The sequence below is a fragment of the Populus alba genome, chromosome 15 (genome assembly GCF_005239225.2).
Source record: "Populus alba chromosome 15, ASM523922v2, whole genome shotgun sequence".
NCBI lineage: Eukaryota > Viridiplantae > Streptophyta > Magnoliopsida > Malpighiales > Salicaceae > Populus > Populus alba.
In genome coordinates, this window is record NC_133298.1 from 15,798,588 (window position 1) to 15,937,054 (window position 138,467).

Sequence of the window (138,467 nt, forward strand, 5' to 3'; positions counted from 1 at the left end):
GATTGAAAAAAAATTAAAGTAAACTAACTACCTTCAGCGATCGGTGTGACAACAGCCTCCGCCGGCGTCACCGTCTCTTGACCTTTCCCCGAAATCAAAGCGCCTCCGCCACCACAACCATTAGTCGGAGCATCTCCAGGTCCATGGTCGTCGGGATCCTCCTCCGTTGGACTCGATTCCTTAGAATTTTCCGTCGTCGGCATCTGTTTCTCCGTAACTCCACCATTCTCTCCCTGAAATCAAGAGAAACAAATCAAAAACCTTTTCCATAACAACAACAAAAATATCTTACAATTTTTTCTTCTTTTTTACCTTAAGACGTTTGGGTGATGGTGGCTTATTATTATGATTATGATTATCGTCAGAGGAAGATCTCTTGCTATTACTGTTATTATTGTCGTCTGAAGAAGATCTCTTAGCAGAAAGAGATCCACTTCTTGTGGAAACCATGATTTATTTTCTTTTCTTTTTTTGTTTGTGCGCTTGTCTCTCTCTTCCCCTCACGTAGCTTTGTTCTAGCTAATTGAGAGGCAAGACCTTCGATGCTGAATTATTATTATTATTATAAGGAAAAAACAATCATTTTTGTTTTCATTTTTGGAGAGTAAGTAGCAGTAAAGTTTTGAGGTTAAGAATATATTTTAATCCCTAATATTTTGTAATATTTCATTTTGGTCATTTATGTTTTTGAAATATTTCAATATCAATCATATTCTAAACAAGATTTAATTAAATAATTTGGGTATTTTCCATAAAATAGTCAAGGAAAACTAATGAAAGTTTCCTATTTTAATAAATTTTTAGTTTTTGATTTTTTTTGTGATATAATTACATGTAAAGAAATTTAAAAGGGAAAGATGAGAGAAAAACAAGAAAATGAAAAATTATATATTTTTCTCATTGGTCTTGTTTGATTTTATGTTTTAAAAATGTTTTTGAAAAAATTTAAATTTTTTTTATTTTTTTACTTTAAATTAAATTTTTTATATTTTTAAATTATTTTAATGTGTTGATGTCAAAAATAATTTTTAAAATATAAAAAAATATTATTTTAATATATTTTTGAATAAAAAATATTTTAAGAAACAATCGCAATCACATTCTCAAATACGGTTTAAATTCTTAATTTTTTCTTAGAAAAGGGATGGAGTAAAAATAAAAAAGTATGCCCTCTAGGATACTTGCTTTAAGGTTATTCAATTTATTTCACTCAATCCCCAGCTAAATAATATATAATATGTATCAAACAAATAATGACTAGAGCAACAAATTCGTATATATTATTGTAAAAAAAAAAAAAAAAAGGGGCTTCAAAGGCGATCGAATACATGTTAGGGTTTTATTTTCCATCTGGAGCTTTAGTTCTCTTTTGCTTGAGACTTATTAACATCTTTTCTGAATCAATGATAGAGACTTTGAGACTACGGGAACCAAAGTGATCATAGTTGAATCTACAGGGATTAGATTGTAGTTTATCCAGTAAGTAACTTATCTCCTCTTTCTTCCCGGTGTTTGGTTTGGGGCACCAAAGCTGTGTGTACTGTGTAGTTTTGCAGCGTAAGATAGCAACTCATGAGTGCTTGTTTCCGGTGCAGGTTAGCAGCAACTTAGCATGGCAGTTTGGTTCGGTTCTTCGCAAGGAAGTAAAGCGTCTCTGTATTTTGTGTTAGTGGTTATTTTAAAAGTTTAATTTATTTAATAATATTAGAAATAATATTTTTAAAAATATATATATAAATAATAATTTTTAACCAAAAAAACAATATGATTATTGTTTTTTAAAAATAATTTATTATTTTTAAAATATAAAAACAACGGTCAACTCTCAATTCCAATATGATTCTGTAGTTTAAATAGTCGTTGAGCGGAGTTAAGGGGAATTTATGATGGGTTGGCTTTTTATGCATACAACTAGCATGAAAGTTACGGTTAAGGTTTTTGGTGGTCGTTTCCAGCATGGATACACGTGGGATGTGGAGAGTGCTAGCGTGCGCGCGCTAAGCAGAGGCGGAGACTTGGGTTTTCTTTTTTCTTTTTTTGTTATTGCTTATGTTGACGTTCAGTCTTGGAAAGGTAAGGTTTAGATAGACTTTTGGCGGTGTTGAATCGTGACCGTCAGATTTGGATTGGACTGGGTGCTGGAAGGCTGGACAGGAGAAGTGTGGCCCACCCGTTTACAATTGTGATAGCTTTTTCTTTTGTCAGCTGGCTGGCTGCGGAAGACTGGGAGTGCAGAGGAAAATATTTTTCAAAGTTTTTTTTTAAATATATTAAAATAATATTTTTTATTTTTAAAAAAAATTATTGTGGATATAAATATATTAAAAGATTAAAAAAAAATTAATTTAAAACTATAAGAAAATTTTACTTTTTTAGAAATATGGTTGAATTTTTTGTCTCTTGTTGATGGGATAAGGCTACGAACAGGAGATTAATTTTTATGAGGCAACTACTACATCACCATCTGACCTGATAGCACTCGCCGTCTGGTTGATGGCAAAGGTACATGGTAGGTCTCGGAACGCGGTTTCAACATGTTTTTTTAAAAAATATATTTTTAAATTAATTAAATTATTTTAGTGATTTTTCTTTAATTTTAATATATTAAATATTAAAAAAAATATTTTAATAAATTTTTAAATAAAAAAAACTTTAAAAAACTAATCCATTATACTCTCAAACAAACTTATTATCTTTTTAACCACCAAAATTCAAATGTAAGGTCATTCCAAGAGAAAAAATATATATAAATAAATGGTTTGACTGTGTTTGTTTGTGAGGATAGATTGTGTTTTCTAAAAAATTTTAATTTTTTAAGTTTTAAATTATTTTTTTATCTTTTTAAATTATTTTAATGTGCTGGTATCAAAAATTAAAAAAAATTATTTGAGTGTATTTCAAAGCAAAAAAATATTTTTTATAAGAATATTTTTTATTGAAAATATATTTTAATTTTTACATCAATATGTCAAATTATTTTAAATAAATACTTTAAAAGCATCGATTTAATGTTTTTTGGAAAAAAAAAGTTTGAAAAACATTTATTTGACATTGCAATAACTTTTGTGGTTATATTTTAAAAATATAAGTTTAAAAAATTATTAAATTATAGTTTTTTTTATAAATCAAGGTTTTAATAAAGGACTTTTAGTGGAAAATTATATCAAATTATATATATATATATATATATATATTGATTAATCAAATATTTTTAAATTCATAATTAAGGTAAATCACATATCGCACCACCACGATAACACAATATTTAAAATGCTGGTTGAACTTCTTTTTTGTATTTTGAAATTTTTTTAAAAAAACTTTAAATGTGTTTTTATTATTTTAATGTATTAATATAAAAAATAAATAAAAAATATTATGATGTTTTTTTTTTTTGAAGTAAAAGTCACTTCAAAAGTAAATGCATTAAGGTGATTACTGCATTGTAAAATTAAATATATTAAAACAGTTATTGGAATGTTCTAAAAATGTCTAATTGTTTGGTTCTTTTGTTATTTTGAATTAAATTATTATTAATAATATAATTTAAATTCAAAAGTTTCTAAAACTAATATAAATTATTTAAAAACATGAATTCTTTCATTCATAGAACAAGAATTTTGAAATAACACGCATGAAGAAACAAGTATCATGCTACATCGGTTTTTTGAGAGTAAATATAAATATTATATATATTTTTTTTAATATGAATTTAACAAATAAGCAAAAGTAATGTATAGATCGCACAGGCTTCTCTTGCCTCCAAGCACGGTGAAACGCACATTCGAAAAACCTGCCTAAACCATCTCTAAGCACAATGAGTCATCGAAAATCTTCATTAGTCAAGTGCAAAATTATTATAAACATTAGCAGGAATCTCGTGAGAAGCATATCCACCATGAATTTCATTTACGAGCTCCATGCAATACATTTTATCACCATGGAATACTATATACACAAGAAAAGCATGTTTGTTTTTGTATTATAAAAGTGTTTTTTTTTTAATTTGAAATTTTTTTTTTTATTTGCCTCAAATTAATATTTTTGATACTTTTTAGATCGTTTTGATATACTAGTGTAAAAAATATATTTTTTTTAAATAAAATAAAAATATTATTTAGATGCATTTTTTAATAGAAAAACACTTTAAAAAATAACAGATACCACACTTCTAAACACGCTTGAATAGGGTGCAGTAAAACTTGTTTATCAAAATGTTTTTTCGCTCATAAATATATTAAAATAATATTTTTTTATTTATTTTTAAAATTTATTTTTAACATCAAGATATCAAAACTATAAAAAAAACATAAAAAATAATTTTAAATGAAAAAAACTGAATTTTGATTGATCTTTATTTAAATCACACTCACGGAATTTATACAATATATTTACATTAAATAAATATTATAGAAAAAAATTATCTAATATATTTATACTGAATAAAAGAATTTTTAAAATAGTTGTCTTCTTATCTCTATTGCAAATTCGGTGAGACCAGCAAACAATATCATTTTATAATTTTTGTATGTTTTTTGAGTTTCAAGAGTATTCTTTAAAAAAATTAATTTTTTATTTGTTTTAAATTAATATTTTTAGATTATTTTGATATACTGATATAAAAAAATAATTTTAAAAAAAATAAAAAATTTTATTTTAATATATTTTTAAATAAAAAAAATATTTTACAAAATAACTATTGTTCCACTTCTAAAATATCTTCTATATTTACGTGTGTTTGTAGATGATTTGATAATACAAGTGACGCACCCTCCCTACCTATTAACTTGATCAGACCTTCTCCAATAAACTATAAAATACAAAGTACGAACAATCAAATGATTTTCCATTACATTGTTTCTTAAGATAAACCTCCAACCATCCACTGTAAACCTAAAACTCAATGATTTTCTCCCCTCCGTTGTACAATTCCCGGGATTATTTCTTTTTATGTTTTTAAAAATATTTTTAAAAAATTATTTTTTTATTTTTTATTAACTTCAAATTAATATATTTTTAATATTTTCAAATCATTTTAATATATTAATATTAAAAATAATTTTTAAAAAATAAAAAAACATTATTAATATATATTTTAACATGAAAAAATATTTAAAAAACAATTACAATTACAATACCTCACAAGCTAGAAGCTTGTAGAACAAACTTGAAACACGTTTACACACTTTCATAGTCTCAAACTCCTGCTTGGTGGATTTAGAAATACAATAGTAGATATTTTTTAAAATATTATTAATTTAAAAATATTTATAATAATATTTTTAGTTTTTTTAAAAAAATTGATATCAATATATTAAAATGATATTAAAATATTAAAAAAATTAATTTTAAATAAAAATAAATAAATTTTAAAATTTTTCAATAATATTTTTTAGACACACAAAAACAGTGTATTGTAAATAAAAACACTTAAACTCATCATTTCAATGAAACAAAACGGGCAACTGAAGTCGCATAAGTCATAAACTATCTAATCCAGTGATCATGAAAACCCATTCTTTTTGTCATGGCTTTCAAATAACTCCACTCTACTCAAGTTTAAGCCTTGTCCGTATCCGATTTAAGAGCAACTCATATTTCTTCCCATGTTGTTTGGTCCTTGAATAGTGCATAATCTCACAAGGAATTTGACGAGGCTAAAAAATATCACTAGAAAGTATTTTTTATTGGCTGATAAAACTAGATTAAAAAAACATACCGAGCTTAATGACACCTGTAAGAAAAATATCTTGATGCTTGAGTAAATATAATATTTTTATAAGTGATGGGAAGAGTGAGTTCTATTTGCATGCCGAGAAAAAATAAATAGTAGTGTCTAGACTCAAATATTTCTCAAACATTCTTTAAGTTTTATATTAGACTTGTGTTGAGCTTTTCATGGAGAGATAAAATCTTAAAGATTTGTTTATATAGATTTTTTTATGATAGATATCTTAAGAAACATACAAGTTTTAATATATTTTATATAATTATCTCAATTGTATCTTGTAAATATTCAAGTTATATAAGATATTTAATATAATTATCCTAAATATTTAATAGAGATGTATACATTGTATAAAATACTATAAAAATAATGAGAAAAAGGAATGGGTCAACCAGGTGAAGGTCAACTTGTCTGGTGATTGTGGGTTTGGCCAGGCTCACCTAGAGTAGATGGGTCATATTTATTCAACATGGCCCAAGTGGAGCCTATCTAGAGCCCGATTGGAATCAACCTAAAAATTAGTATTACCGTGTAGTTTTTTCATATATCATAAAAGCCTTCAAAGTCTTGCAAATAGGTAAGTTTAGAAGACTTGACCTAGCAGGAGTGGAGAATTAAATATTTATAAACGAGTAATGTTATCTTTTACGTGTACAAGCCATCAAAAAAGTTGTTTGTTGGTGTAGCCTTGGGACGTAGTCGTGAATTATAGTTGTCAGCACAGTCATTGACATAGCCGCGAGTGTCTTTGTAGGTGATGTTGCGGGTGTAGCCACATGGGGCATAACCGCTAGCGCAGCCATGCAAGGTATAATCATAGGCATAACTGTTGGCTTAGGTGTTGGCATAGTTGTTGTTACGTTAATGTTTCATTAGCTATGAAAAGAGCTTTTGAAAAATAAGAATATACTATCTTTTGTTCAATTTCAACACATATCGCCAATAATGAGATTGAAAAAAAATCATTGGGAGAAGAATTGAATGCGCTTTTCGTGAACTGATAAAACCAGACCTAAAAAATTTGGTGGGCCCAGTAAAACCTATAAGAAAAACACTCTAATATTTAAAAATATCAGTATAGTGTTTTAACCGTGACAAAAAAAGTGAGTTTTGTTTATATGTAAAGAGAATAAATGGTATTCTTTAAACTTAAATATTTCTTAAACCTTATTTAAGTATTATATTAGATATGTGTTTGTGTTATGCTAGAGCTTCAGAGAGATGAATTATAGATAGATTTGTTATGTATACATGGTGTTTGTGTTTAATAAAATGGATTGAAAAATATAAAAACTAATAAATTGAAAAAAAATTTGCTAATGCTGATTAAAGATCTAAATAGGATGCTGATTTTCTTTGTGAAAAATAAAAGATAGATGCACATGTAAATGTTTTTATTTTATTCTTTTTATTCTTTACATTTTATTTATTTTTGAGATTAGTTCTACTCGCTAAGTACGTATGATTTTTGTTCTTCTAAATTAATTGTGAAAATACAACTTATCTATTTAAAATTTAAGATGAGAAAAAAAAATAAAAAATAAAATAAAATAACATCTTTAAGCATTATAAAAATAATTCAAAAAGATCAATTAATATTTTTTTAAAATAATTAAACTAACAAGTTTTTAAACGATGACGGTAATGAAAAATTAATGGGAAACTATTTTTAGTATCTTGTAGTTTGGTTTATTAATCACTTACCTATTGTATTTTGAAAAATCATAGCTTATATCCGGGATTAATAAAAAAAAATTAATTGCATGAAGAAACCAAACTACACTTATATATAATATATCAAAAACTAGATAAAAAATTATTTATCTTTAAGATAATTTCTCTCTCCTCATATATCATTTTCTCCCTGGTGAGTATTTAAACTCAAAATCAAAATCTAGTGTTTATATAATCAATTTTTCTTAAATATTCTCAAATCAATTTTTTTTCAAATAAAAAATCTAGTATTTATATTAATATGTTAAAATAATAAAAAACTAGTTTAAAAAGCATTTAAAAAAATAGAATGAAAAATAAAAACTGACGTATCATAATAGAACGTACCCCAAACCAAAAGTGGCTATACGTTGGGCCTAAAGAATGGGTTCGATAATATCAAGAAGAAACACTGCTCATAAAACACCAGATCACCTCTCCCTTATATATATATATATATATATATTATATATATATATATATATATATATATATATATATAATATTCCCGTTCTCACTCTCCAAAAAAACCTAGACCTTTTTTACGCTGCGCCATACCTCTATCTCCTTTCTTGCCGTTGTCATTAACTTCTCTCTTCCAAAGTACGAACGAATCCACCCAACAAATTTTCTTACATATTCGTAGTTTCGTGCCTTGGCGATTTCCCTTACTTGTTATCATATTTGAATTTAATCACCATCTGTTTCATGTTTTTTATTTCAGCTTTTAAGCAATGGCAGTCACTTTCTACGATCTCACCTCAGTTGCTGGCCTCAAGAAACTCGATGACTTTCTCCTTTCCCGCAGTTACATTTCCGGGTATCCTTTTCTTTTATCTGGGATTTTTTTTGTGGTATATCGGCTGGGCTTTGGCACATCCGGTGATTATGTCCACCTTTTTGGTCAAGTAAAAAACAAGCTGTCCATGCCGGGACTAAGGATTTCTCTTTACTAACTGTTTTTTCTGTGTGGTCTTCTCAGGTACCAAGCTTCCAAAGATGATCTAACTGTGTACTCAGCTCTTTCAAGTGCCCCATCAGCTGAACATGTTAACGTGTATCGGTGGTACACTCATATTGATGCTCTCTTGAGGATCTCGTAAGTTTTCGTGACTTTCTTTATCTTTTGTTTATGTAAATTCAATAGTTTTGATAATGGGGTATTCAATTTTATATTTGGGTCTGCTGTAGTGGTGTCGAAGCTGAAGGATGTGGAGTTGTTGTCAAGGGATCTGCTCCCATCACAGAGGAGGCAATTGCCACTCCTCCATCTGCTGAGACAAAGGCAAGTATTGATTTTTCTTGTGAATTGGCGATTGGTTTGTCGTTTTTATCAAGTAATTTAGGTGGGAGATTTGCTCTCTATTGTTGCTTCGAATTTATTTAAATTTGCTTTGTAAAACCTGTATGTGTTGTAACTTATCGGTGGGATTTGTATGTTGGTTTTTAGGCTGCTGAGGATGACGATGACGATGATGTGGATCTCTTTGGTGAGGAGACCGAGGAGGAAAAGAAGGCTGCCGAAGAACGTGCAGCTACTGTCAAGGCAGCCTCGAAGAAGAAAGAGTGTAAGCTTCTTTTCATTCACTGATTGGGAAGGTGGCCAAAGTGGTTTTTTTTGTTTAAATGAGGCATTGATAAGAAATTTCTTGGAATTCTGTCGATAAATTTTATTCATGTGGGGATAGTTTGCGTGTTTCTTTCATGTTGATTTGGGTTCTCTACTACTGTGTTTGTAAAGTTCCACGAACTTGATTTTCTGTTTTCTTTGTATTCTGTTCTCAGCTGGCAAGTCATCTGTTTTGTTGGATGTTAAGCCATGGGATGATGAGACTGACATGAAGAAGCTTGAGGAAGCAGTTAGAAGTGTTGAGATGGAAGGACTTCTTTGGGGAGCATGTAAGTTCTTTGGAGAGCCACTTAATGCTACCTTACTGTTTAGATTATTAAGGCTGATACAACTCTTCTTTAGGCTCGTATTTTTTGAACTGTTCATACATCTCTAGGATATTCTTCAATCCCCCATTCCCCATGAATTCTAAGAGAATAGAGAAGAGTTGATTATTTTAAACATAACTGGTCTGCGCTATTATATCCACTTTATCCATAACTAATGTGCATAAGCTGTTCTCCTGGCACCTTTAAGGAAAAAATGATAATTTTTAACGACAGAATAAGATGGTCTGTGCTGTGCCTGTAATTTTCTTCAAAGTTGTGCTTGAGCTCCTCGTTGCCTTTTTCTTTTTCGTTTAGAGTGTTACTTGTATCTTTTTATTGATTCTTCTAAGTTAGCAGGCTTTTGCCTGGTCTTTTAATTTAATTTTTTTTTTACTGTAAGGGGGGGATATATAGTTTTATTATTCGTCTTGAAAGGTGTACTGTTGATATATAGTTTTATTATTCGTCTTGAAAGGAGTACTGTTGATTTTGGCATGTTTTTCTGATGCTTACCTATGGTTTTCTATGGCAGCCAAGCTTGTACCTGTAGGATATGGCATTAAGAAATTGACAATTATGCTAACTATTATTGATGACTTGGTCTCTGTGGACACTCTCATCGAGGAACGTTTGACAACTGAACCCATCAACGAGTATGTCCAGAGCTGTGACATCGTGGCCTTCAACAAAATCTGTAAGTTTAGATGATTATTTTGCTATAATATGCGGCAACATAATGGAACCTTCCAGAGTCTGTGTATTCGAAAGTGTGTTGAGTCATGCTTACATGCTGTTTATTCTTTTTATTGCAGAATCGAAGGATCACGGTGATAATGGGCGCAGGCGAGGTTTCTAGGAGAGTGAAGGAGTTTTAAATTTTATTTCGATCTTAACGGAGCGATAATATTATATTTTCTAGTCCCATTTTTGTTGCTCAAAACTGAGTTTACTGTAGTCCTTTCCCATTCGTTTGCGGTCCTAGTAAAATGAGTGTCAACTTCTTGTTTTTTTGGATGTTAATCATTTTCTCGTTTGCTGTGAAAATGGTTTTTTCATTTTCAGTTAACCAGGGCAGCCTTTACGTTGTTTGCTTGGTTCAAGCGATTGATGTCCCAACGTCGTATCATTCTGTTAAGATTTGAGAGTTTTGTTAAATGGGACGACAGTTAAAAGTTGATGATGACAGTGAACTGGTTCTTACAAAAGTACTTGCCAAACTGAGCCTAAAAACTTCTGCAAAATTGAAAAAGCAATATGAGAAACTTGTAACTTCACCAGGATAAGATTTGTGCGGTTTGTGCTCTTCTGACTAGCAAATTTGCGGAATTTCGAATCTGCTCTTTGTTGAGAATCCTTGACTGCTTGGACCCCATTTCAAGTAATCAGACCACTAAAATCATATTAAAAGTTGCATTTCGATTTGTATATAATTCAGCTAATACCAAATTTTTGTTTAGAATTGGTTTTTTTCTTTTCTTTTTTGCAAAAATGTTTGAAGGTTTAAATCGTCTTGTTTTCCTAAATTTTGACGGTATATTAATGTTTTACAATGCCAAAGCTAAAAATGATATGGGATTTAGTGCCCGCAAAAGCACGAACACAACCATAACTAAAGCCAAGCGCTAGACAAACCATTCCAAATTCCGAGGACTGTATGCCAAGATTTGGGACAATTTTGTAGCAGGCCTTAGATGGGTTATTGGAGATGGCAAGTCAATCTCATTCTGGTATGATATAGGTCCCCATGCTCAGTGTTGCTCAATGTATTGCCGTGATTTGGCCTCCATGTGGATTAAACGGTGAAGACAAAGTCATATGGAGCATATGGGAAAGGAGGTAAGATTTTCTATTTCAGATGCCACAATATTCTTTTAGTGCAATTGACAAGACTGTCCTTTAGTTTATATCAAGCTTTCTTCAGAATATGCAGATAAATTTGTTTTGTTTCTCCTTTTTGTTACAAAGTCGTCTTGTAGTTTGATATAAAAAGAGGACACCGTGTTGGAGCCTTAAAGGTAAAGGTTCTACTTTCTTTCTGTCTTTTGCTTCCCTCTGCGCTCTGAATTTGATTACTGTAGGGAGGATTCCTGGTTGTCCTCGACCTAGACCTAGATTTGGAATAAGAGAGAGAAAGAGAGATGCCGAAGAGAACAACGCACACGTACTCAAGCGAGAACGCAGTTCCCGAAGGACCAGACTCCGAACTCTTCGTCTACTACTGCAAGCATTGTGGCTCTCACCTCCTCATCACTGGTTCCTCCCTCTCTCCCAATTATTATTGTTATTATTATTATTATTGTTATATTAAGCTTCAAATTTTCTTGTTGTTAAAGTTATGAATAATTTCTGGTTGATTTATTATTAATTTTAAATACTGAAATATGTTTGTTTGTTTGTTATAAGATAACCAATTGCAGAAAATGCCGAAAAGGAAGACTGATAGAGCTTATGTATTGGACAAGAAGAAACATCTTGCAAGGCTCCATATGAATGAGGCTGGAAAAGTTCTCCTGAAAAGGTTTCATTTTTACTTTCTTCTTTAGTTGTTTCATTCATTGCTTTCTGCTTCTTAACTTTATTTTTTGTTTTTGTTGCTTTTATGGTATTTCATTTTCTTAAGGGTGCGAAGAAACATGCTGCTGGATTTATTCTACTTGTATATAGCAGTACCAACTGAATCTGTCAATCTTTCATTTTTATGTTGTTTGTCCATTACAACTTTATGGGTATCGGTTTTCCGTCTAGTTGGTATCATGTGGTGATTGTATAGTCATTGTAGGTGAATGAATGCTTTTCGAGAGGAGGGTTTTGTATTGAAAAATATCGAGTTTGGAAGGTTGTTTTCAGGTAGTTGTTGTTTGTCTGCTGTCGACGAGTAACACTAAAGGGAATCTGATATTGACTTCTCTGTTATTGAAATGATTCTTTGAGGTTGAAATGGAAAAAACTTTTTATGCAAGTGCTACTTGGCCATTCCTTTTTTTTTTTGTGGGATTTTTATTGCAAGGTGCCTCAAACCTTGTTTCTTGGCACATATTCACACGCTTTCCTGATATGGTTTCTTCGGAGGAATTCACAAGTGCTCTTCCAGGAGTCATGGCCTATTTTTTCTAAACATCATGCCTATTCTAGGCTGTGCTGTATATTTGAAGTTAGAAATGGTAGATAATCTTTAAAGCTAACTATCAAGATTGAAGATGTTGCCTTGTCTATTTATTCACTGGCATCGATCCATCATATGATTTGTTTCATGTCATATGTTGAACTGCTAAGGTAGTATATGTTTGCAAGTGTTTTTCTCTAAGCTATTGAGTGTACATGTTATTTCTTGAGATTTCAGTGATAGATAGATTCTAATTGCATTAGAGCTCATTACGATTCTGGATCATTCATGTCTAGAGGTGAAGGAAAATTTGAGAAGCAATTTCGCATGAACTGCATGGGCTGTGGGCTGTTTGTTTGCTATCGAGCTGAAGAAGATCTGGAATCTGCTTCTTTTATATATGTTGTTGATGGTGCCCTTAGCACAGTTGCCGCCGAAACTAACCCTCAGGTATAAATAACTGTTGTTAAGAGTTAAGACTTGGAGTAATCAAACATCCAAAGCTTTTGCTTAATGAATTATGATATTTTATCCAATGTTCATTGATCATATAATTTCCTGCCTTTCATGTTCATTCATAAAAATGATAATGAACGTGTGCCTTGGAAATTTCCTCATGTGGTCTTCTGGCATATGCTGTAGGATGCTCCTGTGCCCCCTTGCATATCACAATTAGGAGGACTTGTGCAGGTGGCCATTGAGGTTGAAGACCGTGCACAAAGATCAGCAATAACAAGTAATGTGATTTTAACCTAATGTTTTGATCTGCATATCTTTGATACTATTTGGCTTCCATCTCCTTCTTGGCCCCAATTAAAATGGACATGACCTTCATTCTGTCACTGTTTAAACAATTATCAGATGAAGTGGTGTTAATTAATTAACAGTTGCTGATATGTCCGTAGTCTGTTGCCTCATGTGTCTACCTGCTTTACAGGTTGGGATGCAGTTGAACTAAATTCGGCATCCAATCCATATACCCCATAGATGTTGAGTTCTGTCCATGCATAAAGTGGCACATATTATGTTTTCATTTTTGACAAACTCAAGGAAATGTGCATATGCAAATAGTATAAATGGATGTATCTCTTAGGTGAAGGGGAAGAGAGAGAAGCAGGAATGGAGAGAGTTGAGTGCTCAACCTTAAGGAATATTGAGTGAAAAGGCCCCTGTTATTGTGCTGGTGAAAAAATTGGCGTGACCTATATGGAGTTCTGAGCTGACAGTATAATTGATAGTATCTTCCTAGCACATTACATCCCTTTAGTTACAATTACTTCTTGGATCAATAAGAAGTGATTATATGAAATGCGGTGGATATAACAAGCGTGGGGATGCATTTTGTTAAAGTCTTCTCCAGTTAACAAATGTAATGTTTCCTCTGTTGTCATCCTGCATCTGTGCACACCCTCCCCGCTCGGTTTGTGCTCCTTACATCACTTGTAATCCGACCTCATGTCCATAATCTTTTGTTAGAATTGAGGAAATTCTGAAGAGGCACAAACCACCTATGTCATAACTACTACATAGACATTCAACTTCTAGTTGCATGAAAAAGACGCAGAAGTTTCAGAATGGTGAAGGAAAAGAACATCATAATTGTCTTATCTAATGCCTTTTGTTGCATGTTCATTTATTGTTTTTTTAACTCTATGAGCATTATATTTAATATTTTTCTTTTCAGGAGTGAATGCTGATGATGTTCGAGTCACTGTAGCTGCACCCGCTGCCCGTGGCGAAGCTAACAATGAACTTTTGGAATTTGTGGGCAAGGTATGCTCTTCTATTATAAACCCTACCCTTAAAGTGTTAAGCTAGTAAAATTAGGCATAGAATCTTGCATCATTAATTTGGCATGCCAAGGTTAACATGATCCTCCCTCACACAGGTGTTAGGTCTGAAACTGAGCCAGATGACTCTTCAAAGAGGATGGAATAACAAATCAAAGCTGCTTGTTGTAAGTAAATTGAAAGTTCTGTTCTTCATCAGCCTAGGTTTGCCTGCGGGCGCATGTGTGCTTGCATCTTCTGTAAATGTGTAAAATCCAAGAAGATGGAAGTTTTGTTTGAGATCCATTTAAATCCAAGATTCTGCTACTCGAAGTTTGTTTCCAGTTATATCAACTTTCTTTTCTTTTTTCAGGTGGAGGATCTGTCTGCTAGACAGGTGTACGAGAAACTACTGGAAGCAGCACAACCTTGAAGCTGCTGTATTTTTAATACATCCTAGATTCGAATTGTTTCAGCAATTTTTTTTTGTGGCTGGTTAATTTGTGATGGTGTTTTTACTTTTCTACCTAAAAAACTTAAAACAGACTTCTAAAAATATTAAAGTCTTCCTAAACATGACTCATTTGTCATTCCAAATAAAGCGAGAATAAATATATATTTTTTCATGTTAATTCCATAGTAAAAAGACCCAAATACTATTGGAAGGAAAAAATATTAACATTTTTTATATTCTTACAATGGTTTTTTTTTACTATTATTAGTTTAGAGGTACTTTGATATTTGTACAAATATAATAATAAATAATTAGATATGAAATACAGTGAAACTATAAAAATATCCACAAAATTAAGCTTGAGATTAAGGAGTATTTTGGTCTTTTAACAATAATTTTTTTTTTGTAATTACAAAGTCAATTAAAAAATAGTTTTATATTTGACTAAATAAAAAATAAAAAAAAATAAATGTTCATAGGAGGTGCATGCGACTTTCAGGTGGTGTGTATAGCGTCTTTCCAGTGTAAAAAAATATCATTCCACAATGTCATTAGAAGCATATCATCATGTCTCTTTTTATTAGTGTGGCGCGTCTCCAGTGGTCTAATTTGGTTATAGCAAAAAAAATTTCCTTCTCTCTCTGCTCCCCAAATATTACAGTTTTGGCCCTCTGGATTGTTAACATTTTAACTCCAGTTCTTATTATTTTGATTTTAATTTTTGGTATTGGCTATGTTATAAAAGTTTTATTTGTTTTTAATCTCATCTTTCAATCTAAATTTACCAAATATTATATTCTTCAAAGTGGTCCTCATTCTTTGAATTTCTAATTTTTTATCTCTTTTGTAAAAGTTTTAGTGATTTTTCAATTTTTATTCATTTAATTCAATTGATGATATTATATTTTTCAATTTGATCTTCATTGCTTTGATTTCTAATTTTTTTTCTCGACTTTGCTATAAAACATATTATTTTCAATTGAATCTTTTAATTTCAATATTTTTTTATTAATTTTATGTCAATTTTGATCCTCATTTTTTTTATTTTTTTGTGTTTTTACTAAATTGTTTTTTTTTTCAATTTCACCCTTCAATTAAATAGAAAATTTATTTTGTATTTTATTTTTTATACTCATTCTTTTAATTGCTTATTTTTAAATTCTTTTGTTATAATTAATTTTTTTTTTAATTTCATCATTCAATATTTGATTGATTGAGAATTGAATTTCATAATTTTATCATATTAGGTGCTTTGGAGTCTAATAATTTAGGTAATGGAGTTTAAAAAGTTAAGCATGAGTTTTTTAAAAAAACATACTTATTTTTATTTTTTTATTGGATTATTTAAATTCATGATTTGAATCACGAATTTGACAAGATATCTTGAGTTAGATCGTCCTGATTATTAGAGTTACAAGTTTGTCATTTTTTTACTTTCATTTTGACACCTTGACATCATTTTTTTACAAAAAAAAAATAGTCTAGCCCCGCAATAAAATGCTAGCACCAAAACTTGATAACTAGTAAATTAAGTGTATATATATATATATATATATAAAATTTTATTTATCAAACTTTATTTCCTTGCAATCTCATCTTTCCAAGTTATACTAGAATGATTTTATGTGTTAAGATTTTTTTCTTTACATTATTTAACATATTCGAAGTGGTAAATAATATTTTAATATTAAATCAAAGACCAATGTTATGAAATAAAATTGGAGGTTATAATTAAAAAAAGTTGAAAGAACAAGGATGTAACATAAAAAGCACCCTTTCTCATTTTTAGCATGGGAAACTTTAATTTGATCCCTCAAGTTTCAACATATGTAATATTTAATCCTTTTTTTTTTGGGTTTTTTTTATATTTTGATACCAAACTTTATTTCTAATGTTTCATTCCCTAGAAATTTAAAATATTGATAAAATAGAAAACATTTGATTGGTCACATTCCAACCACAAAAAAAAGTTAATCTTAGTGTATATGGGTTTGTCTTTAAGGAAAGTTTAATAGAGATGGTCTGACAATTAACCATACAAAAAAAAAAAAAATAGATCATGATCTTTTTTTTTAATTCATTTAATTTTTGGTTTTTATATTGATTATAGTGTTTTTTAAGTTAGAAATAAGTTTATTAAAAAAGAGATTTAAAGATTTACATTACCAGTTTTATAACTATTTTTGTGTTCAAATAAAAACAAAAAAATTTGAACAATGAGCTGTCCCTTTTTACTTTAAAAAAAATTAAAATTTGGAACCAGTTTTGGTTTTTATAAAGTAGTTTTGTGTTTGCGGTTTAAACACATCAAAATATTTTAACAAATTAAATTGTATTTTGTATATTTCAAATTTTTTTGAAAAAATTTTTTGAATTTTTTTTACACTTTTTAACTGAAATTAAAATTTTTTTATGTGTTGATCATTTTAAAACGCTTATCAAAAATAATTTTTTTAATCATAAAATCCACCAAACATTTTTGATGCATTTACAAGTAAAAAAATACTTTGAAAACAACCGAAACTAAACTTTTTACTAACACATAATCAGATTCCAATTAACTAATCAACCATATTTTTTTAAATAATAACCACAAAAACTATCTAAAAAATAAATACACACGTGATAATTCGCGCCTAGCTTTTAGGTTTTTTTCAATTCTTGGCCGGATACACGGCTTTACTAGTTTTTTAATTTTTCGTTATTTTTTATTTATAGTTTAATTAGTACCATAACTTAAAAAACAAACAGTCAATCTTTTTAATTGTTCAATATTTTAAAGAGACTTGAAGTATTTAAATAAAAACAAAAATATATATAAAAATATAAAAAACATACATCTATAGTTTTTTCATTTATATATATTTAACAATTTACATATATTCTTTCAAAATTTCTTTTATGTTGAAAATTAATTTAAAATTCTAAAACAATTAATTTTAGAAATACATTAAAACATATATATATTTTTTAAAATTTATTTTTAATATCAACATTAAAATGATTTAAAAATAAAAAAAACAACTTATTTAAAATAAAACAAATTAGTTTTGCACCTTAAAGACATAGATTGTTTCTTCCAGTGGTGATTTTTGAGAAGCAAAATCACACCAATCGGGCGGTTACTTGCTCGGCGCCTCGTATCTATGCTCTCTATGCAGAGGCCAAATGATCCTTTTAACTGGACCTAGATTTTCGTTTCTAGCAAGCACGATCACAAAGACAAAATCCTCATAAAAGCCAAGTACTACTGTTTAATGAGAAAGTTCTGTGATTCCACCATCAAATATCAAATTCATGAACAAAATCTTAGCATATAAATTCATAGTTTGATAAGCTGCTTCAACAGAAGAAAAAACAAAAATGTTCTCATGGTGCAACTATCCTGAATCTGCTTAAAGCTTTTCAGGAGGAAGCTCCGCTACGAAGAGCACCCTTAGGCTTCCTAGGAGCAATCTGAGTATCAGCCTGGAAAAAAGACATTCCAGGTAAGGCAAAATAATAAAAACACTACAATCCCAATGAGCACTGCTAGTAATGACTAACAGAATCATCTAAAATTTTTCAACTAGAGTATTACCTCTTTCTTGACAGGTTCTTCCTTTTCAGACAAAATTAACTCGATGTGACATGGCGATGACATGTAAGCTGCCAAAGCAATCACACATCATTATTAAGTGCCCCTGTTCAAATAGAGAAAACAGGCAGGAAAAAAATGAACTTAATGGCTTAAAGAATGGACTCACGGTTTATCCTTCCATGGGCACGATAAGTACGGCGACGCTGTTTTTGTGCTTGATTGACTTGGATATGTGATATGTAAAGTGCATCAACATCCAAACCTTTCACCTAAATAACAAGCAGATAAAATTTACAAACATTAGACGGGATATCCATGAGGTCAACAAACAGAACATTAGAGTAAAATATAACCAAAATAAAACCCAGGAAATGTAACCACCTCAGCATTGCTTTCAGCGTTCTTTAGCAAATCAAGGATAAATTTAGCAGATTTAGCAGGCCAGCGTCCTTGTCCATTTGAGTGGCGGTTCTTAGCTTGAGCAGTTCGCCCAACACCGCCACAGAAACGTCGGAAAGGAATAGCTTGCTTGTGTGCCAAAACATCCTCCAAGTACCGTTTGGCCTTGTCCAAAGGCATCTTCCGGATTGAAAACGCAGTCTCTCTTGTGTTCTGAGATAGAGAATAGCAATACTGGAGTCAGCACAGACAATTTGGCAATTTCAACAAAGTGACATGTCATCACATCTTTTTCAAAAAATAATTTAGGTACCAGAGCCAATAAGAGCTCTTTATAAAATCTCATGAGAAATAAGAAACCATGGGCACGAGTACAGACAGTTTCACCAATCGCAATGCACAAAAGGAAAAAAAATGATTTTGTGGAAAAGTTTGGAAGGCCAAGAGGATCATTGAATTCCCACAAGCTCTATTAAAGAAAGTTAACAAGATTAAATTCTAACTTATATCACTCCCATCCATATTTGACCAAATCCATTAAAGCTCTGAAAACTGTGCAATTAGTGAACAATCTTACAGTAACTAACAAAACTCATAGAAATGGGAATGTATATCTTCTGAGTCTCATAAGAAGTCCATTCACAGAGTCAATAGATTCCTATAACGAACCCCCCTTCACCAGTCCTACACATCAACTACAAAATGAAACTGAAACTGAAAAAAAGCAACAATTAAATTGGCTTAAATTTCATGGCCAACTCAATTACAAGTCTCTCTCTATGTGTAAAAGATCTCAATCTCATGCAAATTTTACTAAGCACAAATCCCATATGCAGGAATCTGAACTGAGCAACACAGGAATATTTTGCATGACAAAACAATAAATCAAAAGAACCATTGAAGAAGTTCAAAGTTTTTATTTGCCACTAAAGAAAAAGAAACAAACCATTCAGATGTTGGAAGGAAACCAGTTTTATCATGACATTTTAACCATTCACACTCTGACTATTTCAGAGTATAACTACCATCCACTTCAGCTGACACCTTTACATTGCATCTGTATAGCGATTTTGCCAACAAAAAAGAATGACATGGCTATTCATGCCAAATTCAAATGTTGGCAACAAAAAACAGTGAAGCAGGGGCATGCTTGCTTATGAAAAAATATCAGAAAACATCAACAGCCCATCAGTTCGTGATAAATTCAAAGCAAAGACATAAGGCAAACTGTATATTGTGGCAGCACGCATGATCAAATTAACAAAGCATTGCTAGCTAAAACCACCGTCAATTAGACACAGCTAAATCAGCTACACTACAGCCAAGACATTGAAGTACTGTATAGCTCACAACATACCTTAAAGTGAACACGAAGATCAGATCCCCTTGCTTTGCAGGCTGAAAAAGTAACCATAACATTAAAATCAGATTTCGCTTTCACTATTTTAAAGGGGAAAAAAGAGAGAATGAAACTTCATGTACTTACACTTGGTTTGGTTATCTGGTTCTCTTGAATACTTCACCTGAAACGTTTAACAAAAGGGATCCCATTAGAAATCGAAGAACAAAAACACATAAAACCCATAAAGATTTAAACTTTTTCCACCAATTCTAAGAGATTATCTTCTTTATGTTGTCCCACAAGAAATCAAAATGCAAAGATCTAAGCTTCTTCATTGCTTGAAAGAGAAAGGTTTTTCCTTTCTTCATCTAAATTAAGAAAAAAGCGAAGTCAACCAAACCCACCATCGCTGCAGCTTCTGTCTATTCTTCGGTGGCCACAACAAGAGAACTGCCGCAGTAATATGATACATAAGAGTGTATTAGCTAAAAAACCCTAATAAAATGGAGCTAGGGTTTCTCTTATTTGGGCCCCTTCAAATAAGAATCAGGGCCATTTTACTTGGGCCTAAGTTATTTAAAACAAGGGTATTTACGTCCTTGTATCTCCACAAAATAAATAAGCACAAAATTGGAGAGGAAACTGAAAGAAAACCAGAGCTTGGCTCTCTCAGATTTCAGAGAATGAAACTTTGGCCCAAAAAAAAGCAGAAGCAAACAAGTCGGTGCAAAGCCTCTCTATTTATCATTGTAAGCTTTTCCTTTTAATTACACATATATATAATTTTGTATCTGAGATATACACATTGCGTAGGTAGTGTCTTGAAAGAAAATCAAAATCACATGAAAGCAAAGTTAAGGACTTTGTTTTCCTGTAATTATGTTTTAGCTAGAGATTTAGTTGGTGTTTGTTTAGTTTTAAGCTTGCGAGCTAGACTCGGGGTTTGATTGTCGAGATAGGGTTTTGAAGTTTTGTTCAAAGCAAGCTATTTTTCTTGTTTAAGCTTGTTTTTACACTTTAAAGGCGTGAAATTTTGGGTTGTTTTTGAAAACCCAGAATTTGATTTTTGTTTTATTAGGGTTTATGAGGGCTTTTCTGGGGTTTTGTTGTTCTTGGATGTAGAATTGATTGGTTTTGAGAGATTTTTGTCGCATGAGATTAGGGTTCCAATGAATAATAATAGTAACAATCCTGTAAGAAGTATTGGGTTGCCCCCCTCGTTAGCGAATCCTGGTGCAATGGCACAATCTACGCACGTGAACCACCAACCACCGCAGTTGCTCTCACAGTCACAACCTCAAACACAAGGCGGGCCTGCATTTCCTGGCCACTTTCAGCTGTCTGAACCACAAGCTCGGGTGCCAGGACACACTCAGTTTGCACAGGCAGCTCATACTCAGTTTCAATCTCATATACAATCAACCAACCATGCTGTTGCTCAGTTGCAAAATGCTAATTCTGCTAATGTTGGTGTGCAATCACCTCCTGTGCCCACACCAAGCAGTTCTAGTGCTAAAAAGACTAGCTATAAACCACCTTCGAGGCCTTCATCTGGTTCATCGAATGCCAACGCTTCGCTGTTCAAGACCATGGAGTTGGCTCCAGCTGTTCGTAGGAAGAAAAGGAAGCTTCATGAGAAGGAGATACCTGATAAGGTGGTACCTGTTTTGCCAGAGTCTGCGCTTTATACCCAGCTGCTTGAATTTGAGGCTAGAGTGGATACTGCTATGGCAAGAAAGAAAATGGATATTCAAGAGTCACTTAAAAACCCATCCCGTGCTCGGAAAATGCTTCGGGTATATGTATTTAACACTTTTGAAAATCAGGTGCAAGGGTCTAATGAGAGGAAGAGTTCTGAGCCTCCTTCTTGGTCATTAAAAATTATTGGGAGGATATTGGAAGATGGGAAGGACCCTGTGCTGACTGGAATGACCCAGAAACCATATCCAAAATTCTCATCTTACTTCAAGAAAATTACAATATACTTGGACCAGAGCCTCTATCTAGATAACCATGTAATTCTATGGGAGAGCACACGGTCACCTATTCTTCACGAGGGCTTTGAGGTGAAGAGAAAAGGAAATAAGGAATTTACTGCAAGAATTAGACTAGAAATGAATTATGTGCCTGAGAAATTCAAGCTTTCACCTGCTCTATCAGAAATCCTTGGAATCGAGGTAGAGACTCGCCCTAGAATTTTGGTTGCGATATGGCATTATGTGAAGTCTAGGAAGTTGCAGAACCCAAATGATCCCTCCTTTTTCACATGTGACCCCCCTCTACAGAAACTATTCGGGGAAGAGAAGATGAAATTTTCTCAGGTACTACAGAGGATAAGTCTGCATTTAACTCCTCCACAGCCTATTCTTTTGGAACATTCGATCAAGCTCTCAGGGAAGTGCCCAGCTGGAACTGCTTGCTATGATTTCATAGTTGATGTTCCTTTGCCATTGCAAAAGGACCTTGCTGCATTCTTGACCAGCACAGAGAGGAACAAAGAAATTGATGCTTGTGATGAATTAATATGCAACTCTATAAAGAAAATACATGAGCATCGTCAGAGGCAGGCTTTCTTTCTTGGTTTCAGCCAGTCTCCAGCAGAGCTTATTAATGCTTTAATTGCTTCTCAGAGCAATGATCTGAAGCTTGTTGCTGGAGATGCAAGCCGCAATGCAGAGAAAGAGCAGCGATCTGGTTTCTATAATCAGCCGTGGTAAGCATTTTTCCAGTTTCTTACCTTCACTTTTAATCTTTTTATGATTCATTATTAATATTTCTATTCAAAGTTTGCTTTTCTACTCTTTGAAACCTGCCAAGAGAGTTTGGTTTTGCCCAGGCAAAATGAAGACGGAAAGTGGAAATAAACTCATATCAATGGTGTTTGTTTATTTTTTCCGGTTTGGTGTAGGGTTGAAGATGCTGTTATTCGTTACCTAAATCGCAAGTCTACTGTAAATGATGCTCCTGGAAGCTCTTGAATGAAAGATGGTCAGATTGTCAAAAAGGTGGCACGAAGTTCAGTTGCTGTAATACCATTTTGATCTCCATTCCACTTCTGTTTCTTTGCATCGATTTAGTTTGATTTCTGCAGTTACATAGAGTAGTTTTATGATGTGAATTCATAGTAGTGGTTATTATGCTTGATGAAGAAGGACACGATTTCTTGTTACGAAGTATTCATAAATGCTTTACAATCAGTTACTTAGCTGTTTATCGTTTAACCTTCCGGATACAATTTCACTATCCTGAAAGCACAGTTAGTTCGAACCACACTTGTGTTTCAATTATTGATGCTCTAGCTTTTGTCCGTTGTTGGTACACAAGTAATTAATTATCATAAACTTTTATGGTATAACTAGTAAAATTCTATTGATTTTCATTTAAAAAAAGAAAATAAATTTATGACGTATAAAAATAATATTTTGATGTAGATTTTTCTCTTTTATTTCTTTCTTTCTTTAAGGTGGTGTACATAGAATAATTTAATTCAATATTTAACACAAAATTTAAGACGGTGTAATTAATTTAAAAGCCACGGTGAGGCTCCCCTAGGGTAATTCTAAGCCCAAACTACAAATGTGGTAGACTTGAGTTGGACATCTTTAAGGATTATTTGAGTTTGGGTTTCTTCAGCTTCATGTTCATCTAAACTTGTTTTTTAAAAAAAAAAAAAATTGAAAAAAATGGAAGAAGGAGAACGAAGGCTATTTGAGAAAGACGAGAAAGTACATAAAGCTAGCATATCTATCATATATACTAAGAGAAAATTATTAAAAACAAAAGGACAAAAACAGATGCACCGCCATTATTTGTATCCTTTTTCAGGAAGTTGTGTATAGCAGTGGACCTAAACAAAGAGAAGTCGACGTTACAGTGGCTATCTTCTGAGCATTTCCGGCGAAGTTGTATTATAGTGTCAGCTCATAACAAGGACTCACCTCTTTTTACAGGAGAATTGCACTGGACGTGTTAAGAGTGAGACACAGAAATTTCAAAGCAGACCAAAATCCGGCCATCAGAGGAATATCGTGAGCTCTGTCAGGCATCGGTTCAAGTTCCAGTATTAGTGCTGCCAATCATGTGAAACGTACAAACTGCAAACAAATTTCCTTTAGCAAGACCACCCTGCAAAGTGCAAATCTTGAGGAGTTTCTCATTTATCATAACAAACCTAGTTAGTTACAAGCGGTGAGACGAGTCAACATACTAGAGTCTAATGGTTTTTTTACTAGCTTGCGGCTTTGATCTGATGAATCTAACATGGACCATTTGAACAGTCCCCGAAAACAAGAATGAGAGAGCTTCTAATCTTAGAAAACTGTAAGTTTGTATTAGCTCCTTGGAGACGAAGAATCAGCTGCAACTTGCAAGCTTGAATGTGAAATTAGGAGTGTCATATCCTAAACTACACTTATCACATGCTCAAGTTTTTAAACACAACTTTAGATGGATGAGCTGCCATTGAAAATTCGAAGGACTAGCATTTGAAGAAATTGCTCAAAGTTGAAACTAGACTAGACTACAGTATCGGAAAGAAAATTCTAATTCAAACTAGAGACATTTGAGACACCAAAAATTGTGCGGATAGTATTTATGTTTCTAATCATAAGACCGTATGTAACCTCATGAAAATTGAGGGTACCTTGGAACCTAAGACCAAACCCGCTTAAAATACAAAACCATACATGATGCAACTCTCAAGAACAGCAGCGAGCTCATTCTTTTGAGAAAGTTTTATTCCAAGTTAAACACTTTTTATATTTTCTAGGTTACATAGAAGAAAAGAAAATCATCTACTATCCTTATCCTGGATGTAGATGGTACACACGCAGAGAATATATTCAACCCTGCACCTGAACAGTCAACCATTTACATTTTACACACCTCTCAACCTTGCAACCAGCTCGTCCTGCACATGCAAAACCACTAATCAGTAGAGGCACATGCAAAATGAGAACGATGATTTTCATTTCTTGTCAATATGAGAACGCCCCAACAACACCCCAACTGATACAATATATATATAAGTTTGTTGGCTAGTCAAACGGAGACCCTTCTCCTCCCTTCAACCCTCCCACCCCACAAAGGCAAAGGGTTCACCTTTCAGCAATTCATACCTATTGCCTCCACCTTATGAAGTGGGAGGAGATGCACCACTCGAACTAATGGTGCAATACAAATCAGCACCTTTGCATCCAAACTACCAATGAAACATACACTATATGTAGCAAGTAACCATCACTCGCTTTCAGCATATTAATCAGCAATAACACCCATATGACTACATAACAAAGAAGTCTAGATTAGATTTGGATAAGCTGTATACTTGCCTTCTTTCCTTTGGGTGAAAGGCCTCGCTCTTTCAGGAGAGCCCGGAGCCTCTCTACTGTCAAACTGTAATAGTCCTTATCTGATGTGCGGCTATCAGATCCCTCTGTGTGCTCAAAACCTGTTTTAAGGTTCGGTCAAAATAGAAGTGATGAGGCCATTAGTTTATATATAAGTTGAAGATGAACAGAACATGTCCAATAAATATAAAAGATCACCTTGTCGAGAACCAATCTGATTATTGCCTCTCTTTGCTGGTGCCCTGGAATCCAAAGCTCTTTCTGGAGCCCTGAAAAATTGTTGGCAGCAACCGGCAAGAGTCAAGACTGAACATGATCAAATATGCAAAGAGATTCGCCAACAACAAAATTTTGACGGCTAGATGAAAAGGAGCTTAAGAACAAGAAAAGAAAAGGCATAAAAATAAATGCTCATGTGGATCACTATAGACAACAGGGACAGGAATGAAAGCCTTTCAGCATTGAAACACAAATATATGGTTGCAACATCGTATAATGCTTATTGGAGACAAACAGGCAGGTCTTTTCAAAGCATGTGAAGCATCCTGTTCCAGTAAGATAGAAGCAATACCTCTTTCTAGAACCCTCAGTTGCAGTTAACCCCTTCACGTCCTTTGAACTTGAATCACCCTTATGTTTATTAAGCTGAAGTGATCTTATCAGAATGTTTGTCTGGTTAGTCTTTATTTGTTGGCCCTCTGAATAAACAGGGAGAGGAAGTCAGTTCTTCCAATATCCAAATATGCACTCACACTCTTTAAGAAATCCCAGGAGTTTTGATTGCATAACATAAAACAAAACATTACAGTATAACATAATCTCAACATGTATTTATTATACTTCTTTTTCATTTATCATGTGATATGGATGAGAGAGAAAACCCAAAACCAACACATGATAATACACATGGACATGATTCCCACACTGTTTATAACAACTACGAAAAACTAATATTATAGACATACGACTATAACAGTATAAATATAGGGAATGTCTATGTTCATGCTTTTACGGTTAACATAAAGGCAAATCATAATCAACTCATGGTACATTTAAAACATCCAGCATTTGAAGTTTAATTTAATAAATATAACTAGTAAAATCTAATAAACTTTGGGGCGCTATGTAACTAGTCTTGTAAAGACTATTGAAGTTCAGTCTAGGGACTTCAGAATGAGTCCAAATCCCACCTGGAAAGGGGAGTGTTTGGGAACAAAGAGCAATAATCCTCAGTGCGTAGCCTGAGATAGGACCCAAAAAAAGAAACTTCAAATGGACTCATGACGCTGTTATCTCAAAACTAGAATCAGAAGAATGAAAACCCAGAAAGAAAAAACTTGACTTTTTCCTAGAGCAGCATTGGATACAGCGTAAATTCAGGGCCACAAATTGCCTTAAACACCAAAGTTTAGAAAACCAAGAAACTTAAAACATAAGTAGACCTGGAGGTGATGTGTCATGCTCGCAAATATAAACCCGCATCCCACCCTGCATAAAATTACCAGCATTCAAACAAGCTCTCAGCAAACTAGAAAAGAACACATGCATTCACATAAGAATAAAACCAAGACGTCGTAAACAAAGATTAAAACGCTAGACACTAATAGCAAATAAGCCAACCCTAATAACCTTTAATTACATGAATGACTTTCTCTACACCAACATCTTACTCAGCAAAAATGCAACCACTAAACCCTACAACAGCAATCGAAAAATTCAAGATTCCTTCTCCTCATTACCACTAATCACAATCTCTAAATCATCATTAACGTTAATTACCCAATGTAAAAATATCAAATTACAACAAACATTTCCACCATTCTAATAGATGCAGGCCTACAGTCAATAACCCTAAAACCCTCATCACAATTAGTGTGTGTGTGTGTGTGAAAAAAAACTATTTCAACTAAAATATTAAAATTAATTAAACACCAAACAGTAAAATTAAAAGTAAAGAGAAACATTATTTTATAAGAGAAGAGAATGACTGGGTTGGAGGAGGAGACGGTGGAGGACAAGAAGCCGAGGGAGGGAAGATTGGAGAGGAACTTGGAAGCACCAGGGGGCTTTGGATTTGAATCGGATGGGCAAGAAGAAGAGCTCTCCATGGAACTTAAAAGCAAAAGGAAACCCGAGAGAGAAGGGGTAGACCCGCAAGTATGACAGTCAAGATTTTAGAACAAGGTTTAGGGCTTGTGCTAACGGCACTGTTTGTTTGTGTCTCTGTGTGTAATGGGTTACTGTTTGCTATATATACGGGAAGTGTGGGTTTTGCCTCTATTCATTTTCTGATTGCTGATAAATCCACAGCAAGGAGACAACAACATTATACAACAAAACTGTTCTCCTCTTTTTCTATTATGAGTTCAAGTTTTCGAAAGTTTTGAATGTTATTAAAAATTTATATAATTATTAATTGTAAAATTTATAAAATATAAATTAGCCTGTATATTTACATTAATTAAAAAAAAATGATCTCTCTTCTCTTTTTTTTGTACTAATTTTATCTCTTCTACTTTTATTTATCGATGGGTTTGGTATTATGTTACATACACATGAGTGTGTTTAAAAAGTGTATTTTAATAAAAAATATTAAATTGATATTTTTTTTATGTTTTTTAATAGTTTTTATGTATTGATATTAAAAATAAAAATAAAATTATTTTAATATATTTTTAAATAAATATTATTTTAGAAAAATATTATGCTACCAACATGCACTTAATGTCTTCCTTTACTTTTAAAATTGTTTATTTGTCTTAATGTTGCCTTTTATTTTCAAAATCGTTTCAATTGGGTCTTTATCTTGACTGGAATCTAGGGTTATTTGTAAATCAGCACCACGTGTATCTATACAATATTTATTGAAAAATATAAAGTGTAATGATGTTAAAGAGAAAATGTTACTGTGCTCGAGAAATTTTTGATAATTTTTTTTTTTCAAATTAAAATCTCAAGATAGCTAACAATAAAAAAAACAATATGAATCTCAAAATCCTAAACTTCGTGTCATAGATTTATTAGGTTTGATATCAAATAATAATCAGGCATAGTTATGTAAACTAGACTATAAAAGCTTAATGATTGAAGACTGTGTTTGGAAATACATTCTAGTCTATATTTTTTAAAAAAACATTTGTTTAAAATTAAAAAAAAAATTAGTATTTTTATATCGTTTTGATGCCTTGGTATTAAAAAATTATTTTTAAAAATAAAAAATATCATATTAATATATTTTTAAACGAAAGTACTTTAAATTGTAACCGTTGTTATAATTCCAAACAAAGTCTTAATATATATTATAATATTTATTTGAAAGCATGTTAGAAATTATTTTTTTAAAATATATTAATATATTAAAATAATTTTAAAATAAAAAACTTCAAAGATACAATTGAACCACAGTGCCAACAATACCAAACAGAAACTTCTTCGGCAAGAATGATGATGTTGGAGGATTTTATTGATTTGAGGGTTGCTTTAAGAAACAAGAAAAGAGCGGTTCCTCTATCACATATGGATGCAAATAATCAACATGTACTATCATAATTTAGCATGCTTTAATAATTAACGGCATTTAGATAAATAAAAAATAAAAAGTAATTGATTGCTTGTTTGTGATTGTGATTATATTTTAAAGTATTTTTTTATTTAAAAATATGTTAAAATAATATTTTTTTTAAAAAATTATTTTTGATATCAGCATATCAATTTAAAAACATTAAAAATATTAATTTGAAAATAAGGAAAAACATAAAAAATATTCAATTTTTTTAAAAAAATATTTTTAAAACAAAAAAAAAACAGAAATACAAAATGAAAAACTAAAAAAAGAGTTTTCATAAAAAACATTTAGATGCAAATATCTTAAATTTGATTGTTTTTTGTTGAAAATTTTTTTTTTCACTTTGTAAACTTTCATCTAAATTAAATGCATGATTGGAATTTTTTATTTGGTGGATCCATGACAAGAAAAAAATGGAAAAATTAATTTCAAGGTTGGTTAAGTTATTCGAAAGTTTATTGTAGTTTAATTATGTATTATTTACATCTTTATTGTCTTTCAATCAAGTCCTTTGACTAAAATAACATTTTTTTATATTGATCAATTTTTTAATTATTCACTAATTCTTATTTTAATTTCTCTTTTATCTTAATCTTGCATTCTTAATATTTTCTTTCAACTTAATCCATAGATGACTCAAACAAATTAATTGCAACGGAAAAATATATTTGCATCTTAAAGGCGTGACAAAAAAATATTAGTTGGGATAAAATGGAATTGGTTTTCAAAAAAAAAATTGGAATTTTTTTTTCAAAGAATTTATTCATATAAAAAACAAATGCATCCTGGAATTGGTCTTCTTATTTTTTTTAAAAATTATCTTTTATGGGATTATCCCAATATTACATCCGTATTTACAAGATAGTGGGTTAATCCGAGTTGATTCGAGTATTTTTTTAATTTTTTTTTTATCCTTCAATATATATTTATTTGATAATTAAACTTTATAATTTTATCCGATATGTTTTTGCTAGTGTTACCTTAATATCACAACTAGATTATAAGTTTTGTGACATATTAAACTGGATGGACTCGAGTTAAATTTTATTATTTTTTTATTTTGTTAATTTTTTTCTGGTTTATTTGTTACTATAGTATTTTTTTTATTCATAATATTTAAATCAGGCAAGCTTATTATCAATAACTTAATCTCAATTTTTTAAAAAAACTTTTTTAGAAATGCTTTTTGTCACCTAGCATCCTCTCCTTATGTATTGAAAAAAACTTTTTTTCAAAGTTAAAAAAGCTCCCAGCAATAACGCTGTGAGAGGGCAAACATTGGCTTTCTTGGGCTTAACCATTTTAAAGAAAGGGCTTTCTGGGCTTTCCCCGAGTAATGTTTTGACCTGCCTGTGGTGGGCTTTCTGGGCTTCAATTCTTTATAAACGAAATCTATTTTCTAATAAATCAAAAAAATGTTTTATGATAGAGTTTTACTAGCTAATTTACCCTTTTCTTTTTTTTGCGCGCGCGCAACTAGGAAACTAGCTAATTTACAATTGATCAGAGCACAGACATGAAAAAAATAAAAGAACGTTAGAACAAGTGTTAACCTTTGAATAAGGGAACAATCGGAAAAATCAATTGTTTTATCATTCATAAAAAAGATTTTTTTTGTGTGTGAAATAATTCAACGTCTGCCGATTATCTAAATTTTGAAACTGGGTTTTAGTTAAGAAGGCCCATTGAAAACATAGTTTTTAGACCCGACCTGATTTATAACCCAGGTTTTGAATTTTGACCTGGTCAATTTTTTTTTTTAAAAATTAAAACAATATCATTTTAATAAAAAAACAAAAAGTTAATGTATTGCAATTTTGTTTTTGACTGGGTTTTATCGGATCGCATCAGGTTTTTTTTTTTTTTTTTTGCCAACCGGTCCGGTTCCAGCTCCGGACCGGTCGTATTTCAAAATTATAATTGGAAGTGCTTCCAATAAATTAAATAATATTTTTTTTTAAAATTGAATTACTTATTTAATAATGAAAAGAGTAATGGTGACCTTGGCAATATATATATATATATATATATATATATATATATATATATATATATATATATATATAACAAATTATTGCTAAGAATGCGCAGTAACCACAAGATTTTGCAATTTAATGGAATTTATATATCTATAAAAATGAAGAGATGATGAGCTTGAGCCACTCAAACAAAAATTTTCTAAATAAAAACAAGGTAGCTAGGTTTGGTGTAAGATGTAATTTACATCCATGACATACACCTAAATGAAATGTAATCTTACAATTACCCATAACCTATAAATAAAATTACCTTTAAATTAATTTTTTACAATGAATTATTTTCAAAAAATCATTTGATTATACTATGCTTTTAACTAATATTAGAGTTTTTTAGAATAATATTAACAACTACTTTATACATAATTATATATAAACTTTATATTATAGTTTTTAAAAATTACTCATAGATATTCAATAGGAATAAAATATATGTTTTATTATTTTTTTAAATGTAATTTCCTCATTTTTTTTTTCATATAGTTAAGTTAAAATTGTCAGTTTTTTTTTTTGTTTTCTATTGGGAACTTCGTTTCAAATCATGATAAATTTTTATTTTAAAAATCATTATAATAAAAAAAAAATTATATATACAAAAACAAATAAAAAAAGAGTTTTGACTAGAGAAATACATTTTGTTTCCTTTTTAATTTAAATAATTTGAATTCTTGTAAATATGTTTTTCAATTAAAAAACCATGCAATTGATATTAAAAAAAGGATATTTTCATGGAAACAAAAAAAAAATACATGGATAAAAAATTTGAAATTTTAGCTAAAGAAACACAATTTTTTCTCCAGAATTTAAACTCTTGAGATTCGTAGAAATATTTATTCTAATTACCACTAAATTAAATAAAATAAAATTTTAAAATGACTTCCCAACATCACATCAGCACACGACTAGTAATTATCTATAACTATTTTTGTGATGTAGACATCATGAACGCTACTAAAAGGCGGTTTTACGAAACCAGAAACAGGGTTGGTGATTTTGGATTGCTGAAAAGCTTTTATTTAAAAAAAATTAATTTTTTTTATGTTTTTTTAAATTGTTTTGATATACTATTTTTTAAAATAAAAAAAATTATTTTAATATATTTTAACATAAAAACACTTTAAAAAATAGCTATAATTATACTCTCAAATATGCTCGGAATTTTACCATGCAAGGTGCAAAATTCCATGATTTGTATAAAAAATAAAGTCAGAAGTTATTTTTTTGAATAATAAAATATTTATTTTACTCTCGGAAATAATATCATACAATATTTTTTTCTTAGAGTAAAATAGCAAATTGTCCACTACTCCCTCCAATAAATACCATAATAGTACTGCCATATAATACAGTGACTTGCTTACTAAAATAATCCATCATCAATCCATTGAAAATAATTCAATCACTTTACTTTTTTAAGATATTATTTAGTGTAATTATAGTGGTTATTTTTTAAAATATTTTTTATTTAAAAATTAATCAAAATAATATAATTTTTTTATTTTTTAAATATTAATATATAAAAACAATAGAAAAATACTAAAAAAAAATAAATTTTATAAAAAATAAGGTGCAACCGACAAACAATATCTCTGTACACCCAAACAGCACCTCCAATTATTGAACAAAGAATCTTTAACTATAGAAGCCAAAACGTGGCATCAGCGAAAACTAACCAACGACTCAACTGCTTTGTAATTGCCATATGTCAAGATCAAAGCCACGTCATTGTCCAAGGCATTCAGTAAACGTCAAACTTTCAAGGGGTGCGCAATGCACGCTGTGGCGCATAGTAGATTGCCACGTAAGGGGCCGCCATGAAGAAGCGGATAAGAAAGGCCCCTCCCTTCCTTCTTTGTAGGGCCCCCATGATAAGCTTAACCCATGCAATATGGTCAAATACTTTGACCACACTCCTCCATCGCCATCAATGCTCCCTCACCCTTCCCTACCCTCCACGTGTTCCCATTCACCAAACCACATTTCTACCCTTAAATATATCTTACCATTTTCTTTTCAATTAACTTGTAATCTATTACTCTATTTATTATTTCACTTATTTTATTTAAAACTATCTGAAAATTAGTATTTTTTTATTATTTTGGAAGCTTAGACTTAAAATTTATCCCAGCCAAATTTACAATTCAATCTAAGTATTTTTCAATTATATTTATTTATATCAAAATTGGAGATTTATTAAAGAATTACTTCAAATTATATTTTTCTTAAATTGAAATTTAATATAATAAATAGAAGGTAAATTTGTTTACCATTCCAAGATTTTGAAAGTTAAAAAATAATATATATTCTGAATATTATTAACCTACAATAATGATGCATTTAACTAAATCTCAATCTTTTTCTTAAGTTAAAATTAGTAAGATTTTCTTTTTGTAAGAAAATTAAATAAAAAAAGGTATTAATTTTAAACGGTGTTAAAGATGGGAATAAAGAGGGCACAGTGAGATGGGTGGTAGGGGAATAAAGGCAGAAACTTTTGTAGTTATTTAAGATGGAGATGCCATCGTTGTCAGCAATGTAATCAAAAAAGCGAGTGAGTGGGAAGACCACGCTGCCTTGGATCTGAGCCCACAGAAAAAAGAGAGAGACACTAGTAGAGACTTGTATACAAAGAAGAGAGATCGGATAGTGGTGAAAAAATGGCAAGCATGCAGCTTATGAGAAAGGAAAATGCTATTGTTCATGAAGTTATGCAAGATAGTCCAAAAAGTCCAGAGGCAAGGCTGGGAATGAAAGTAGAGGATTTATGGGACGTTCAAGAACCACAGTTAAGTCCAACTGAGAAACTTAACGCTTGCTTTGAGAGTATCCCTGTCTCTGCTTTCCCTCCTGCTCCTTCTTCTCAAGGTAAATAAATAACAGATACCCCACTTGAGTTAAAGTTGTAAATTGTATGTTAAAAGCTGTGGATTATGATGATCATGGTCGGTTTGGTTGTCTGGGTGGTGTTTATGATCAAGAGTGGAACTTTCTTTATACCCTTTTTGTTTTGTTTTTTTATGGAGTTTTTCTATAGAAAAACGATTTCCTCGTGATTTTTTTTTGTTTTATTTGGTTCTGTAGTGATCGAGATAAAATCAGACACCAGTCTAGCAGAGGCTGTTCAAATACTTTCAGAACACAAGATTCTTAGTGCTCCTGTGGTGGATGTTGATGCTCCTGAGGATGCTAGTTGGATTGACAGATACATTGGGATTGTTGAGTTTGCTGGGATTGTAGTCTGGATTTTGCATCAGGTTAGTTAGCTTGCTGGCCAACCTTGTTTTTCTGTTTTGATTAATGAAAGTGATTCAATTACCTTTATTGTTCTGTTTATTTTATATTAGAAAATTGGAAGAGGAAAAATATATGAAGGCAATCTTGTGTATTTGATTTGTTGTACAGTTTGTAATGGTTGATAATGACATTGATCATTAACAAGCATGTGTAGAGACAGATCAGGAATCACGTGTCTGATTTTGAGAGAATGGGATAGACTAAAGTTTTGTTTTTCTTAATTCATTGATGTGGCCTATGATCCTGTCTGTGCTTTAAAATAAGGCGGTAGCATTGACAATTTCTTTTCTTTTTAGTCTGTCAAACTATGAGAATGAGATGTATGGTGCCTTTTGTCTTTTAATCTTGTGTTCTGGAGATCTTGTTTGAATGGGAATTGAAAATTGGATTTTATGGTTTTTTCTTTTTTTTGGACAGTCGGAACCTCCATCACCCAGGAGTACAACCCCGGGATCAGCTCTTGAAGTAGCTGTTAGTAGAGTGACCAATGCAGCTGGTTTCGGGATCTTAGGCCCTGAAGATGCTCAAGCAACTTCTGGAAATTTTTTTGAGGCACTGACTTCTTCTGAATTCTACAAGAACACAAAGGTTTTGGTTCTTTCTTTGCTGACAATGTAAAGCTTGTTATTCTTTATGTTGCATTGGATCCTCCATGCTAACTTGAGACCATACAGGTTCGAGACATTGCAGGGTCATTCCGTTGGGCACCATTTCTTGCCTTGCAGAAATCAAACTCCTTTTTGACCATGCTTCTGCTGCTTTCAAATTACAAAATGAAGAGCGTTCCAGTGGTTGATCTGGGTGAGGCGAAGATTGACAACATCGTCACTCAGTCTTCTGTTATTCACATGTTAGCAGAATGTGCTGGGCTTCAATGGTTTGAAAGTTGGGGAACCAAGAAACTTTCTGAAATTGGTCTTCCCCTGATGACCCGTGATCATGTAGTCAAGGTCCATCACTTTTTTTTCCATAAAGTATCTTTATGAGGATTCAGGGTTACTTGCATTCATGCTCCTCTCATGCATTGGTCATTATATTGCGTTTAACAATGCATGGGATGAATCGTTTTGCCGTGTGTGTATTTATGTTGACTACTGGGCCATAGAGTCTTTGATCTGGCCATGCAATTAAATTGAGGAGGTTATGGCACATTTGAAACCTTGGTCTTAACCAAGACCAGGTTTTTCTTGTCGGCAAGCACTCTCCATTTTCTCTTAGTGTGTTTTTGAAGCAAAATGATATGTTGTTTTGAAGATTTACAGGTTAATGAAAGTCACCTGAATGGTCAGTTACCTGTTTTAGGTGTACGAGGAAGAACCAGTGCTCCAGGCATTTAAGCTGATGAGGAAAAAGAGAGTTGGAGCAATACCTATTGTTGATAGTAGCGGTGTAAAGGTTGTTGGCAACATAAGTATAAGAGATGTCCAGTTCCTTTTAACTGCACCAGAGATCTACCATGATTATAGGTTTGTAGCTCCACTTTTTCCCAGCACCGTGGTTAGTTTTATAGTTCATTATCAAAATATCGTGTGTTTTGTAGTTCAAATTCTTAAGGAGCCTGCAATATTCTTGGTCATATTGGTTTTATAAGGATTTTGGTGATAATAATAAGCTGGTATTCAGAGTCAATTTGGAAGCTGATGAAATTGTCTTTCATGAAGATCAATTCTCAACAGAGAGCTTTTTTGCAGAATTTATTTGGTTGGGCTAAAACAATTTATTTATTTTTTTCTTTTCTGCCGAGTCAAACCGATTGGGGTGTTTGGAATTGCTGTTGAAAAAACACTTTTTAAAAAAATTGATTTTTTTTTTCTTTTGCTTTAAAGTAATATGTTTTTGATTGTTTTCAAATTCGTTTTGATGTGTTAAATCTCAAAAATGATTTTTAAAAAATAAAAAAAATATTATTGGCATGTATTTTTAAGTGAAAAGCACTTTGAAAAGCAACAACAACTACACTCCCAAACACATCTACGTAAAGAACAGTTCATAATTCGTTAAGCTGAAGTTTTTAGGATCTTAGTTTAGCGTCAATCTTTTTCCCATTTGAGTAAGCACTCATTTGAAATACTTTGACAGATCTATCACAGCGAAGAACTTCTTGACAGCAGTTAGAAGCTACTTGAAGAAGCATCAAGGAACCTCACCTTTTGTGAGTGGCATGGTGGTATGCACAAAAAACCACTCTGTTAAAGAACTGATTATGAAGCTTGACTCTGAGAAAATCCACCGCGTATATGTTGTGGATGATGCTGGGAATCTGGAAGGGGTGATCACATTGAGAGACATAATCTCAAGGCTTGTACATGAGCCCTATGGCTACTTTGGTGATTTCTTTGATGGAGTGCTGCCATTACCCTTGAACAGTAGAGTATAAGAGGCAGTAGCGTGCAAGGGGTATTATAATGATCTTGTCATTCCCTAATAATTGACGGTGTTTTTCAAATGTTTTCTGCTAATCTCTTTCTGATTGTTGGATTCCCAGTAAATGTGGTGGTTATAACATAGGCGAGCACCCCTGTAATTAGTTCTCCTCCGCTCCGACGTTGATGTATCACAGAACTCGAATTTGAGCTCCTTTTGTGTTAAAATCAAACAAGTACTCCTTGTTCTGACTAAAATGTATGCTTGGAACTTTGTAAAATCACTCCTCGTTAAGTTCAACGCCAAGTTTTCGCAGGAGTAAATTGCATGTTTTTACAGTTACTTCCAAGTATATGTTCTGTCTTGTTCCCTTTGTTTTTCTTTCCATTTATGTCTTGGTGGTGTTTCTCATGCTTTGCAATAAGGCACCAAGCATCTGACATGCCATAATTTATTGTTCATGAGAAACGGGATTTTCCTCCTTGAAACAACTCCAGTGAGCTCTGTGAGGTGGCTGCATTCCACATCGAATCCACAAGTTCGTTTCAAGCAAGAAAGAGTAACCTTTTCTGGATGTATCATACGTGGTTTAAGGCATTTTCAACTCTAGCAAAGAATCGAACCGAACCGAACCTTTGCTAAATGTCCTCTTCAATGGTATCTAAACATTGTTTCCAGTTCAGGCCACCAGATAGATAACCTTTTTTAAAGCGAAGACAGACAGGTTCCCGCATCCATGCTAGGTCGAGCCTTCTTGTCGCTGCATATGGGAGCAACAACGTCCAAGGGCATTCCAACGTGACAGCACAACGGTTGTCTTTTGGATAATCGGGCAAAGACAATATTCATGCATCATTCTCATCCGTTCGAATCTAGATCTCACCACACCAATCCATTGGTTTAGACTTTAGACAACGAAAACACCAGAGTTGTTCGCATGTCTTTGATTAATATGGGCAGCGGTGCTTTCGCATCTAAGGCTAACAAGTGATGTAACTTGTCTGATCCAAGACTAGGCTAACCAAGAGCCAAGCCAACATTTTGCAAGGGCAATTAAAGCACATAATTCCATTCGTCATGCCATGTTTACTGGTCACATTTCTTTGGAAGCATGCGAGGTTATATGCTCCACATGCTCAGGAACCTCGTGCCCCCACCAGGTTGAGTTCAGCTAAGTGAAAGAAGGACAGCCATGAACCTCCTGCCTGAAACCATTACTGAACGGGGCCTTTTCTTTACAGAAACTTTGAGGTTGCAGACAAATCAAATTATTGATTCGGAAGTCACCTTAGGAGTAAGGACATTAAAAAGAGAGCACTTAGTGGAGCAGACAACAGAGACTAAAATTTCCTCTAGGAAAGTGTGTGAATGCCAACCAACGATTTCCTCCTTTTCCCCTGTTCGCTTTGCTACAAACATTAAGCTTATGCTCAACATGTCAGAAGTGACCGGGAATAAAAGCTAAAAAAAGTTAAGGGTGACTCGGATACATCAAACTAGAAAGCTTTGGATTCTCAGTCACTGAGGCCTTGAGTGATTTCTCCAACCTAATCACTTAGCTGCAACTATTTTCATCAGGAATATGTTTCTAGGAATTCTTTAAACAGAAATGTAAGGAATCTACCATAAGATTGTGCCAATCAACAATTTATAATCCATAATTTAAGACTTTGACAGCCTATTCTCGAATCATCCGTTATTGGACACAAGTACTTTCCCGCTACATGATCATTAAGTGATTCTAAAGAACTCTGAAATATCTAATACTCACTTTGTTTGACTGTTCTATGTTTTCCAAAAGAAAATCTTGTTCCAAACTGCCAACTCAATACAATCCCTGAAGGAGCTTTTCACGTTTTAAGCACTGCCATCTTTCAACGGCACATTCTAGGTTCTACCTCAGGACCTCCATAACCAAAATAAAAGGTAGTTGCAAGAGCCTGTAATCACACTTTCATTTAAAACTTCATTTTCAAGTGCAAAATCTAGTTCAAAATTGCCAACTTAATATAATCTCCTTATCCCATCATGATACTGCATTCCAATCATTAGCAATACAAACTTTGGCAAATAAAATACAATAGACTGCTCAATCATTAGGAGTTTTCAAGTGATACTGATGTCAGAGTAGAAAGATAACATCTCTTAGCTTCGATCCATTACATGGACATTGAAAGCTATAAAATTGCAATAGCCAAATAGTACACGCAGATTAGAAAAGCTTGCTGATGGTGATTTGGTGACAGTAAAATACATGAACAAGAAGGAATCCACAAGTAAAAAAACCTATGTTCTTTAATACATGTACAAAGTTTTATATAAAGCGATAACTGTTCAACTCAGAAGCCTGTGTTTAAAGCATTACACTAAGAAAATCCGAGAAGCATATGATCCAGATACAGCAAATAGATAAACCCTCTCCTTTTCTAAACCTTATGAGAACAAGTGCTTACCTGTTAAAAGAGTCGTGAATCCTATGAATTCTTTCTTCTTAGGTGGTGAAGAACAAGAGGGGTCCCTTCAAACAAATCAACTAAATAATTCTCTAAATCATCTAGTGTGTACTTTATGTATTTCCCAGAATGTCTTCCACTCTCTAGCTGACTCCCAAACCTCCCCATAAATGAGCGATAAGCTGGTAATACCTTTTCAGATATGGATATTCGAAGCTCTTCACGAAGTTGAGGATCCGGAACCTTCCAACCAGTCTGAATCCTATATATTTCCTCAAAGCACGCATTAAAACTCTTGAACCTTTCCTTCAAAGCCACTTTAGAGGCATTGTTAGAACTTCCACCAATCCCTTCATCCTTCAAGCATAACAAGGCCTTACTCCAAGCAGCCCTAAGATACGCTGTAGCATACTGGCGTATTTGGCCACGGTGTTTGCGGACCCATTGATCTCCCAAAATCTTTATAAGTTCTGAATCCTTAACTTTTTGCACCATGTACAGAATATTATTCATAAGAAATATATACTGCATAGCACCATCCTCATACAGTCTCGATTTCTCCTCAAGATTAGACTCCAAAGTCGATAACAAAGCCAACAATCTCCTTGTTATAGGAGCCATGCTTTCTAACTGCAAGCTCTCACCATTATCATTTTGCAATCCATTTAATTCATCATCTTCATCGTTCTCCAAGAGAAAATTCAGGGTATCACCATAGTCTACAAGCAATTTCACATAATTCATCACATACCGGGTAAGCGGATGAATCTCTCCACCTAACATAGGCTTCCTAGAAGTCTCACTTTTCACAGCATTCTCAAACTCCACAAAAGTCCCTCTCGCCGCCCCTCCCAATCCATCCAGCACTCCTTTTGCCTCAACATACACAAACCTATCTATAGCCATAGCCTCCAAATCGGGGAAAACATTTGACAAGGCATCATACATATCCAAAATCCTAAACAACTTCTCCGATGACCTCCTCACAATAGACACCGCCTCTGCAAAATTCAACAATTGCATTAAACACCCTTTAGCAATCTCATTAAAACAAACCTCCCTAGCCGAATCCGACCCATTAAAAATCACATCACAGAGCCTTCTCTCCCCACCCAAAAGAAGCCTAACACCAATCTTAACCGCCTGAACCCACTTCTTCATCTTCTCATCCAAGGACTTCCACTCTATCTTCTGCACTTCCTCAATACTCAACTTCTCAACACCCAAACTAGCCAAGCACTCATCCAAAGCTTCCCTCCTCACACTACTGTAAACCTGCACACACTCTTTCTCATACCCGGATCGTATCATTCTGTCAGCAATCTCTTTCAATTCCATAACCGCATCGCTATTAATCAAATCAACACACAAATCATCTCCGAAGCTCGCTCCTCTCTCATGAAAACAGACACTCTCGGTTTCCACTTCTCCAAAACTCGCAAAATCCTCATCAATTTCCCCTTCATTTGCCGCAAATGAAAGCGAAACCCTCCTAATAGATCCATACAAACTCTGCGCGTCAAGCGGAACTGTATTCCTTATCAGAATATGCCTAAACTCATCTTCCAATCTCGACATAGCCACTTGAACCGCAGACTCCGCCCGGTCCAAAACCTCCGAGTCAGGCTCAACTGATAAGTTATCTAACAAATCAAGAATCTCATCAACAGCAGATAAATAATCCCTAGTCTCCTTCGGTGACTCATCACAAGACACGGTGGAGGAGATGCCAGAGTCTGACCGGAGAATGATCTTCTCAGCTGCGTCTAAAACGGAGGATTGAGAACTGGAAACGGTTTTGATTAAATCCGATATGTTCGATAAACGGTTATCGAAACTAGAAAGGATCAACAACATGTCTTCGCGCACGTTTTTTGTCGTGTTTAAACTGTTCACGATCTGCTGTGCAGTTGCCATGACGCGATCGTCTGCTCCGCCGCCTTCTCCTCCGCCTCCACTGGTTAGACTGCCTGTGGCGGTGGTGGTTGTCATTTGATTTTTTTTTTTTTTTTGGGATTTGGTGGTAAGGGGATGGTATAGAGACTGGAGTTATCTTATTTTGGTGACATTTTTTTTTTTGATCGGGTGTTGGTGGTGTTCGGTTGGCCGGCTGGTCTGCTTTGTTTTTTCCTTTTCCTTTTCCTATATATTTTTTTTCTTGAGAGGGTTTGTGTTATGGTTTTTAGTTGTAGACAGAAAGAGAGAAACCGAAGAGAAGAGTGAAGAGAAGTGCCTGTGCTGTGTTTGAGTGCGGTTAGAGAACGGAAGACTTATCGTGCTTCAGCTTGTTGAATGAATGTTGATTGGGCTATGTATGTATTTACTTAATCATCCCTATAAATTTCATAATATTTCACTTTCAAAATTCTAACATTTACTGTCCACCTTCGATGGATCAATGTTTCTCGGACACGGATATACCGCATGACTTTTTTTTACGTAGTATTCAGATATTTTTTTTAATATATTAATTAATCTTTTATTTAACACATTAAAATTATAAAAAATATTAATTTAATATTTTTTAAAAAATAAGTATACTTTTTAAAAACAAAAGTTTTAACACACTTCGTTCGAATTCATAATTAATATAATATTTTTATTATAATATTTAAGTTGTATTCAATATGGTTACACCACTAACATGGGTTCACAACATTTAAATTAGATTTAAGTTTAAAATATTAAAAAAAAACATGGATTTTAGTTAGTTGTACGTAGTTATTTTTCATAAAAAAATATAAATGTTGTGCAACCATACAATTATTCTTTTTTTCTTCTTCTTATGATGCTAATTAAAATTTTGATACTCGTATTTATGTTATTTTATTTCAACACAAGTGATTTTATAAAATTTCACTTTAAACATTTTAATCGGTCTTGTCCAGCTTTGATTGATTGATGTTTCTCGGACACGGATACGATTTCTTGCATGATTTCTTTTACGTGGTATTAAAATATATTTTTAAAATATATTAACAAGAGATTTTATTTGTTTTTAATACCAGTATATTAAAGTTATAGAAAAATATTAATTTAATATTTTTTAAAATAAGTATTCTTTTTAAAAATAAAAATTTTCACACACTCGGTACAAATTCATAATTAATCTAATATCTTTATTATAATATTTAAGTTGGATTCAATATAATTACACCACTAACATGGGTTCACAACATTTAAATTAGATTTAAGTTTAAAATATTAAAAAAAGCAAGCATTTTAGTTAGTTGTACATAGTTATTTTTCATAAAAAAATATATATAAATGTTGTGCAACTATACAACATTACAATTATTATTTTCTTCTTCTTATGATTTTAATTAAAATTTTAATACTCATATTCATATCATTTTATTTCATTACAAGTGACAATCCGAGCATTACAGGTCTGAATATAATCATTTGTTACAAAAATAATTAACAATAACTAGAGATTTTGAAAATGTGTTTGAAATTGTGATAGAAAGGGTTTTTTTTAAATATTTTTTATTTAAAAATATATTAAAGTAATATATTTTTATTTTTGATATCATAACACTAAATTCATAAAAAAAAAACATTAAAAAAGCAGTAATTCAACACTCTTTTATGCCAAACTTATTTTTAAAACACATTAAACCACAAAAATTAACCGCCTCCGAGTCTATAAAGGCCAAAGCTAAAATTATTGAAACTCAAGGAAGTAAAATATAGCTCTACGCTTGTTGTTTTTGTTTGTTTGGACGGTGGACAGCTAGGTGAGCGCTGCAACATATTGCAATGGGCTGGGCTTGTTTTGAATTTTACAAGTCGTCTTCTCCTCTTTATAGTGGCCTTACGGGCCCATGTTGACTACGGAAGAAGTTTATAGGTTTGTTTTAATGTATTAATATTAAAAATAAATTAAAAAAAAAAAAAAAAAAAAACAACAACCAGCACGAGGTGGATGTGATGGTGTCTGCTGTTTGGAGACGTGGAGAAAGCTCGAGAAAATGTCTGTGATTAGAAGGTTCTTGGAGCTAAAAGGTTGAAATCTGGCAGATCAATGAAGGGTTGCTTTTCCGATTCCAAGTCTAGAAGACTTTGCCCTTTTCGTTTGTGTATTCCATTTTTATGCAAAATTGCATATGGGCGGGCATGAAGAAAATCTTTGGAAGATTCTATTTTCTAATCATCCATTGTTTAATTCAAGAGAGGCTTTCTTGTAATTTTGACCAAATGTAGTACGAGGGCTGTCCTAAATGTTAAAGGATGTTCTCTCTGTTTTAATTTTTCCTTTGACTACAAAAACTCTGCAAATAATAATAATAATCTCAATATGGACACCATTCAATATGAAAACTGAAAAGAGTCTACAACATACAAATTTTTTAAAAATTCACCAATGCTATACGTGTGTTAATAAGTTAAAAAATTTATGTTTTTGGCGTAAAATTAAAAGAGTTTGACATAAGATATAATTAAAACTGTTTTTGAAGAAAAAAAACTAAATTTTTCTGTAATTTTTTTTTTTCAAAGCAATTTTAATCATATCTTATTTCAAACCAAACCGGTTAGTTTTTTTTAAAATTTTAATTGATTTTTTTTATGGTTTAGTTTTTTTCAGTTTTTTTTTTCTGATTTTCTTAATTTAATCGATTTTTCTGATTTTTTTCACCCTAATTAAAATTTTTTTGAAAAAAAAAGTTTTTGATATAAAATTAAACAAGTTTTTCTCGATCAAGAACCGTTTTAATCATATCCTATTTCAAAGCTATTTAATTTTACACAAAAACACAGCTTTTTTAACTTATAAGGTTTATATAAAAATGAAAATCTTACTTTTGTATTAGAATATAATTTATTTTTTAAATTTAAAATTTAAAATAGCTTTAAAAATTGCCTTTGTTATTTTTGTAAGAGAATAGCAAATGATCTTATACAACTTGCTAAACTGTTATATTTTTTAAAATAAATTTTGAACTTTGTTATTTTTTTTACAATGCTAATTTGAAAAAAAAAACTTAAAAAAAGTGTCCTGAACGTTTTCTTTGTTTTTTTTATTACAAATTCTTTTAAGAATTTCCTAAATTTGACATGGAAGGCAAGATGAATATAAAATAAATCTTAATGTCAAAACTAGCATAAAAATATCACATCATTATAAAAAGAAAAGAAAAAGTCTCAGTACAGACATTCTTTAATATGAACAGAGCATAGAGAGACAAAGACAATTAAAGCAAAAGTGTTATGTCATTTTTTTTAAAATTAATTTAAAATTATCACATAAATAACTTTTTAATATTATTTCAATTATAATGTTTAATTTAAATTCAATTGATAAATAAGTTGAATTCACATATTTATAAAAATAGAATATAATTCATTTTACTTTTTATATTATTCTTGTTATCTTTATCTTATTATTTTAAAAGTCTTAAAAAAAAGATGATTAGATGAATATTTTAAAGAAATTAGTTTTTAATATAATTTTTTTTTAATATAGTAAATCAGATGAATTCACATCGGATTTACTCTTTTCTTAATTGTTTTGAGATTGAATTTCATTTTAAATATGAAATTTGATAAGATTAAGCAGGGACGTCATGATCAAAGGCATGGAGAAGTTGAAGTTACCTAACCATTCGAAGATGTTTAGCCTAATCACACCGAATCAAAAACATATTTAAACACATTAAATGCTGTTTGGTTGTTGTGTTCCTAATCAAACTCTAGTTATGAACACTGACATCAACTTGTTCCCAGATCATGCCGTGCAACATTTGCCATCGTCAACTCTCGATCCCCACAAATGCTGACCATTTCCTATGCAGAAACAAAAAAGAAATACATCTCCTCCATCATTGCCCACCCAGCAGCCTTTAAACTGTAGTTTTCACACCCGGTTTGGTGGCCAGCCTGATCCAAAGCCTAGATTTTAGATTTTAAATGGGTTACCGGGTCGGCCAGTTTATTTTTTAAAAAAATTAAAATGACATCATTTTAGTAAAAAAAAAAACAACTGGATCAGTTAGGTCATACCGAGTTTTTTCTTTCTTTATTTTTTTTTAACTGATCTAGTTCCAGTCCTGGATTGACCCGCTAGACTACGTCAAGTTTCAAGTTTTTTTTTCTTTGTTTTTTTTTTTTTTAATTTAATTCGATTTTAGTTTCGGATCAGTCCGCTAAACCAGACTAGATTTCAACAACAGATATCGGCTATAAACCGGAAGGCTGAGCCTCCTCCTTTGTCAAATCACTGTCGTCACTGACCTGGTTGATCAATTTGGGTTCCCACTAACCACTCGACAGGACTCGTGTATGGACGAATTTGGTTTCTTTCTTTCTTTTCTTTTCTTCTCTTTTAATTTACTTACAAATTAATGAATCGTTTGAAACAATGAACTCAAGCAAGGATTCGGTTCAAGACATGATAGATTACCTTACAAATTAATTTTTTAAAAATATGGTAACTTACCAAAACAGCATGTGCACGAGCCAGCACTTTCTCCTTCTGTCTGCATGCAGCAAGTGCAGATTCAATTCCAAGTCATCGATCATGACCATTGATGAGTACTCTTATGAACTTTCGTTAATGAAGTCATTTACTTGCTAAACTAGATCATATTTGGATTGATGGATTGGTACGCCATAGTCGAGCAAGAACACGTCAGGTTTCCCAGACGGTCAAAACAGGCTGCAGTCAAGACTCGACCTGCGCGCACAAGTCTTGGAGATTTTCAATGATATCATGGCACGTTAAGTTCGTCTCTTTGCGTATCAGTCAATAACTCTGAGAATTGAATTTGGAACTCCACTCTTGTTTGGCCAAATGGAATTTCTCAATTTGGTGAAGTTTCATGATATGATTTATATTATTTTCTAACATATTTTTTCAAGTAAAAACCTTTTAAACTTGAAACTTGCACAGATTCATGTTATCTTGTATGTAATTTTTATCAAATAAATAAGAATGGTTAAATTTAAACTCGTGACCGCTTGATCATCAAGATTATGATACCATATTAAAAAACCATTTCAATTCAATAATTTAAGCCGTTAGGTGAAATTTTGTAATTCTCATGAAACCCAGGCCAGCACTGGCCCACGGATGAACATGTTAAATCTGCATATCCATCGACTGAAATCAGATTGGATTCTGATATGCTTGATCGTCCTCTACATTGATAATTGCCACATCAGTATAATCACCTCTTCGGTGTAGAAAGAAGCTACTGTGCAGTGCTGTCTGTGTATAGGACCACAAACTTCCTCAACATAAAATGTTGATGAAATATGAGTTTGGTTTTTTTTTTTTGTTTTTTCAGAGAAATGAAGAAACAGAGAGAAACAGCTACCAAACTGTTGCACACTAAGCTGTCCCCCTTGTTGTTCTGTTATAAAATGTTGTTTTCAATCGTATTCTAAGATGAGAATGAACGATAGCAGGTAGTTGACTTGCGTTTCATCGCGGGCCTCATTAATTTTTTTAGTGGAAAAAAATAATATTTAAGTGTTATTAGAGACCGTTTGTCTCTGCGTTTGGTGCAAATTTGAATTTTTTTTTTTGTTAAAATCGAGTTCGGTTTATACTTTTTGGATCGTTTTGATGTGCTGATGTCAAAAATAATTTTTAAAAAATGAAAAAACATCATTGGCATGTATTTCGGCACGAAAAGCTATTTGAAAAGCAACCGCTACCACACTGCCAAACATGTGTAATTTAAAAAACTAAAATAATCCAGGACTGACATCATAGAAATAAAATTAATGAAAAAAAGAGTCTTACAAACAAAGTACCATAAAAACTACGTCTTACGAATAGATTAATGTGGATAGGATAATCTAATAGGTGGAAAAATAAGAAAAAAAATTTAATTTTAAAAAGAATTGAATTTTAAAGAATAAAATAAAAAAGGATAAAAAAAATACCCTGAGCTACCCAGACAAACCTCTCACCTAGATCATGAGATAAAGATAACCTGATTAAAAAGAAAATTGAAAAAAATAACAAAGTTCATTTTTTAAAATAATAATTTTAAAGGATGTAATTAAGAAAGAAAACGATATCAACTCGTGTTAACTTTTTAAACACGTAACCCTAGCTAAATATTGGTTTTTGATTGACTCTTGGGTAAAGGCTAGAAACAATAGGAAAACTAAGGAGATCAAATTCCAAAAAATCAAATATCAAATGATGAAATAAAAATAATAGTATTTGTGAATAAATACCTCATTCGAAAAAAAAAAGAGAGGAAAAACTAAAATTTTAAATTTAAGGGAAAAATAAAAAAAGGATAAATTAATAAATGAACCCAAAAACAAAAATCATGCATATTTATTTTTTAAAATTAACAAATGAGAGGATCTCAATGTTTTTAAAAGTGTTTTTCATTTAAAAATATATCAAAATGATATTTTTTATTTTTTAAAATTTATTTATGATATCAACAAATTAAAATAATCTAAAAACATAAAAAATTAAATTTGAAAAAAAATAAATTCCTGCAAATCACATTCCAACTGTAAATGGAAAAACAAATGGTGCTTTAGTAAAAGCATTCAATTATTTTTTTTCCAAAATCCAATAGTTCTTTCCTTTCCCTTTGTTTTTATTTCCTTTTTCTCACACAATAATTTAACCAAAAGAAAAATTGTATATCTTCGCATGATCTGTGATAGTTTAACCAATAAAACAATTAGGGATCATGTGGAACCCTAAAGCGAAAAGATTCCGAGGACAAGACGCCGATACCTTCAGATTGATAACAGCAGCAGGACCAGTCCGGATTGCCTTCAACCGCGGAAAATCAACCTGAACGCCATTCATTCATTCAGGATTTTTTTTGAAAATATAAATATTTTCTGTAATTCTTTTTATTTTTTTTCAGTTCTAATATTTCATTAAAAAAAAAACTATTCAATATCAATAGATTTTTTTCTTGTTTTATAAAAGTTGCAATAGCTTTCGGCAATGAAAAATAAAATGAATAAAAATTAATTATTTTGATGTTTTCCTATATTTTTAGTAAATTTTATATTTGAAGGACTGGACAGATAGATGTGAGGGACTGGACAGCTTAGTAACAGTAAAGTTACCGGTAATTTGTACTTATCTTCTAAAGTTTTTCTGTTACACGACGAACATCGCTATCTACTACTATTGACTAGTAATCAGCATCATGCAGCAACCTGAAACCAGCGTCCATGTATAAGACCAAAAGCATGACATGCAACTTCACAAATCAAACTCCACCAAAATCCTACCTTTCATATCTTCATGGAGCAACATTTTCCACTTTTAGAATGAGGAAAAAATCAGAAACCACCTAGTACTTGACTACAAATCCATCTCCAGGACCATGGAAGTTACCTCTTGTCGGAAACATTCACCAGGTAGCTGGCCGTCTAATCCATCATCGCTTTGCAGGCTTGGCCAGGAAGTACGGACCACTCATGCAAATTCTGCTCGGAGAGGTTCGTTTTGTTGTTATTTCCTCACGGGAAACAGCGAAAGAGGTGATGAAAATCAATGAAAACATCTTTGTTGACAGACCTGATGGTGTCATCCCAAGAATCGTGTTTTACAGCGGGAAAGCCATCTCTTTTACACCTTATGGAGAATATTGGAAGCAATTACGAAAAATTTGCTCATCCAAGCTACTTAGTCCACAATGTGTAAGGTCACTCAGATCAACCATGGAAGAAGAGGTATCGGATTTTGCAACATCAATTTCTTCGAAAGAAGGATCACCTATCAACCTTAGTAAAATGCTCTTTACATTAACGTTTGGATTAATTTCAAGAGTAATCATGGGTAAGAAAGGCAACAACCAAGCGCTGCTTTCAAGTATAGAAGAATGGAAACAAGGGGGAGCAGGTTTTGATCGATGTTGCAGATATATTTCCTTCTTTTAAATTGTTTCACTCACTTGGCCGGGCAAGGTCTAAATTCGTGAGGCAGCATCAAGAGATAGGTCAGATGCTTGAAACCATTATAAATGAACGCAGAGCCAGCAAAATCAGGACAAAGACCAGTGAGCATGAAATAGGAAGAGGATTTTTTACAAGTTCTCGTGAATATGCAACACTCAGGAAATCTCGAATTCACAAATGACAATATCAAAGCAATCCTTCTGGTTAGTATGCTCTCTCTCTCTCTCTCTAATATAGACATGTATGCTTGTCTGAAGTATATAGGAAAATATGTTTAAAAACAGGTTAACAATTCTATCTCGGGAAATCTTTTTGGCCGGGAGCGACTCGTCATCGGCAGTTATGGAATGGGCACTGTCAGAAATGCTAAAGAATCCAAGACACATGAAAAGGGCACAGAAAGAAGTGAGGGTAGTTTTTACCAAGATGGGAAATGATGATGAAACAAGACTTCATGAACTTAAATATTTGCAGCTAATTATCAAAGAAACTACCAAACTTCATCCTCCTGCACCATTGATTCTAAGAGCATGCAGGGAAGGATGCAAGATTAATGGACATGACATACCTGACAGAAGTAATGTGAATTGTGATGATCAATGCATGGGCAATTGGAAGGGATCCTACTTATTGGAATGAGGCTGAGAAGTTCAACCCAGAGAGATTCCTAGATTCTTCGATCGATTACATGGGAAATAATTTTGAATTCATCGCATTTGGTGCTGGAAAGAGGAAATGCCCTGGCATGGCATTTGGTTTGGCTATAGTAGAGATGGCGCTTGCGAAGCTATTGTACCATTTTGACTGTAAACTATGTGATGGGGTGAAGAATGAAGACCTTGACATGACAGAGGATACTGGACTTGGAAGTACTGTTAAGAGAAAACATGAGCTTTATCTGATTCCCATCCCATACCATCCTTCGTCGCCTGCGAAATGAAGATAATTTTATGCTTCAGTCATAAATGAATAAAGAAAGTCTTAGAAATCAGTTTCATACAAAAATCTCTGTTCTAGAATAAATTCCAATCTTTCAGTAGAATAAATTTGACAACATGCTATTTAGAAGAATCAAATTCATAACTTTTTAAATAATATAAATATATAATAATCAAATTCCTGAGATATATAGGAATAATATTTTTGTAAGAAAAAAATTGTATTTTAGTATTTTGTTTAGCACCTATATTGTGTGTGTGTGTGTGTGGCTTTTCATTTATCACTTCCATGCCTCACAGACATTCCTCAAAAGTCAATTACTAGGACAGTACGAGGGCATTAGGATGTCTCGAGAAAATTCTATTGGTACATTAACTGAGGTCTTTAGCGTAAAACGAAGACCATATTGCAGACACACAAATATAATAATTTTTATAATATTTACTAAAAAGGTTAAAAGAGTTGATGCAGGATGAAGATAGCAAAGAGAGCCACAAAATCACATTTGACAGCCAGCTTGAAGATGATGCTAACAAGAAACCTGCATGTTTTAAGGCCCAGATATGGTCTGGTAAAAAAAGTAGTCTGCAAAAATCACAAAATACAAATATGACCATCATGTTTAAACAAGGGAAAGGAATCCATTCCCTTTCACACTCTCTTGATCTTCAAATCAAAATTACAAAACAGCAGCAGAAAAAGCAATGGGGATTTAAGCAATTTCAGTTGCTTGGGAAAAAGACTTCATTTCATTACATTAAACTCCTATAGCAACCTAATCCAGGGACACCAACACTTAGACTGGGATCACAAATGGAGTGGTGAACCACCCAAGAGGATTGTGACCTCAAGGAACTGCAGGTTTGCTGTTGTAGGCTTCTCTTGCTTCAAGCACATCAGGGCAGTACCGCTTAATTAGAACGTCAACCTGGTCAGCAAATGACTTGTTACGATGGTCACCAAGGTGTTTCACCATTTGGTTCCATCGCTTCCGACATAGATCTCCAGACCTGTGCTCTAGAAGGTTGTCCCAGTCAACATCTTCCATACAGCAAGCATCCAAGTCGTAGAGCTCCATCAGCAGCCGATAGTCATCTGTATCAAGCCATTTACCTTCAGCTACCAGAGGTGATGTTAACTGGTCATACCATTTTTGGCAGCAGAGAGCATCAGTCCTAGTTTCTAACCTCTCGCTAATTGCTGTCCAGCTAATATTATCTCGTAACATCCCATGCTTTGTTTTCCTTTCTTCAAAAGCTTTCAAGCGCAGATCCAAATTCACAAAATCAAATAAAGACTGGTACTCGTCCTGGGACCATTTTCCTTTCTTCATATTGATCAGTTTTATTCTCCGCCATGTATCCTTTACATGAAACCTATGTTTTCCCAGGGCTTCTGCCAGTGTCTTCCAATCTGATCCGTGTTTTTCATGGAACTTCCGGATAAGTTCATACTCTTCTGGGGTCCAAGAAGAATTCTGTCCCCTTTCAAACAGTATATGGGCTCGATAATATACACTCTGACGAGGCCTCCAAGGTAAGGCCGCCCCTATTTCCTTCCAACATTGAACAATTGCAGGGTGCTTTTTGCAATTCAGCACCATGTTCAGACCTTCTGCACCTAAACCATGAACATCGATATAGTTTAAAACAGCTTCTTTAACCATCTCATCTTCCTCGTGTGAGAACCGCTTCCCTCGCACTAAGCCGTCTTCCCCAACAGCCTTCTCATCACTAGGACCATCAGATGAAGGGAAAACCTCTACATCTTCACAAAAACTTACTCTCTTAGATGTCGCTTTCGATGAAGATTTTTCTGATGGACCAGTAGTCTCGACATCTTTCTTCATTTGTGTTGCTTTTTTGCTACTCTTTTCTTTTGAACCATTCCCCAAAGGCTTGGCCTTCTTCTTCCTTTTGCTTCCACCCTCATCATTGACCTTTAGTTTTCCTTCTCTTGCCTTATTTTTAATCGAACTTGAATTACCTCCATCACTTTCTATTACACTGCTTTGGTTACCCATGGTCTCAGCCATAATTTGAATTGAAGCAGCCTCTTGAACAACATTGTGCTTTTTCTTCCTTTTCTTCTTCTCCTTCTTTGAAGACTCTACCTTGTCCTGAACAATTTCAGTCGACTCCTCTCTTCCAGCATCTTTTCCATCAGCTGCACTTTCAATTACCTCAGTATCACCACCACCACCACCACCACCATACTTCTTCTGTTTCTTCTTCTTTTCCTTCTTGCGATCCCGTCCTTCCCCCTTATTCATGTTAGCAATACCTTCACTCTCAGGGCCTTTCTGTACACGAACCACCTCTTCCCTTCTGTTATCGTCAAGGATGTTAACCACAGAGGCAACGGTGCTTGATCTATCTTCTCTGTTCTTCTCCTTTCGATTCTTTTTCCTATCTCTTCTCACTTCTGACTCAGAATTTCTGACCAAATCCACATGGACATTCTTTTGCAAGCCCATATTATCCTCTATTCGCATATGGGTCTCCTCCAAAACCTCTCCTGCTTCACTCACCTTATTTTTCTTCCCAGCTACTTGAGATTCTTTCTCATTGTTACCATGCTCCAATTTTCTCTTCCTCTCCTTCTTCTCATTCCTGCCTCGTGCATAATTGACATCTATATTACCCTCACTTAAACTAACTGCAACATCCTCATGCCTCTTGCTCTTCTTTTTCTTCTTCTCATTTTTGTCTTCTGCGTTATTCACATCTACATTACCCTCACTTAGACTAGAACTTACTGCAACAACCTCACTGCAATCCCCATTCCTCTCGCTCTTCTTCTTTTTTTCCTTCTTCTTCTTCTTCCTCTCATTCTTGTCTGCTGCATTATTGACATCTACATTACCCTCACTTCGACTAGAACTTACTCCAACATCCTCAGCACTAGCCTCATGCTTCTCACTCCTCTTCTTCTTCATAATTTCAATACTTGGAGTTAAACCCTCCCCTCCACTCGCAAGCAATCTATCTTTCAAAGAGCTTTCCTCTTTCAAGGAACCATCCTCATCCTTAGTTTTCTTTTCCCCACGCTGTTTCCCCCCCACCATTTGGGCAACGACTACTGGTCCCACTCGAATCTTTCGAAATAGCTATAGCTGAGCCAGCCCCTCACGCAAAGCTAAAAACAACAACAAAAACATAAAAGAAAAGTCAGGCAGGCAGTGATCTGATAGAAGCCCCTTTCACCTAAAATATTCTAAAAGCCAATTCAAGAAAAAGGTTTGCTCCAATTCCCTCCACCATTGACAAATAACACCATGAACTGAAAACCAAATTCTAATTAGCCGGCTTCACTTTCCTTGAAATTTGAAAACCCATCTAGCTAATTCGCATAGAATCACCACACCTCTAATTCAACTTCAATTCCAGATACTTAAAAGATATTGCCAATATATATAAAAAGAATTTGATAAAGTACAAAGAAGCGGGTACCTGAAAGTTTTAGAGTCCGACCTCTTCCTCTCCCTCTTTCTATCTCTGTTAAACCCTAAACCGATTTGAAGATGGAGGAGGCTTGCTCCTCGCTTAATTTTTCTTTAATTTCCGAATCTCTGAAACCTCAATATTATCCCTTCACTATTATCTAATTCTCAATTTCGTCCCCGTAGAAATTTTATGTTTCAAATATATCTTTCAGTTTCATCCTTTCATCCATATTTATTGATATTTTTTGTTTGATGTACATCTTTAACAGTGTAAAACGGGTCAACTAAGTAAAAACTTTGATGGAAAATTCCAAGGGATACTACTTCTAATCCATTAACTTATGCGTTTTTTGATAGATTTTAACAAACGTTAAAAAAAAAAATTATTAACAGGAATAATAAAAATTCGTTTATTTTTTTAATTTAAAAATGTTTTTGATAAAAATTAAAATTCTTTTTACTTTAAATTAGATTTTTTAGTATTTTTATATTATTTTGATGGGTTAATATTACAAATAAATTTTTAAAAATAAAAATTATTTAATTTAATATATTTTTAAATAAAAAATATTTTAAAAATTAACTTTTAACTGAAGACAAAGGGTGCACATTGTAATAAAATCCCAAATCTTGTTTGTCTATCTCTTGTTAATTGACATTTGGGAAAATCTCAAATAAATCTCTCAATTATCAACCAATTTCCAAATTATCCCCAAATTAATTATTATTTCAATTTCAACCCTAAGATATCATAAATTCTTTAATTGGATCCCTGTCTAAAATCTTCCATGATGTTTTTAATAATAACATCAAATTCTCTCCAAAATAATGTCACTTTATTGCATATTCTATGATACAAGCATGGTCAAGCGATTAATAGAAGAGCGTTTAATACTATTGGGACTTAATTGATAAAATGATATGTTTTCAAATAATAGGATGAAAAATATAACAATTACAACTCGTGCTCAGATTATTGTATATTTAAGGAGGAAAAAAATAGGTATGATCGGAGAAAAATACAGCAGAATTTTCGGTGGTTGCAAAAGAATGCTTTTACTGTTCACCAGTAGTCCTCACAAGAACAATGCCCGTGTTTGAAATGATGGAACCTGCCGGCATCCCTTATGACAATCTCCCTTCCGGTTACCCTAGCTATCAATTTAATTGCTTCGTGACAGTCACCACAAATCCGGTGGCCCTGCACAATTTGCAGAGGTGCCCAATACGGAGTGCTGATGAGACCAAAAGCAATGGCCAATTTCTCACTATGGTACAAACGTACACGCTCTTCTTGTTCATCAACATCAGGAAGCAAAGTTTTCTGATTAGGAACATAACCATACTTGGAAATTTCAAGCATCAGCTTGTCCACTTTTTGATAAGTCTCCTTCCTCTGGGGATGGCGATTGTCTCCGGAAAGGAAGACGTGTGGCCGTCTCTTAACTTCAATCCAGCTGCACACAGGACGCATTCTCAGACCCTTCCTCTTCAAGGTATGGACAACATCAGCAGCTTCCTTCAAGTTGCCAGCACTGTTGTATATATTCAAAAGCACAATGTAGTTATTAAGCTTATCTGGTTCCATGCCATAAAGTTTCTCAGCTGCAAATTTTCCGAGCTCGAAATTCTCGTTGACTCGACAAGCTGTTAGCAGGGCAGCCCACATATTAGCCGTAGGCTTAAAGGGAGCAACTCTTATCAAAGCCAAAGCTTCGTCTAAAAGCCCTTCTCTACCCAATAATTCAATCATACATGCATAATGCATAGCTCGGGGCTTGATCCTGTTATCTCTTCCCATAGACTGAAAAATCTCCCACCCACGTTCTGATAGACCTGAATGGCTACAAGCAGATAAAACAGCAAGAAAAGTGACATGGTTGGGATTCATTCTTTCTTGAAGCATCTGCTCGAACAACTCCACAGCCTCGGAACCCCGGCCGTGATTACCATATCCACCAATCAAAGCATTCCAAGAAATTACATTTTTGGAAGCCATCTTGTCAAAAACATGTCGAGCATCTTCTATTCTTCCCCATTTGCTATAGAAGTCAACAAGTGCTGTGTTTGCTACAATGTCTGATCCAAAACCATGGCGAATTAAAGCAGCATGAGCTTGCTTTGCATGTTCCACAGAAGCTAACCTAGCACATATTCTCACAATCATGGAAAATGTGAAGTGGTCCATTTTAACACCAGAATCACGCATCGCATAATACATGTCCAATGCTTCTTCACTGTAGCCATGGAGCGCATAACCAGCAATGATAGTATTCCATCCTACTGTAGTTTTCTCTGGCATCTCCTCAAAGACAAAACGAGCATCTTCAATGCTCCCACACTTGCTATACATATCAATCAGAGCACACGACACAAATATATCATCCCCTATGTCCATCTTCAAAGTGCATGCATGTAATTGCCTCCCTATGGAAATCAATTCCAACCCAGCAGATGCCCGAATCATCACTGCAAATGTGAACGACCCAGCATCCGAAAACTCCTCCCACATATTTAAAAACAACCTAAACGCCTCCATAAAATCCCCTACATCCACAAGCCCTGAAATGATTGTATTCCAGGAAACCAAATTCCTCTCTGGCATCTCATCAAACAATCTCCGCGCATCAATCATCATCCCGCACTTAACATGCATAATCAGCACTCTATTCCTCATATACTGATCAAACTCAAAACCATTATCAATCATATAATTAAACACCCTTTTAGCTCCTCGAACTGATCTTAACCCTATACAAGCATTCACTAATGCATCATAAGTACTAATCCCCACATCAAACCCGCCTTCAATCTCAAAAATCTCAAACAGATCAAGAGCTTCTCTATACCTAGCAAACAAAACTAACTTCTCTATCTGACTACAAAGTCCTACACTTGGTCTTCTGACAAAATTACTCCTTACACTAACATCAATGTCAACTTTCGCCGGTTTCGGCTTTGGACGGGGTTGTAACCCTTGATCTAACGAACAACACTTGATTTCCCAAAATGGGTTCTTCTTCCATTTTGTTTTATTGAAAGAAAAACCATAACCAGAAAACAAAAGTCTTTGCTTTAAACACTTGGACATCGAAAACAAAAAAGGGAAGCTACAATTATTATGATTTTGGATTTGATCGGGTGTCAAACCTTGGAAACGCAATAATGGTACCTCCATTTGGCAAAATGAAAACCAAATCAGCGGATGCCAACAATAATAACAAGAGCCAAGAAAAAGGCCGTCCCTTTGAAAGGTAACGAGAATATTGAAAGGCAAGGACGGAAGAAAAGGTTTCGAGTTCGGAGATTACGAGGAGAAACTTGAGGAGTGGCAGTGTTGTTAACGATCTGTTGTTTTGTCTCTTGTTCATTTTATGTGAGAAAGAGAGCTTGTCGTGTGTTTCTATACCTCTGCTGCTTGATGGTTTAGCATCGAAATATCCGCCTCTCGAGTAGTTGTGGTAGTTGCATCTTGCAACTCTCACTGCCTCGTTTAAACGAAAACAGTAAATAAAGTATATTTTAGCTTCTCTAGGCTAAGAGTTATTCTATTTCGGTCCTCGTTTTTGTAAAATTTCTAGTATTGATTGTAATCCCTGTAAAGGTTCAGCTTGCATCCTCCTAACTTTGCATAAAACATATTCTGAGATTTTTCAATTTACTTTAAATATCTTTAGAAACGTCAATGTATTTGCATCATGCATGAAATTCTTGATTAAAATAATAAATAATAAAGCGAGAATGTGAAAAAATAATAGAGAAGAAAGACATAAGATTATGTGGTTCGAATTAATGTCTATTTTCATAAGTGAAAATGAGAAAAACTATGGGGACAAAACCTAGAGAAGAAGAAGCATATTATGGCAGTGGATGGATCGAGGAACAAACAAAAAGGAAATAGAAGAATACATGTAAGAAATAAAAGATCGAAAGAGTTTCGCCAACATGTTTGTTAAAAAAACAAAAGGCTAACAACTCTAGGAAGCAGAAAATGCATCTGATAATGTCGGGGAAGCATCCCTGAATGCCAGAAAACATATGCAAAACAAACAATGCAGACGCAAGGAGCTAACAAATCAGCAAGACAACCGAGGCTAGTAAAGAAGTCAAAAAAGAAAATCTAAAATTCTAAAAAGGAGCAGCATAAAATGAACACTAGGGAATGGACCTCAGAAACATCAACGAACCCTAGAAAAACAACTTGGCCAGAACGCAAAAATCCTTTGAGATTCTAATTAAAGACAAAAATCTAAAAAGGAGATGCATAAACTGATCAAGGGGAGTCACACAAAAAGAGGCAACAATGCAACATAACTTAGACCTATGTAAGAACACAAATGAAAAAAACAAAGCATAGAACACAGGAGGAACATCCAAAAAGAAAAGAATCGATATCTCCATAGCCAACCAATATGGAAAACATAATAGCAACAAAGAAAAAAGAGAAGGGATATAACAACATACAATACTAGAAAAGAAAATAATAAAAATCAAAGCAGAAAGCAAAATCAGTCCCAATCAAAAGAAAAACTCGAAATTAATAAACTAGCATGGCATCACAACAACAAGGTTCAAGCGTAGATAGGGTAACCTGACAGGTTGAAAAACAGAGAGCAACAACAAAACATTTACGCTAACACCACCTATGCCAGAGATAGAGAAGAACCAATAAATAAAAAGAAAAAAACCAGCCAAAACAGACCCAGAGAATGGCACAAACAAACGAAAGTAATGGTTGAAAGTAAAGCTGGAATAGAAAGAACGTGAATCATTATAATGGTGTCTAGGAAAAAAGCCTGAACAGCGTAGAAGAAAGGGAAAAAACAACCCTCCTCCACCAATAACCTTTTTTCACACAATAGTAACTGAGAAAAAGAAAACATTACTTCCGTATAAAACGCGTGGCTGTACATGTGTAAGATTTTAGTTTTTCATTTTGGTCCTTAACCTTTATTTTTAGGCGATCAAATTCTATTTAAGGAGCAATTAATTTCAAATTTTTATAAAAGAATATGATTAGAAAAAGGAACCGAAATAAAAAAACATGGTGAAAATAAGTGACTTACCATAATTTTTAAAAACATTCACTTTAGTCCTCCAACTTAAATAATCATGCAATAATAATTGTGGTCTCTCAAAGCTATTCCAATTTCATTTTGGTACAAAAATTTATTTTTTGTTATTTTTTTATCCATGATCGAGAGAGGAGAGGGGGGATCGCCGGATGATAATAGTAGAGAAAGAAATTTGTCGTTGGCACCGATTTAGGCCACAAAAATAAGAGGATTTTTGTCAAATTATTTTATTTGATGCGGGGAGTTTATATTAGGTGTTTTTATACTTTAAAAATTTATGAAAAAATAAGATCTGAGCTCGGGTTGATTTTTATTTCAAGTTGAGTTTGGTTTTTTAGGCGTTTTTTTTTGTTCGGTTAAAAAACTAAAAACTAAAAATATAAACAAAACCTACTATCTTTTATTTTGTCCAAATGACATCTTTTAAATAATATTAATTTTTTCCTATGCATTTAATTTTCTTAGAGGTTTTTCCGGTTAATCTATAGTTTTGTTTTTTATCTTTTATATAGATAAACTATGTTTTTTGAAAATAAAAAATATTTAATTTCAGATGATATTTTTAATATATGTAATCTTACGTAGTTATTTTTTTTTTTTTATCCAATCAATTTAATATTTTATTTTTTAAAATAAAATATTTTAATTTACATCTGTCTTTTGATTTTTCAAGTTTTATTTTTAGATATTATTATTAATAATTATTTATTTATTTATTAGTGTATATAATTTTTAATTTTTTTTATTATGTGTGAATAAATTTTTTGATTTATTATATTTTTAAACTACAAAAAACATATTAAAAAAAATCTATATATATAATTATTTCTGAAAAGGTCCGCCGCGAATCACGTAAATAGTTTTATACTATCTCGCGTACCCAAGAAACCCAGATTCCAAGAAGAACGTAAAAGAAAAACAATTGCAGCATTAAATGTTTTGGTTTCACCAAAAGATTATAAATCATAAATAGAGTGTTAGTAACGAAAAACGTTTGGAAGCATAGTTCTGAAATCGATTCGCTAATCCACGGCCTTGATCGAGCTTAGATTTGCGGTGGTGCCATGGATTGCACACCCAGCTGATAACTTGGACCTTTGATCTGGCCAGGCCTAGTTTCGGAACTATTTGGCCCAGATTACAGTTATTTAAACGTCGCCGTTTACTACCAGCCAAAAATACAAACAAAGCGATTCGTCACGGGGCCAGAATTCAAAACTCCAGAGAAAGTCTAGTATCCTTTCCATGGCACCACCGCAAGATACCCGCCGTCCGTTCAAGAGACTAGCGATCTCTGATCAACAGCGCCGTCGAGACATAAGTCTACAGCGGCAAGCACAGAGCCGCCGAGACGCTCAACATCAAGCTCGATGCTTAGCCTCTACTGTCCTATCTCTCCAACACCAAACCACCCCTGAACCCGAACCGAATATCGAACTTGAACTCGTACCCGAAGCCGAAGAATCTGGAGCTCCATCACAAGACCTCGATGTCCGTCACGCAGCGAAGCTTAAAGGAGCCGAAGCTCGCAAATGGTTCGCTAAACAGTTGATGCTACATGAGTGGATGATTGATGTCCCCGATCGGTTAAGCGACGACTGGTCGTTTTTCAATCTCACTTAACTAATTTCAAATTCTTATTATCTTTTTTATTTTTTTTGGTTTTATTGAGTTAAATTGTCAATTTTGTGTCTTTTCAGGTATGTGTTTGCAAGGCCAGCCGGAAAACGGTGTTTTGTGGTGTCAACAAACGGAACGACTGTCAGTAGGCAGCGAAATGGATCAATACTGCATCGTTTTCCTTCTGCTTTACCTAACGGAGCGAAGAAAAGAGACGGTTCTGGTCCTAATCAGTCTTACTGTATACTAGATTGCATTTTTCACGAGGTAAAATTAACAATTTAATTAAACTGTTTTCATTAATTAAAGAATTAATTACCATTTTTTTAAAAAAAATGTTTGTTTTTTGAATGATCTCTGTGCAGTTGGATCAGACATATTATGTGATTGATATGGTGTGTTGGAGGGGGTATTCGTTATATGATTGTGCGGCAGAATTCCGGTTTTTTTGGTTGAATTCCAAGCTTGGAGAGACTGGAGCTTGTGACCCTCCTTCCTTTTATCACAAGTACAAGTTCAGCACCGTTCCAGTTTATAATTGTGATCAGAATGGTTTGTTCTCTGCATATTCAGGAGCTGTGCCGTATGTTAAGGATGGATTGTTGTTTTATAACAAGTAAGTGTTTTTTATTTAAGAAAGTTACCGGCTTATTATAATGCTGTTTTGTTTCGTTCCTTTTTTGTGCTGTTTGTGTTTTAGAGAAGTTTTTGAGTTTTGTCGGGATAAACAACTGCATTGCGTAGATTACTGGTTTTGATTCTGGTAAAGTTATTTATGTGTGGTGCTGCTTTGAAATGAGGTGAGTGATAATCAATCCTTTTAAGCATGAGCAACTATGTTGTTTTCTTGTAGTGGATGTGATACATGCTTGAAGAAACAGTTGGTGCAATCTTTTGGGTTTGGTCTTTTGGTCACCTAGAGAAAAAGATCCTTCCAAGGTTTGATTTAATGAAGTGTAGGGTCTTAGGTGTTTTCTTTGATGAAACGTCTATTCTCTTTTAAATACTGAAATGAAAGATTTTTTTTTATCTGTTAAGAAGTTTTATCATGATTTAATCCATTGAGGTTGATATTTTATCCTTAGGCAATTGTCAGGTTGTTAAGGAATATTTTGGAGCAATTTCTTTGAAATTTGAATGCTGCTTGCCTGACCCCTGTTTTTGTAGGGAAGGAAATGCTCTTAGAGCAGGTGCTTAAATGAGAAAAAGCTCCTGGATGATTTAATCAAGACCACGCTTCATGTCAAGATTATGATAGTTTTCTAGTTGTGCAGAGTTAGAGTAGGATTTCATATATTGTCTCAATAATGTCGGTGCAATACAAACTAGTGAAATAAATGATCTATGTACCTTTCAGAAATTGTTACGATGACTGTTGAATTGAGATTGATAAATGATCATTGGGCAATTCTGAGCATTGTACCATAGATCCTTTTGTTAAAGAAAGAGGTTGGTCTGAAGTTAACAGAGAGTATGCAAGTGGGTACTTAAATGATTAAAATCCCATTTATCACAAACCACATTTCTTTGTAATTTAAATTGCTTTGCAGTAAGTGAGGTATCTCTTTTAGCAAAGAGATATGCAAGGATTTCTGACATCATATTTGAAGTTTGGAGATGATGTGCAGGGATGTCTAACACTCAGTATATTCTCTAGGATGCCTGCTTGTGCAGCATTTACTTATTTATTTATTTTTTACTTTGTGGATGTTTTGTAAGCAAGACCAGCAATGTATCCTTGAATGGAATTGATATGCTACATAAGAATGTTACTTTGTAATTGCATGTTCTGACCTGTGTATCTTCATTTTCAGTTATTTATTTCTTCGGTATTGTTTCTTCTTTGACATTAGTATTAGCATACAACAAGTGGACAATCCTTCAAATTTGACTTGTCCATCTTCTCTTTTTTCTTTCTCGAAAGCTTTCTGATGATGTTCACTTTGATTCTTTCTCAGGCATGCACATTATCAGACAGGAAATACACCACTAGCATTAGTCTGGAAGGATCAGAACTGTAGCCAGTATGTCATGGACACTGACAATAAAGGACAGGTTCCAACCCAGCAACAGGTATTTGATCTCATATCTGTTTTGTTTTTTGTTTTTTTGCCCCCCTGTCAACCTTGCTATATTTTGGTTCCTTTTGTGGGCACGTGATATTTTGTTTTGCTGATAACCCTATTTTTGGTATGAGCAGGTAGTTTTAGAGCTACAAGATGATGGAAAACTGGTTACATCAGATGATCCTCCTGTGGTATTTGGCTGCTTGGATTCAGATTTTATCCAAAAGGTTTGTGCAGTCACTTGGATTTTTTCTGTATTTTTCTTTCTTTGTTTCCTCATTTTATTTTCAACTTGATAATTTCCTTATGATTTCTATCTTCTTGCCACCCATCCTTCAGTCAGGACTGTGCTCAGGAAATCTGCTGCGTTTTGCTATTAGTGATGGTGGGCTGAGTTTTGTGGATGGGAAGCTTGTGAAGGCTGACTTACATTATCTCGAGAAGCCCAATCGAGCACGTGCATTTGCAGATAGTTACTCCAAGGTTAGTTGAAAAATTTACCCCCTGCACACAATGAATTTTTCTTTCAATTGATTGACGATTTTGACTGAAATAGACACTGGAGATCATGACTTGGTCTATGTGAAGTTTGGTCATTGTTTTATGTGTATTTTTTTGTGTTTTTTTCAAGAAAAAGGAGAATCGACTCATCAATCACTGAACCGCTGCCTTTGTTCAATTAATCTGCTGTTTTGATTCTTTGGCCATGCTTTCTCATGAATACATTCCTCAGTGAGCCTATATTCTGTTAATACCAGCTGATATAACTGATACGAGTGGGCAGGGGTTTGGATATAGCTCCAATGTTGTTTCTCCCTGTATGCATTTTGAAGTTATTTAGAGACAGACATGCTTTGGTCGGTGAGACTTGGGAGGCGTAAAAATTTCATTAATCTGTTGGCATGAAGTCACAATCCTACCAAAGTGGGTTCCTAGGAGGGTCAGACAGTCCTCCTCTTCAGTTTTCTTAGCACGAACTAGTTGCTATCAACACTAGGATCCGTGCCCTAATGATTGCATGTTGTAGCTGCATATATACATAGACATGTGGGTGTCTGCCTGTGTTTCAAAGTCTTATAGCATTTTTGTCTGGGTGTGCTGTAGTTTTGGAGCATTTTGACTTGCTTGTTTTTACGGGTCATTTTAGAAGCTTGCTTGACAAATTGCTTAGCAAAATCCACTTGCAGATCATGTTCCAGCACACTGTCCGGCACTGCCCTTTAAAAGTAGACGATCTACTCGCATCTATTTCCTCACCAGACGATCAACAAAACAGACCTTGTGACATTGAGATGGTTAGCTGACTGTGATTGTTCATGATAACAAAGGGAAGACTCATGCTTCCCGAGCCTAATTATCCAATGCGGTGCATAATTCATGAGAAGGGCTCCATCAGTTCCATGTCAGGACCTTCTCCAATCCATTCAGCTGCCTGTAGAGATACACGTATTGAAGCAAGTCCTCATCTATCGGCTCAGGGTTTTTTCTTGCATCTAGTTTGGCAATATAGTGGCGACTGCACAACTGCTTAGGAGTACGAGGTTTGACAACTTCTCACAATATATTGTGTACAAATGTGGTTTTATCTTGTTAAATCATATTTCTTTTCCCATGTAATTTTGAAACCGGCAGTCATGCCTTCTGTAATGTTAAGATAGTCTTTATCTATATGAGATTTGAATTTCTTACATGCTGTTTCAATTTTTTAAAAATGATTTTTAAAAAATAAAAATATTATTTGGATGCATTTTTTAGTAAAAAGTATTTTGAAAAGGAATCAAAACATGCTTTTAATTTAAAAAAAAATAAAAAGGAGTTTTTTTTGGATGCAAGAACCCAAAACCTGATTTTCCATGATGCTAGAAATGACTGTTACAGAGTGGAGAGATATCAACAAAACATTAAGATCCACTCGCCACAGAACTTTTCCATGATGCTAGACTACACCATAAGAGTCGAGTTAGTTCTGTGCGAGATGTGTGGCTTCTCGTTGGTATCAAAAGTCTAAATGTATTGTTACTGCTTTCAAGCCTGCCCATATCAGATTTGTGAATTCGTTTAAATGCTGCTGAACGGCAACAAACTTAACGGAGACAGGCATTGGTCCCACCATCTGCAGCTACACCACGATGCTGCAACTTCAGCTTAATGATATATTAAAACAAGAAACACCATCGAGAAATCAAGTACGTTGAAGACAGATTCAGTGAAAGGTCAACGAAGAAGAAAAAAATGAAAGCAACACCACGAAAGAAATTTCAGCTGGGTACCACTCTGCCAAAGTCTGCAATGAAGCAAGGCACAACCCTAAAATCTTCATCACGATATTGCATCTGAAATTCTGAATCTAGATCTTCATCGCATTGCCATAACATGTCCAGAGCGGTCATTTTCACAGCATGAACTATCCTAAAACAGAAGCAAATACACCGTGATAGATAAAAATAGAAAAATATAACTAGCTATTCTTGAAAAATCCAACATTGCTACTGGACGAGCACAAAATGAGTAAGAACAGAAATTTCTCAAGCTGCAGTTTTTACTCTCTTCCACTGTCGTCGTCGGGGCCTGCTGCTTCACCAACATCAACAGAGAAGTTGTATTCCTGGTCACAACCAAGATACGAATCACACATGAAATAGAGAGTATACGACTTCCTTCCAGTATCTGCAGGAGCAGCAAACTCCAGCTTCACCTTTGACTTCCTCTGAAGGGAAACCCTTTTGATGGCAAGCAGCTGGTTGCTCTTGGTATCACCGACAACAAGCCACCACCCTTCTTCTTTGGCTTTAGGATACCTGGGTGAATCAACAGGTCCCACCTCTGTCCTCCCCTCCAGATCCCTTTCAAGAGTGACCAGCAAAGTGATGTCTTCTCCTGCCCTCACATTATCACCGTCCATCACCTCATAAGACATATCAATGTTGGGGAATCGATTGCAAAACCTGACAATATCTAGCAACTGTGAATCTGACATCTGCAGAAGCTCCCGCCTCTCATCATCTTCCATCTCCACCAGATCAAATACCGTCTCAATACTCTTTCCAGGGTTCTCCTGACACTTCTTAGCCATGTCCTTAGTGAAGTGCGGAAGCTGTAGAAGCATGGAATCACGCTCCCACATCCCTTGAGTCACCATTTGGCTAACTTCCATTGCAAGGAGAGCAAGGCTCAACCAACCATTGCTCGAAATGACATCAACCATTGCTTGAAGCAATCTACTGCCAGAAAGGAGCACCTCTCGCTGGTCCAATGCTAGGTTCCCACCCACAGATTGCCTAGAGAAATGGGCTTGTAGCAATACATTAGCCTTCACATGTGGATCAGCATATCTAGGATTTTCAAATGAAAACCTCTGGTGATTGATTAATCTTCGAAGCACCTCCTCCTCCCCGGGTCGTATCGGCAATTGTGCATACTCTGAGGCTGAAGAGAGGATTTCCAGAAGACCCTTCATCTTTGTTTTGGGAGTCAAAGAGGAGCTAAAACGTTCAATAGTAGTATAACTGATGTAATAGTAAGACGCTATCATGCCAAGATTCAGAGGGGAAAGGTCCATGTCCTCTTCAATAGCAGCACATTTACTCCTCTCTAGGTCAGTCAATGTGTTCTCAACAAGCTCTGAAAGGTGATCAGAAAGATGCCTGTGACTAACTCCCTGGAGATTGTAGTAGTTTGGATTCTGAGTGAGCCTCCTATACATGAATGTCCATGTGAGATAATCAACAGCATCCTGCTTGTTCTCAATAACTCCAGCAACAATTTCAGCATTAAAATTATCATGTAAGAAATGGTGCAAATGACTTTCCACAGGAAATGCTTCATATAAGAATTTCTTGTAATATTCTTTACGAGGTGCGTGGCAAAAGATGACACACTTTCCAGAATTATCTAGAAGAGGTCGGCTAGCATGACCCATCATCTGCAGAAGATCTGTAACAGGATAATCTGTGTGAGCATTTTCTTGCCCGTCATAGTATTGAGTACCCATCACAACAACCAAATGTGCTGACAAAGGCACTCCCCAGCACATTGAACTACTCATGACACAAACCTGAATCCACCCAGCTTCAAACAGTTGGGACACAACTTCTTGATCCAAGCTGCTCAAGCCCTCGTGCAAGTAGCCAACACCATGGTGCAAAGTGGCTCTCAACATTTCTTCCTGAATCTTTCCAATGAAAGGCTCCAATTCCTCAATGGACCTCAACAGAAAAGGTGGCTTCTCTCCACCATCCATACTTGAGTATGTCATCAGATCTACAGCAGCAAGTCGCACATGCTTTCTTGTGGGGACAAACACAATAGCGGGCTTTCCATTCTTTGCATGCTGGACAATAGAAGTATATGTCGGTTTTGTCATGGCTTGCATCCTTGCCTCAAAATTGGCAATATCTACACCTTGAATGTGTATTTCCAGGGGCACAGGACGCACACCAGGAGGAAAATTGAAAAGGCCATGAGATGTAGCTCCTATCCACTCCCCAAGATCCTTTGCATTTGCCAGAGAAGATGACAAAGCCACAATCCGTATCTTGTTCTCTATCTGACTAGCAATGTATCGCATCCTGGAGACAATCACCTCTAAGACAGGACCACCTTGACCCCCAATCAAGTGAAGCTCATCAATGATAAAAAGACTGACTTGCTGCACATACTTTCGCTGCTTCCAGCGTCGAGACAAAGCATCCCATTTCTCTGGAGTGCTTATGATTATTTGACCCTTTTCGAGCAGCTTCAAGTCCGTGGCTGTTTCCCCAGTCAATTCAACAACCCGCATGCCAAGACCTCTACCGAACTTTCTCTCCCAATCACGATAGCGTTCCCTGGCAATTGCTTCAAGAGGTGCAATATACACTGCACGCATGACACTCTCAGGTCCCTTTTGGTGATTCCTCAGTACGGCAAACTCTGCACAGATAGTCTTCCCACTCCCTGTTGGCGCAGCAACCAAGACATTGTCATCAGTATTATACAGAACAGTAAAGACCTGAGTTTGCACTGGATTAAAATGCTTAAAATCTTGATAAAGAGCTTCATATGATGGATTTCTCAATGCAGTCACAGGCAGTGGCTGCAAGTCTAACAACTCTGTTGGAGGCGGATATTTTTCTGGCAAGATAAGATGCCTGAAAGAGACAGGCAAAACTGTTTGTGAACCAAGCCATTTATCTGACACAACACGAATGAAATACTGAGGTGGCAACGGCTCATATATAGGAACTGTGAAATTTAGTGTGAGGTCCACAACCTGGTGCTCATCAACATACTGCTTTTTCAGCATAAAGTACTCATGATGAAGAATATAGTCACCATCATTATCCTCCACAATAACCCAAAAAGGCTCCACATAACCATGTACATTGTCCTCCCATTGAAAGTCTGCTGTTATTGTAAGTTCAACCCTCAACACGGTGCGAGTGATGGGTTGAACATGTGCTGCTAGGTTTAGCTTTGGGAATTGGTGGATGAACTTGTACAGTGTTCTGCCCATCTTGGGAAATCGGATGAGTTCACCAATCTCCTGTGGTTTAAGGTCATAATACCTTTCCCAGGACAAATCCTTCTTCTCCAACTTCATCAGAATTTCATTCGGGATCCCATGGAATTGGCGAAGGGGAGTCTGGACACTCCACATTCTCTTATTAACCATTTTACACAAGTTCAGAGCCTTCTCAGCTAACTGGGCCCATCCTCTTTTCAAGACAATCTCAAAGAGAGCTCGCATAAGACGGCCAGCACTCTACAAGAGAAACAAAAAAAAAAGAATAAAAATTGTATGCAAATCCAAAATCTAACTGTAAAAAATAAAAAGGAAGAAGAAGAAGAAGAACGAAACTGAAAAGCCAATTACATGAACACAAACCTGAGTTATGAACACCATGTCAGATGTCAATGAAAGCCCTTCAAGCTTTAGCTGAGAAATATATGCTTGCAGCAAAACATTAATTTTGGCACTAGGCTCCTCCAGGCTTTCCTTGATTGGAATTGGAACACGGTCCAAAAGCTTCGCCAATTCCATCTTCTCATCTTGTCTAACTGTAACATATTTAAATTCTTCACTAAGTGAGAATAGACGACACAGCTCAATATCTCCCATTGTTGGCTTCAAATGCTCGTTATATGTGGATATTGTTCCATGAGTAATATAGTAGTAGCTAGCAATACGACCCAAGTCAGTCCCCTGAAAATATCCACTCTTCCTGTCATACTTGACCAAATTATTTTTATCCAGGATAGCAGCAGCAGAATGTATCTGCAAAGAGAACAAACATCCATTAAACTTTTGAAAAATGATTTGGAACATTACTTTTAGCAGATTAAATAAGGTAACGTGACAGTTTATATTAAGAAACAGCATAGACATATGCCAATACATGCAATGAAAATTAACTACGAAGACAACAATAAGAGGTGGAAAGAATTGCATGACAACTATATTGGAAGACTAGACAGATGGAATTTGAACACGGAAAGTGGGAACAGAGAAAGACAATCACACTATAGTTTATTCAAAACAAGGACATGCTTGAAACCATAACTCTTTCATGGCCATAGGAGTTATAAATAGAGGCTTAATTGTTGGTAGTGTTTCACATCATCTTTGGTGCGCGTGCACACAGTTTCTGATTGGAAACACTATCCTCTTCCAGTCATTTTATAAGCAAGCTTATGAAATAGTGTTGGATGCGCTAATTTCTGGACCACTATACCATGACTTGATATGGTTTCTGATAGGACATGATGCCAGTAGTTTTTATGTTATAGAAATGCATAATCTCCATAACACATCTTCACATGTTCAGACAAAGTTGAGTTACTAATTATATATGATAACCTATCCCCACTCTACTATTGATATCGTGGGCTTAAGAAAACAACAGTGGTTCAAGAAACTAAAGAACAATTGAAGAAAATGAGAAACATATCAAATTTGCTCTCCACTACCCAAAGACAAAAGGCACAAAAAAGGCCAAATAAACAAACGTGACCAACACATGTAACTCATGTCAACAAGAAATGGCAAATAAAGAAGCCCATTTATTACAAAAACTAGATGAAAGAGCTAGATACTTACCAGATCAGCTCTCCTCTCCTCCAATGTAATATCTCTTGTAAGAACATCTGGTGCTAGGCCATAGAGTGTAGGGTTCCGCAACATTCGTATGTACAAGTATGTATAGCCAAGCCAATGGCAAGCTTCCCTAGCATTCTGAACCGTTCCTAGAACAATTTCTGCATTCAACTGATCAGCCAGCTTGGATATGAACTGACTTTCAATGGGAAGTTGTTGATTCATTAAAGAGAGATAGTACTGCAGCTCACTATGGCCAGTTATGATAATCCCTTCCCCATAAGAATCATACTGAGGCCTTCCTGCACGACCCAACATCTGCATAACATCTAGTGGGCTTAGTTCAGTCCATGCTCCTTTTTCTGGATTGTAAATCTGAGTCCCTTTGATAATCACAGTGTGAGCAGGCAAGTTAACACCCCAAGCAAGAGTTGCAGTAGAAACCAATACTTGCACGTGCCCATCAGCAAAGAGGTCCTCAACAAGTTGGCGATCGCCTCTTGTCATCCCAGCATGATGAACAGCAAAACCATAGGGCAGAAGATCTTTGAGATCATTGCTTTTCACCAATTCTGTGTGAGTTTGGAGAATCTCACGACTTGCACTGTCCTCCCTCAAGAATCTACTTAGAGTATCATTAGCAAGTGCAGTATCCCTTATTGCTCGAGCTGTTTTGGCTGTTTCCTTCCTTGAGTGGACAAAGATAAGAACTTGATGCTTTCCTGCTACATCCATTACCTTCTCATAACAGATATCATTCATCAACTGAAACCTCTGCAGTGGCTTCTTTATATTGATTCCAATATACTGTTGAGACAGAGGAACTGGCCGATAGCTATTATCAAAATGGAAGAGCCCCTTATCCAGATCAACCCTTAGAAACAATGCCACATCCTCAAAATTAGGAAGTGTAGCTGACAACCCCACCAATCGGATATGTTCCTTGGTGGTTTCAATTTGCCTGACAGTTCTGGCAACAATACTCTCAAGCACAGGTCCTCTGTTATCATGAAGAAGATGAATCTCATCAATAATCAGTAGTTTCACCAGCTGAGTATAGGTGCGATCGCCAGATTTTCTGGTGATAATGTCCCACTTTTCAGGGGTTGTCACAATTATTTGAGTTTCCTCAATTTGTTGGCGGGTCAGTGATTGGTCTCCACTTAGTTCCTTCACCTGGACACCATACTCCTGAAGACGATTGGACAAATTACCCACAACTTCAGCCACAAGGGCTTTCATCGGAGCCACATAGACTATCTTATAATTGTTATTGTTGAATGAACCATCTGGATTCCTATTCAAAGCAATTTGCTGAAGTATAGTGAGGACTGCAACATTGGTTTTTCCTGCTCCAGTAGGGGCACACAGGAGTACATTATCTGCCTTGAAAAGGGCAGTCTCATAGACTTTACTCTGCACCCTGTTCAACTGTTGCATCCCTTTAAAAGCTGGTTGAGCCCAGTCTGGCATTTCCGATATTTTGACAAACCTCTCGTCAGGAGGTATCGGCTTTTGCTTCAATGCTGGTACATGAACTTCTTCATAACCCTTTTTCTGATGTTTAAAGGAACCAACAGGAAGATCACACTTTTTATTTGCCATCAAAAGGCCACCCTGTTCAAAAGCAATGCTGTCCAAGTCAAGCATCTGGGGCTGGCCTTTCACCCAACCACTTTCTGCATCTCTATCAACAAGTCCCCTCCTATCCCTATCTCCATCTCCACCAGTCTCATCCTTCAGCCGGCGAGCCTCTTCTCTTATACTCTTCTCCAAGTTCTTTTGCCTCTCCTTAGCAGTTGCCCTTGTGGCGTGCAGTTGCTCCAAGATTCCTGCCAAATCAGGACCTAAACTCATCATTTCCTCCTCAATCTGCTTCCTCTCCTCCTGGTCCTTGGCCCTAGCTAAACGTGTACACCAGACAATCTTCAGCCTATTCCGCAAAAGAAACTTAATGAGGCTGAACTTATCGAACTGGAGATGGACCAGCAACTTTGTTTCGACTTCTCGGTCATCTCCCTCAGCAAGTATCTTAAGCACTTCTTCAGCTAGCTTCTGGCACTGTTGTGGGTCAATCTGCTGTTCATAAGCTAGTGAAATCTTCCTTTGGAGCCAGTAAGCATCAATATCCTGAACATTAAGGTTCAATCCCTCATTTGCCTCCCCCATTTCATCATCATCAATCCCGCCACCCATTTGCATAGCCCCAGAACCACCTGGTTCCACCACATCATCTTCCTCTTCTTCCTCCTCTGGCACCATATCCAGATCACTATCCTCTTCCTCATCTTCATTATCTTCATCAAACTCAACAGCAACACCCACACCATCATCAAGGGCATCATCGCCATTAGCAACAGTGCCCCCAGCACCATCACCCGCATCTTGGTAGTCAGTGATGAGCCTACCAATCGAAACAACCTGTTCAAACATATTGTTGGGAATAGGATTCAACAACTTCTCAATCTCCTTCCTCTTGTCCTGGGTCCTAACAGACTCATTCTTGAGAACAGCCAAAATCTCATCAGCGGCAGCACTGACAATATTAAGAGGCTGACCACCCAATTGCTGCTGAATTACACTGAGCATAGCCTCATAGGCAGCTCTAGTTTCCTTGGTCTTGGGCTGGTAAACTCCCTCCTCAGTAGAAGTGAGAACACTCTCCTCTCTAAGGCGCCGTCTCTTAGCCTGACGAGTAGGACCAGCTTCAGAAACAGCATCCCGCTCCTTCTTCTTCCTCTTAGCCTTGTTAATCTTCTCATCTAACTCAGCAGGTCTCCCTCTATAAGCACGGTCACCAAAACTTCTAGGGTCAATCCTGCCCCAGAGAGTCTCAGGTTCACCAGTAGGCTCATGAGTATCACGTGGGCGAGAATCAGTAGTAAGCACCAGACTAGAATTGGCTCTATACTCATATTGCTTGAATCGAGCGTGTGCCTCAGCACCACCACCCAGATGCGCCATTACTGAATCTCCAAATCAAACCCTAATTTCAACAAAACGGAATAGCAATCAGAAACCAAAACCCGATTCAAAAATTTAAGGATGATAGACCCTAACCAAACAGACACCTCGTATAGTCTCGCTTACTAAACCCTAACCCTAACTAGGATGGATGGGTAAAGTTACGCATTAAGAAATATTAAGCCTGAGTTCAACGAAACCCTAATTAGGTATAACTGATTAGAATCGAAAGTCAAAATGAAAAGGGGATAGAAATGCTTACAGTAGCGGCTCGGCTCTTCTGATTTTCCTGGAGTCGCTGCAGCTGTTAGTTCAGTAGTGCTACACTGTGTTTTGAGAAGGAGGGAGGCTGTTCCTTTCTATTAAATTAAAACTACAAAAATGCAAAGACCACGGAACGGCACCGTTCTTATGAATCCCCATAGGCTATGTCCGTGTGGGCTCTTCGGCCTTTTGCAATTTCTCCGATTTTACTTTTTAACTTGCCCATTACTTGCGCAGAGGTTTAGAGAAGAGAATTTAATTCGAACCGATGAATATTAATGTGACTTGATTTGAAAATGAGGGTATTTTTTAAATAATTATTTTATTTAATGAAAAATAAGTAAAATATAAATATTTTCAAAACTAACTTGAAATCTATTTAAACGTAACTAGAAATATATATTTATATTATATAAATATATTTGTAGAATATTTAGATTTTTTTAATTCAATATAATACATGTATATCTCATATATATATATATATATATATATGTTATTTTTTATTAATAATAAATAATAATTGAATAATAAATATTCATATAAATACCTGAAACTCAATAAATAATTTATAAATATCTAAATTTTTTATTCTATAGGTGATAAGTAAAGTGTATATATATAAAAATATGATTCATGGATACTCGTTACCATCCCTAGAGATTGCATATTTATTCAATTTTAAATACATGTTTATTTATCTAATAAATAATAAATAAAATATAAATATAAAAAAATATGACTCGCGATGCTTGTTATTACCCCTAAAGATTGCATATTTATTCAATTTTCAATACATGAGTTTATTTGTCCAATAAGTAATAAATAAAGTATAAATACCAAAAAAAAAAAAAAATTATGACTCACATATGCTGTGTGCCCATTGTCACCCCCTAAGATTGCATATTTATTCAATTTTAAATACATGTATTTATTTGTCTGTATGAATGCCGAGCAAATATTTTTTTATTAAACTTTTTGAAGAGTGATTGTATTAGCATTAGGTAAAGAAAACCAGCATGACTCCTGTATTTCTTATATACAAATACAATTCTATATACTGTATTTGTTGGGTAATATATTAATCTTTAACGTAAATATATAAAGGGAGAACAGTATAAACAAAATTATTTAGATTTATATACAGTGTGTCCTATAGTAAGGATATTATTATTAACATTAACATTAGCAAATAAACTACAGCATTTGGGGCTTTATCGTAGCCCCTCTTATTTTGTCTTCGAGATTATTACTTTTTTATAGTTTGGTCATTGCTTTTTAATTTCATACTTCCGAATTTTATTTTCATTGTTTATGTATTAATATATATTTCTATTTATATTCCCCTGAATTTCTGGTATGTCATATAGTATTTTCATCTTAACCTAAAAATCTATTTTACAAAATATAATTTAAATTTGTTGTCGAAAATTAAAAAAACAAGACCACAATTGACATTGGTAAAACAAAACTCTATACCTTGTTGTTTTATATTTTTACATTTTAAATTTTGTTAAGTTGCCGTCTCTTGGATGTTGAGAAAGGAAAGCGAAAATAATTGAGAAACAATAATAAAAGAAAAAATGATTGGTCGATTGATATTTTGACCATTAGAATTATTGAACTTGATGTGAATAGATTCGTTCTAAAGAAGGTAATTTATTGGAGGTGATTTCTCACTTTAAACATACAAGGAAAAGTAGAACTTATTAATTTATTTTTAATTTAGTTTGTTTTTAGGTTTTAAAAAGTGATTAGAGAATCTTTAAAATGTATTTTATTGAGGATTGTAGAATTTTTTTAAGGTGTTTTTAAACAAAAACAAGTTTAAAAATAGGTTTTGATAGTTCCACTACTCAAATTCTGATTTTTCTATTATAAAAAATTATAAAAGTTGATAAGATGTTATTTGCCATGTTAGTCTGTAATAACAATAGAACAAATTACATAAAAAAAACATATAGAAATGTGTGTCTAATCTTTTAATTAGTTTTGCATTTCAAAAGTATTTTTAAATAAATTTAAATTTTTTTTTATTTTAAATTAATATTTTTTTAGTATTTTTAGATTATTTTGATGCGCTAATTTTAAAAATAATTTTTTAAAAAATAAATAAATATTATTTTGATACATTTCCGAGTAAAAAATATTTTAAAAAACAATCACAATCACACTCTCAAACATGTTTATTATCATTCATGCTTGACCTTTTTCTTATAAGCCAGCATAACAACACCACCTAACCTTTAAAAAAAAACATTTATTTTTTAATTAATATATGCCTTTGAATTTTAAAATTTTTTCGTTTAACTTTTTTTAAAAGTATTAATGGATGATCTTTTAGATTTTTTTCTATAATTTCATAATACTTCAAAGATATTATTTTAATTTAATTTTAATTTTTTTCCATTTTAAATTTTGGATAGATAAATTGTATTTGTATGTTTTATTTATAAGAATGGAAATTATATGTACTTAATGATTACAATTAACTTAACAAATAAATAAAATAAAACGTATAAAATAAAAAGGATGGCCAAGATAATACATGTGCATGTGCTTCTCACCAAGAAGATCAACTTTCAACTTCGTTCTTTGATCAATGGTAACGACTTTTGTTTGATTTCTCAATTCTTATATTTTTCAATCTATTTTATTAAACATAAAAAATCATTTTTTTCCCATTTCTTAATTAAAAAATTTACGGTGCCATAAAATGGATCCATAATATCACTGCCTTCTTTGTTTTTATTAAAAATGTTACAAGAAAATCTAAGTGGATAGAAGATAGAATCTAGTGACAATTCAAATTAAATGTTTGTTTAGTTATAACCATAAGAAATAAGCTTGTAGAAACTATAAAAATAAAATCAAAATAAGACTTTAACTAGCATGCTTGAACAAAACTACATAAACAGTTTAAATGTTAACATGATTATTAAAAAACACTTATTTACTGAAGCTGAAGCTGAATCTGATTAAAATAAAAAATTTGTTATTAATAATTATCAATTTTATATCCTTAAAGTTTTATTACCCATCACTTATTATGAAGGAATCAGATACAATTAATTTCTTAGAATTACTACAACTACACTTTTCAAGGATATATTTTATTTAAAAGTCTACAAACTAAAGGAATAATGAAATTTAAAAAAGAACAAAGGAAAAAAGGCAAGAGTAACTAGTAAAGAAGCTAGGAAAAAACAATAGAGAAAAAAAGCTAGAGAGCTAATACAAGGTGTGTAGAACATCTCCAATTCAATTTCTTTTTACCCTGATTTTTGAAACCAAAACTAAAGCAGAATTAATTCTAGTTATTACAAAAAATAACTCTCATCATCCTGCTTTAATTACCTGCTATAAAAACAAAATTAACCTAATATTTTTTTACTTTAAAATACGATGTTCTATGTATAAATAAAATTGTTTGTGTTAAAAGAAGATGATTGTCTAAACTCTTTATTCATGGGATAAATAAAAAATTGGACTAACAAAAAAAATAATTCTTTATAAGTCAAAAAAATTATTTTATAACATGCTAAAAACCAAGTCCAAAATGGATTGGCAAAAAAGCAAATTCAAACCTTGGGGATCGAGTTTGTGCATATGCCGAGCTATGCAAGCACACGTGACTTAAGCACAAATTTACTTTGCTTGGGCTTATTTACGAGTCATTAACTTCCCACTATAGAAATTACAAAAAAATACTTTTGGGTTCATAAAAACATATCAATCATGAGATTTTTTAAAATTAATTTTTTATCAACTCATAATTTATTTTAATTATATTAATATTCAACAGTAAAGAACTTTATTGAAGAATAATTTTAGCTCTAAAAGAGAGTAAAATTTGACCTGCTAATTAATCATTTAAAAAAATTAATAAAAAATTAACTAGTGGAATTTAACCCTCAAATATGCTGATTAATCATCCTTTTTATTTTAAAGAAATTAACAAAAAGTAAACTTGAAATCCAGTCATAGTATAGTGTGGATATTCTACCTGGTCACATGTCTATTTGATGTTAATTTGCTAAAAATGGTTAACTGAAAAATAAAAATAAAAACAGTGGATGAGTTCCTCAATGCAGGTGCAGGGACTACAACCACAGCCTCGAAATGGATCCTGGCAAATTTGGTGAAGTGCCCAGAAATTCAAGAGAAGCTATTCATGGAGATCAAAGGGGTTGTCAGAGATGGTGATGAAAGCGTAAAAGAGGATGATTTGCAAGAGATGCCATATCTAAAAGCAATGGTTTTTGCAGGGTTAAGGAGGCACCCACCTTCATATTTTGCCTCGCCGCACGCAGTGACAGAAGATACAATATTGAATGAATATTTGGTGCCCAGAAAGGGAGTATAATTTTTATGGCAGCTGATATGGGGTGGGATCCAAATGTGTGGGAGGATCCCATGGCATTCAAGCCTGGAAGGTTTCTGAATAGTAGTGGAGGAGAAGCATCTGCCATAACAGGAAGAAGAGAGATCAAGATGATGCCAATTGGTGTGGGGAGGAGCTAGGATGTGCCCTGGCTATGGCTTCCCACGCTCATTTTGGAGTATTTCGTGGCTAATTTGATATGGAATCTTGAGCGAAAGCTGTGGGTGGAGATGATGTTGATTTATCTGAGAAGCAAGAATTTTTCCGGTCTTTATCTTTCAGACACGACACGCACAAAAAAAAAAAAAAAACTGAATATAAAGCATGATTTTTGTTTTTTATACTCGATCTCTCCAAGTATCAAGAGCTAGAAACCTTTTATCGGTGAGCAATGCTAATCTGTTTAACAGGCAGCATATTGTCAACACAGTGATGAAAAGAAGAGCAAGGGCAGACCAGATCATCTCGAGGGCAGGAGGGACCAGAAAAGAAATATGAATGCATTTTATTTTATTTTATTTGATTAAGATTTCGATTGTTTTTTTATTTTTAAAGGTATTTAAAAAAATTAGTTTTTTTAATTTTAAATTAATTTTTTAATGTTTTCATAATGTTTTGATATTGTGTTTTTATAAATTATTTTTATTTACTTACATGATAAAAATATATGTTCGTAAAATTGAGAACCAATCTAAAAATAAACACTTATTTGAAACAATGATAACCCTATAAAAATAAAAAAAAATAAATAATATAGTTTATTTTTCAACCAATTCAATATTAAAAGATGAAATCGAGAAAAAAAAAACTTAAACACAATTAAAGGATAAAAAAATCATATCATTCAGTGGATAAACTCATCAAACTTGTGAATTGATAACCCAGGCTAGCATGTCAAACCTCTAAACAGGGTTATGGACTCTAGTGGGATAATATTTTTTTTTTAAAAATATTTTTTATTTAACTATATAATAACAAAAATAGACGACTGCAAAATTGAAAACCAGCTTAATAACGAGATGTTAAAAAATTAAAAATTAAAAAAAAAATTAAACTCGTCAACCTATGAACTAGGTTAACTAGTCAAATTTATGAACATGTTCAAGAACTTTATAATTTTTAATAAAATAGCTTTTCTCTTAAACTAATTTTTTTTATTGTACAAGAAAAAAGATAGATGATAAAAAAAATTCAAATTCAATTAAAAAAAAAAAGACACTCTACCAAACTTGTAAACCATAATAACTTGAGTTATTCTGACAAATTTGCAAATCACGCTAATTTTATGGAGATGAAGAATAAAACATAAAAAATTATAAAGTCAAATTTTCAATCATTCTAATATTAAAAGATGAAATCCACAAAAAAAAAATTTGAAAAATAAATCATAACAAAAAAAAAGAAGTAAAACACTATAAATTATTATTGACATTCATAATGTAATGAGTGTTGGTGAACAATAATTTCCCTCACCTTTTTAGTTTGGTCACCTTGTAGGCCATATCATTTTTTGTTATAAAAAAACATTTAAGAAATGATTATGTTTTTTTTTTTTAACCAGTAAGAGAAATCCAATAACCAAGTTAAATCTTGGTTAGTTTGATAATATGATAAAAAAATAAAAAACTAAAGCAACACAAAAAAAAGATTTTTTTTAATATCACCTTGGGAAAAGCTGTAAAAAATAAAAATAAAAATAATATCAACTATTCAAACCCATGACCCATGTTATCATATCAAAACACTATACATGAAAAAATTTGTGAAGCGAGTCCTTAGAAAATGAAATGTTAAAGAGTTAAATAAAAACAAAAGTACACAAAAAATAAAAAAAATAGTAATTAAAACAATTAGGGTTAAAATTAAAATAAATTAAAGGACAAAAATAAAATTTCAATTTCAAAGTTAAATTGAAAAGAATAAAACATTAAAAAAATAATCAAAAGAATAAGGTAAAAAATAAAATAAAAACACATTGTAAACTTTGATCGAATTTAGAAACAATAAAACTTTTATAAAGGATAAAAAAAATTAAAAAAAATAAATATCAAGTTGAAAACATTAATACATGATAAACAAATTAAACATGTAGAATTTTTGAACATATGTTTTTACATAAAAAATTCTAAACGTAAATTGAAAAAACTTATACATGTATGCAATTAAATAAATCAACAACCATTGTGTAATGAATTTAAAAAAAATCATTAATAATAAATGTAAATAATTTTGGAAAAACTAAGAGATAAATGTAGATTAATATATTTAATATCGTAATACAAATCATTTACCTGGTTGTGTTTAATGAATTTGTTTGCTAAAATAAATTTGTAATAGAAATTGACACCCACATAAGTTTTTTTGAATAAAATAAACAGAAAAAATAACTATGTAAGGTTGTACATATTAAAAAAATATAAATAAATATTGTTCATCTCTAAAAATAAATTTAATATATAAAAAATTACAAACGAATAATACTAATCTCTTCAAAAATTAAACACATCTAACATAATTAAAAAATATTTGATATTTTAAAAAGTTAAATAAGTAAAAAAAAAACACAGGGAAGTATAATAAAAACTTAAAAATGTTTTTTTTTAATATATAAAAATAAGATTTAAATTAAAAAAAATCAAAACTATATATATATAAAAATAAAGCTAGGCTAAATACCTGACGCATAAATAAAAAGCCCGTATGCATGCCTTTATTCATTCCAATAGCAATTTTTTAAATAAAATTCTATTAAACTTTGTTATTTATCCACAAAAAAAAGCATTTCGATATTTATGATTGCCAAATACTTTTTTACCACAACCAAGCCTATAATTGTTCTTCCTATGTTTAAAACCTAAATATTCATTTTTTTTAAAATATATTGCGTATATAAGATACAACAATTAAAAGAAGTGAGATCTTACTAGAAAAAGTTAAAGGTAAGGTACTTGGTTGAATAAATTAAAAAAGTACATGCACTGAATTTGCATTTGTACTCCGTTTATTTCAACTCTCCCACACGACAAGTCGTTCTAAAATATTAAACCTCACAGCATCGCCTCAAAACCCCCCATTTCACCTGCACACTAAAACCCTACTACAATCCATCACCACCCCCACCACCGCAATCACCACCATCCATGGCGCAGAGACGGTGGCTCCAAACCGTAACCCGCCATGCCCTACCTCTCCTCTCCTCAAAACCGACAACCTCTCTCAAACCTCTACCTCACCTTCCAGCCTCCATTTCTCTCAAATCCATTCTCTCTCCCAAACCCCTTCAACAATTTCTATACACTGATCCCACCTTGTTCCACGCTCGCAGTTTCTCTTCAAGTTCTCGTGACGACAGCGAAAACGAAGAAGATGACAGTGAAGAAGGAGGAGAAGAAGAAGAAGAAGATTACGATAGTGATAGCAATGAGGCGGAGGTGGATGATGTTACGGTGTCGGGTATGAAGAGAGAATATTCAGCGGAAGAGAAAGAAGCGGAGGCTGCCGCAATTGGGTATAAGGTGACTGGACCGCTATTGCCATCGGACCGGGTTTTAAAACATCGTGAGCCGGTTTTCGCTGTTGTTCAGGTTTATTTCATTTCATGTTTTACTTTATTTTGAACTTTTTTGAGATTATGCGGTGATATATTATATTTTTTTTGGTGCGTGTAGGTTGGTTCTCATCAATTTAAGGTGAGTAATGGAGATTGTATTTACGTGGAGAGATTGAAGTTTTGTGAAGTAAATGATAAGGTAGAGTTGCCCATTTTTCCTGAAAGTTGAAAGCAAATTGTTTTCCTTTCATATTAAATACTTTCGGCGAACTGAATGAACGATGCTTTCATGATTGTGTCCATTGCTATTGCAGTTGATGTTGAACAAGGTTCTCATGTTAGGAACAAGTACTCAAACAATCATTGGCAGGCCTATATTGCCGGATGCAGCTGTTCATGCAGTTGTTGAGGAGCATGTAAGTGTCCCTCCTCTCTTTAACACTTTCATAAAAACACACACACACACAGATCTCAATGCCTTTGTGAAAGTGGAAGACATCAGATTACTATGGTGGTGTGTCCACAAGAAGATACAACTTTGCCCATTACTATGAAAAAATATTTCTTGTAGAAGTTATTCCCGTTGAAAATAAGTATAAATCTGAAAACTTGTGTTCCCATATAGCTAAATAAGACAGAGAGAATCAGGTTCTTTATGGGTAGCTTGGGTTCATGTATTTGGTGTCTTAAAGACCCAACTAACTGTACTTGGGCATGGAGGAAGGTTCTTAAGCTAAGAAGAATATCTTGGGATCTTATTGATCTAGTTGTTGGTAATGGGAGGAATGTTTGTTTGTGGTGGGATAAATGACTTATCTCATAGCTAAAGTTTACGGGTCAAGACTTATTCATGAGTCCGGCTTAGGTTTAAATTCTAAAGTGGCTGCTGTTATTGTCAATAATGAGTGGTGTTGGCCTAATGCTTGTTTAGAAGCTATGGTGGAGGTTCAAAGTGCTTGCAGTCTTGTCCATCCTTTAAGTGAAGACTTTTCAGTTTGGAATCTTACACTAGATGGTAAATTCTCATCTCGGAATGCTTGGCAGTATCTCAGGGTTAAAGGCACTCAAGTTGAGTGGTTTGATCTTGTTTGGGTCACATTTCCAGGCATGGTTTCATCACTTGGATGGCTATCCAGGATAGACTGAGTACTAAAGTGAGAGACCTAAGAGAAAACACTCTTCTCTTAGGTTTCTTCCTCTCGTGGCCGTGTTAATAGGGGACAAAGTGAGAAAAGACAGGGAGGGAGAGCAGCGTCTTATTCTTTTCACGAGAACTCCACTTCTGGATCAGAAAAGCATTTGGAACAGGTCCCGTGGTCATTTTGTTGGCAGAAACGATCCAGGGGCTTCGAGGAACCCCAAAACAAAGTATTTCGACTTGATTTATAGATGCTATAGGAAGAAATATCTGCCCTGTTCTCTTTGTGGAGTTGCTGATGAAAACAGGGATCACCTATTTCTTGGCTGCTCCTTTTCATTTGTTGTCTGGAGGAATATTTGCAGCTAAGTGGTGTTGTAAGGAATATAGGTGATTGGGTTAACGAGTTGCAATGGGCAACAGCTATCCTTCAAAAGAAGTGTTTTCTTTCTTCTCTCTTGAGATTAGCTTGGTGTGCTGTTATATATGGGTTCTGGAAGGAGGGTAAGAGTAACAGTAGGGTTCATTACAATAAATGATCTTCTCCAGCTGATGTTACTGCCTGGTTGTCTATTTAGTGAAATGTAGACTGCTTCATACAAAGATTCCCCAAAAAGCTATTGCTAATGCTTAGTACTCTGCAGTTTGTATTAATTGGGGATTTTGTTAAAGCTTTGTTTGTTTCAGCTTTGGCTGATATGGTTTCTTTAATGCTTTGTAGTAGGGATTAGCTCCTGCTTTGGTTTCTTTTGATCAAAGAAAAAAGCTTTCATTTATCAGGAGAGAGAAAGAGAAAGAGAAAGAGAGTCCTATAGCTTAATTGGGAAATTTTTTGTCCCAAACTTGCTGACCAATATAATTACAGCACATCATATGTCCTCATTTTGTTTGTTTTCCTTTTGTTTCAAGTATATGGTTTTTACAATCGGTGATTTGTTGATTCATGTATGAAATATAATCACCATGTTTTATTCCTTTTTCCCTCAGGCATTAGATGCAAAGGTAATTATCTTTAAGAAAAAGAGAAGGAAGAATTACCGTCGAACGAAAGGACATCGCCAGGTATAAAAAGATAATTTTCTGAATGGTTCTAGCTTTCTCTCTCCAATTATGTGGTGTTCATTTTTCTCCTCCCATGTTTTTCTGTTTTTCAGGAATTGACTAGGTTGAGAATAGCTGATATCCAAGGAATTGAGAAACCACAGCCAAAAGTTGATCCAAAGCAAAAAATGGCAGCTGTTAAGCAGCAAGAAAAGGTTTCGGTTGCTGCTTGAGAGGTATTTTTCCTTTGTTTGTATGTCCACAATAATGGCTCTCTGTTATATGGAGTTGACTTTCAATGCTATTTTACCAAGCATGATCTCCATCCTGGCTCATCCAATGTACATTTTGGATGCCATTTGAGGAAGCAAATCTTATTATCTTACCATAGGTGCCGAGGAGTTGGTAGACTGGAAGTATGTTTTTTTTTTCCCAGGGGAAACTTTTGTTTTTGTAATTCTTGTTAGTTTATTTGCATTTACTATCATAGCCAAGACTTGCCAGCACACTCGTTCTTAATAGAGTTATTTTCAAGGATTAAATCAATTATTACTCATTGCAGTTTAGCTTATTGGATTTATTTTCTGAAAACCTGCTCCTGCATTGTGATTTGTTTAAAATGGCATTTCTGCTCAGATGATCCACAGTATAATAATTGCTACTAATGCGAGCTTCTTCTTTTGATTGCTAGTTGATTCTGATGGGGAAAACTTTTTAATTTACATACTGTGCCTGTTTTTATCTCTAGTTTAGCCATAAGATTATAACATTGCTCTGAGACAGTTGGCTGGGATGCTATACAATGAAAAAGTCTTGTGGCTTTCAGAAGGGTGCCATGCACTTTTGTTCTTTTTTTATTCAATTTTATTTGCTTGAACTGTGGTATGCCAACCTACACCTTTTCAACTTCATGTTTGTAGTTGTGAATGAAAAATTAGGTGATGTTTTAGGGTGGTTGTGTGTCCGCATGTGAATGTGTATTGTGTAATTCAAAACAGTAATACTTTTGATCGTTGTAGAATTAAGTTTAAAGAATGGCTGGCAGCTGCAATGAAAAGTGTACCGAAGGGTTGATAGAGTTTTGTTCTGCCATATATAGTTGAAAGTGTTTGGTACTTTCTAGGATTGCCTTTCACACTATTTCAGACAATTTTGGAACTTGAAAGTTGTATTTTGAGTGAATTGCTGTCATTGTGGTAAAGGTATTGTTGTCCAAACTGTCAAGGGTGTGTATGGACAAAAGGAAAGAGCAAATTTGTTGAAAGAAACGAAAATTATTTTCCCATTTGTTTGGGATGATATAGAGGTAGACATGAAGAGAAATGCATCATTTCTTTTACTTCCAAAAACCTTATCAAGTGTGCTCGGCCTTAGTTTTATCTATTTTTCCCTGTCAATCCCTTCACTTTGCAGACATCGGTTTTCTTGATGTGCAGAAGGGAGGCCTCATTTTTGCCTCCATTTATTTCTTCTAAAGTCAGAGCAAAGAAACCAAGCTCCTTTCCTTTCTATCCTGTCTTCTTTTCTTCTGTCCATTGTTTAGAATGAACATGAATAAACCAGACAAACAATACTCGAACACAAACTTTCTGAGATCTATGGTTAGTTTTAGTTTGTAGTACTACTCACAGGTGATCGGATTCAGTTTCTGTTCTTTCAGGGTCTGAATTGTAACAGGACTGCCAGTTATGAATGCTTGCATGTGAGCAAATGCACTTCTTGGATGGGCTACCTCCGTGGAGCCAAATTGAACAGTAATTTTTCTTTTTTGCATGAGCAATGTGTTGCACGTCTTTGCTACTTGCAACAGTCGAAAACTTAGGGATAAAGACAATGACAATGCATTAAATGTCATCATTTCGTACTAATAACAGTTATGATTATGATAGATGTGAATGGAACTTGCAAAGAGCTACATACATCCCACAATTTTTTTTCCTTCTTTGTTTAAATTGATGCCGCTTGCAACGTGAGTCCCTTCTGGATCTTTCTCTTGCATGCATGTCTCTTTGATTGACACAAGTCTAGATTAGGATGGAAACTCTCCACTTTTGGTCGCTAAATTTATTATCATTTTCTCCCTTTTATTGATTTTCTTTTTTGGAACCACCATCCCTTTTATTGATATTTCGTTGGCTTCCTAGTACTCCAGTTTCTTAATTGGTTAAGGGTCCCACTGATCCCTCAAAGTACCGAGGCTTTTGCTGTCCATGCCAGTAACTTGCTTAGGGGTCAATGTATGGGTGAGAGCCCAATCATACCACCATTATAGATCTTCTGTTTCCTTTTATATTCTAAATAAATTTGAAGTCTGAAACTTTCTTTGCCACCATAATTAGTCATCTTTCAACTGCAAACTCTATGTAAACGACTTGGAATTTTCTGAAGCATTCTGTCTCTCCCCGCTTTCCTTTTAAAAATGATTATGCTAATAGAATTGGTTGTCACAATAGTTTCTCCACTTTGTCACTCCTTCACCCCAATTATTGTAAGCTATATATTGCTGCATATCTAGATGGATTGGAATCCAGATGCAAACTGGTCGAGATTTAAATCAATCCAGATGAAAACCAGTAGAGGTCGATTGTAGAAACTGAGGTCTCTTGCATTCAACTATATTATAAACTAAATTTGCTGTAGTTGCCGTGACTAGTGTTTCAATCATGAGGATTGTTTGTAGCATTTTGTTTTCCCTGTCAGATTCGACTCTTTACCGGCTGCGGATGGAGTATGTCACTACCAATCGATCTGAAGGACGGCCGATCGGTAATGACAATGTCGTACAATTTCATTTGAATGGAATGGTGTTGTCAAAATTTTGTTGAAGAACATGATTTTAAATTTAAGGAATGTGTGAGAGTCTACCACGCTTGTCAATTACAGGAGATCGAATCTAACCAACACAAGCTGTGAAGAGGTCGTAGTTGGAGCTGATGCCGGTTCTCACCTCCACATTCTTATAAAATTTTAGAGAAGAAGATCGTCAATCGGCTGCACATCCTGTTCAAGCAAAGTCATAGCTTACTAAATTAACATTAAAAGGTCAAAACGATATTTTGGAAAAATACAATCAGTAAGTAGTGGGAACTAAGTAGGCGTCACGCATAGCCAGGTCAAATTTTTCTAAATATATATAAAAAAAATGTTCAAGAGACGTGTTTTCAAATAAGCAAGAAAAAATTGATACCTAGATCATTTACTTGACTAGGTTCAGTAAATTCAATTAATTTAATAATATAATTAAAAAAGTTTTTCATAGTAAATAACGCAAAAAAAATGGTAATAATTAATTATAAAAAACAAGTCAATATTATACCAAGGAGGGGAGGAAAAAAAAAAAAAAAAAACTCCTGGTAAAGTCTTATTGTCGCTGTACTAAAGAAAACACTACTTGAAAGAGCTTATCGTGACATTTATAATGCCATTGTGAAGATAACAAATAAAAAGCAAATTAAATAAAATATCTGGAAATGAATATTTTATATTTATATTATATTTAATTAATTAAATTAATTTAATTTAAATATAGAATTTTTTAAAAGAAACTATTTTTTATTAAAAAAAAAACACAAATAAAAACCTTAAATAACTTGAGTTATTTTTCAAATTAGTATAGAAAGCACATAAAAAAAAAATTCAATTTTTAATTAAATAAATAAGAAAAGATGAAACTGAAAAAAATATAAGTTAAAAAAAAAAATTAAGCACATTAGAATAAATTTTCAAAACAGAGGTTAATTTTTTAAATTTATAATTCGTGAAATTCTAAATTTGAGTTCAACTAAAAAGCTTAATTCTTCTTTAATTTGATATTAAAAAATAAAACTAGAAATATATTAATTTTAAAAAATTATTAAAATAAACAAAAACAATAAAATAAAAAATAAGAATGAAATATGATAATATTTTAAAAAAAGAGCAGTTGTTACCTTCTTCCTTTCCCTCCTCTTCAGAATCTTTACTTTTTAACGCAGGGCATCAAATGATATCGATACTGTCTGGAGCACAACTGTTCTCTAACCTCTGGATTCTCAGTCAGACAGTCAGAAATATCTTTGGACTTGATTGCCTCATCTTTATCCAAAGATTCCAACCAGGAATAAACCGGCAGCCACTGATCTGGACGTTGAAATCGAGCATGTGGAACATCGACCTGATTCGTCACGGTTACCTGATACAGGAGAAATGTCAACTATTTGGCGCAACGCATTGAGATTGAAAAGGGAAAATAAAAAATTAATAACACGGTAACGACATAGACAGAAGATGGGAGGTAAATTTTTATTTTTGTTATCCTTTGTCAATGAGAAAATATGGATACACCAGGCAGAACAATTCATCCATCTTCAAATTCGACTGTTCTTTAGGACAAATATCCTTTTGAAAAGTTTCTGAAGTTCCCATCACTGGCAAAATTCACCTGAAAGTGAATGATCAAGGATAATTCATACTTCGGATAGCTGTAATTTAACTTTATCCACCAAGAATTCAGGAGAATAATGTATTAATTATTCTCAAGAAACAATAAATTATTGCAACTATGAATTATAAAATAAAATTTGGATTGTTGTGTAAATGATTTTATAGTGATGCTAATGCTCTTGCTTTAGAAAATTTGGTTACAGTAATCTGCATTTTGGCGGTTTAAGACCAGTTGAGACAGGAGAAGGATTTCTAAAGTAGGAAATCCTAATCTTGAAAGGATTTTTGTTTAGAATCCATGAAGTAGATATAAGCAACAGCCATATGCTAACAAAAATCGTAGTTATTCCACAAACACCCATTTGTGATCTTGTCATAATCGCATTAATGATGGAGATAAGTTTTTTATATGTATATAAAGAAAAGTACACATAGTTTAAACGAAAATAAAAGGGGAAGTCAGGTTCATGGAGCCAAAGTAATTGGTTCACAGCCATCGTGCACACAGGCCAACACATCCCTGTAGTCCCTTGATATGGTGAATGAATCATAGACCTTTCCATCACTGCTCTTCTTGTATTCAAAGAGAAGAGATGAGTGATTAAATGCTGTAAGTTTGACAAATCCAAAGTCTGAATCTTTGTAAATGCTCCAAGTGGTCTGCACTGGACTAAATTCTGCTAATTGGTACCCTCCCCCACCAACAACTACATGGATTGTTCCATTGACAGTGCCTGAATAATGGGATCTTTCTGTATTCACACACTGATTCTGCATTTCCATAACAAACATTACATGATCAGACTTGGTTTAGGAGAAAGGGTTGAATGAGAATCAGGGCTTGCAGAAAAAGTCATGAAAGCCAGGAAAATGGTGCGATTACGTTATGAAATCAGACACAAGCATACCTGGTAAATTGGGCACGTTCTTTCATAGTTATGGACATGTCCAAAAAATGCAACGTCTACTTTATACTTTTGCCAAAGCTTCTGCAGGCTCTCCCTTCCCATTGGCTCTCCATATGAACCACTCCGCCAGTAGGAGGAGGAATAACCAAGAACACGATGAGCAGCGAATATCAACCAAGGCTGGTTTTTCCTGTCTGCTGACGCAAGGCATTTCTCGATGAATTTGTATTGTTCAGATCCTTCCCTCCAGTCATGTTCACTGTCAGCTATGCAAAAATGGAACATGCCATAATCTGTTGAATACCTGCAGAAAACAGTGCTCATCTTGATGGATAAATATATAGAATGCAGAACTGGCCAGACAAGGATTTGGATATTTTCCAAGCTAAATCTAAACATAATCACAGGCTTGTATATTTATCTACACCGAAAGATTGATAGAGGTAGCTTATGCCATTCTCTGAAATATGTAGGGTTCTTTTTAATTGAGTCCTTCAGGAATATACAGAGCACGTCGAATTTGTAAAATCTTTATTAACTTTGGAAAGTGAATTGGCCTTCTTTATACACTACAGGTGTTTATATTCAAGTCTTCTCATAATAAATCTCTCACGATGTTTGAATAATTCTTATAACTGATTTACGTACCAGAACTTAGCTCTGTTCTCAGCGGGAACGTAAAACATGGTCTCTGCTAGAACACCACATTCACCACCTGAATCATTACCATCATAGAAGGATCCTGTCCCTGGCGAGTCTCGCTCATGGTTGCCACTATCGGAGAAAGAACCATGTTAAAGTATCTCGGAGTAGCAAAAACTTGAACCTATTAACATAATCATATACATGAATTGCAACAAGCAAGCATAGCGTCCATTCAAACCTCGCAATCATATATGGAACAGTCGATGCAATGGGCTCTACTTGTGAGGTAAACTGGTCCCACTGTGAGATGTATCCATTTGCATATGTGATATCTCCTATATGAAAAACTATGTCAATGGCATTTAAGTCCTTGATTAGCTGATCTGTGGTGTTAAGGGAGCCTGGCTGGTAATTATTAAATTCATTTGAACCATCACGCTCTGCCTGAAACATAAAAATGGTGGATGTCTTTAATTGCATGAGCTACAAACAACATAATTTCTTCAAATCTGTATACCTAACAGTGTATGTATGTACCACATAATTACAGAACAGTTTTTAGCTCTTGGAGTTTGTTCTGTCAACGTTGATAGCTGGTAACTAAAATTTATAAATTCCATCAATTACAAGAACATTAGATACAGAATATAATGGAGAACCTTCTTCGATGTATGTTATTATAAGTATTCAGTGATCAAATGTTCTTTGATCTAACCGAAAGTACAAATGGTGTCGAGGAAAATTATATATATATATAAATATATCTAATATCAAGTAAACTAAAGCTTTTAACCAGAAGGCTATTATTATCCTGCACTATGCTACTTCATAGTACCTTTCCCATGTCGCCGAATATTACAACCCGCTGTAATGATTCTTGCCCTGGATATGGTGATGACTTGAATGAATAAGACTTGCTCCAGATATATGAACCATTAACTAACTTATGACCAAGCTTGTACGAGTACCTGAATAAACAATCATCACTGAAACCATCAGAACAATTCCCATCTATGCTCCTTGTCATTGTTATAATATGATTCTTAGAGCTCAAGATGCATACATGGAGTTTGGCCACAAATCTCTTAAGAAACTCGTATGGATAAAACCGGGATCACGCCACCCAACTGTTCGAGCTGGTATACCTGCAGCAATATAACAAGTATTTACTGCTGTAGTTTCTATCCTGCTAATTTCCTGGAAAATGTTATCCCGGTAAGCGGTCCAAGGCAAATAGCAGAAGCATAATTCTTCCTCTAAACAAAGCTTCCTGTCGCCTTGTTACAGAATAAAGTCGAGATACTTCCTGAACTTCAACATTTGCTACTGAATGAACATAGAGCATGACTAGATTTTGAAAACAAAGCAGAAACAACTTCGTTTTTAGTTATTTTTCACGAGTTGATGCATTTGAAAGAGGATAATTGGGCAAGACAAGGAATAAAAAGAAATATTTCTAACATGATGGACTTTTAGGATAATTGCAAAAACCATTGTCATTATTCCAAGAGGATATGGCTCATACCACACATGCTATTTTGATGAAATGTCAACGTCCCAGCAGGTGATCGAGTTTGAGATTCTCCCTTGAGACCCCACTTAACCATAGGCACAGCTTCTGTAATGCTGTAACCACTTGTCCAGGTAACTGTCATCTGCATGATACAATAAACAAAGCTATCTTAAAATGATTTCTCAAAGCTGATAAGAAGTGAGTAAAAAATGCAGCACCCAGGAAAGGCGAAAAACTAATCTATGGATTGAATTTTCAGACTCCATGGATGATTATTAATAGCACAACCTTATCTTTATCTCTGATTCATCCTTGAGAGATGTTACATCTTTGCGACTTTAGTTTACAAACTATAAATTAAAATATTTCAATCGGTATGGCCAATATATATCGATGTCCCCAGAAGTTCTCTCTCATTATTGTCAGTAGCTTGAGCTTGTAAATAAGCCTTTGATTGTTGAAACTGCTGGTTAAAAGAAGTATGCATAGAATTTGAATGCAATAAACTTACTTCATCCCAAGACTTCCCTTGAGAGAGTCTTGGATAAAGGGGCGCCTTTGGATTTGCAAACTTTATGAAGTTAGAAAATGCCACCAGCTTTGGCTGCAATGCATAAAATCAACAGCAATCTAAAGGATTGAGCAACAAGATTGAAGTAGTGGCTCAAGAATAATGTAGAACCAGGTCAGAAATTTGATACTAAAATCCAAGCCTGAAACATTGCATTTTATGTTCACATATATAAGCAATACGAAAATAGACTTGGTCGCACATTTGACAACCCGCCTGAGAATAAAGCAAATGAGAAATCTGCCCGCTGATTGATCAATTGAAATTTCAAAGATGCTTTGCCTGTCTTTGTGTATCCAGAATCAGAATCGTTGGCAAATTTGTACTGAGAAAGAGAATCACTGATCATGAGATTGCTTAAAGAAAGTTTAAAAGGTTACACATTTACAGAATATCAGTCATATTGCATTGAACTAAGGCAGACCTTTATTGGAGCTGAACATATATATGGTTCGTCTTGTTTGTCGTCATCAGATGGACATGTTGATGAGCTAGCAAAGTAGAATGAATTTCATTACTCTATAAGACAGAACATTAGGGAAAAAGTTCCAGCAATAGGCAGTTCTTGACGATGACGGGATTGTGATTTGTGAGCATAATAGTTAAGAAGATTTCTGCAGAACAAAATGAACTTTTTTCCCATGTATAAAAGTAATGATGTAAAAGACAACTTGTTTTTCCCACGTTTACAAGTAAATTGATGGAAAAGACTAGCAATCTACAAGAAATTGGGAATTTCTGCTCAGGGTTTTATTCAGTCTGAGCACAGTCTATGTAGATGCTTGTCCAATATTCATTCATTCTAAACATGGAAAACAAAGCAATTAAGGGGTGGAAAGTGATTATACTTGAATTTTGCCGGAGAAAATACTGCAACCCAGTCATCCTCAGTAGGGTTGGGGCATTCAATTTCCACTGTTATCCACTGGGAACTTTCCCCCTGCACATGAATAAAAACCAGATATTGTTATTGCAAATGGTAGCGTTAGGAAACACGCCATTGTTTATATAGCAGCTATCTTAACTTTGCAGTGCCTTGCATGGTTAGCATCAAACTGCTATGGGATGGTACCATTGTTTGTAGCTCAATAAATTCTGGTAATATGAATAGCTGAGTGTTTATGATCTTTGTAGTTTCTGATGCCATGGATTATTATGCACTCAGTTAAAACTCCATTTCTCATGTGTTCTATTCCAAATTTTGGAAGGTGTTTCTACAGCTCCTCAAAAAGACATGAAAGCTTTTCAATGAAATGATGGAGAAGGGACTGGTAATAAAACCAGTTCCAAGAACTGTAATCACAGGACTCCAAATTCAGAATACTTCGTCAATTTGCATTTGAATTCCAATAAACACACGCAATGAACAATAATAATAATAATAATAATAAAAAAAAAAAAACAGCCAAGATGCTATTCAATATTCAAAGGCTTCAAGGGACATCGTAACACAAAGTTCATCTGTCGACATGTTGGCAAGAACTAAATATTACCTTGGCACCAAGAACATACGGGTATGCTGTGATAGAAGCATTGTCACGAAGAGAGTAAACAGCCTTGTGAATAGAAATCTTAGACAGTGGCTGAACTCCCATTCCATTTTTGCTGTGAGCTGCTACATCAAGACGACCCAAGTCCACACACAGGCATCCACCTAACAGTATTATCAGAATTTGAAGAGATGAGAAACTCTCCATTAGTATTATTTTCACAGTCACTCTCTGTGACCAATGACTTCAAAATCCCTTATTTAAAAAGCACAGAAGAAGCCTTGAAGCGTGGACCATTACATGAGCCGCCCATGGATATTTCTTGTCATTTCCTCAAGTCAACAGTTGCTGTTTGTTTCTTAATACGTTATGGTCACGGATTTCAAAGATAAGAGTTTGTTATTATTGAAGGTCTAAATATATATTATATTATTAGATTGGGGAGTGACTAAATTTAGTTTATCAAGGAATGTTAAATATAAAAATATTTTTAATAAAAGCCTAACGTGTAAATAAATTTCAAACTAATAATACATGATAAATGTGCTTTCAACATAAATATAATTAAAAGAATAATAACATGCATACTAAGCATATATTTAAACTTATAATTAATATAAAATTAAAGTTTTAGCATGCATACTAATAATAAAATTAACTATGCTTAAATCAAAACAAAAAGGATATTATTACTTGTTGAAGCAGTTTAAAATAATGAATATTTTATTGTTGTTAAAGATGAATCCTTTGTTTTTAAGATTTTATTGCTTCTCACTTGTGTAATTAGGATGTTTATAATATGAAACGAAAGAATATTTAAACAAAATATTTGAACAAAAGAATATGAAACTCGAAGATCTTTTAATAAGATGAATCTAAACTCTATATTTGGAAGGAAAATCAAAGTATAAAAAGAAGAAGAAAACACTAACAATGAGGTGAGGAGAGTGTGTTGTTAGAAAATAATATAAATCATATCCTGGGACCTCACTTAACAACTTAAACTATTAGGTTGATATGGTTCTTTGACATAATATCAAAGCCTTGATGACCAAGCGGCCATGAGTTTGAATCTCACCATCCCTATTTATTTGATAAAAATTAAACATAAAGTAATTTTGGTATGTGCAAGTTTCAAGTCCAAAGAGCTTTCACTTGAGAGGGTGTGTTAGAAAATAATATAAATCATATCTTGAGACCTCACCTAACAACTTAAATTATTGGGTTGAGATGATTCTTTGACAAGTATAAGAATCTAAAAAAATCAAGTTAATAACCATTCTTTCACCTCTATTTTTATAGTGGATTTTGAAAGTCAAAAAATTAAAGAATTACTAAGAATTAGTTCTTACTATTAACAACCTTTGATTAATCACCATAAATCAAGAATTAAATCTAGAAAAAACAAAGGTTCTTTGAGTAGAAAAACCACGGGTTCTATGAGATTAATTTCTCATTCACCTATAATTTACTTATATCATCCTAATTAAAATAAATTTCCAACAATCTCTTGCATGAAAGAAAATCTTCTCACCATTTTGAAAACAACTCAAAGATTTATTGAGAGATATTAATTTGATAGATTACTATATCATAATAGGTAGCTTTTGGCTTTGAACCTTTCTTAATGAAATATTATCGAATTTACGTGGCTAAATAGTGAATACAATGTCTTGAACTATTCAACATTTTGTATAAACCAAGACAATAGTATTCATATAGTTCTCTACCTAAAGATTTCTTTTGTTTCTCATTGTTGTGTTTATTTTGGCCCTAAACAACTTTTGGATTCATGAGTACTTTAGAAAATTCAGTTTTTATCGAGATTTAAAAAAAAACAACTACATTTCTCACTTATATAGGTGATCTTTCATTAAAAGTATTCTATTAACTCCACTTGGTGTACCAAGATATGAAAATTATTAAGAGCTCATATCATTCTTTATCATATTGCATCTAACATTTATTTCATCATATGAATAAGCATGAGATAATAATTATTATTATCTATCGAGAATGTTATATGACTTAATTTGTTATTTGAGCCTTAGATCTTAGGATCTCCAATCAACTAGGTATGATTACTTTTATTACACTCTTTCATCGTTTAAAGGCTTTAAACTCATTTCCTTCTATGAATTATACACAACTTCTCTCGATAAGCCTTTAATTAACGGATCCACAATATTTTTGTTTGACTTTATATAGTCAATAAAAATAATTACATTTAAGAGTAAGTGTTTAAAAGTATTATATCTATGACATATATGTCTAAACTTTCTATTATATATACTATTTTATACCCTTCAAGTTGCTGACTAACTATCACAATAGACACAAATAGCTAGCACTGGTTTTTCCCAACATGGAATATCCTCTACAAAGTTTTGAATGAATTCAGCTTCCTCTCCAACTTTATCAAGAATAATAAACTCTGATTTCATCATGGATCTAGCGATACATGTTTGTTTGGAGGATTTCCACAACACAGCTACTCCACTAAATGTGAAGACATATATACTTGTGGATTTTGAATTCTTGGTGTTGGGTGTCCAGTTAGCATCATTATACCCTCCTAGTACTATTGTGTAACCAGTATAATGCTACCCTTTTAATAAATAAAAATAATTAAACTATATAAGATAAAATCAACATTCATTTCTTTTCTATTGTAACTTTTGTTGAGCCTCATTTTGTTTATTGTGATTCATTTAATTATCATCATTTCACTTATAAGTTGTGCCATGTACAAAAACAATATCGTGTGAATAATACTTTTATTAAGTAAGTTCTTTGAAAAGATTGAAGGGGTCATAAATGATCCCGTTTAAAACTCAATCTTCTAAGATAGAACTTCCTAAATCGTATATATTCACCACACTAACTCTTAGTGTTGGACATTAATGTTGTATAAGTGATAGCATGTAAAAGTTTTCTAAAGGGCCACCATATTTCCATTAACATCAATACATATGTTAGGGATATTTTTTCTTATTGAAACAATTAAAAAAATATTACGTTTTAGCCCCTTCTTTATAAACATAGACTCATGGAATTATAAATAAACTATGAATCATTCAACTAAAAAGGTTTGGAATCTCCATTCTCTACTACATATCTATTTTCAAAGTATCTATATGTAATATTATTGTTTTTAATCTAAGAAGGTCATTGATTGAATTTTCACGAGCACATTTTTTTTTATTGGAATATAAGGCACAAAATAATTGAAAAATAAATTGTTAATATTCCTATAAAAACCTATAATACTATTTAAGAACCATAGAAAATTTTAATAATAATTTAAATATCATGTTAGACATTATTTTTTTATAGTGCATTTCAATCAAAAAATTTAAAAAACAAATCTTGAAAAAATATATAGAAAAGGAAACGTGTGATCAAAGAGATGGGGTATGGGTATCTAACTCAACATAAAGAAGACCCAGCACACGCGGGCCTACAAGGCTAGGCTTATGTGCTTGCCCTTCTTTGTTTTCTACCCTGTTGTATAACCTTTTATTTTTTTAAAAAAAAAAAAATAGCAAAATGACTTGATGAAATTTTGCTTGCCTAGATTTCAACCATTAAAGAGGTTAAAAAATCAAATTGGGTTTGTTGGATCATAAAAACCAATTTAGACTGATTCTCACCTTAAATCACTTAATAAACACCTTTAAAACCTCAATAAACTAATTTATTAATTTAAAACACCTCTAAATAAGCTCAAAAACACAATGAAATTGAAAACAAATCTCTCACAACCACGATCTACTTTTACCAGCAACAAAGAAACTCAAAAAAACATGAATAATACTAATATTGTCAAGAGCAGCACATTAATATCAAATTTGAATTATTATTTTTTGTTCATCAAATCTCCGCAACCGATCACTTTCTTCTCTGTTTTTTTTCACTGTTTTCGATGACTCTCTTTCCTCTCTAAAACTTAATTATTAAAATGCGAATAAAATAAAACTTTGGAGTAAAATATAAAAGTTTTAAATTAAAGAAACCAAAAGGGAAAAATAATATAGAGGCCAAAATCTTTTAAAAGGTGCTCCATGAATAATTCTTTTTTTTTTAAAAAAAAAAAAAAAGCGAGCATACATGCCTTGCTATCAATTTTGGTCCATTTTCAATTTTTTGCATGGCCCTGTTGTTTCTCTCTCTTCTTACATTTTCCCGTGCATTAATATGAGAACTGCTGAGCTGTAGACCCTTTTGCACTACCATCTAGAGCCTTTGCAGGTTCGACCTCGCTCCCAACTGGCACCCAAAACAAACACATCTCTGGCTACAGCCTTGAATCCAGGCCACTGCCTAACTGAAGGAGAATCCGAGTGAATGAGCTCTTGCAGTTGCACCATTTTACAATCAAATTTGGACACAAGGCAGGCTTTATATATTTGTGCCATGGCAAATGTAAGGGTGCCTGTTGGAAGCGAGGTCAAACCAACAGGTTCTCCATTCTCAATTGAAGATACATTCTGTGTGAGTTTCTATCAACCAGTTCTGCAGCATGAAAAGAAGGTATGCTTTCTTGTCTTACAGAAAATCCCGATCATGTGCCAAGCTTGAGGGCAAGTGAGCAAAGGATCTAGATGTTGGTACTTGTCTGGGCAACTCCTAAAATCAGATGGGTAATATACTGGAAACCAACTTCTACAACACGAGCATTTTTCACTGATTCTACGCTCACAAAAGCCAAGCGCACAACTTTTGGCATCAGGCTTCAATATCAAGAGCAAGTTTAAGGTCACAAACAAGTTTACAAATTTAATTCTTTCAAATACCATTTTAAACTAAGGTTCTCATTAATGTTTATGGAGAACAAAAGTTTCTCAAAGTCTCGCTCTTCACTTGCAATGTCTTAACATTTGTGGTCAAACAGCCAAAAATGTCATCGCACGTAATGATGCTGAATAAATGGACTAAGTTGTATTCAGCAACACAAATGCACTCGTATAACTAGATTTATAGACAACATAAATAATGAAAGGATAAGAAAGAATAGCTCTTATAAACTTGAGACAAGTTTGGCAACCATCCATCATGCAGTTATTTACAAAAAAAAAAATTATAATTAGTGAAAAATCATTTGCAACACCTGAGCTATTTCACATCTGCTTAGGAGAAACTTGATTCAAGACTCGCTTCAGTTGTTTACAGCCTGACGTTTTGAAAAGTAGGGGGTAAGCTTCTTTTCCATCTCCAGCAAACTGAAATGTCATAAACAATAATTAGGAATGAAACTAAATTTTGAAAAACAAAAATGCTAGAAAGCAATTAAAAAGAAACAATGATCACTTACATCTCATATTTCTGATGAGCCTCATTTCGTTTTGCCACATACAATTCGCTATCCTTGGGTATGTTGTTCAAAGGATTGATCACTACAACAATTAAGAAATACAGTTAACAAGAATTACATTCAGTTTTGGACATAAAACTGAAAAATTCATGTGTTCAAATTTATGCATGATCTGCATCAAGTGACTTTTGGTTGTCATAGCAATAAACTTGAGGGGTTCCAATGTCTTTGCAAAAGATTATTTTTAACAAACTTCCACGAAGATCATTCAGTTTTTTTTATTTTGATGTTATATGAGGATCCATCTAATGAAATGCAATCATTTTATGATGGTCTAGTGCCCTCAAAGCTGTGCAAGGTGCAAAATCCTTCCATTTCAAAATACATAAAACATAAGCTTTGAAGAAGCCGTACTTGGAACAGGTGCCAGTTCTTTCACCTCCACATTCTTCTGAAATTTTGGAGAAGTTGGATTGCCAGTCAGCTGCACGCCCTGTTCAAGCAAAGTCATAGCTTACTAAATTAGCATAAAAAGGTTAATCGATATCGGCAAATACAATCAGCAAATAGTGGCAATATCTTAAAGGTCAAAGCAAATAGAATCAATTAAGACTCCCAAATCTTTAATAATGGATTAGGTCTTTGCTAACCAAGACAGATATGGAGACACTTCGTTTTCTCTCAATTAAGCCTTTTTTTTTCTTTATTTCTCTCCACCTTACTTATCTGCTCACCCTCTTTCTCTCCTCGAAGAGTCTAGATAGTTATGTATTTGGACACCAACAGATTCTTAAACAAAAAGAGCAGAGATAATGAGCAGTTGTTACCTTCTTCCTTTCCCTCCTCTTCAGAATCTTTACATGGCACTTTTTAATGTAGTGCATCAAATGATATCGAGAATGTCTAGAGAACAACTGTTCTCTAATCTCTGGGTTCTCAGTCAGCCAGTCAGAAATATCTTTGGACTTGACTACCTCATCTTTATCCAAAGACTCCAACCAGGAATAAACCGGCAGCCATTGATCTGTACGTTGAAATCGAGCATGCGGAACATCAACCTGATTTGTCTCGGTTACCTGATACAGGAGAAATGGCAACTATTTAGCACATAACGCATTGAGAATGACAAGGGAAAAATACCAATCGCACAGCAAAGCATAGATATAGACAACAATATTAGTAAGTGAACACCCAATATCATGAATTGTAAGGCATGGGCAGGCTATGCAGTGTTTTCTTTTGACAGACTGTATAACACTTCTTAGAGCAGAGGGTCAAATTTAGGTAGGTATCTGTCTAAAGACAAAATCTTTACACTTAAAAAAGAAATGGGTACCTGATTCTGAGTGGGAAGTCTCATGTATTTTTGAATAGACAGCAACCGATCAATGAGATCGGAGCGAGGCATTGATTGTAAATCAGAAGGTAAGGATGAGTAATTTGAATCAATCCATGTCTCCACCTCCATCGTACTCACTGCTTCCACTCCAGAAAAGGCACTCAGCCAAAGTCGAGCCATTGTTTCCCATTCTTGTGATTGATTAGGGTTTTGTTCGCTTCCTCTGTTGTTGTTGTTGTTGTTGTCTTCTCCTTCTAGGGTTTGTTCCATTGAATTCGACATTTTTGTTTTTGTTGGACTCTCGCTCCCTCTGTCCCTCACACTATGAGTTGTTTGTGAATTTGTTGTTAAACGGTGTCGTTTTATCCATAAGCTTAGAGACTTTTTGATAATGTATTTTATTATTTAGTAACTTTGCTAATTAGCTCGTGAGTATGCTAATTGCTAATATTATAACATAGTTATAATTTTTATTTAAAAGAAAATATTTTTCATTTCTTAATGAGTGATTGATTACAAATTTTAAGTAGATTCACTTAAAGTATTACAAAAAATATAAAAACATTAAAATTTATTTTATCTTTTCATAATTTAAATAATTTATCTATGACAATGATAGTGGTGAGAAATTAAGTATAATTTCAATAAAAAAATATTACTTCAAATAAAAAATATATATAATTTAAATTATAAAAAATTGAAATAATTATGAGTTATAGTATCTTTAAGTAACCATAACAAACATTATAAAAACAAATATAAAAAATAATTATAGGAAGCACCTTCTGAGATAAATTTGTAGGGTAAATTATATTTGGAAAGCCGTGAAAAAATAATTACTGGGAATGCATTATTCTACCTTAAAAGTTTGGGTTAAAAGCCGTTTAGGATAGAGGTACAATGAGAATGAGAATGAGAATTTTTGAAATTTTTATTTTATTTTATATTAATTTTATTATATTTTTATATCGTTTTGATATGATAATATTAAAAATAAATTTTAAAATATATATAAAAAAAAAAAAACACTAAAAGCATAGTTGTAAAACTTAATATGAGAATACACTAGATTCAAGCTTATCCCAATCTTCTTTTTAAATTATCAAAATAATATTATTTTAAGAAAATAAAAAATAATAATAATATAAAGATAGAATTTTAATCTAATTAAATTTAGATTTATTGAGTCAGCAAGTTAAATTGAGTTTTTATTATAGAATCAGCTGGGTTTTTCATTCTTAATTTTTTTTTATAACTAAACTGATTCAAATACCAGATCGATCTGGTCCTAGATAAGCATGGAACATAATAATGCAGATTTTACGATTATGAAAAAAGACTCTTTAATAGGTTGTGGTCGCACTCAAACTCAATTTGAACATGTTAATTTTATTTCCCAGCCCAGCAAACTATTTGGGCTTATATTTTGGCCCAAGTATGGTTCAATACGAGCTTTCAATTCTCAAACCTTCTTGAAAAGAAAAATTGCGAATCATTTTCACAACAATAAAGAATACTGTTTTTCATCCAAATTTTAAAAAATATATTTCAAATTAATTTTTTTTAATATTTTAATATTTTAATATTAAAAATTAAAAATATATTATTTTGATACATTTTCAAATAAAAAAAAATTAAAAAGCAATATCTACCCCTCCTCTTAAATATAATATCCCGAAACACGGTGGTTTGGCTAAGAAATTAGTTTTCTCAAGAGGTAAAACACTTAAAAAGATTGTATATAAGAAAAAAAAAAAGTGATGGCATGGTCCTAAACCAAATCTTATTATTGATACCAAAGGAGAAGAGAGACTTTGAACAAAAAAAAAAATATTGAGTCTTAATCCGGTTGAATTACAAATATTTTTGCAGACGCAATGCAAGGAGCATGTTTGTGGTATTCATCATTGTTGATTGAAATATTGACTGATTAATGTTTTGGATTTTCTCATCTTCTTTCAAAACACCTCTTGAAACAAACATGTTAGATAAAACAAAAGAAAATTAAAATAATTGTTTTCAATTTGTTTTATATATCGTTCTGGTAATTACTTCAGCCACCATCTACAAATCCCTCCCACCATTAACAAGAGAGATGATATGCAATTCATTTGGAGGTTCCAAGCTCTATGACATGGGCAACAAATAAAAAACAAGCCATGATGCTAACTAAATAGAGATTAATTTATCTCACATTTGCAACTTATAAAAAAAAATTAAGGCAAAATCAGCTTAGCCCAAGATGTTAAATAAAACAAGTGGTGGCACGGATGTCACATGTAGATAATAAATTGATTTCTCTAACCTGCTGGCTATATGAACTGCATGATTAAATTCAAAATGTTACAGCTGCAAAGAGTTTACCTAGTCTTTTTGGCTTTGGCCATTTTCTTTTTTCTTTTCTTGATAGCCTTGGGAGTTTTAGTCTTTCGAGCTTCTCTCTTCTCCTCCTTGACCTTCTTCTTATTCTCTTTTCTCGCGGCTTTTTTATCAGCAGGATCCTGTTTCTCAGTTTCTGATGATGAACCACTCCCATCTGAATCACCGGAGCCCTCTTCCTCTGAATCTGTCCCAGGGTCCGATTCGCTCTCAGGAGAGTTTGAATGCCCATCCTGAATGACTGAAGACTCTTCTACTGGGTTTGCATCCACTTGCTGCATTTCTTGTTGGGCTGCAGAAGAGTTAGAGAGAGCCTCCTTTAGTCCAGTAATAGTCTTATAGTACATGTCTCCGGTATCATTGCCACTTGTTATCCGGTTTACATCCTCCTCGGCATGCTTGACATCATCTAATGTCTTCGGAATATATGACTACATAGAAAGCAACAAACACTCCACAAAATTAGGATCCATCCCAGATATACATGTCCGTTATGATATCATGTTTCAAAGATTTTTGTATCCTCACCACATGAGGTATCCCAAATATTACAAATGTCAATCCTCCCAAGACCAAAATAAATTTCACATTTGTGTAAATTACCGAAAAAAAGAGTTGTATACTGGTAAATTAGAATTTGAAATTGAGATTGAATGCTTCACTTGCAAGGCCTTTTAAATTATTAAACTGGACAAACATGATAAGAACCTGAACAAATACAGTTTTTTTTTTTTTCCTCACAAGGAAAACAAAATCACAGTTGTCTTTTTCTAAAGGAAACTAATAATAACCTGAACAAATACAGAGTCAGCAATTTCATCCTCTGCAGTCAAATCTCTTGTCAAAATTTTTTGTTGAACCTGAAAAAAGAAATAAAAGGTCACAGCAGTGATCTCAATGATAGTCTTTAAGAAAATCAAGCACATGAAAGGAGGCAAACCTCTTCCAAGTAACTGTCAATGGATTCATCATTAATAGTTGGATCCACTATGAAGTCAAACAGCTCCCTTATAGTCATGACTGCTACACCATGTTTCTTAAAGAAATCCTGCGCGCACCAATCTTCATTAATTCACTTTCTTAAAAACAGGCAGGCACCTGTGTTTTTGCTAAAGGTAATAACAGTAAGAAACCACAACCATTCATCATGTGGATAGCACTTACAGAAACATGAAGACAATCTTCACGCAAAAAGTCAAGGGCATGAGGGTGGTCAAGATCAACTGCTTGAGAGACATCAATTATATACAAGCGACCCTACCAAACAGGAAAAATAATTTGATCAAATATCCACAGGAACAGATGTGATCAGTTCAATATCTTCCAGAAAGCTATGCAAATTTTAATCATGTTACAGATGTGATCAGTTCAATATCACTTTCAATTGTATTTTTTTTTTCAATTAATTTGTTCTCGTTTTTCTCCCGTGGTCTTAATAAAAAAAAATGCCTGGTGAAGACATGATATCTGTTCAGTGAGGAAGCAAGAGATGTTCACCTCCAAGTAAAGGATGTTGTACTCACTGAGGTCTCCATGCACTAGCTTACACTTCTGATATAAAGCCCGCATGGTAATAATCATCTAGCAAATACACAGCAAGCAGTTATTTCAATCACCAAAAACAAAATAGCAAAATACAAACATTAAATCTTTTTCTTGATTCTAAATGAAGTGACAAGAAGAAGCATCTATTGTCTATGTGCCACAGCCCATAATCATGGCATCCTAGGAGAAGTTTAGTTTTAGGCTCCTCCAAATTGATCCACACAAGGACCTGAAGGCTATTATAATTATCAGAAGATTTAACTTGGATTATGAAAGTTATTCAAGCATACCAGAGTGCCTATGAGATTCTTAACTAGATATGTTTTTGCTGTTATTTCAAACTTCTACCCGATAATGATGATAATATAAAAACCCAAAAGCCTACACACCTCCATATAACCTTCACGCAACTTGTCCAAAGATAAGGCAGCATCCTTTAGACGAGGAGCGGCCCAACCAGCTTTTCCTACAACACAGATTATCACCAAGAAAATTCCCATTACCTCCACAAAGTAGTAATATACAGGAAACAAACTTTATCCTACACAAGAGGAACTTTAGTAAATAGTTTGATGGCTTTGATATATAAAGCAGATTATCTTTCTCCTGGCATATTGGTGAGAAGATGTCTTGAAATACACGCACAAACAAACACAAAAGAGTAAAGTACCTATGAATTCCATGACCAGAACATGAAGTCTCAAAAGTACGGGTGTTGGGCACCTGATTCCTGCTGCTTTTAGCCTGTAGCTCACAGTGAAGTTGAAAACACATAAAATCCCAATGTAATTGGTGAAATAAATTAGATTCGAAGTGCATTTATAAGATTATTTTCTTCCTTAGCCGGATAACCTTGCAGTGTCATGAAAAATGTAAGGGTGAATGCTGGTCTTACCTCAAAAGATTCCTCATTTCTTTTTCAGCCCACGTCTTTACCATTTTTCTGGGATTGTGCTTGCAATATCCATGTCGGAAACGGTAGTCACCTTGTACATACCGATCTCGATCTCTATAGTTGTTTAAAAGAAATAAGATAATTTATTTTTTGTCAGAGAGAAACAAATATATGTAGGTATAAGAAAGAAAAAATGCACGCAAATACACAAGGGCAATCCATAAAGCTATTTCTGGCACAGCATCTACCACCACTGACGATCATTAACGAGCTTGACTGCTAATTGAGAAAACATTTATTTAAGAGACAATAAAACCAGGAAATCAGAAGCTAAACAACAGTATCCTGATTCAAGAACATTTTCTGTAGTTTTTCTACTTCCAATTTGTTTGTATCTCACATGAACTGTTAACTGTGTAGCACCCTATTTTATATTGTTAACATCAAACGTTACAATCACTCCTTTCTTAACAACTAAATCCGCCCTGAACTTACTTAAAAACCAAGACCGAAGTTTTGTACACTTTGATTGCTAGTTCCTGGCCATCAGTTTTTGTTGCATGATAAACATTTGCCTGCCACGAATCAGAGACAAAAAGTTCAAACAACAACACAGAACTGGTACAAATAATATGAAACCAGTAATGCCCTTCTCTACCTCTTTTCCTGTTGAAATGCAGCCATTGATATCATTAAACACACCGCGATTCAACATTTTAAATAAAACCATACGCGTTCTAGGATCGATAGCCTGCACAACAACACACCAGATTACACACTTTCCTTGCAATAATTAAAAAAAAAAAAAGTTTGAACAGATTCTAGCAAATAATCATCACCTGCTCAACAGTAGCGCGATCGGCTTTCTCAGTATTTCTAGTTTTCCCAATAGCCATCTCTCTCACACTATGGCGAATGGCAGTCGTAACTGAATTCGACATTCCAACTTTCACTCTCCCTTCCCATTCCTACACGAAATCAAAATCACATAAGAAAAAATAAAATAAAATAAAAACTAATTAAATTGATACCTCTAAAGGAGAAGCGCGGATATGATGCGAGAACTTCTGGTTGCGATTAGAGAGAGGTTGAAGAGTCGAAGAATTAGGACGCGAGTGAAGGCCGCCGTGAGCATTAGGACGGCGTGAATTGAGAGTGATCGAGCTGTCAATTGAATCGTCGTCGTTTCTGGTATCTAACCAGTCTAACGCGTCGGCAATTTCAGAGTCTGATGACCAAGAATCTTCATCCTCGGATACTTGTTCTTCAACTTCGGGCTTGGCTTCATTTGATGATGTTAGAGGTTCTAATTGATCGATACTTCGTTGTGTATCTGACATTGTTAGGGTCGTGTACAGTTACCCAGATTGGAACAGTGAACAAGGTGGGTTCTTCGGGTTCCTGTTATGCGGTTGTGAGCTAGGGTTTTAGCGTTTTAGGTGGAGATTCTTCCTCACAAAGGGGACCCTTACCAGTTGCCACGTAGGATACAGTTTTTTTTTTTTTCCTGGTATACTATCCGCACAGCCACGAAGCAATTTTAAAAATATTTATTATAATTTTAATATAATTAAATCATTTGTATTTTTATTATATAAAAAAACAACTTCAATCCTGAAAGAAAAATATATCTTTTTAGTTAAAATTAACTTTTCAAATACATATAATTTATTAATTTGTTTTATTCATAAGAGAAAAATTAGTCATATTGGCCTCTACTCTGATTTTGATTTCATGAAACGACGGAAAATGAAAAGTCTAGTATGTTAATTTATGAAATCAACGGAATAGATTTTGTGACATAAATTACATCTATTAATTAGGAAAATAAGGATGAAAAAATTAGAACTAAAAAAATAGGATTAACTGCAAATATAGTTCATTATCAATGTCATGTTTCACCTATAATAACCATCAATTATAACCTTAACTTTATTTATTATAATTTTTAAACTCGATCTAGGATTGATCAAGTAACTACTTTTCAAGTTAATTAGATTTTAATTTTATTCCAAAACATTTTATTTTTTTTATTTGATTCTCTTATGACCTAATTCCCTAGGATAAGGTCTCAAATTATAATAAAACTATAAAATAAAAATAAAAAGGACCATAATATTAAAATTACAGTAGAAAGATAAAATTAAAATAAAGAGAACCATAATATAAAATACAAAGAAAATACATGATCAATGTCAAAAAAAAAAATTAGCAACTTTTTTTGGTTCAAAAGTTCATATTATTTAATTTTTATTTTTTGAGTTTTAAGAAAAAAAAATGTCATTGACAACAACCAAAGAATAAAGAAGCTATCGGTCGCCAAGATTCTAACAATTAAAATGGTCAATCTAAGTTTCAAATGATTTTATTTGATGAAAGAAGTTAGATGATGATGATTTTTCTATAAAATGCTAAAAAAAATAGATCAAGGTTCGTTTCATTTTTAAAAATTTTGTTGATTTTTAATTATTATTATTATTATTATTATTTTGGGATGTGTTTTGTGATTGGTGAGTGGTTTATGAAGATATTTATAATATTTTGGAGATGTGTTTAGAAGAAAATGGATTCCTAGACCAAACTTCCTCTTTTTATATTTTTAACACCATAATTGTTTCCAAATTGTGAACAATGACCCCTAGATGACATATTACATGCCATTATAGATGAATTGTCACTCTGTTTTTTTGTTTTTAAAAAACCCTAATTAATACCTTTTATATTTTTATATATTTTTTATTCTGTATTATTATTTTTATTTAAATTTAAATTAATACCACATCTCTCTAATATTTTATTTTTTCCAACTTTTTAAAATATAAATAATAGTTTTTTTAATTATGTTATATTCTTATAGTGCTTGAAAAAGATTATTCTAATTTATCTTTTAATTTTAATTTTTTTTTACTTTATATGAATAAATTATACATGCATGATATATTTATAAAAAATAAAATCATTCATTTAAGATAAAAACAAATAAATTAAAACACATAAAATAAAAAGAAAAGGTATCCCCTATATCTTTTGGCTTTTAGAAGGAAGACTGGCTTTCTATTTTATATCTCAAAAAGCATTTAAAACTCTTTCTATATTGGTTCATTAAATTTTTTATTTAAATTTAAATTAATATCCTTTTTTTTTTTAATCTCAGTTCATCCTTTTCAGTATCAGTTAGTTTTTATAATTATTTTGTGTTTTTATAATGCTCAGAAAAGATTGTTATTTTTTTGTATATTTGATATAGATATAATTTATTTTGTATTTCTATAATGCTCAAAAGTTCTCTTTTATCTTCATAACCGGGTTTACATTTTTTTGCTCAGATAAACCTTCCGTTTCCAAACTTCGATTTTGTGGGTCTTTTCTTTATATTTTTGTTGATTTTTTTTAGTTTGTTTAATTTGACAAAGCCTTTTTTGTTTTCTACATTTTTCATATTTCATCTCCCATTATTTTTTTTTCGTTTTTTATATTTCAAACCATACGTGTGGCGTCACGTTTAGGTTTATTAACATAGCCAGGCAACGATACTAATTAATATTAATAAAAAGACCATGCATGATTAATAATTAAAAACATTAGATCTTGTGCAATCAAGATTAAAGTCGCGGGGCTAGAGGGATCAATTTACCCTAATCAAGATTAAAGTATGTAATGCATTGCATGGAGCACTTTGTATTACATCATACTCAAAACTTAAATATTATACCATGTTTTAAAAAATGTGAAAAAAATAATGTATATATTTATTGTGAAAATAAATTCATTATACTGTGAAACACACTATAAACATAAAATATTTGTATTGTGGATAACACATCAGCATTATAATGGCGCTATTTTTTAGTTAAAAATTTCTGCTAGGATCATTATCTTTTTTGTTTTTTATTTTTTTTGGTTAAAAGCTATAGGGTCTAACTTGGAAAACAAACCAATATTTTTGTTTCTGTATTTCAAAAGTATTTTTAAAAAAAATTAAATTTTTTTATTTTTTTATTAACTTCAAATTAATATACTTTTAGTGTTTTCAAATCATTTTGATGTGCTGATGTCAAAAATAATTTTTTAAAAAATAAAAAAATATTATTAACATATATATTTTAAAATAAAAAATTATTTAAAAAATAACCACAACCATCTACATGCATCTGATTTCCAAATTAAACCCAAATTATTTTTAATAAATACTAGTCTACAAACACCATTGAATTTGGACAGGCTTTGAGCCAGACATATGTCTCAGAACTGGATTTTCATGTTTAGAGAAAGTGGTGGGCCAGAAATTTCGTTCGTGTCTCTTGGCCTTTTCCCCAACGACCCAACTTATTGCAAAGTGGAGGACAGTCCCAGAATCCTGAAAGAACACAGCAATCACTCACGAAGAAAATAGCAAAGTTATGCTTGTTTGCAAGAAAAGAATTCATCTCGTGAATTGAATCTCTTTTCTACACCGAAAAATTAGATATGTAGGAGCTTTTTCTGACATGTACGCCTTGACTTTTGGAAATTCCAGGGAAAAAAATGTTTATTTCAAAGAACATGTCGCCGGCTTTGAGTTTTCCGGCCACAAAGCACCAAGAAGGCGTTAGTTAAGGTGAATTCAAACAAGAATTTATCAAGGTGGAAACCTAGCCTGTGCTGCGTTTCATAATAAATTCAATAGGATATTTGTGATTCAATTGATCTGGGTAAAAATTGATTGGTTTTTTGAACTTCTTTTTTAAATGACATATGTCGCCTCGGGCTCGGGTTTAATACCCATGGCTTTGTCCATCCTTTGCTATGCTCTTGGATGTGTTTTAAAAGTATGGTTGATGTGAAAAAAATATTGAATTAATGAATTTTAGTTTTTTTTATGTGTTGATGTTAAAAATAAAAAAAAAATCTAATAAAAATATTTTGATATATTTATTTAGGGTCTGTTTGGTAAAACTCATTTTTATTCAAAAATAAAACAGTCAAAATAAATCTAAAGATGTATTTATCAAATAACCTCTTGATTAAAAAAACCCTTCAAAAAAATATTAATAAATGAAACAAATAATTTCACCATTGCTAAATTCAATCAGCAATCCTAGAGTTTAATGTCATTTTTATTTTGATATTTGATTTTTGATTTGTACATTAGAATTCTTAATTAACCATGAAACTATTAAGTTTTTTCAATTTAACCTCTGATTTGGTTAATTTCAACTTTTGAAGTCTCGTATCTTTAATGATTTGGTAATTAATTTTAAATTTCTTAAATAAAATTTTTAATTAGCTATTAAACTTTTTTTTTTTTTACAACTAAGCTTCTAGTTTGGGCAATTAAATGCCCTGGAGTCTAATTTCAGCCCAACTTAATGCAAAGTGTAGGACAGCCCCAAGATCCCGAAAAAGCACAGCAATCACTCACGAAGAAAATAACAAAGTTATGTTTGTTTGCAAGAAAAGGATTCATCTCATGAATTGAATCTCTTTTCTACACCGAAAAATTAGATATGTAGGAGCTTTTTCTAACATGCACGCCTTGACTTTTGGAAATTCCAGGAAAAAAAATGTTGATTACAAAGAACATATTGTTGGCTTTGAGTTTTCCGGCCACAAAGCACCAAGAAAGCGTTAGTTAAGGTGAATTCAAACAAGAATTTATCAAGGTGAAAACAGGAATTTAATGTCATTTTTATTTTGGTGTTTGGATTTTGATTTGTGTATTTGAACTTTTAATTAATCATCAAACTTCAATTTTATTCAATTTAACCTCTGATTTGATCAATTTTAACTCTTGATGTCTCGTATCTTTAACGATTTGGTAATTGGTTTTGAATTTTTTAAATCAAACCCTTAATTGCCTATTAAACTTATTTTTTTTTTTACAACTAAGCTCCTAATTTGATCAATTAAACTTCCTGGAGTCCAATTTCAGTCCCTCAAACTTCAATGTATTCCAATTAAACTCAAATTGAATCTAAAAAACCGATTTCCCTTCTAATCAAGTCCTTAGTAAAATTGATTAAGCCTTCCAAAATCCTCATTGAGTCGTGAATCATCTAAATTATATTTTTTTCATCCCAAATAAAAATATTTTCACTGGATGGGTCTTTCATCAATCATAATTGGGTTGCCATTTTGCCAATCTTACACATCATGGTCCTTCAACTTGTTATTTTGGTCCTCCATACCCAACTTGAGAAAATCTTCTTGGTTTTCTTAATGTGTATTTATCCCCTTATATTTTTTAATTTTTTTAAATTTTTTTGTGGGGTCACAAAAGGATAACAACGATTCTAAAATTCACAAAACGATAAATACATATATTTTTTTAAATGAAACAGACAATTTCACTATTGCTAAATTCAATCAGCAATCCCAGAGTTTAATGTCATTTTTATTTTGGTGTTTAGATTTTGATTTGTGCATTTGAACTCTTAATTAACCATAAAACTTTTAATTTTTTTCAATTTAACCTTTGATTTGGTTAATTTCAACCCTTGAAGTCTTGTGTCTTTAACGATTTGGTCATTGACTTTAAATTTCTTAAATCAAACCTCTAATTAGTTATTAAACTTATTATTGTTTTTACAATTAAGCTCCTAGTTTGATTAATTAAACTCCCCGGAGTTTAATTTTAGTCCCCCAAACTTCAATTTATTCCAATTAAACTCAAATTGAATCTAAAAAACCGATTTCCCTTCCAATCAAGTCCTTAATAAAATTGATTAAGTTTTTCAAAATTCTCATCGAGTCCTTATTCATCTAAATTATATTTCTTCACCTCAAATAAAAATATTTTTATCGAATGGATCTTTCGTCAATCATAATTGGGTTGTCATTTTGCCAATCTTACATATCATGGTCCTTCAACTTGTTACTTTGGTCTTCAATACCCAACTTGAGAAATCTTTTTGATTTTCTCAATGTGTATTTATCCTTTTATATTTTATATATTTTTTTAAATTTTGTGGGGTCACAAAAGATAACAACAATTCTAAAAATTGATCTGCCTTTGCATTATTCCCACGGAGAAAGAATGGCGATCAATGTTTTTACCTTGAGTGAATATCACCCTTTAAATAAAAATGTCAAGGTGGTCTGTGAGGCCATAGGCGTATTGCGCACATCTTCTCCGCCGGTAACTGTCACACAAGTTGGGGCCCTCTTTTTGTCAGCCTCTCATGACAATTTAATGCTAAGCTGAGGAAGTTAGATGGCAATAATTAACCCAAACCAATACGGACGACATGATTGATGGTTCCACCTCGTTTAATTGATTTGAAGTTAACATCATGCACCGCATTAAGAATGTCCAGGCAATAATTCTGCAATTACCTCGTCCTTCTTCTTCTTTTTCTTCTTTTTTATTTTGTCAAATATTTGGTTTGAATTAATTAAAATCAAGTGCTCCAATCCCCAAAATTGATTGGAGCGTCGGCAAGCCACCCGTGGATTGCGATGTCCTCGAGATAATTGTAGGCCCTGTTTATTTGCTAAAGGATAATTTTTTTCCATGTAAATTTTAAAAAGATAAATTATTTTTTGATATTTATTAGTATAATAAAAAATAAATAGAAAAATAATTTTTAGTGTTTGGTTATATTATGGAAAATAAACTGAGAAATAATTTATTAATGTTTTATTTTTTTCAAGTTTATTAAAATAATGAGAAAATAATCTTACAAATTAAAAAGTTGAATAAGAATGAAATTGAAAAAAAATATAATTTCATAAATTATCTCAAATAAAATAAATAATAATCAAAATAATAAAAATTAAATCTAAAAAATAAAAGATGAAGAAATTAAAATAATAATAATTAACATTTCATAAATTATTTCAAATAAAATGAAATAAAATAAGTAACAATAAAAAAAATAAGGATCAAATTTGATAGATAAAATTTTTTAATAAAAAAATGACATGAAAAAAGCAAATAACAATTAAAAAAATGAGAATTAAAGTTAATATAAAAATTCAATTTAAGAGATGAAATTAAAAAATAAATATTCAAAAAAATATATATATATAGCAATTAAAAGTTTGAGAACCAAATTTGATATAATCAACAAATAATATGATATTTTTAATTTTTTCACAACTTCCAGAAAGTGTTTTTCACCTAAATTTTTTAGAAAAACACTTTCCTGTAAACCAAACCAAATTTTCCTTTGACTGGAAAGTGTTTTCTGTTGACCAACTTTTCTAATGACAAATAAACACAAGAAAGTTTGGAAAGTGGTTTCTTGAAAACCACTTTTCAAAAAAACAAACATAGCCGTAGTATTCTTTGATTATTGTTGAATATCAATTTCTTGTAAAATTGGGTGTGTTTGTAAGTGTGGTTGTGATTATTTTTTAAAGTATTTTTTATATCGAAATGCATCAAAATAATATATTTTTTTTTATTTTTTTTAAAATTATTTTTAAGATCGGTTCACGAAAACATAATAAATAAATAAATTTTTAACAAAAATTTTTAAATTTTTTAAAATTTTTTTACAACCATATTTCCAAACATTGACTTACAGATATACTTTAAATCATCTCTTAAGATTTAAAACCGTAAGTGTCACATATATTATTATAAATATTATTTTTTATTTTAAATAGTTTTTTCAATTACATGTGACACAAATATTTTTTTAAGAAATATGACATTAATATAAATTAACAATACATATTATATGAATAAAATTTTCTAACAACCAATTTAATCTAATATCTTAAATTATTAGGTGAGTTCTCATATATAATTTATATTATTTTCTAATATATTCTTTAAGTAAATACCCTTTTAGTCTTTAAAAAAATGTTATTGATTAGCGTGTATAAAAAAAAGTAAAAAAAATTAATGTAAGACAATAACAATAAAATAACCTATGAAAAATTAACTGAAATTTCAACTTAATTATTTGATGTAATGTATGTATTTTAAAAATCTCAAAAATTTATATTTCTTATTGGTTTGTTTTCAAACCATTCTAGAGTTTTAATACTCAAAATAAAATACCAATATATAATTTAGAAGTGATTTAAGCAACTCATTTTATGTTTTCTTGAGATTTAATGGTGGCGTTAAATAATAAGAAAACAATTTAAAAAGAACGAATTAACCTATATTTTAGCATTCATATTAGAAAACACCCTGTTTTTTAAGAATTAATATTTTTTAAAAGAATTTAACTAAATTGGTCTTTTTCTTAAATAGAGATGGGTTTTAATTTCTTTATTAGTACTGGTAGTATATTATAATATTATTGTTACATCAAGGTATAATAATCAATTAAAAAATATAAGGAATTCGGGATTTTATATATAGTTATAAATTACTTGAATAATAAAAAAAAATAACTACTTGAAATAGCTATATTATCCCTCAATTCTTAAAAAAAAAATTGTTTTGCTTTTTCTGACCGGTTGCTCTTTATGTTACTATCCGAGATTGATTTAAAGAGAAAAAAACACGAGAAAGAAAGTTTTTTATAAATATATTAATAATAAAAAAAACATTACAGTAATATCTTATGAAAAGGTTAGGATGACGTTTTTCTTGACAACCTTTTCTTCTGATATCTATCTATCTATCTATATATATATATATATATATATATGTTGGTTTGGCTTGGTTAATTTTGTTTTTTCTTTCTAAATTATTGTCATTTCTATAAAGGTTAAAAATACTATTCATGTTATATTTCAGCAACAGAATCAAAATCAAATGGGAACTGTCTTTGAGATTTGAAACAATTATATTCGTATTTACATAAATAAAATGCAGATATATATATATATATATATATATATATATATATATATATATATATATATATATATATAGAGAGAGAGAGAGAGAGAGAGAGAGAGAGAGTTACAATCAAGAATTGCCGATTCCAAAGGGCAACATTTCCTTTTCATAAGATGCATCAAATCTTTATCATCCAACAAGAGCCACATCTTCACCTTCCTCGATCTCCACCATTCCTCCAATTCCATTATCTCCACCGTCTTCCAAAACTCCTTGCCATTGCTCCATCGGTGCACATTCCACTTTATGCCTCAGCTTCCAATCAAGTGCTTGACATCCTCTTGAACAATAATTTACAGTGCCACACACCGAACACCGGCGAAACTCACGTGGCCTTGTCTCGGGTCTCCCACACCCACGATGAGAACACAGCCTCAAACCGTGATCCAGCATCTCAGGTCTCGACTCGAACCACTCTTTCAAAAACTCGTTCACCGGATGCACCTCTCGAGCGGGCACGTTACATCCAAAATCACTTAGCAATGGACATCCAGTGATAGGAGTACCCATTACCGAACAAGCGTACTGGAGATTTTGTTGTTCGTCTACATGTTGTTGTTGGGGTTTCCATGTCAACATGGACCGTAAGGATAATGCAAGCTCCTTTGCATTAGCCTGGACTAAAAACCGACGCCCCTGAACAATATCTCGAGGGACGCCGTAACCATCTTGAAGGCAATGGCCGAGCTCCCGGAGCGCATCAATATGACCCTGAACAGCGGCTCGAGCACACAAAGCCACGCCGGCCCGGAGATTTTTATCATTCTTGGAGCCTCCACTACCGTTAAATTGAATAACCGCGAGAGAATAAAGGGCGGAGGCGTGAGATTTGATAGCAGCTTTCGCCATTAAAGACGCTCCACTTCCTCGGTTTTGTAAACAATAAAATCGGATCTAAAAACACCAAAAACTTGAGACTTTCAATCTTTATGGGTAAAAAATATAATATTTGCCGTCTTTCAAAGATAGAAACTTGAAACTTTCAATACAAATATATATAATATACACACTGACCATTCCAAGAGTGTACAAGGCCTCTCTGTTGCCTGCGTTAGCACACTGTTTTAAAAACTGGTGAGACGAATCCGACCAACGTTCTGCTTTCACGGCGAACGTTTTAACTCCAAGTCTCGACAAAACCAAAGGATCGAGAGCAAACTGCTTTAATCTTTTACATCTGTTGATCAGAACATACATGTTCAAAGTAGAACACGTCATCAAACATTGGAACACAAACCCACCAACCATAACAGCAATAAATCTACAAAAACTAGACTTACGTGATGAGAATGTTTATAAAATCTGAAGGGCAGGAGGCAGAAGAGCTAAGCTTGAAAAGAATATGAAGAACAAGATCGTCTGGTAACTGATCAAAGAGATCAGGTTTCTCAGAGATTTTACGTAATCTTTTCCTGTGAGCCGTACCCATGTTACTGAAACTTGAGATTTGGAAAGCTGGGCGCGGTACTGTCTCCTGGTTGTGGTATCAACGAGACGTTTCAATTGTTGGCTCGTTTATAAGGGGCTCATCATGCAAGAGGTCGATGGAGACACAAGCAAACAAAGCGATTTTTGAAATGGGGTCCATTTTCCGTCAAATAAATTAAATGTCTCTGGAAAGCTAATATAGCAGTTGACAATTTCTAAATTTCTTACCGGCTATTCTTAATTATTTGCGGTCCACTACAACAACATTTCTAGTTGCCCTACAAGCAATGGATCATAAATTTTGAGCATGATTCAGTTGGCAATTAGAGGACTGATCATGCGCAATATCTAGTTTAAGATATTAAGTTAAAGATCCCATTATTAGCTATTTGAAGAGGTTAATTCTCTTAATGGTGTTATTTATTGTTATTCACAATAATTAATGCAAATAAAAAAAATAAATATAAAAGATTTGAAGTTTAAGAGTTTTGTTACTATGTTATATATTTGAAATAAATGTGAATAATATTTAAAATAATGCTGTTTGTACATAATTGATTTTTAGAATTCACTTATAGAAAAATATCAATAATTGGATTTGCGAAAGCTTAGAACAAAATCCACTTATTTAATGTATGGCATATATACCCATCCAATGATTGATTTTTTTTATTAAGCGAACTCTATAACAAAATTATGTAAAAATAGCATCACTTTAATATTTTCTTTTTTTTAAAAAAAAAGTCCCAAACAATAAAAAATACGTAATATGACTTTCTACTCTTAGGAAGAAATTAAATTTGGTGATAGCCTAATTGCAAAAAAAAAAAAAAAAAAAACTTTCTTCTGATTTGGAAGGAAAAAAAATCGAGTTGGATAAAGACACAGTTCAGAGAGCTTTAAAACATGTTTCAACCTGAAAAACATAGTATTTTATATTATTTTTCTGGTAAAAGAAGAAAAGAGAAAAAGAAAAGGGCAATGATGGACGAATGGGCGTGGGAAGTGGTGGTCAAAGCGGCCCCGCTGCAGGCCACGGCCAGGGGAAGCTATGCATAGGGTTCGGGGAAAAGACAAATAAGTGGTAAAAGCAAGTGTGTTTGGTTTGGGGTGCTGGAATGGAATGCAGATGCCTCTGTTTAACGAGTGACTGCCATCGAGTGCAAAGGCATTGATGCGTTGCCTACTTGAAATTCGAGCAAAAAAACAAGAAAAAAAAAAGGTAAGAGGAATGGATTCGAAATCTGACCCCGTGACTTGGTTTTTTCACTATTCGAAAGAGAAATAATAAATTCCGAATCTAATACCATATAAAGTTTGTTTTTAGAAAAATAATATTTTTACTCAGAAATATATTAAAATAATATTTTTTTTATTTTTAAAAAATTATTTTTGATATCGGCACATCAAAATAATCTAAAAATACTAACAAAAATATTAATTTAAAGCTAAACAAAAAAATAAAATAAAAATTTAATTTTTTTTAAATATTTTTGATATGTAAAAATAAATAAAAATTTCAAAATTTTCTGGATTTTTTTTATAAGAATTTCAATTCGTTATTTATACATTAATTATTTTTATTAATTTTCTACCTTTTGGAATAACAATTAGAATGATGATGTGTCCTCGAGGGGCGTAGCATGGTGACAAAGAGCTTGAAATCTGCACAACAAGTCTCGAGTTCGAGTCAGGACGTGCACCTCTTGTAAGAGCCTGGGACAGCCGGGGTTTTACTCACTCACCTGGACCCACAAAGTGCGTTTTCCGGGAGGTGGGGTTTCCTCGAATCCTAAAAAAAAAAAAATTAGAATGATGAGTGTAGTATTATGTAATTTTTACCAAAAAATATGTAATTAAGGAATAATTATATAGGCAACATGTAGAGATAATTAGATACATGATCACTGATTTTTATTAATGATCACATTAATCTGAATGAAAATTGAAAGTAAATAATTAACAGGCCAGCATGTGCTGCCGGTTCTTTATGTTAATTGTGATTTATTTTTCTTGTTCGGTGTATGACCGACATGCTGGTCTGCTAGGTGATAAAACAACTTCTTGAAAATCAAAATACGAAATTTTATGTAGACAATTTATTTATTACATTGATTACCAGATATATAAACATGATATTCTTTTTTATATAATTAAATAAACATAATGTCCCTATCTATTTAATTGGTTCGTGTTTCTTCTACTGTTTTAGAAAATGTTTAATAAGTAATGTACCCTAAAAAATGTAATCAATAAATACAGAAATCCCTTTTGTTTTTCCTTAAACATCGTATGAAGAAGTAAAGCAAATGTAGCTTAGATGTGTGTTTCAATACAATCGGTTGATTTTTTAAAAATTATTTTCTTGAATCTTTTTCCTTTCTTATATATTCTTTTCATGTGAGCAAGATTCAATCTCATATATTACATTGATTCCTTTCTGATCGTGCCAAATAATAAACTTAATTAACCTAGCTTGTTAGTTGAGTCGGAAGGGACGGCCACCGACAAGTATTAGAGAAGCTGTTTACAAGAGAGGAAACCTCTGAAAGCTCCGGGTCTAGGTGGTTTTCAACCCATTTTCTATCAGACCCAGTACTGGAACATAGCTGGCTCTGAAGAATGCAAGTTTCTTCGGGAAGCTTTTGATGATGAAAATGATATTTTGGAGGTGATCAATCATTCTTGTCTGGTTTATACATTAGTTTCGACCAATAGGGCTCTGCAATGTAATCTTCAAAGTTGTAGCTAAAGTGTTGGTGAATCAGCTTATGAAGCTCCTGATGCCATTAATTTTGATTTCTGAATATCAATGTAGCTTTGTCCCGGGACGACAAGTTGCAGATTATATTACAGTGGCGCAGGAGGTGATTCACTCCAACGCATAATATAATATGAAAGATGGTAAAGGTTTGTTTTCGTAGAGAAAACTATTTCAAGATTTACATAATTATTACCTTTAGAACTCGTAAAATTAATTAAAATATACACAAGATGAAAAAATAAACCTATAGAAAGCTTATGATCGGTCAAGGTGGGATTTCATTCAAGAAACTTTGGTTGTCGCAGGATTACCGCAACATATGACAAATCTTATCATGAGATGTCTTGAGACGGCAGCTTCACTTAGCGTTCTGTGGGATGGGAAAGCTACAGCCAAGCTCCTTCCTCCTCGAGTTATCAGACAGGAAGATCCAATTTCACCTTATATTTTTGTTTTATGCTAAGAAAGGCTGTCGTGGCTGCTTTGCAAGGAGGGGGGGCCGGTTCCTGGAAGCCATTTAGAGTTTGCAGAAAGGAACCGGAAGTCTCCCGTTTATCATTTGCAGATGATATGTTGTTGTTTGCGGATGCAAGGGAGACTCGGTCGAGGAAAGTTTTGCAAATCAAGCTAAGCCTCGGATATTTAACGTGTAGGGACGTTAAAAAAACAGGAGAAAAGTGATTTTCTCACTTCTCGAATTGGATGATGATGAAGAGATAAGGTCGAAAGATTATGGAGTTGGTAGAAAACCAATCCCTTCCATTACCACCAAAAACAGAGAGATGATGATCCTAGGTGGCTAGCTACCTTTTAAACCCTTTGCTTGTTGTTTTATTGTTTCTTTTTTTAGTATTGTAAGGTTCTTGTAGTTCCAAGTTTCTGAAGAAATCAATGGAGTGTATGTATGTAATTGTAAAGAATATAGAACGCATCTCCTCGAAAGGGTAAATTCTAAGGATTCTTTTAATGTATCGGGAAATTCTAGGAAGATATTAAAGCAAATGCTAAAAGAGATTTGTCTTTAAATGTAGACATGATATAGTTTACTGTAGATTGAAATAGTAAAACAATTATTTTATTATTTTTAAACAAAATTATTTACTTAGTTATTGAAATGAAATGTTTTTTTTATAGGGTTTATTTATTATTATTTTATTGATTAAGGATAAATTGATCATTTAATATTTTAGATACACAATGAAATGATTTCAATATTCTTAAAATAAAAGATAAAATAACATTGTGATGCAAGAGCTTTTAATTTTTTAATGTTTTGATTGTGTCGTGAAATGATTATATTGTTCTTAAAAGTAGAAAAATTAAATTTGATGTCCAAAGGTTATTATTATTTTTTTTTTTGTATTTTCATCACTTTTTTTAGCTATAGTCAATTTGAATGAAAAACAATTCAGTCTTCTAATAAATATAAATAAATTTTAAAAATAAAAGTGGTTGACACGTGTAATAAGTGGAAGACACTTACACTCTTTAAGTTGATCACCAGTTAAGCTTTGGGGAACTTTTTTCTTTTCCTTATTTTCTCTCTTTTCATCACGGATTTTGCGTCATCCCTTTTAAAATTAAATGTGTCATGTTAGGTTATATTTGTATTGATTTTTATTTTTATTCTTTTAATTGATATTTGTTTTGCTTTTAGTGCTTTTTTAAGTTTAATTTTTTTTGTCTCTCGACACTTTAATTTACAAATTTTGTTTTTTTTCTAACGTGATCCTCATTTTTTTATTGCTATTTTTTATTCTTTTCTTGATTTTTTTTTTAATTTCATCAATCAATATTTTATTTCATTTAAATTCTTATCCATTTTGTTCATCATTATTTTGATTGCTATTTTTTAAAATATTTTTTCTTGAATTATTTATTTTTAAATTTAGTCCCTTATTATTTTTTTCATTTATTTTTTTTTTTATATCAGATTTGGTCATCAATGTTTTTATTGCTATTTTTAATTTTTTTTTGGATAATTAAAAATCTTGTCTCGTGATTTGTATGTGTTTACCTTATATAAAGTATTCTAAGTTTTATAACTCGGGTAATGAATTTTGAATATTAGAATGGTTTTTTAGGATTTATTTAAATGTATTTTTTTTAATTTCATCTTTTAACATTATGTTATTGGGACTCGAGATTTTTTTCACTTTTTTGTGTGGAGTTATCTAGATATTATATTCCAGGTTGTCAATTAATTGAGTTAACCTAGGATGACCCATTTTTTTTCTATCTTTTTTTTTTATAAAAAATTTAGTTTTATCTCTCATCATTTAGTTCACTTGAGGGTTGACCTCCATTATTTTATTTATTTTTTTCTGTACGAAGTTATCTTGGTCTTATTATCAAGCCGTGAATTTAACTTGTTGACTCAGTAAGGTTTTTTGTTCTTTTTAAAATTAATTTTTTATTTAATTTATCCTTCAACCTTTACTTTATTGGTAATTGAGCTTTGAATTTCTTTGATTGTTCTTTTTATAAAGTTATTTTGTTTTCATTCCGTTTTTGTTTTCTTATCAATTGAGATTGTTGAAACTTTTCAAGAATAGGGTATTTTTTTTTTATAATATTGAAAAGTGTATATTTTTTAAAAAAATGTCATTGACACTTTTGTTTTTTGTATTGTTTTTAGCTTTTCATTTTAATCATATTATTAATTTAACAAAGATTATTAAACCCATATGAATCAATAATCCTAAATTTTTCTTACTCTTTCAAAAACACTATCACCATTTAAATATTATTTTATATATACAAATTTTTACCCATCTCACGCACACCTATCTAATTATAAAATAAACCCCCTCGAAGCTTAAGAAGAGCTTACAAAAACCCTTATATATATCGAGAAGACATTTTTCTATTTACTCCACGTTTTCTTCCTCAATTAACGTACCTATTTATCATCTTTTAATTAATAAGAATATCACTAAAAATCTTTCTATTTCCATTTAATCTGCTCATTTCTCAATGGTTTCTGGCCATGCCTCCTCTCTTCTAATCCGATTCATCTTCTTTGTCGTCTTCTCTAAATTACATGTTATTATCAACAATCAATAATTTTCAAATTCCATGTGTAATTGCGGTTAGAAAAGTATCCCTCTTTATATTCTTCTTCCCCAATCTTGAAACGCAACCTTGGAACAATTATCAATTGCATCATATTTAAGAATGTGAGAATTAATCCTTTAGTAGCCTTTTGAATTTGACGCATAGAAATATCAATGGATATGATTTACAAGAAAAGGGGGATTTAAAAAAGAAAGAAAGAAAAAAAGAATAATGACTAAATTGGAAATTAAATTATTTTAGTATGTGAACAGTATTAAATTTATGATTTAATTTTAATCAATTTATTTTTTTATCTTATTTATTAATGTTTTTTTAACCAAATTTAATCAATTCCCTTGGACATCAAAAGGTTTTTTTATTGAATCTTGGATTTTTTTGAAATTATAAGAATTTATTAATTTACTGTTTTATTGATTTAGAAATATAATCTAATTATATTATATGTATGGAGTGATTTAGCTTGTTTGAGAATGTAGTTGCAGTTATTTTTTAAAGTAATTTTTACTTGAAAATATATCAAAATAATATATTTTTTTATTTTTAAAAAATATTTTTGATATGATCGCATCAAAATAATCTAAAAACATCAAATTTTTTTAATTTAAAGTAAAAAAAATAAATTTTTTTAATTTTTTTTTTAAATATAAAAACAAAGAAAAAATAATAACGAGTCCTTTCGATAGAATAGTGATTGTCTGACTTGATTCTGCTCCTTATACTCCACAAGTTAAGTATTCCGTGCACTCCTCGTTAGTTTTCTTGAAAATAATAATCAATTAATTGATGTTTCAGTATTAAACAGTAAGGAGAATACATAGAAGTCAAATTCTTCCGCTTCAACTTGTTCCAAGAGACAGCGGTGTAAATATATTAATTTTATCCTTAATTTAAGCTAAATTAATGCAATATATTTTTTTAATTTTTGTGTCCCCAGGGCTCTTGTTTGGCAAGAGAAATCATAAAATATCTACTATATATTGTCACTATGTTGGAATAAAAAAGGACGGAAATAATACAGATAAAGATATAATTATATTTAGTAAAAATATACAAAATATAATAATTGTTTTTATATCCTATTTAATAATGATGGATAAGAAATAATAAAATATAAAAATATTTATTTTACACTTAATATGTATGACCGTCAAACTTATAAATTTAAAAAATAATTAAATATTTTTCTTATTGTAGTTTATATTGAGTTTTGAAATTAATAATTTTATAATAATCATAGTTATAAAGCCAATATTTATCCGGCAGGTATTAAAACTATAATAATTATTATTATTTTTATTCATTAATTGATTTGGATGAACCTTGATTTACCTTCCCGACCTCTTACTTGGCCTTATTCCTGATTAACCATCAAGTTGAGTTTTGAAATTATAATCATAACCATTTTTATCATCAAGTTGACCTGGTCAATTTGATCTGACCCTCCTAACACGTGACTACAATTTTTTACAGGGTTGACTCCCGAGTTAGATTTAAAAATTATGATAACAATTATTTTTATAGTTATGCTAACATGGGTCAACGATCAACCTGACATGTGACTTAGGCTTTGTCCTGTGTCGATCTTTGAGTTGATTTTAAAACTATGATAATAACATTTTTTATTTTTATGTTGGCTTAGATCGACCCGAGTTAACTCTTCTGGCATGTGACTAGGACCTTGCTCCCGATCAACTTGAAAGTTGGATTTTAATATTATGATAATAACTATTTTTATGCTTACATGTATTAATTATACAATTTTAAAATTAAGAGTTTTTTACTAGGATATTTTAAAAATAAAAAATATTATATATAGTAAGATGTCCTCTATATACCCTATATTTTAAAAGTAAAAAAACTCACTTTAAAATTATTATTTATATTTTTAATAGAATATATTTTTATCTCTATTTTCTTTATCTGTTCTATCTTAAAAAAAAAAAAAAACGTTAAATATATTTTATTTGAGAAATCATTGTAACTCGTGTGCTCGGTGATTATTACATTCTATGTGTGTTTACGTAACCCAGTAACTTTCATCTATCTGTTTTTTTTAATAGAGATATATTTATTTATTTAAATGCATGAATGCAACACTTAGAACTGATTATTATAAGTTTAACATGTAACTTTATCCTGACATGAAAGGCACCCTGTTGTGTACAAGACATAGCTACGAATCCTCATGAAGTACTGTCGTGGAATAATTAGCCATAATCACAAGCAAAGTACTTGCATCATCTTACGATTTTTTCTCCTAGATATGAACTACAAGTCTTGGTCGGTCACTAGCTCTGATTAAACAGTATTGGTTGAATAAATATATAATTAATTAATTCTAAGAGATATAACTTAATTAGTTAGATTTTAAATTTATTTTTTAAAAATTATCAGTTCTAGTCTCATAAATTTTAGAGTTATTAGAGACTTGTATGATTATTAACTTTAAAATCTATAAAATTAGTTAAGATATATATAATCTAATTTATATATATATATAATGAGCAGCTAGCTTTTCTTTATCTTGATCTTTCTCCTGGAGCCAGTCAATAATGCAAAAGAAGTAGTCACAAAAACATGGCTTAGTGACCTTGCACCTCAAGCAAATAAATGGCCACAATGTCGTGGAACTGTGCTCCTGTAGTGATTGATTGATTTGTCCCTTCTTGTGCTTATAAATCTTTAGCGGGAGAGTGACGTGCTACCTTACACAGCATGTTATCAAGAGTACTGTGTGCATGTGCGAACATGTCTGATTTCAATCGAGTGACATAATTGCAGCCCTAATAGGTTAATTTCACGTGCTTTTCAACGAGAAAAACACAAGGCCTGAGAGCCCCCGTAGGATTCAGACATCTCCGGGGGAGATGGAACGAGTTCCCAGCACTGTTCAAGGATTGCCAGATCGATCCGAACACCCTCTGGGGTTCTGTTTGATTGGCATATGTTCCTGTAATAACATCACAGCAGTGCTCTTGATGTCTCCTGTAATTGCTCAGACTTTGATTCTCCTGAAATTAATTTACTTGTGAGATCAATGCTCAAAATGTTGATGTTTTGACCTATTTTTCTCAATTAATGGTTTTGCTGTTGATGAACTGTAATTTATTGCTTCCTTCCTTTCTTATTTGTGTCGACTGTCGACACAAAGTGTAACAGTGTAAAGAAGAATCAAAGTCTATCAAACCCTAAAATTAGGGTCTTGTAATCGGGAAAAAAGGAGAAGATTTAATTTATGAAATCTAATTAAAAAAAATGAAAAAGTAAATAAAAAAATAAAATAAACGTCTTCTAATCGTGCATGACCCTAACCCCAGTTAACTTTGACTTACCAACCCTAGAGAATTGGACATATAAAACATGCTGATAAAAAGTTAATCCAATCATGTTTCAGCAAGAAGAAACTTGTTTATCTCCTCCAAATTTTTTCTTTGAATTTGACTTGCATTTATCAGTACACCTACCATGTCTGTGAAGGGTGGTGGGTGGCGTATCAAACTCTTTATTTTCAGAATTTCTTGGTCCTATAGAGTGTAAGTATAGTGATATATTTATATATATTAGCATATCATGATGATGGGATTTTGAATTTCTCTTCTTCCATGGCCCCACTTAATATTTTTTTTATTTTATCACACGTTTCGTGCAGGCTACAGAGAATTGGGATAAGGTCGAAAGTTTATAAAATGGAAAAATAAAGATGTATATAAATCATATTGTAAATTGTTTTTAAAAAAATGTTTGGTGTGGTAGATATCCTCAAGGCTCCACCACATGGGCCATTCTTGGGCCTCTCTTTCTATGAGTAGCATAGTTTCTAGTTTCTAGTTTCAACCTTGTCCAACTTTCCATGGCTTCTCTTACCCGTCTCTTGCATTTGGATCATTCCTTTTGATCTCTCTTGTCAAAACATGGTGTAAGTTTTCATGAAACTTTCCATGGATGCTGTGACTTGCAGGAGTCATCACTTCTTCACGGATTCCTTTGGTATAGCTATAAAGTTAAGTGATTAAGACACACCATTAATTGCTTCTGTTTGTTTGTGTTTGAGTGTGTTTTAAAAGTGTGTTTGGTTTCAAAAATTATTATATTGATGTTGTTTTTTTTAGTTTTTTTTTTTTTTATGATTTTGATGTATTGATTAAAAAAAAAATTCAAAAAAAATTATTTTAATGAATTTTTAAATAAAAATTATTTTTGAAAAATACTCTCTACCATAATGCCAAATATACATTAAGTTTGATTAATCAAATCATCCATCTTCATTAGAGTGATAAGCTTGGGTTGATTTTCTAGTGGATGTTTGTCATCCTCCCGTGAACATAAAGTTGGTCGCTTTCTATTTAGAAAGTGTTTGAGAGTGTAATTACTTTTTAAAATATATTTTTTTAGAAATACAATAAAAAATATATTTTTTATTTTTAAAAAAATATTTTTGGTATTAATACATCAAAATAATATGAAAACACTATAAAAATATTAATTTAAAGCAAAAAAATATTAATTTTTTAAAAAAATACTTTTAAAACGCAAAAATAAACAAATTCTTATTAGTAGACTAAATTAGTTTTTGATATGTTTGAAGTTTGTTTATATATTCTTTAATCAAAGTAAAATGGAAAGTGGCTAAAGGCATAACGGTTATGTTGATGTTGAAATATGGGATGTGATATGGATTCCAATATCTTACCAAACATGAAAAATTAAAAGGAGAATCATTAATTTGCGATTTATTTTCTATGCGTCTATTATTCGTTATATACAATAGGAAACATTAACTTTCCAGATTTCTATAATGTATCCGAGGAGAAATGTGGGGTATGGATGTCCATTCAAGTCTTTAGTGATGACTATACAATATAAAAAATCATTTCGGGGGAGACCCAATATTGTTATAAAATTAATGAATAAAAAAGGAGTAATTAATTAATGTTATATAAAAATAAAATAAAATAAAATTTTCGTGATAATAAAATCTTTATTTCTATTGAATTATTTACCATTTATGATTTACATCTCACAGATTGTCACTAATCATATGAGATTTATTTTGTTTTAATATGATTTCTTTCTCTTTTTTAATTTCTTTCTGTCTTTGAGGTGTTGTTTCAAGTGATAAATGATTTACTCATGATTATTTTTGTATTTTAATAATATATTTTTTTAAATTAATTTTTTTTTATTTTTAAATTAATATGTTTTTAGTCTTTCTACATTATTTTGATGCGATGATATCAAAAATAATTTTTTTTAAAATAAAAAAAATATTATTTTGATATATTTTTGAATAAAAAACATTTTAAAAAAAGTGATTACAACCATATTTTCAAATAAGTTTTTATCTCAGCTTTTTATTTTTTCCAGTAAGAGATTATTGAAAAGGAAATTCGATGGTAATATATATAAACTAGTCCAACAATCAAACATTGATGTCCTGGTCTCCACTAATTCCGTTACGAATACAAGATGTCAAGAACATCTCATGAGCTTCCTTTTAACAACAGGCGTAAATCATAACATATTAAGTTTAATAGATTGAAACCTGATCCAATTGAATTTTTTTTTTTAAGATAATGCTGGTGGAACTTCTTTTTTTGTTTTTAAAGATTTTAAACTAATTCTAGTAATGGAAAACTCTCTTATAGTGTCATTAAATCTAATTTGATGGACCAATCCTAAAACCTCCCTACTTTACCATTAAATAAATTGTGCTTTAAATTAAATAGTGTATGAGTACTTCTAATATAAGTCGATTGATTTATCGAATTTAAATACATTTTAGATGATTTGTAAAAAATAAACATTTATTTTTTTTAATATTAAAACAATAGATTACCAATAATTAATTTATCATATTTACAACTTGAATTTTGACATGACTACAATGAATGAATTCAATTTAGCCATTTGTTGTTTTCTTTTTTATGCCTTTATTCTCTTCTTTGTTAGGCTTTTATTAAGCTCGAATAGGTGTAAGAATAAATTGAAAAGTTATTAAAAAACTAAAAAAAAGACTAAATTAAATTGAACAAGGAGTGTAAAAAGTGCATGGCATGTATAATACATATGCTAGTGTGAGAGAGAAGGCGACGCCTTAGGGAGGTCCATGCGTTCCTACAATCTTCGATAATGGTTTTTTTAGTACCGTTGGAATCTTCTCATAGGGGGATTCCTTTTATGGCGGCGTGTAGCGGTGATGTAGTAGCGTCGGTGAGGCTTTAACAACCCCTTTTTGTCTTCTTTCCTGTCCTCTGTTTTTTCTCTCCTCTCGCAGCTTGATTTATGCTCCTCTCCTTCAAGGACTGAAGGAGCTATACTTTTTTCCTAGGTCTCAACTGTACTCCATTTTTTCTCAAACTCTTGAAAAACAAAAATTCCAAACTGAAATCAATAATACTTAATTTTGATCAAATTGTTTTGTTAATTCTTATTGATTTATGATTTAAAAAAAGCTCTAGAAAAATTAAAATTTACATATTAAATTAAATAAAGAATTAGTATATAATCATTAGAAAAGTCCTTTATTGTTGAGAGAGAGAGAGAGGAGGGATAGTATATAATCATTAGAAAAGTCCTTTATTGTTGAGAGAGGGAGGGAGGGAGGGAGGGAGGGAGGGAGTCGGTGTTCCTAAAGCTTATCATAAGAATTAAGGTCCATGATCAACAACACCAACCAGTTCATTACAAAGCCATATCAAGAGTTGGGCCACAATTTGATTCCATCGCTATTGGGCTTTTGGATTTAATCTAAACTCAGAAGCCCATAATATCCAGTTTGTAAAGATAAAAAAAAAAAAAAACACAGGAAAAAGTTACAAAAAGAAACGCTTGCAAAGAAGGAAATTAGATTACAACAGGGAATAACATTTTAGCTCCAGGGAGAGAAGAGAGAAAGCGACTAGCAGTAGCAATGGAGGCGGAACTGAAAGAGATGCTTAACGATCTCGATTCTCTCAAGCAATCACTGCCTGATCCCTCAAATCTTGCATCTTCAATTCTCAAGGTAATGGAATTTGCTTGATTTCGTTCTATCTATCTACCTCCTCCTATTCTTTGATCAGTTTTTATTAATCAAAGCCTACTCTGTTGTTAATTGATTTGTACTTTTTTTTTTTAATTTAATGAAGCTGCAATCACGTGTTGAGCATCTCACGAAGCTGGCAAAGTCTGCACCTGTTCGGCGTACGAAAGTCCAGGTTTTTTATTTAATTTGATCTGTCTTGAGGAGTTTTTGAGATGTTGGTTAGTATATAGGACTGATGTTTTTGCTGTTGTTGGTGGTGGCAGGATATGAGCGCGGAGGTGGTGGATAGTAATCCATATAGTAGGCTAATGGCACTTCAGAGGATGGGTATTGTGGACAATTATGAGCGCATTCGGGACTTCTCTGTTGCCATTGTTGTCTGTATTTATCTCCTCTTTCTTTTACCATTTTAGGATTTAATTCGACAGTGAAATTGTAAAATGCCTCTCGTACACTATGATGATCTGCCACCCCTATTAGTAGCATGCATTCTATGCTTTCTTAACTCATTAAGTGCAACAAATATATGTAACAGACGTTTTGTGTTGATATACCTTATGTTCAATTTATTGTTTGTTTTCACACTATCACAGGGAATTGGTGGTGTTGGCAGTGTTGCAGCTGAGATGTTAACAAGGTGTGGCATAGGTCGTCTTTTGTTGTATGATTATGACAAAGTGGAGTTAGCTAACATGAATAGGCTTTTCTTCCGTCCAGAACAGGTTTTTCACCTTCACTCGCTTCTTTCTTATTGTAAACTTTGTGGGTGCAACATGCTTTTCAACAAAATTACTCAACTTTTTTCTTTCTTTTTTAACACATGAGGAAGTTCTTTTCTTTACTCAAGTTAAATGTGCTGATTAATATATTTGTTTGAAATTGTATGAAAAATCATGTTTGTACTCGTTATTTATAAAAACTTTTGCATTCATAGGTTGGCATGACAAAGACTGATGCTGCCAGTCAGACCCTTTCAGACATAAATCCTGATGTCGTCCTTGAGGTGAGTGTCTTCAAAAAGTTGTTCTGTGTCTTGTTTTGCACATGCAAAAGCTCTGTATTTGTTTTTCTTCCATTCTTGTATGCGGGCCGGGGCCGGGGGTGTCATTGGTCATAGATCTAGGGACTTGGCACAGTGAAAAGGACAAATATAGGGTAAACATTTATTATCTAGCTATATAATCTGGTAGTGTGTCGCTTCATTTCTTCTGATTATTTGCATTTTGGCCATTCAAGTGCCTGGCTTTGATTAATTTTGCATCTGAGTTCTCTGAAAATGATAACAGGAGAAAGAGTAATTGATTATATTCCTATTATTACTGTATACTGATTGGTTCTTTCTTGTTCAGAGCTTCACATTGAACATCACGACAGTGCAAGGATTTGAAACCTTTATGTCAAGTTTAAGAAATAAATCATTTCGCCCAAATAAAGAAGGCAGTGGAGTAGATCTCGTTTTGAGCTGTGTGGATAATTATGAGGCAAGGATGGCTGTTAACCAGGTAAAGAAGTCTGTTATATTAAGTATTCATTTCCCATTTTGCGGTTTTGATTTGGCATGTAAAAGCCCAATAACCTACTGTGAAATGTTTTTGTTCTGATGCTTGTCATTTTCGAATTACTTTTCATTGACTTGTCTCTGGTTCATTTTAAAAATTCAAATTTAGTATTTTATTGTCACCTTTTATGAATTTAATATTCTTTTAATTATTATAGATTTCATATATAATTTTCTCATGTATATGCAGGCTTGCAATGAGTTGAATCAAACATGGATGGAGTCTGGTAAGCAACACCATTCTTAAATACTGATTTATTCGATAATCAGAAGAGTTATGTGCAATCACTGTACTCTGAAACTGCTTTTGCATAAACAAATGTGTACCAGTGTGACATATAAAAGGGTTTCAATACATGCTTCCATGAAAATTCTGTTTTGGATCCAGTCCAGAGTAAGCTTCTCCGGTGTCTGTCTCTATTGATTTGCAGTAACATGTTGAACATGACAAGGTGTATTTGTATAACCTGGTCATGCTGCATAATGCCTTTGGATCATTGGATGCTTTCCATGGAGTTTGAATTGTTTCTAGTACAATTTGTTCTGAACTGTCGAGCATCATTTGTCAGCGACAAATATTTAGGACACTTTATTCCTATGCAACAGGAATGCGTATGTTCAAATTCCATGCATGAAATATAAATGGAGTTGAAGTTGCAAGTTGCAAGTCTAAGCCTTATGAATTCTTGTGCTTCAAGTTTTTTGTTTGCAGAGTTCATCTGCTTTTTATACCTTACGTCATTCGGCACACCTTCTTGGCACCCATCAATGAGATTAAATGAAGAGTTTTCTTGGCAGGTGTATCTGAGGATGCAGTCTCAGGTCACATACAACTGTTGATTCCTGGAGAAACTGCTTGTTTTGCATGTGCACCTCCTCTTGTATGTTCATTTACTTATCTGGGTATTTTGATTAATGGAGTTTCAGTGTAGGATTAGTGACCTTAATGCAAGATTCTGAAGTTGTTTTTTAAATTCTTATCGTGGCTTCATAATTTTATAAATAAAATCAATTTGGGATCAAGATTTTGTTGCTTTTTTTATAGAATATGAAAGGATTTCACTTTTATTAGGTTGTGGCATCTGGAGTAGATGAGCGTACTCTCAAACGTGAAGGAGTCTGTGCAGCATCTTTACCTACTACCATGGTAATTCCGTCACAAACTTTGTTAAATGATCTCATTTCTAGAAGTAACTCCGATACAGTGATGTCTAGCTGGAATGTTATTCTAATTGGGAGGAATATCATGTAAACTTTTGGATAGGCATAATGGCTCCCGGTGGTGCCTTTACATAAAAGCTTTTTTTCCCTTGTCAACAGATAGGTATAATGTGGTGCATGACATCTGATTTTATTTTGCTGCATTGGATATTAATGGCTTGTGGTTTTGAATTTTTATTTCATGTTTTAATATCCAGTTATATGAACTGCATTTCAGGGAGTTGTTGCCGGGCTTTTAGTGCAAAATACGCTGAAGTTACTGCTACAGTTTGGACAAGTGTCTCCTTACCTGGTAAATTTCATGTTAACAACCCTCTTCCCCCATCTTTCTCTCTTGTTTTTTTTTAATGATCGTTCAAGACTTTAAGCAGAATTTAACAAGGTTATAGAACTTTATGTTTCTCTTCTAACCTAGTTTTCTTATCAAATTAGCAAATGCATGTTGATTATCCTGACTGATCTAGATAGGTTTTGGCTTTAATGCATGGTTGCAGGGTTACAATTCTCTTAAAGATTTTTTCCCAACCATGGAAATGAGGCCAAACCCTCAATGTTCAAATGCTGCTTGTCTGGAGCGTCAGGTATCATAAACAGATCTGCCTTGATTTGCTACCAGATATCTTTCTGGAAAAATCTATTAATTTGACATATTTTGTTTTCTTGGTGATAGTAAGAATCATACTTATTGTGCAGAAAGAATACCTCCTTGTAAAGCCAGCTAGGGACGCTGCAATTATAGCCAAGATGGAGGCAGAAGCACTATCAGTTCCAGAAGGCCCCCTTCATGCTGATAATGAATGGAACATCAGGTGATTCTTAGGGTGATGCAGTGGTGTATATACTACGATATATGGGTCTATAGCATGTAAATGTAACATATTCCGTATTCAAATAATGTTAAAATATGATCATATGCAAGTGCTTTGGTCTACCAATTGCTTTAGGAGAGAAGTTAGGCATGTTTTGAGAAGAGTTCTTTTCCTTCATTACTTTATCATGTGATTTTTTCTTTTCTTTTCTGTGGAGCTTAGGCAACATGTTCACTTTTTGTTCTTTGGTGTTTCTTCAGTGTTGTCGATGATAGTGAGCCAGAAAGGACAGATGCCACAAGTTCAGGTGATATTTACTGCTATATGACATTTCGATGCAATAATGCTACTGGTGGAGCCTGCCAATAACTTTCACATTAGTCATGTGATTGGATGACTCCCAATTTTCCTTGTTATTTTTTTTTGTGAAATAGCATTACTCTATCAACATTTGGTCCTAATTTCCTTGCAAAGTTTTCAATAAACTACACTTGTTCAATCTAGCCGCGAGGCCCAAGGCTATGAACCCTGAAAAGCCGCCATCTCCTGGCAATTGCTGGCTGGAGCACCCAGATTTGCACCCCATCCACAAATAAAAAATAAAATGATCAGTTAAATACACACACGTCCATGTTGTAGAGAGGCCAGTGTTTGGTCTTTAGAAACCATTGTGTCTGAATCTCAAATTCTTGGTATTGCATTGTTGTCCAAATGGTGCTCTCCTATTCAACATGTTGATCTTCTCTTTTCTTTGTCCATTTTAGATGCTCTTCCCGACGGTCTTACGCGTGAGCTCCCAGCTGCGGACGAGTTTCAAAAATTCCCTGCTGCTGAACCAGCTACAGCCACTTTTGACGACATTGAAGAACTTCGGAAACAACTTGATGCCCTAAATGCTGACTGATCAGGGTCCAATATTAGCATTTAGTGCAGATACAACTACAAAGTCAGGCGAAGGAAGAGATTCTATTTGACTAAGCCCTTTCTTGGGTGAATAAGCTTTTTTGTTTTAGCTTTCGATGAGGGAGAATTCAGCTGTGCATTGCTTTTGTACCCTTGTCCCCGTTTTTTACCATGCCCATGTTTCCAACATTGTTGTTGTGTACCAAAATTTACTGCGGTAGCAAAAATGATTTCTGGCTCGACACGCACACGCAAGGTCAAGGGCATTAGAATTTCAGCTTAATTGCATGGCTTAAATTACCCAATCAAGTTTATTCAGGTTGAGTTTTTTTTTTTTTTAGCAAATAGCTTCACTTACCCCAGGCTAAGAACATCGATAATGTATCACGCAAAAAACAAAGGAATCTCATTCGGATGCACCAGTAAAAGCTAAATCCAGAAACCCTTTTAAGAGTAGAAAGAGTGATCCACTCGATAAACAAGAGCACGGGATAACAGCCCAGCTGAAGAGCAGGAGCATAACCAGGCTTGATCATATAACTGATAATCAGGCTTGGCAAATGAAGAGCAGCAGTCATTATCTAGGGATCTTCGAACTTGATCAAAATTTGGTCCATCCGGGGTTGATGTTTTCTGACCTGCCATTGAAAGTACAAAAACAATTAAAAATTGACTATGAAACGCAGTTACATCCCTAAGCCACTGCATATGATCCATGGAGGGTTGAAGAGTTTGTTGATGTGCGCCTGCATGAGCATGTTACAGATATACACAATGAGGTTAGTGCACCTTAAACAATTTGGGACATGTTTCACCATGACCTGTTAAGACTGGTTATCAGTACCAGTGAGCGTGAAATTTGATGCATCAAACAGAGGAAGTGTTTTGGTCAACCTAAACTCGGGGGGAGCTTCAAGATAGATTAACTGTTCAACAAAACTTACATGAAACATCAATACTTACTTTAACACCAGCCATGGACAGCAGCTTGTGTGAAGCAATATACGCAATATCTGAATTGTTTAAGTTTTTCTCTACAAAATATATAACTTCAGAGACGCCAGACTGCAAGGAAGGCAAGCTAAATCCATTTAGAAATTAACAATGGAAGGCAAGGAAAGAGGATATTGGAAGACAGCACTAACACTTGAATGAGGCACATTTCAAGAACTTAAAAAACAAATACCAGCATGATGGCAAGGAGTTATGTAAACCGAGAGCTGATTTTTAACAATAAAAGAAAATTTATTTAGATCGTATACCAGTTCCATGTTACATTTAGTCAAAATCACGGGGATCATATCACGTAGCTATAGTTGAGCACTGCAGGTTGCAACCTAATGTCTTATTCAGCCTGGTTGGAAAGATATCAACTGAAAACATAAATTATAATGTTCTTATCCATCCATGTTTCAGGTTTCCAGTACGCTTTCAAGTATATGTTGATATTCAAAAGCAGGTACACTTCACTCTGTAAACAGGAAGTGTTTTAAAATTGTAAAGGGCAGGTTTAAACAATGGAAATGTCCCTCAGTTTTCCAGATTAACCAAACTCTAATGGAACTGTGACCTACTTCTTGACAAAGGAGGAACGGAAGCAGTACATTCTATCTATTTGCCTGCTCATAATGTACACAAGGCACACAAAAAAGAGAAGGAAATCCTCAATGAGGCACTCGTATAGCATATAACATAAGGAAGCGTGGTTAACAAACCTGAATGATTATCTTGGCGCATTCATTGCAGGGGAACATAGTCACATAAAGCCTCTGCAATAATGATAGAGGGAGAGACACTTCTTAGTTCTATTGGTGAGAAACAGCCTTTATTTTAAATAATGATCACCAGAAAACTCAGAGAACAGTATCAACAATTATGCACGATATTGACGCACCTATACTTGTTTCAGAATGATAATATATCTTTAATTTTGGTCAAACCATATAGTGGAAGAAGAGTTTGTTCGTGTGTTCAGGGTAGGGGATACAAATTGGATATAATAGGAAATGAGACGATTGCTTACCTGCCCAGCAGCAGAAGCATGATTTGTGTTCAGAATAGCATTGACTTCAGCATGACAAACATAACTACAACAGACAATTAGAGGTATTAGCTTGAAACCTGAAGCTATAGATATTAGCCAAGTCAAAAGGCAATTTAGTCAAAATCTCAATGAAGCATGAGTATTGGACAATATGATATTTACAGTGGTGGCGGAGCAAAAATTCTACTTCTTGCACTAAAAAGCAGCTTTTCCTAGCACATCAACTAATTAGCAAAAAAAATTGTAAATGTAAAATATGATAACTACACGTCTCTCTCTGTGTGTGCATTGAGTGTAGCAGAAAATGTATCATATGAAGCAGCAAGATCAAAAGTGGAGTCAATGAAAGCACAGACACGTACGGGTACTTTGTCTCCAGAGGATCCCCAGATTTGGATTTCTGAAACATTACAGGGTAAGTTTATTACATGTAATTCCTGGATGATATGATAAACGTAAATATCATATACCAACCTTTGCCCAGGGAAGCTTGTCATCTGAACAACCTCTTGGAAATCCATTATAGCCAATGCCTGACCAAAGATTAACATGATAATTGAAAACATCACAATGTACATGAGTATTAATGTCATCATCAAACTCAAAAACAACCGCATAACAGCTGTTCTACCATAACCAGAAATATATCACCAAACTAGAGCTACCATTTATTATCTTCTCAAGAGAGGAATAGAACCACTGATGTAAAAGAAGCCAGAAAAGCAATAAGCAAAAGCAATTGGTTCGCAATCTCAAAGAAGAAAATCATTTTATTTAAATTACCAATTTCATTGCACCATTTCTTATTTTTTATTAGGAGAATCTGTGTTCACTTCTGTAGATGTCATCAATCCTTACTATTCACATTCTCATTTTCAATTCACTTTAAGAAGGAATTAAAAAACAAATGGAGTTCAAGATTCATGACTAAAAGGTAAAGAAAACTACGTGCAAAATCAACTTACCAAGAATTATGCCATTTTGACTAACCAAACAAGCCCCAACCTACAACACCAAATACATATTATCAAACACCTACAGTATCAACCAAACAAAGCATTTCAAGAACCAGAAAAAATAAAAATAAACATTCAAAGATCATGACCTGCCTGTTTGGATCTTTAGATCTTTCAGCTGATAAAAACGCAATTGCCATGAAATAATCATCCCATGATAAATACCTGAAACCAAATCATATAATAAAAAACAAAACACTTCAAATAGTAAAGTTAAACAGTGAAAACTTCAATCTTTAATAAATGAAAAAAAAAAATCAGAGTGTGAAATTCGACTAACTCTTTGCGTTTGGAAGGATCAAACGGGCTCTGAATAGGGCATTTCTTCGAAACGTCACCGTTTGGAACCGATTTGGTCTTGGATAACAACCGCTTCCTGGAGTTGCTGTTGCTGAAGTAGAGGAAGCGAACAGCAAAAGCAGAAGCTAAAGCTCCGAAGACTGTGGCTGTGGAGACAAGTGCAAGCTCGCGAGAATTCATTGGAGTTTGGTTGAACTAAGAAAGTGCGAGAAAATGAGAACGAAAGTTTATCACTGTTTTTTTTTTCCCTTCTTCTCTTCTCTTTTGTTTGTTTCGCGAGAAAATTAGATCGGGAATCGGATTGGCTAGGGGTCGTACAGAAATTAGCGGGAAGAATTTACGAGGGAAAGTAGGAGGGAGATTCCATTTCCCGCGCGTGGAAAACGGACGAGAGAGGGCGATATTTTAGATACGGGTCGGATAGTATGGTTTATTCAATCAAGTCGGGCTTAGCCCGTTTTATAAAAAAATGTAGAAAAAAAATCGCATATGATTTTTTATATTAATGTTGTGATGGTATTTATATTGTGTGTATTAAAAATCTAGTTCAGTAAAGAACATATTGTTTTTTTTCTTAGATTATGAATAAATAATATTTTTTTTACTTGGAGAAAAAATTAATCTCCATAACTAATTTATGGTGTATTCTTTTATTTTCTCCTTCAATTCTAAACAAAGGAGATTCACTTCATTTCTTTACTTTCTGAGTTCAAATCTTTTATTAAATTTCACTAATTGCATCAATTTAAAGATTATATTATTAAGATTGTTTAGAGAGAGACTTAATCTTGATTAGCATGTAAGCTATCTAAGATTCTATTTGACATTAAATAAGAAAAATATATTCCCTTCTCTCGCATAGATCCAAGGCATAAAAATGAACTTATCAAGCTGAGTTGTTGGGAACAAAAGGTTGTTTGAAATTATAATTCTGAATAAAAAAAACCCCTATCAGGGCTTTTAGTTTTTCAATGGAACCAAGAGAGATTGCATCGTGGATCAAGACAATTTGATAACCATTTTGCCCAGTTAAAAATAACTCAATAAACTATATATTAGAGGTTCATTAGTTTACTACTAGATTGATAGGATGGAAGTTGATTTTTATTTTTACTTTTAGAGTATAATATAATGACTAAATTATCATTAAAAGCAAAATTTATTTAACTGGCATCCAAAGTTGTTTTTTACTTTTCACTTCTTGAGCGTAATAAAATGATTAAATTACCATTAAAAGCAAGAAAAAAAATCTAAAATGATATCAAAGGGTTTTTTGTATTTTCATCCTGGTTTTTTTAGTTACAATCAAGTTCACTTTCAGGCAATTTAGTATTTTAATAAATATAAAATACTATTAGGAACAAAAGTTGGCTTGCGTGTGTAACAAATACGCCAGCTTCTGAAGGGTCTCTAACGTCTTCAGACAGCGCATAAGGCATCATGTGTTGGCAAAACAACGTTTACCATGATGGTATTGAAATTGTATCAGCGTCCCCTCTTTTTTTTAGGTGGCACGTGTGGCTTACGAGCTTTCAATTTGGCGTCAACAACCTTTTCTATTTTTTTTCTTATTTCATATTTCCTTCTCAATCTCAACACCTGACCTTCTAAATTTTTAAACTAGCTTTTTATTTTTTTTTCTTTCAAATTTAATCTATGTTCTTTTGATTCCTATTTATTTTATTTGAAATAATTTATAAAATTAAAAATGTTTTTTAAATTTTAATTTTTTTTATCTATCAGATTTCGTCTTCATTCTTTTTATTGTTGTTTGTTTTATTTGAGATAATTTTTTTTAAAAATATTTTTTATGATTTCATTCTTCTTTAATTTTTTTTCTTATCAAATTTAATCCACAATCTTTTTATTGCTATTTTTTTTTTTTACTTTGGTAAATTTTTAAAATTGATTTTTTATTCAATTCCATCCTTAAACATTAAATTAGTTGTAAATTGAGTTTCTTAATTGAGTCTAAGTCTATGATTTCATGAATTGCAAGTTTGAGGGATTATTAACCCAGGATTTAGGAGATTTTTTTGAGTTTACTTTTTTTTTTTTTTTTTTAAGCTCGTATTTTCTTATATAGTTTCATTTCATCATTATTTATTAATGGGAGACTGGACTCTTTTGTTTTTTTTATTTGCTTTCTATAGGATTTTTACAATTTAAAAAATGACTCAGGTTATTCTAAGTTTTTTTATATCTGTCAATCTTAAACATAAATTTAGATTTCTTCAAATAAATTTTGTTTTTGAACTAAATTAAATTAATTTACTTAATAAAAGCACGAAATGCTCACTTCATAATATTTTATTTGGTTTGCTTTTCAGGTTATTGTTTTAATAGCATGTGTGAATTCTTTTGGTGTCGTCGTGCAGCCTTTCGCTACGGCTTTAGAATTATCTCGATGAGCTTTTTCTAGTGGTGAGGAAATGTTCATGGTAGAATGATAGCGAGTGCCCAATAGACTTTTCTTTCTTCTCCTCTTGGATATGATATTGGCAACGTATTTTTTATAGTTAATTATTATAAAAAAAATTTGTTCGTTTTATTTAATGTCAATGCCTTTTTTTCTCTAATAATATTATTAAATTAACCAAACTTATTGAATCCAGAATAATAACCCGATTCAATCAGATTTTTCTTGTTTTTTTTTTAAACATTGAATTTGTTTGAATATTTTTTTTTTACATTAAATAAAATTTGACCCAACTCACAAAATAGCTCAGAACACCTACCTAGTATATTCTCCAAGCTCACCTTTTTGTTTTTTATCAGTTAGGATGAACAAAGGTGGAACTTAATAACAATATTCTTATAGTTTTTCTCAATAGTGCATGATTTTTTCTAGTGCCATAACTTTATTTACGATGTAAAATCGTTTATATTTCTTCCTTCTAACAGGTATTTTATAGTTTTTTTTTTAATGTACATTGATTCACGAAAACGAGAAAATGCAGATGTTTTAATTTC

At 32.8% G+C, this 138,467-nt stretch overlaps 19 protein-coding genes and 1 pseudogene across 27 annotated transcripts in view; 8 read left to right on the top strand and 12 right to left on the bottom strand.

Annotated features, from left to right (window-relative positions):
- The window catches only part of LOC118057570 (uncharacterized), a 14,256-nt gene extending 13,696 nt beyond the window's left edge, over window positions 1-560 (bottom strand). For both annotated transcript variants that reach the window (XM_035070187.2, XM_035070186.2), the window contains exons 1-2: window positions 313-560; window positions 32-233 (exon numbers count right to left, since the gene is read on the bottom strand). In XM_035070187.2, the coding sequence (XP_034926078.1) occupies window positions 32-233; window positions 313-450 (340 nt within the window). In that variant the 5' untranslated portion in view covers window positions 451-560. The remainder of the gene's footprint in view (window positions 1-31; window positions 234-312) is intronic.
- Window positions 561-7,940: 7,380 nt separating this feature from the next.
- Window positions 7,941-10,396, top strand: LOC118057569 (elongation factor 1-delta 2). Its single transcript, XM_035070185.2, has 8 exons — window positions 7,941-8,041; window positions 8,163-8,258; window positions 8,421-8,537; window positions 8,630-8,723; window positions 8,889-9,006; window positions 9,224-9,337; window positions 9,909-10,070; window positions 10,189-10,396. Coding segments are annotated over exons 2-8 (693 nt in total). The 5' UTR covers window positions 7,941-8,041; window positions 8,163-8,172; the 3' UTR covers window positions 10,191-10,396.
- A 582-nt stretch (window positions 10,397-10,978) lies between these two features.
- Window positions 10,979-14,880, top strand: LOC118057568 (UPF0235 protein At5g63440). Of its 2 annotated transcripts, XM_035070181.2 has the most exons (9): window positions 10,980-11,212; window positions 11,342-11,391; window positions 11,455-11,629; window positions 11,780-11,894; window positions 12,776-12,929; window positions 13,122-13,215; window positions 14,164-14,252; window positions 14,368-14,436; window positions 14,622-14,880. In XM_035070181.2, exons 3-9 carry the CDS (start codon window positions 11,515-11,517, stop codon window positions 14,679-14,681), a joined length of 696 nt encoding a protein of 231 aa, XP_034926072.1. In that variant the 5' UTR covers window positions 10,980-11,212; window positions 11,342-11,391; window positions 11,455-11,514; the 3' UTR covers window positions 14,682-14,880. The 2 variants fall into 2 exon arrangements, with proteins under 2 accessions (XP_034926073.1, XP_034926072.1); XM_035070182.2 differs by lacking the exon at window positions 11,342-11,391 and having other exon boundaries at window positions 10,979-11,212.
- A 3,070-nt stretch (window positions 14,881-17,950) lies between these two features.
- Window positions 17,951-20,538, bottom strand: LOC118057567 (large ribosomal subunit protein uL22y). The gene is made up of 7 exons (XM_035070179.2): window positions 20,428-20,538; window positions 20,168-20,204; window positions 20,039-20,079; window positions 18,664-18,894; window positions 18,449-18,551; window positions 18,283-18,350; window positions 17,951-18,170 (listed from the first exon to the last, which is right to left on the bottom strand). Exons 1-7 carry the CDS (start codon window positions 20,428-20,430, stop codon window positions 18,108-18,110), a joined length of 546 nt encoding a protein of 181 aa, XP_034926070.1. The 5' UTR covers window positions 20,431-20,538; the 3' UTR covers window positions 17,951-18,107.
- Window positions 20,539-20,650: 112 nt separating this feature from the next.
- On the top strand, window positions 20,651-23,244 carry LOC118057566 (SWI/SNF complex component SNF12 homolog). Its single transcript, XM_035070178.2, has 2 exons — window positions 20,651-22,736; window positions 22,932-23,244. The coding sequence occupies exons 1-2, from the start codon at window positions 21,193-21,195 to the stop codon at window positions 22,999-23,001; spliced, it is 1,614 nt and encodes a 537-aa protein (XP_034926069.1). The 5' UTR covers window positions 20,651-21,192; the 3' UTR covers window positions 23,002-23,244.
- A 467-nt stretch (window positions 23,245-23,711) lies between these two features.
- Window positions 23,712-27,695, bottom strand: LOC118057565 (protein LOWER TEMPERATURE 1). Of its 4 annotated transcripts, none has more exons than XM_035070174.2 (8): window positions 27,360-27,695; window positions 26,814-26,859; window positions 26,562-26,612; window positions 25,943-26,069; window positions 25,570-25,640; window positions 25,354-25,472; window positions 24,908-24,932; window positions 23,712-24,117 (listed from the first exon to the last, which is right to left on the bottom strand). In XM_035070174.2, exons 1-8 carry the CDS (start codon window positions 27,477-27,479, stop codon window positions 24,074-24,076), a joined length of 603 nt encoding a protein of 200 aa, XP_034926065.1. In that variant the 5' UTR covers window positions 27,480-27,695; the 3' UTR covers window positions 23,712-24,073. The 4 variants fall into 4 exon arrangements, with proteins under 4 accessions (XP_034926065.1, XP_073261154.1, XP_034926067.1 ...); XM_073405053.1 differs by having other exon boundaries at window positions 23,712-24,058; window positions 27,360-27,694; XM_035070176.2 differs by having other exon boundaries at window positions 23,712-24,148; window positions 27,360-27,694.
- Window positions 27,696-33,510: 5,815 nt separating this feature from the next.
- On the top strand, window positions 33,511-36,843 carry LOC118057564 (SNF1-related protein kinase regulatory subunit gamma-1). The gene is made up of 6 exons (XM_035070173.2): window positions 33,511-33,837; window positions 34,054-34,226; window positions 34,684-34,854; window positions 34,941-35,216; window positions 35,569-35,732; window positions 36,346-36,843. The coding sequence occupies exons 1-6, from the start codon at window positions 33,630-33,632 to the stop codon at window positions 36,641-36,643; spliced, it is 1,290 nt and encodes a 429-aa protein (XP_034926064.1). The 5' UTR covers window positions 33,511-33,629; the 3' UTR covers window positions 36,644-36,843.
- A 2,064-nt stretch (window positions 36,844-38,907) lies between these two features.
- Window positions 38,908-41,380, bottom strand: LOC118057563 (exocyst complex component EXO70B1). Its single transcript, XM_035070172.2, has one exon. The coding sequence runs from the start codon at window positions 41,073-41,075 to the stop codon at window positions 39,105-39,107; it is 1,971 nt and encodes a 656-aa protein (XP_034926063.1). The 5' UTR covers window positions 41,076-41,380; the 3' UTR covers window positions 38,908-39,104.
- A 6,743-nt stretch (window positions 41,381-48,123) lies between these two features.
- LOC118057562 (cytochrome P450 71D11-like) lies at window positions 48,124-50,171 on the top strand (annotated as a pseudogene).
- Window positions 50,172-50,449: 278 nt separating this feature from the next.
- Window positions 50,450-53,529, bottom strand: LOC118057561 (uncharacterized). The gene is made up of 2 exons (XM_035070171.2): window positions 53,372-53,529; window positions 50,450-53,057 (listed from the first exon to the last, which is right to left on the bottom strand). Exon 2 carries the CDS (start codon window positions 52,984-52,986, stop codon window positions 50,767-50,769), a length of 2,220 nt encoding a protein of 739 aa, XP_034926062.1. The 5' UTR covers window positions 52,987-53,057; window positions 53,372-53,529; the 3' UTR covers window positions 50,450-50,766.
- Window positions 53,530-54,268: 739 nt separating this feature from the next.
- Window positions 54,269-56,855, bottom strand: LOC118057560 (pentatricopeptide repeat-containing protein At5g50390, chloroplastic). Its single transcript, XM_035070170.2, has one exon. It carries the CDS (start codon window positions 56,540-56,542, stop codon window positions 54,428-54,430), a length of 2,115 nt encoding a protein of 704 aa, XP_034926061.1. The 5' UTR covers window positions 56,543-56,855; the 3' UTR covers window positions 54,269-54,427.
- A 2,646-nt stretch (window positions 56,856-59,501) lies between these two features.
- Window positions 59,502-63,813, top strand: LOC118057559 (uncharacterized). Of its 2 annotated transcripts, none has more exons than XM_073404787.1 (7): window positions 59,502-60,040; window positions 60,140-60,326; window positions 60,425-60,675; window positions 62,018-62,132; window positions 62,260-62,352; window positions 62,465-62,608; window positions 63,297-63,813. In XM_073404787.1, the coding sequence occupies exons 1-7, from the start codon at window positions 59,685-59,687 to the stop codon at window positions 63,408-63,410; spliced, it is 1,260 nt and encodes a 419-aa protein (XP_073260888.1). In that variant the 5' UTR covers window positions 59,502-59,684; the 3' UTR covers window positions 63,411-63,813. The 2 variants fall into 2 exon arrangements, with proteins under 2 accessions (XP_073260888.1, XP_034926060.1); XM_035070169.2 differs by having other exon boundaries at window positions 59,562-60,040; window positions 63,313-63,813.
- A 646-nt stretch (window positions 63,814-64,459) lies between these two features.
- On the bottom strand, window positions 64,460-72,564 carry LOC118057558 (DExH-box ATP-dependent RNA helicase DExH12). Its single transcript, XM_035070167.2, has 4 exons — window positions 72,427-72,564; window positions 69,204-72,186; window positions 67,992-68,381; window positions 64,460-67,868 (listed from the first exon to the last, which is right to left on the bottom strand). Exons 2-4 carry the CDS (start codon window positions 72,162-72,164, stop codon window positions 64,665-64,667), a joined length of 6,555 nt encoding a protein of 2,184 aa, XP_034926058.1. The 5' UTR covers window positions 72,165-72,186; window positions 72,427-72,564; the 3' UTR covers window positions 64,460-64,664.
- Window positions 72,565-79,837: 7,273 nt separating this feature from the next.
- On the top strand, window positions 79,838-84,456 carry LOC118057557 (large ribosomal subunit protein bL21m). Of its 2 annotated transcripts, none has more exons than XM_035070166.2 (6): window positions 79,838-80,396; window positions 80,481-80,561; window positions 80,677-80,778; window positions 82,488-82,562; window positions 82,655-82,777; window positions 84,202-84,456. In XM_035070166.2, the coding sequence occupies exons 1-5, from the start codon at window positions 79,953-79,955 to the stop codon at window positions 82,772-82,774; spliced, it is 822 nt and encodes a 273-aa protein (XP_034926057.1). In that variant the 5' UTR covers window positions 79,838-79,952; the 3' UTR covers window positions 82,775-82,777; window positions 84,202-84,456. The 2 variants fall into 2 exon arrangements, with proteins under 2 accessions (XP_034926057.1, XP_073260848.1); XM_073404747.1 differs by lacking the exon at window positions 84,202-84,456 and adding an exon at window positions 83,233-83,251.
- A 2,817-nt stretch (window positions 84,457-87,273) lies between these two features.
- LOC118057556 (probable inactive purple acid phosphatase 27) lies at window positions 87,274-92,405 on the bottom strand. The gene is made up of 12 exons (XM_035070164.2): window positions 92,094-92,405; window positions 91,449-91,540; window positions 91,025-91,091; window positions 90,803-90,925; window positions 90,541-90,633; window positions 90,042-90,171; window positions 89,580-89,661; window positions 89,352-89,484; window positions 88,755-88,960; window positions 88,520-88,645; window positions 87,872-88,175; window positions 87,274-87,734 (listed from the first exon to the last, which is right to left on the bottom strand). Exons 1-12 carry the CDS (start codon window positions 92,295-92,297, stop codon window positions 87,429-87,431), a joined length of 1,866 nt encoding a protein of 621 aa, XP_034926055.1. The 5' UTR covers window positions 92,298-92,405; the 3' UTR covers window positions 87,274-87,428.
- Window positions 92,406-97,086: 4,681 nt separating this feature from the next.
- LOC118057555 (uncharacterized) lies at window positions 97,087-99,071 on the bottom strand. Its single transcript, XM_035070163.2, has 5 exons — window positions 98,741-99,071; window positions 98,232-98,480; window positions 97,819-97,897; window positions 97,405-97,486; window positions 97,087-97,312 (listed from the first exon to the last, which is right to left on the bottom strand). Exons 1-5 carry the CDS (start codon window positions 99,023-99,025, stop codon window positions 97,249-97,251), a joined length of 759 nt encoding a protein of 252 aa, XP_034926054.1. The 5' UTR covers window positions 99,026-99,071; the 3' UTR covers window positions 97,087-97,248.
- Window positions 99,072-100,878: 1,807 nt separating this feature from the next.
- Window positions 100,879-105,049, bottom strand: LOC118057554 (uncharacterized). Its single transcript, XM_035070162.2, has 12 exons — window positions 104,594-105,049; window positions 104,402-104,530; window positions 104,221-104,313; window positions 104,058-104,137; window positions 103,563-103,676; window positions 103,338-103,411; window positions 103,057-103,133; window positions 102,620-102,703; window positions 102,287-102,379; window positions 102,063-102,170; window positions 101,914-101,982; window positions 100,879-101,553 (listed from the first exon to the last, which is right to left on the bottom strand). The coding sequence occupies exons 1-12, from the start codon at window positions 104,900-104,902 to the stop codon at window positions 101,104-101,106; spliced, it is 1,680 nt and encodes a 559-aa protein (XP_034926053.1). The 5' UTR covers window positions 104,903-105,049; the 3' UTR covers window positions 100,879-101,103.
- An 8,363-nt stretch (window positions 105,050-113,412) lies between these two features.
- LOC118057586 (F-box protein At5g50450) lies at window positions 113,413-114,852 on the bottom strand. Its single transcript, XM_035070215.2, has 3 exons — window positions 114,630-114,852; window positions 114,364-114,526; window positions 113,413-114,243 (listed from the first exon to the last, which is right to left on the bottom strand). The coding sequence occupies exons 1-3, from the start codon at window positions 114,776-114,778 to the stop codon at window positions 113,479-113,481; spliced, it is 1,077 nt and encodes a 358-aa protein (XP_034926106.1). The 5' UTR covers window positions 114,779-114,852; the 3' UTR covers window positions 113,413-113,478.
- Window positions 114,853-127,436: 12,584 nt separating this feature from the next.
- LOC118057650 (ubiquitin-like modifier-activating enzyme 5) lies at window positions 127,437-132,382 on the top strand. 2 transcript variants are annotated; one of them, XM_035070298.2, is made up of 14 exons: window positions 127,437-127,622; window positions 127,747-127,815; window positions 127,907-128,020; window positions 128,237-128,365; window positions 128,578-128,646; window positions 128,993-129,145; window positions 129,392-129,428; window positions 130,000-130,082; window positions 130,274-130,348; window positions 130,640-130,714; window positions 130,917-131,003; window positions 131,116-131,231; window positions 131,492-131,538; window positions 131,996-132,382. In XM_035070298.2, the coding sequence occupies exons 1-14, from the start codon at window positions 127,530-127,532 to the stop codon at window positions 132,133-132,135; spliced, it is 1,287 nt and encodes a 428-aa protein (XP_034926189.1). In that variant the 5' UTR covers window positions 127,437-127,529; the 3' UTR covers window positions 132,136-132,382. The 2 variants fall into 2 exon arrangements, with proteins under 2 accessions (XP_034926189.1, XP_073261086.1); XM_073404985.1 differs by lacking the exon at window positions 127,437-127,622 and having other exon boundaries at window positions 127,907-128,024.
- A 132-nt stretch (window positions 132,383-132,514) lies between these two features.
- Window positions 132,515-135,863, bottom strand: LOC118057652 (uncharacterized). The gene is made up of 9 exons (XM_035070299.2): window positions 135,475-135,863; window positions 135,284-135,359; window positions 135,144-135,183; window positions 134,653-134,711; window positions 134,541-134,578; window positions 134,158-134,221; window positions 133,850-133,903; window positions 133,098-133,199; window positions 132,515-132,772 (listed from the first exon to the last, which is right to left on the bottom strand). The coding sequence occupies exons 1-9, from the start codon at window positions 135,672-135,674 to the stop codon at window positions 132,716-132,718; spliced, it is 690 nt and encodes a 229-aa protein (XP_034926190.1). The 5' UTR covers window positions 135,675-135,863; the 3' UTR covers window positions 132,515-132,715.
- Window positions 135,864-138,467: the final 2,604 nt, after the last annotated feature.

What these genes read in the sequence shown, in the direction of transcription:
- LOC118057569 (XM_035070185.2), top strand. Translation starts at nt 8,173, where the DNA reads ATGGCAGTCACTTTCTACGATCTCACCTCAGTTGCTGGCCTCAAGAAA. An exon ending in TCCCGCAGTTACATTTCCGG is followed by an intron (nt 8,259 to 8,420) that starts GTATCCTTTTCT and finishes TGGTCTTCTCAG; the next exon opens with GTACCAAGCTTCCAAAGATG. An exon ending in AGCCTCGAAGAAGAAAGAGT is followed by an intron (nt 9,007 to 9,223) that starts GTAAGCTTCTTT and finishes TTCTGTTCTCAG; the next exon opens with CTGGCAAGTCATCTGTTTTG.
- LOC118057568 (XM_035070182.2), top strand. Translation starts at nt 11,515, where the DNA reads ATGCCGAAGAGAACAACGCACACGTACTCAAGCGAGAACGCAGTTCCC. An exon ending in CTCTCACCTCCTCATCACTG is followed by an intron (nt 11,630 to 11,779) that starts GTTCCTCCCTCT and finishes GTTTGTTATAAG; the next exon opens with ATAACCAATTGCAGAAAATG. An exon ending in ACAAAGATCAGCAATAACAA is followed by an intron (nt 13,216 to 14,163) that starts GTAATGTGATTT and finishes TTTTCTTTTCAG; the next exon opens with GAGTGAATGCTGATGATGTT.
- LOC118057567 (XM_035070179.2), bottom strand. An exon ending in ACCAGATAACCAAACCAAGT is followed by an intron (nt 20,080 to 20,167) that starts GTAAGTACATGA and finishes TTACTTTTTCAG; the next exon opens with CCTGCAAAGCAAGGGGATCT. An exon ending in ACGCTGAAAGCAATGCTGAG is followed by an intron (nt 18,552 to 18,663) that starts GTGGTTACATTT and finishes CTTGTTATTTAG; the next exon opens with GTGAAAGGTTTGGATGTTGA.
- LOC118057566 (XM_035070178.2), top strand. Translation starts at nt 21,193, where the DNA reads ATGAATAATAATAGTAACAATCCTGTAAGAAGTATTGGGTTGCCCCCC. An exon ending in GGTTTCTATAATCAGCCGTG is followed by an intron (nt 22,737 to 22,931) that starts GTAAGCATTTTT and finishes GGTTTGGTGTAG; the next exon opens with GGTTGAAGATGCTGTTATTC.
- LOC118057565 (XM_035070174.2), bottom strand. Translation starts at nt 27,479, where the DNA reads ATGGAGAGCTCTTCTTCTTGCCCATCCGATTCAAATCCAAAGCCCCCT. An exon ending in GCATGACACATCACCTCCAG is followed by an intron (nt 26,613 to 26,813) that starts GTCTACTTATGT and finishes GTCCTATCTCAG; the next exon opens with GCTACGCACTGAGGATTATT. An exon ending in TTTCACCCAAAGGAAAGAAG is followed by an intron (nt 24,933 to 25,353) that starts GCAAGTATACAG and finishes TTGCATGTGCAG; the next exon opens with GACGAGCTGGTTGCAAGGTT.
- LOC118057564 (XM_035070173.2), top strand. Translation starts at nt 33,630, where the DNA reads ATGGCAAGCATGCAGCTTATGAGAAAGGAAAATGCTATTGTTCATGAA. An exon ending in TCCTGCTCCTTCTTCTCAAG is followed by an intron (nt 33,838 to 34,053) that starts GTAAATAAATAA and finishes TTGGTTCTGTAG; the next exon opens with TGATCGAGATAAAATCAGAC. An exon ending in GAGATCTACCATGATTATAG is followed by an intron (nt 35,733 to 36,345) that starts GTTTGTAGCTCC and finishes ATACTTTGACAG; the next exon opens with ATCTATCACAGCGAAGAACT.
- LOC118057563 (XM_035070172.2), bottom strand. Translation starts at nt 41,075, where the DNA reads ATGACAACCACCACCGCCACAGGCAGTCTAACCAGTGGAGGCGGAGGA.
- LOC118057561 (XM_035070171.2), bottom strand. Translation starts at nt 52,986, where the DNA reads ATGGTGGGGGGGAAACAGCGTGGGGAAAAGAAAACTAAGGATGAGGAT.
- LOC118057560 (XM_035070170.2), bottom strand. Translation starts at nt 56,542, where the DNA reads ATGGAGGTACCATTATTGCGTTTCCAAGGTTTGACACCCGATCAAATC.
- LOC118057559 (XM_035070169.2), top strand. Translation starts at nt 59,685, where the DNA reads ATGGCACCACCGCAAGATACCCGCCGTCCGTTCAAGAGACTAGCGATC. An exon ending in TAGATTGCATTTTTCACGAG is followed by an intron (nt 60,327 to 60,424) that starts GTAAAATTAACA and finishes ATCTCTGTGCAG; the next exon opens with TTGGATCAGACATATTATGT. An exon ending in TTGCAGATAGTTACTCCAAG is followed by an intron (nt 62,609 to 63,312) that starts GTTAGTTGAAAA and finishes ATCCACTTGCAG; the next exon opens with ATCATGTTCCAGCACACTGT.
- LOC118057558 (XM_035070167.2), bottom strand. Translation starts at nt 72,164, where the DNA reads ATGGCGCATCTGGGTGGTGGTGCTGAGGCACACGCTCGATTCAAGCAA. An exon ending in AGGAGAGGAGAGCTGATCTG is followed by an intron (nt 68,382 to 69,203) that starts GTAAGTATCTAG and finishes TTCTCTTTGCAG; the next exon opens with ATACATTCTGCTGCTGCTAT. An exon ending in ACATGGTGTTCATAACTCAG is followed by an intron (nt 67,869 to 67,991) that starts GTTTGTGTTCAT and finishes TTTCTCTTGTAG; the next exon opens with AGTGCTGGCCGTCTTATGCG.
- LOC118057557 (XM_035070166.2), top strand. Translation starts at nt 79,953, where the DNA reads ATGGCGCAGAGACGGTGGCTCCAAACCGTAACCCGCCATGCCCTACCT. An exon ending in CGGTTTTCGCTGTTGTTCAG is followed by an intron (nt 80,397 to 80,480) that starts GTTTATTTCATT and finishes TGGTGCGTGTAG; the next exon opens with GTTGGTTCTCATCAATTTAA. An exon ending in GAACGAAAGGACATCGCCAG is followed by an intron (nt 82,563 to 82,654) that starts GTATAAAAAGAT and finishes TCTGTTTTTCAG; the next exon opens with GAATTGACTAGGTTGAGAAT.
- LOC118057556 (XM_035070164.2), bottom strand. Translation starts at nt 92,297, where the DNA reads ATGGAGAGTTTCTCATCTCTTCAAATTCTGATAATACTGTTAGGTGGA. An exon ending in TATTCGGCGACATGGGAAAG is followed by an intron (nt 88,961 to 89,351) that starts GTACTATGAAGT and finishes TTTATGTTTCAG; the next exon opens with GCAGAGCGTGATGGTTCAAA. An exon ending in GTTCCATATATGATTGCGAG is followed by an intron (nt 88,646 to 88,754) that starts GTTTGAATGGAC and finishes TTTCTCCGATAG; the next exon opens with TGGCAACCATGAGCGAGACT.
- LOC118057555 (XM_035070163.2), bottom strand. Translation starts at nt 99,025, where the DNA reads ATGTCGAATTCAATGGAACAAACCCTAGAAGGAGAAGACAACAACAAC. An exon ending in GACTTCCCACTCAGAATCAG is followed by an intron (nt 98,481 to 98,740) that starts GTACCCATTTCT and finishes CTCCTGTATCAG; the next exon opens with GTAACCGAGACAAATCAGGT. An exon ending in AGAGGAGGGAAAGGAAGAAG is followed by an intron (nt 97,898 to 98,231) that starts GTAACAACTGCT and finishes TTGCTTGAACAG; the next exon opens with GGCGTGCAGCTGACTGGCAA.
- LOC118057554 (XM_035070162.2), bottom strand. Translation starts at nt 104,902, where the DNA reads ATGTCAGATACACAACGAAGTATCGATCAATTAGAACCTCTAACATCA. An exon ending in ATCGCGCTACTGTTGAGCAG is followed by an intron (nt 104,314 to 104,401) that starts GTGATGATTATT and finishes GTTGTTGTGCAG; the next exon opens with GCTATCGATCCTAGAACGCG. An exon ending in GAAATGAGGAATCTTTTGAG is followed by an intron (nt 103,412 to 103,562) that starts GTAAGACCAGCA and finishes TGTGAGCTACAG; the next exon opens with GCTAAAAGCAGCAGGAATCA.
- LOC118057586 (XM_035070215.2), bottom strand. Translation starts at nt 114,778, where the DNA reads ATGGGTACGGCTCACAGGAAAAGATTACGTAAAATCTCTGAGAAACCT. An exon ending in TTTATAAACATTCTCATCAC is followed by an intron (nt 114,527 to 114,629) that starts GTAAGTCTAGTT and finishes TCTGATCAACAG; the next exon opens with ATGTAAAAGATTAAAGCAGT. An exon ending in CCTTGTACACTCTTGGAATG is followed by an intron (nt 114,244 to 114,363) that starts GTCAGTGTGTAT and finishes TGGTGTTTTTAG; the next exon opens with ATCCGATTTTATTGTTTACA.
- LOC118057650 (XM_035070298.2), top strand. Translation starts at nt 127,530, where the DNA reads ATGGAGGCGGAACTGAAAGAGATGCTTAACGATCTCGATTCTCTCAAG. An exon ending in CAAGGATGGCTGTTAACCAG is followed by an intron (nt 129,146 to 129,391) that starts GTAAAGAAGTCT and finishes ATGTATATGCAG; the next exon opens with GCTTGCAATGAGTTGAATCA. An exon ending in GATAATGAATGGAACATCAG is followed by an intron (nt 131,232 to 131,491) that starts GTGATTCTTAGG and finishes GTGTTTCTTCAG; the next exon opens with TGTTGTCGATGATAGTGAGC.
- LOC118057652 (XM_035070299.2), bottom strand. Translation starts at nt 135,674, where the DNA reads ATGAATTCTCGCGAGCTTGCACTTGTCTCCACAGCCACAGTCTTCGGA. An exon ending in CTAAAGATCCAAACAGGCAG is followed by an intron (nt 135,184 to 135,283) that starts GTCATGATCTTT and finishes TTGGTGTTGTAG; the next exon opens with GTTGGGGCTTGTTTGGTTAG. An exon ending in CCTCTGGAGACAAAGTACCC is followed by an intron (nt 134,222 to 134,540) that starts GTACGTGTCTGT and finishes TGTCTGTTGTAG; the next exon opens with TTATGTTTGTCATGCTGAAG.